This window comes from Rana temporaria, chromosome 2 (assembly GCF_905171775.1).
Source record: "Rana temporaria chromosome 2, aRanTem1.1, whole genome shotgun sequence".
In the NCBI taxonomy this organism is placed as follows: domain Eukaryota; kingdom Metazoa; phylum Chordata; class Amphibia; order Anura; family Ranidae; genus Rana; species Rana temporaria.
In genome coordinates this window covers 294,016,992-294,161,170 of record NC_053490.1, presented here as the reverse complement: position 1 = coordinate 294,161,170, position 144,179 = coordinate 294,016,992, and the positions used below count along the sequence as shown (strand labels likewise).

Here is a 144,179-nt window from a genome sequence, read left to right as displayed (position 1 = left end):
TGGTGCAACATCATGTTCCGACATTCTGTATGTACAGTATTATTATTGAATTATATGCATTATTAAAATGTAACCCGACAAAGGACAAGCTGTTCTCCAAAGCAGACAAATAATCTTATCTCTTCCTCATTTTCGCTAAACAATAATCACTGGTTTGCATTTTATTTATGCTTCCTGCAATGACTTCTCTGTGTCTATTAGGCTATTTTTCTCTGTCTGCTGCCTGAGGTGTAAGAACACATTCCAGTGCATGTGTCAATTTTCAGCTAAAAACTGTTCTCTTCCTTCTCTAAACTATGCTATCCATATTACTCATGCAAGGTTTTAAACAATTAAGGGAGTGTGTTCACCTTAGAACAGCTGTTAAAACAAAGACTATGGGCCAGATCCACAGAAGAATTACGCCGGTGTATTAAATTTTGCGCGTTGTATCTTTGTTTTGTATCTACAAAACAAGATACAACGGCATCTTGGATGGATCCGGCAGGCGTACGTCTTAGTACGCCGTCGGATCTTAGATGCAATTTTTCGGCGGCCGCTAGGTGGCATTTCCGTCGATTTCCGCATCGAGTATGCAAATTAGCTAGTTACGGCGATTCACGAACGCACGTCTGGCCGGCGCATTTTTTTACGTCGTTTGCATTCGGCTTTTTACGGCGTATAGTTAAAGCTGCTATATGGAGGCGTACTCAATGTTAAGTATGGCCGTCGTTCCCGCCTCGCATTTTGAATTGTTTACGTTGTTTTCGTAAGTCGTTCGCGAATAGGGATTTGCGTAGTATGATGTCACCGTCTTAACCATTGGCTTGTTCCGGTTTCATTTCGAGCATGCGCACTGGGATACCCCCACGGACGGCGCATGCGCAGTTAAAATAAAACGTTGTTTACGTCGGGTCACGACGTATTTACATAAAACACGCCCCCATCATTAGGCCGCCAAAGATACACTACGCCGGCGTAACTTACGGCGCGCATTCTTTGTGGATTTGAAAAAAAAAGTTACGGCGGCGTAGTGTATCTTAGATACGCTGCGCCCGGCGGAGAGAAGCGCCGAGGTACGTGGATCTGGCCCTATAAGTATAGATTAAACCATACTGATCAATGAAGACCAGCTTTGCATTGCGTCAGTAACACCCATAAGGTGAGCAGTACCCTAAACTCCTATAGAAGGTTTAATGTGTTAATTACATTTCAGAAGTCATTTTCAATATTTTTAAACCATCAGCATTAATTGAAATAATCCCTGGTGATCCTGCAATGCAGGTTCTTGTTTAAGCATTTCCTGTTACAGTTCTGCTCTTGCATCATGTCACCCATTTGTGCTACTTTGTCAGTGTCACCCTGTCACACAAGCTTCCAATCAAGATTACAAGTGGCCATTCCAACATACATTATACAGGTGTATTCCACTGTTGTTACCATCAAGAAACCTGTTGTGGCCATTGCGAGCATGCAAAGAGTTTGCAGGAGATCAGAAGCACTGAAATGCAAAAAAGGTTAAAAAAAAAGGTTAAAAAAATATTTTATTAAAAAAATAAACACCCATTGTTTATTATACACAGTGCTTTACAACACAGTGGGGGTTATCTACGAATGGCAAAGCCACTTTGCACTAAAAGTGCACTGCAAGTGCACTTGAAAGTGCACTTGGAAATGCAGTTGCTGTAGATCTAAGGAGGACATGCAAGGAAAATAAAAAACATAATTTTGGCTTGCACATGATTGGATGATAAAATCAGCAGAGCTTATTTCAGATCTTTCCCTACAGCGATTGCACTTGCAAGTGCACTTGTTTGTTTGTTTTTTCACATACCCATTTATTGTAAGTAGCTTCAAATTGTGCAATGTCTTTCAACTTGCAGCTCCAACATAAAATTCAAGGACAATTTTCCCCAAATTTCCATGAACACAAAATCAGAAATAATGCTGTACATTGAAGTTCCCCAAAATTTCCAGGTTATACTGTACCTATGTATGATCAAGTTGGTTGACTGGGGCCCAGAATAAATTTATGTATGCCATTTAAAAAACAATATTTTACTATTTGGTCATCAATAGAGATGGGTTCTTTAAATTCTGCTTTAAACTTGCAAATTATTATTCTTGCCATTTTCAAAGCTAAAAAGGCAAGCAATTGTAAAAAAATTATATTATACAGGATTTATATAGCGCCAACAGTTTGCCCAGTGCCTTTACAACATGAGGGCAGACAGTACAGTTACAATACAATTCAATACAGGAGGAACCAGAGAGCCCTGTTCAAGTAAACGGTATGTGGACAGCGAACATTTAACACAGCTAAAATAAATGTTTAAACAAGTACCTTACAGTGGGAAAGGGGTCCCTTTAATGCAATTTCAAGGGTAATATCGAAAAAAATATTAATTCATTAAATTCAATGGTAGCAAAATACAATTAAACTATAAGTGGTGTTATGGAACAGTATAGTTTTTATGGGCAACACTATATTCTGTCACCATGTATTTTGAATGTATAATTGATGGCCTGGATTCAGAAAGATCTGCCTATCTCAGATACACTACGCCGCCGTAACTTAGAGCGGCAGGTCCCGTATTCAGAAACATCTTGCGCTCTAAGTTACGGCGGCGTAGTGTATCTGACACAGCGTAAGCCCGCCTAATTCAAACTAGGCTGGTAGGGGGTGTGTTGTATGTAAATGTTTCGTGACCCCACGTAAATTACGCTCTTTTCGAATGGCGCATGCGCGCTCATGCTCAGTATCACGTCGAATTTTCAAAGTAAATTACGCCCGCTCAATACTTAGACGACGTGAACGTAACCTACGCCCAGCCCCATTCACGGATGACTTACGCAAACGACGTAAAATACGACGCTGTTCGTACGTTTCCGACGTCCATACCTAACATGACTTACCCCTGCTTTATGAGGGGTAACTTTACGCCGGTCCGACGCCTTACGTAAATGACGTATCTTGATACGCCGGACGCACGTACGTTCGTGAAATGGCGTATCTAGCTCATTTGCATATTCAACGCAGAAATCAACGGAAGCGCCACCTATCGGCCAGCGTAAATATGCACCCTAAGATACGACGGCGTAGGAGACTTACGCCGCTCGTATCTAGGCAACATTGAGGAGTATCTGATTCTATGAATCAGCCGCCAAGATGTGACGGCCCGCATTCCGGAGATACGCCGTCGTAACTCCTTTCTGAATCCGGGCCGATATTTTTAACTTTTACGTATTGCTTGACTTTATTAACCACTTGACAACTGGGCACTTAAACCCACTTAATAACCAGACCAATTTTCAGCTTTCGGTGCTCTCACATTTTGAATGACAATAACTCAGTCATACAACACTGTAACCAAATGAATTTTTTTCCCACAAATAGAGCTTTCTGTTGCTGGTATTTGATCACCTCTGCGGTTTTTATTTTTTTCGCTATAAATGAAAAAAGAACGAAAATTTTGTAAAAAAATAAATTTTTCTTCATTTCTATTATAAAATTTTGCAAAAAATGAATTTTTCTTCATAAATTTGGCCTAAAATGTATACTGCTACATATCTATGGTTAAAAAAAATTGGGATATTATTTAGTCTGGGTGAAAGTTATAAGGTCTACAAGCTATGGTACCAATTACTGAAAATTGATCAATTTGATCACATCTGATGTACTGACAGCCTCTCTCATTTCTTGAGACCCTAACATGCCAGAAAAGTACAAATACCCCCCAAATGACCCTTTTTTGGAAAGAAGACATTCCAAGGTATTTAGAAAGAGGCATTGTGAGTTTTTTGAAGTTGTAATTTTTTCCCACAATTCTTTGCAAAATCAAGGGTTTTTTTTTTTCTTTACACAAAAGTTTCATATTAGCAGGTTATTTCTCACACACAGCATATGCATACCACAAATTACACCCCAAAACACATTCTGCTATTCCTCCCGAGTATGGTGATACCACATGTGTGAGACTTTTACACAGCGTGGCCACATACAGAGGCCCAACATGCAGGGAGCGCCATCAGGCGTTCTGGAGCACCCAGACCAATTCTAACATTTCTCTCCTACATGTAAAAATCAGCATTTATTTGCTAGAAAATTACATAGAACCCCAAAACATTATATATGCTTTTTTAGCAAAGACCCTAGAGAATACAATGGCGGTCGTTGCAACTTTTTATCGCGCATGGTATTTGCACAGCAATTTTTCGAACGCATTTTTTGGGGAAATAAAACGGTTTTGTGCTTTTTAAAAAAAAAAACATTAAAGTTAGCCCAATGTTTTTGAATAATATGAAAGATGAAGTTACGCCGAGTCAATAGATACCCAACATGTCACCCTTCAATATTGCACACGCCTGTGGAATGGCGCCAAACTTCGCTACTTAAAAATCCCCATAGGTGACGTTTTAAATGTTTTTACTGGTTACATGTTTTTAGTTGGAGAAGAGGTTTAGGGCCAAAATGATTGCTCTCGCTCTAACGTTCGCAGCGGTACCTCACATGTGTGGTTTGAACACCGTTTTCATATGTGGGCGGGACTTACGTGCACGTTCGCTTCTGTATAAGAGCACGCGGGAACAGGGGGCTTTAAATATTTTTTTTATTTTTATTGTTCATTTTACTTTATTTATTTTAGTTTGACATGTTTTTCCCCAAAAATAAATGTTTTGATTACTTTTATTCCTATTACAAGGAATGTAAACATCCCTTGTAATATGAATATAGCATGACAGGTACTCTTTACAGTGAGATATGGGGTCAATAAGACCCCACATCTCACCTCTAGGCTGGGAAGCCTGAAAAAAAAAAAAAAAAAAACGATCCTGGCTTCGATCGCAGCGGTGAGTCGGAAGAAGCACCGGAGGGCGAAGGGAGTGGGGACGTCCCCTTTTGCCTCCCATAAGAACGATCAAGAGGCGGAACAGCCGCCATGATTGTTCTTATGGTGTAGACGAGAATCGCCGGCTTAAAAAAATGATATCTGAATGATGCCTGTAGCTGCAGGCATCATTTAGATATCCCTGCACAAAGTCAAGGACCTCATATGACGTGGGTGGGAAGTGGTTAAAATGCATTTTTTTCCCCAGAGTATTTTCTGGGTATTGCAGAGTATTGGCCGGGGTATTGCAAAGTATTGGCCGGGGTATTGCAAAGTATTGGTCGGGTATTGCAGAGTATTGCGTGGGGGTATTGCAGAGTATTGCGTGGGGGGCATTGCAGAGTATTGTGCGGGGGTATTGCAGAGTATTGGTGCAGGGGGTATTGCAGAGTATTGTGCGGGGGTATTGCAGAGTATTGTGCGGGGGGTATTGCAGAGTATTGTGCGGGGGTATTGCAGAGTATTGTGCGGGGGTATTGCAGAGTATTGTGCGGGGGTATTGCAGAGTATTGTGCGGGGGGTATTGCAGAGTATTGTGCGGGGGGTATTGCAGAGTATTGTGCAAGGGGTACTGCAGAGTATTGCGCAAGGGGTACTGCAGAGTATTGCGCAGGGGGTATTGCAGAGTATTGTGCGGGGGTACTGCAGAGTATTGCGCACGGGGTATTGCAGAGTATTGCGCAAGGGGTACTGCAGAGTATTGCGCAAGGGGTACTGCAGAGTACTGGCAGCGGGTATTGCAGAGTATTGCGCTGGGGTATTGCAGAGTATTGCGCAGGGGTATTGCAGAGTATTGCGTGGAGTATTGGGCAGGGGGTACTGCAGAGTATTGGGCAGGGGGTACTGCAGAGTATTGGGCAGGGGGTACTGCAGAGTATTGGGCAGGGGGTATTGCAGAGTATTGCGCGGGGGTATTGCAGAGTATTGCGCGGGGGTATTGCAGAGTATTGCGCGGGGGTTTTGCAGAGTATTGCGCAGGGGTTTTGCAGAGTATTGCGCGGGGGTATTGCAGAGTATTGCGCGGGGGTATTGCAGAGTATTGCGCAGGGGGTATTGCAGAGTATTGTGCGGGGGGTATTGCAGAGTATTGTGCGGGGGGTATTGCAGAGTATTGCGCAAGGGGTACTGCAGAGTATTGCGCAAGGGGTACTGCAGAGTATTGCGCAGGGGGTATTGCAGAGTATTGTGCGGGGGTACTGCAGAGTATTGCGCAAGGGGTATTGCAGAGTATTGCGCAAGGGGTACTGCAGAGTATTGCGCAAGGGGTACTGCAGAGTACTGGCAGCGGGTATTGCAGAGCATTGCGCTGGGGTATTGCAGAGTATTGCGCGGAGGTATTGCAGAGTATTGCGCGGAGTATTGGGCAGGGGGTACTGCAGAGTATTGGGCAGGGGGTACTGCAGAGTATTGGGCAGGGGGTACTGCAGAGTATTGGGCAGGGGGTACTGCAGAGTATTGGGCAGGGGGTATTGCAGAGTATTGCGCGGGGGTATTGCAGAGTATTGCGCGGGGGTATTGCAGAGTATTGCGCAGGGGGTATTGCAGAGTATTGCGCAGGGGTTTTGCAGAGTATTGCGCGGGGGTATTGCAGAGTATTGCGCGGGGGTATTGCAGAGTATTGCGCGGGGGGTATTGCAGAGTATTGTGCGGGGGGTATTGCAGAGTATTGTGCGGGGGGTATTGCAGAGTATTGCGCAAGGGGTACTGCAGAGTATTGCGCAAGGGGTACTGCAGAGTATTGCGCATGGGGGTATTGCAGAGTATTGTGTGGGGGTACTGCAGAGTATTGCGCAAGGGGTATTGCAGAGTATTGCGCAAGGGGTACTGCAGAGTATTGCGCAAGGGGTACTGCAGAGTACTGGCAGCGGGTATTGCAGAGTATTGCGCGGGGGTATTGCAGAGTATTGCGCGGAGGTATTGCAGAGTATTGCGCGGGGGTATTGCAGAGTATTGCGCGGAGTATTGGGCAGGGGGTACTGCAGAGTATTGGGCAGGGGGTACTGCAGAGTATTGGGCAGGGGTACTGCAGAGTATTGGGCAGGGGGTATTGCAGAGTATTGTGCGGGGGTATTGCAGAGTATTGCGCAGGGGGTATTGCAGAGTATTGCGCAGGGGTTTTGCAGAGTATTGCGCGGGGGTATTGCAGAGTATTGCGCGGGGGTATTGCAGAGTATTGCGCAGGGGGTATTGCAGAGTATTGTGCAGGGAAGGAAGAGTATTGCAGAGTATTGCGCAGGGAAGGAAGAGTATTGCAGGGGTTAATGCAGGGATGGCTGAGCAGGGATGGCTGGATTTGTGACTGCAATAGTCACAGATCCAGCCCACAGCGCTGCTGCCATCCGCGCTCTCCTCTCACACTGTACCGATCAGTACAGCGAGAGGAGGGAGGAACCGGCGTCATCAAATGATGCCGGTTTGTTTACATGTGATCGCTCCGTCATTGGACGGAGCGATCACGTGGTGAATGGCCGCTATCAGCGGCAATTCACTGTGATCCGTGATGCGCCGGGTCCTCTGGACCAGGCGGTCACGGAAATTCCCGTGTGCGCGCCCCAGGGGGCGCGCGTGAGCGCGATTCTGGGAGGATGTTACATAACGTCCTCCCAGAGTTTAGCAACCACCTTGTCGCCGTTATTTGACGGCGGCTGGTGGTTAAGTGGTTAAAGTCAAACTTTCAAAACCAGGCAGAGTTTTTATAACAAAATAGATCCTAGTGGTCTCTTCTGTCATAAATGCCTATGCAGACCTGACCATGACAATGTAATCTGAACCATGCATGCACCCACTCTGTGATGTCATTGTGGCCCGACCATTCAAACGGTCAGAGAAAGTAAACCCAAAAAGAAGACCATGTAAAGATGGAAGTGACTGGAACTAGCTGGAGAGGTGATAGAGCAGCATTGAAGGGCTGCATTTGACAGATAAGTCTTCCATAATATGGTAATATGTGGTGCACACTAGTGTTGAGCAGAATATGCCATATTCGATTTCGCGATATATCTCGAATATATATTCGAATATTCGAGATATATTCGCTAAATTCGAATATTCGTGATATTTTATCGAAATTAATTGAATGCGATTTTTCGCTATTGCGAATGCGAAAATAATTGCGATTTTTTAATAACTGCGGTAGGAGCGCTCTGATTGGCTTAGAATATTCGTGATATTTTATCGAAATATCGCAACATGCGAATGCGATATTTATTGCGCAATTTCGAGATATGCTGGAGGAGCGCTCTGATTGGCTCAGAATATTCGTGATATTTTATCGAAATATCGCAACATGCGAATGCGATATTTATTGCGCAATTTCGAGATATGCTGGAGGAGCGCTCTGATTGGCTCAGAATATTCGTGATATTTTATCGAAATATCGCAACATGCGAATGCGATATTTATTGCGCAATTTCGAGATATGCTGGAGGAGCGCTCTGATTGGCTCAGAATATTCCTGATATTTTATCGAAATATCGCAACATGCGAATGCGATATTTATTGCGCAATTTCGAGATATGCTGGAGGAGCGCTCTGATTGGCTCAGAATATTCCTGATATTTTATCGAAATATCGCAACATGCGAATGCGAAATTTATTGCAGATATTTCGAAAACTGCTGTAGCAGCACTCTGAAATCGAATATGTATGATATTTTAACCAAAATACATATTGCGATTGCGATTTTTCGATCGCGCATGCGCAATTGCGCGAACAACACGCGACCATTTCCTGGAGCCTTGCCAGTTTCCCAATATTACAGCAACATGGTGGGAAGCAATTTCTCAAAGTCTGAGGAAAAGTTGCTGATTTGTGTAAGTATTTTGACCACTGTTATTTCATCATCTTCAACTGCATTTAAGTCTAGTTTAAAAGTTAGTATATATGATCAGATATTAGTATTTAACCAAAAATGTGTCTCCTGCTTTTACAAAACTACAAGTCCCAGCATGCCTGGACAGCTGCAGACACCCTGGTTGGCAAATGTGTATTTAGGCACTTTTCCTTGTTATTTAGCATAATGAATTTAAAATTTTTTTGGACATAGGACGTATGCGAACGTCCTGACTTCAGTGTCCTCAAGGCCCAAGGACGTTCGAATACATATTGCCCTTTAGATGTTGCAGAACTACAACTTCCAGCATGCCTGGGAATGCTGGCACTTCTAGTATTGTAAGTTCTGCAGGCCCACATTTTTCAGGCCTTTATGCACGGGTCTCTAAACTGTGGCACCCTAGATGCAGCAAAAGTAAAATTCTTAGCATGCACTGAAAGACCGTGGCTGATGGGAGTAGTAGTTTTGCAACAGCTGGAGGTGGACTGGTCTTGAAACCCAGAGTTAGGTAACAAACCCGTAGTGTTTTGCAACCATTCTGCCTCCAGCTGGTTATTTTCTGTTGAAAAGCCTGTGGCGTGCAAAACACAACCCAAAAACTCCACCCGGTGCAAGGAAAAATTTGCACACACCTAAAGAGTGACATCACAAAAAACTGCGACGGTTGCATACGTCAGTGGTCCTCCGAAAAGGTCCCGTCTCTGACCCCCCGGGGCGTTAGGCTCCTAGGCTCCTGACAGGGAAAAGAGTTACTGTGGTCCATACAGCCGAAGCCATATGGACCCATCTCGGTCCAAGCAGCGCAATCAACACGCGAACAACACGCGACCATTTCCTGGAGCCTTGCCAGTTTCCAACTTATGATCGCAGCGCAATCACACAGCAACATGGTTGGAAGCAATTTCACTAAGTCTGAGGAAAAGTTGCTGATTTGTGTAAGTATTTTGACCACTGTTATTTCATCATCTTCAACTGCATTTAAGTCTAGTTTAAAAGTTAGTATATATGATCAGATATTAGTATTTAACCAAAAATGTGTCTCCTGCTTTTACAAAACTACAAGTCCCAGCCCAGCCCAGCATTTAAGTCTAGTTTAAAAGTTAGTATATATGATCATATATTAGTATTTCACAAAAAATGTGTCTCCTGCTTTTACAAAACTACAAGTCCCAGCATGCCTGGACAGCTGCAGACACCCTGGTTGGCAAATGTGTATATTGGCACTTTTCCTTGTTATTTAGCATAATGAATTTAAAATTTTTTTGGACATAGGACGTATGCGAACGTCCTGACTTCAGTGTCCTCAAGGCCCAAGGACGTTCGAATACATATTGCCCTTTAGATGTTGCAGAACTACAACTTCCAGCATGCCTGGGAATGCTGGCACTTCTAGTATTGTAAGTTCTGCAGGCCCCCATTTTTCAGGCCTTTATGCACGGGTCTCTAAACTGTGGCACCCTAAATGCAGCAAAAGTAAAATTCTTAGCATGCACTGACAGACCGTGGCTGATGGGAGTAGTAGTTTTGCAACAGCTGGAGGTGGACTGGTCTTGAAACCCAGAGTTAAGTAACAAACACGTAGTGTTTTGCAACCATTCTGCCTCCAGCTGTTTTTTTTCCTGTTGAAAAGCCTGTGGCGTGCAAAACACAACCCAAAAACTCCACCCGGATGCAGTGAAAAATGTGCACACACCTAAAGAGTGACATCACAAAAAACTGCGACTGGTACATACGTCAGTGGTCCTCCGAAAAAGGTCCCGTCTCTGACCCCCCGGGGCGTTAGGCTCCTGACAGGGAAAAGAGTTAGCAACGCATATCTCCCCTATACGTGTATCCTGTGTTGTTAATAATATATTCATAATTATGCAAATGATAATGGCTGCTATATTTATGCAAAAAAGGTGGCGACCGAAATGGCAGGATATAAAATCTTTCATGTTACCCCTGTCATTGATTAATAAGGCGAGAATGCTTCCAATTGTTGAATAGCATACATTTACGTCATATATCCATAAGGCTGTCAACAGAAGTATTACAATATACTTTGTTCTTCATCTTGCAGAAGTTCCTGGAAACAGGATATGATGACCTGCGGCGGCAGCCACAGAAAAGGGCTGTGGTCAGCGCCCTAATCGCTGACTTTGGCGGCCAACATGACCACAAGGCCATTGTTAAGAAGTGGTCTGACCTCAAGAGGCGCCAAATGGGTAATGTCAGACGTCTTCGGGCTAAATATCATCCAGGTAAGTTATTGTTGACAGTTATGTTTTTTTTTAAAAAAGTGTATTTTGTGCGTGAACTCGAAAGAGAGAGGAGCCGGCCTGCAGGAGTTGGGAGGCCTCCCCCAGAGGCAATCTGCCACCTTTCTCCATGCCCCGGTTGGCAATGGCGGGTGTGAGGGGGTCCTCCCAACCCAACCTCGCATAGCACACCCACCAGTGGCGGGGCTGAGACCACCAAACTCAATTCACAGGTAGCCGAGAGCGGGATCCGAACCCCTAGCTGCAGAGGTGAATCAGTTGTCAGTGCAGTGGCAATCGCGTGGAGCCACCGCAGCTCCTTTGGTGACAGTTATGTAAGGTCATATGTAATTCATGTAAGGTCAGATGTTGTTAACCAAGATGCCATGTTGTGCTAACATATATCACCACCGGCCAAGGTATTCATAGTACTGTTGAAAAAAGACATGGGGCAGCAGACAGGAACACAGAAGTTATGTGGGAACATAATTTTCCCATTGCTTTGCATGGGACTTTAAAGAAAAACCCCGACCATGGCAAGTGGGGGTGGGTAAGGTTTAAACCACCTATCCTATGTTTGTGGCTGACATATAAGTAACCTGTGTGCCAAGTTTCATATAAATATCTTTAGCCGTTTGTACGTGATGCTGGAACATACATACATACATACATACATACATACATACATTTATGCACACACACACGTTGAGTTTTATATATATAGATTACCACTAAATTCCTGTGTTAGGAGTGGGGTTGTTATAGTAATCCCGTGTGCTCCATCAGGCCCTTTTTTTAACATGAGATGGTCTGAACAAAACAAAGGAGACAAAAACAGCTCATTTTAACATGGTTGCATCCCAGCTCACGCTCAGTCCCCTGTAGTGCCCACAAGACCCTTTAATATAACATTGTCCCATTGGTTAACTGTCTATATAAATCAATTTGTATTCATATACAATACAGCACAGTACACAGAATTTGCATACGTCATTAGAAAACATTTTTATAATATATGAACATTGTGTTATTATAGGAGCTCCAATGCCAGTTGTCCGCGCCAAGCGCAGAAGGCGCCAGGCCGATGAGGAGGAGGAGGAGGATGCGGCAGAGGAGGATGCGGCAGAGGAGGACATGGATGAGGAGGAGCAGCCAGGGCCCTCCCACTCCCCAACCCCAGCTCCTGTTGAGGAGCAAGCTGAGGAGCTTCCCCCCCCCACCACCCCAACTTCTCAAGCAGAAGAGCAGGAGGAAGAGAGCGGTCCTGTGAGCCTCATTCAGGAAGGTAAATATGTGCACAATGATTAATAACATTTCAACAACAAAATGTAGATATAAAAATGGACAACATATAAAGCGCACCTGTCAGATTGTATAACCATAATATGGTATTGATGCTAGAAGTATACAGGTAGTGCATAATTATTAGGCAAGTTGTATTTTTTGAGGATTCATTTTATTATTGAACAACAACCATGTTCTCAATGAACCCCAAAAACTCATTAATATCAAAGCTGAATTTTTTTGGAAGTAGTTTTTAGTTTGTTTTTAGTGTTAGTTATTTTCGGGGGATATCTGTGTGTGCAGGTGACTACTATTACTGTGCAGAATTATTAGGCAACTTAACCAAAAAATAAATAGATAGCCATTTCAATGATTTATTTTTAACAGTGAAACCAATATAACATCTCAACATTCACAAATACACATTTCTGACATTTAAAAACAAAACAAAAACAAATCAGTGACCAATATAGCCACCTTTCTTTGCAAGGACACTCAAAAGCCTGACATCCATGGATTCTGTCAGTGTTTTGATCTGTTCACCATCAACATTGCGTGCAGCAGCAACCACAGCCTGCCAGACACTGTTCAGAGAGGTGTACTGTTTTCCCTCCTTGTAAATCCCACATTTGATGATGGACCACAGGTTCTCAATGGGGTTCAGATCAGGTGAACAAGGAGGCCATGTCATTACTTTTTTTTATTTAATACCCTTTCTTGCCAGCCACGCTGTGGAGTACTTTGACACGTGTGATGGAGCATTGTCCTGCATGAAAATCATGTTTTTCTTGAAGGATGGTGACTTTTTCCTGTACCACTGCTTGAAGAAGGTCTCTTCCATAATCTGGCAGTAGGACTGGGAGTTGAGCTTGACTCCATCCTCAATCCGAAAAGGCCCCACAAGCTCATCTTTGATGATACCAGCCCAAACCAGTACTCCACCACCACCTTGCTGGCGTCTGAGTCGGACTGGAGCTCCCTGCCCTTTACCAATCCAGCCACGGGCTCTTCCATCTGGCCCATCAAGACTCACTCTCATTTCAGCAGTCCATAAAACCTTAGAAAAATCTTTCTTGAGATATTTATTGGCACAGTCTTGACGTTGCAGCTTGTGTGTCTTGTTCAGTGGTCATCGTCTTTCAGCCTTTCTTACCTTGGCCATGTCTCTGGGTATTGCACACCTTGTGCTTTTGGGCACCCCAGTGATGTTGCAGCTCTGAAATATGGCCAATCTTGTGGCAAGTGGCATCTTGGCAGCTGCACGCTTAACTTTTCTCAGTTCATGGGCAGTTATTTTGCACCTTTGTTTTTCCACACGCTTCTTTTGTTTGATGATCACGCTTCAGAAGCTTTGCAACTTTAAGAGTGCTGCATCCCTCTGCTAGATATCTCTCTATTTTGGACTTTTCAGAGTCTGTCAAATCCTTCTTTTGGCCAATTTTGCCAAAGAAAAGGAAATTGACTAATAATTATGCACACCTGATATAGAGTGTTGATGTCATTAGACCACACACCTTCTCATTACAGAGATGTACATTACCTAATATGCCTAATCTGTAGTAGGCTTTCGAGCCTATACAGCTTGGAGTAAGACAACATGCATAAAGAGGATGATGTGGTCCAAATACTCATTTGCCTAATAATTCTGCACTCCCGGGATGTGTTAGACACATAACAAGTGTATACACATGATAATGATTGATTAATAAGCAAAAAAAAATATTTATTTATTTGGTAACGTTATTTGAAATCCAAATGTTTTTTTATTATATCCTAAAAGCATCAAGAGATCTGAAGAGGCAAAATATACTCATTGAAAAGACGCACCAGAAGATCCTTCAGAACCAGCGTAAGATGAGCTACCTCAACCAACAAAATGCTCTGCTAGAGCAGCAGCTATCGGGTCAGATTGCGGAAATGCACCGCATTCAAAAACGGATTGAGAGCTATATTTAAATTTATTTTTGTATTAAAAAAACTTATTTTTTGGAAATGTTTCATTTCTTTTTGAGATAGAGTTGTAGGTTTTTCAACACATCTAACTTCACATCAAACAAATCAACATCAACACATTTAACTTCATAATAAGCAAAAACATTTTATACTATTATTTTATTTAACATTAACCTAGGACAAACTAAAGCACACGACACAGACACGACGAACACAAAATAAACTGTTGAAAAATGAACATAACAAAAGCAACAATATATATATATATATATATACAAAGAGAGAGAGAGGGAGAGCAAGAAAGAGAGAGAATGCAGATGAGCTCTTGCAGTCAGCCCAATGGTTGCAGTATAAATGCCGCAAAACAGGGTTTAACATAAGGTTCATTGTTATAGTTACACTTGCTGTTTAGATCCGGTCTGGTAGTCCGGTCTGGTAGCTTGTAGCGGAGGCTGTTGGTGGATCCGCTGTGCCAGAAAGCTCATGAAGCTTTACTCAGCATGGAGGCAGCAGCAGGAGTATTAAAATATAATATAACTAGACAATGCATTTCCTGAGGAAAATGCGAGTGGGAATGCTGAATAGCTTAATTGGTGAGCCCCTTGCCAAAGACATTCACCATAACCACTACACTATCTTTAGGACACACAGCTTCTTTCTCTATCTGCAAAGTATAGAGTATGCTGACTTCCTGGTCGCCCCTCCCCCCTCAATAGGTTTCCCCTCCCCCCCAGGTCAGTGAGGAGGAATATTGCACTGAGGTCAGGAAAGTTATTTATGGAAAGAAATAACATTACAAACGCTTTTAATTCACAGATCTAATACATGATTTAAGCCTCCAAACAAAGCTTAATAAATCCTCAAACGTACATGCAATTGATACAACGACTACACCGTTTGAAATACACGGCCCTTGTAAACGCATCGATATGAAATTTATGTAGATAAACTTAAAAATGTGGCCATTTCTGCGATTTAGAAAAGAGCGTCTTTGTGAGTTCTGCAGCAACATTTTTTAGATAATTTCACATGAGAGTCTATGAGACATAATTTCTGGCTGTTGCTCCAATAATTAAAACTAAAATACGTATCGCAGAATTGGTCACATTGCCATAAACCAGACAAGCATAGCTACGTTTTGATCTAAAAATTGTGTATGAAAAGTAGATCTTGTGGGCGTGAGACCAATTTGTTTCCCCTTTTTGTAAAGATATTTTTAATTACAAAGATCTCCAATGTTAAGGTCACCTGACAGACTCTAAATCCCCTCCATAGGATTACATTATAACCTATTGCATTTTTGTGAAAAATTCGCAAAACGTAAATTGCGTTTTCACCAAAAAATTGTAAACGATAACGATTTGAAAAGTCATAGCCGGATAGCTAAATATTTTGTGACCGCTTTAAAGTTTTTTCAGTGTCTGTAAGTGAAAGTATGAAGTAGCTGAAACTTTTGGCATGGCATGTGAATTCAAAGGGGAAAAGGATGTTCTCATTGACTTCAATGTTTAAAAAAAGGGTCTAAAAGCTTAAAATTTATAAAAGTGTAAAAAGTAGAAAAAAACTTGAAGAAGTCCCATCATTAGCTGAACGAGACGAACATTTTTACAGTTGAATGGTCTCAATAGTTGAAAGTATGCCGAAGTTACGCAGAACCAAAAAACTTAAGGAATAATAAGATTACTAAATTTACGGATATCAATACTGGAAATGTTTATTAAAGCATTCACACTAATTAAGATTAATACATTTACGGGTATCCATACTAGGAATGCTTATTAAAGCATTCCCACTAAGTATCACACAGGCATGATTTACAAGCAGTAGTGGTAATAGTAATACATAGCATAAAAACACTTGGGGAATACTTTACAGCATCAGTAGTGGTCATAGTAGTCAATAGTGTACCAAAAAATTGGGACACAGGTGTCTTGACTGAGCTGTAATAGTAGTAGTAGACATTGACAATACAGTGTCAAATCACTCGGGCAAGAGGTGCCATGATGAACAGCAGTCTTAATAAGAGTATATAGGGTGTGAAATAACTGCTGACATAGGTGTCTTGACTGGGCAGCAGAAGCAGCAGTAGTAGTATTAACAGTAGTAGTTGATACAGAGTCATATCACATGGGCAGGAGGTGCCATCATGAACAGCAGTAGGAATAGGAGTATATAGAGTGTCAAATAACTGCTGACATAGGTGTATTGACTGGGCAGCAGCAGCAGAAGCAGCAGTAGTATTAACAGTAGTAGTTGATACAGAGTCATATCACATGGGCAGGAGGTGCCATGATGAACAGCAGTAGGAATAGGAGTATATAGAGTGTCAAATAACTGCTGACATAGGTGTCTTGACTGGGCAGCAGCAGCAGAAGCAGCAGTAGTATTAACAGTAGTAGTTGATACAGAGTCATATCACATGGGCAGGAGGTGCCATCATGAACAGCAGTAGGAATAGGAGTATATAGAGTGTCAAATAACTGCTGACATAGGTGTATTGACTGGGCAGCAGCAGCAGAAGCAGCAGTAGTATTAACAGTAGTAGTTGATACAGAGTCATATCACATGGGCAGGAGGTGCCATGATGAACAGCAGTAGGAATAGGAGTATATAGAGTGTCAAATAACTGCTGACATAGGTGTCTTGACTGGGCAGCAGCAGCAGAAGCAGCAGTAGTATTAACAGTAGTAGTTGATACAGAGTCATATCACATGGGCAGGAGGTGCCATCATGAACAGCAGTAGGAATAGGAGTATATAGAGTGTCAAATAACTGCTGACATAGGTGTATTGACTGGGCAGCAGCAGCAGAAGCAGCAGTAGTATTAACAGTAGTAGTTGATACAGAGTCATATCACATGGGCAGGAGGTGCCATGATGAACAGCAGTAGGAATAGGAGTATATAGAGTGTCAAATAACTGCTGACATAGGTGTCTTGACTGGGCAGCAGCAGCAGAAGCAGCAGTAGTATTAACAGTAGTAGTTGATACAGAGTCATATCACATGGGCAGGAGGTGCCATCATGAACAGCAGTAGGAATAGGAGTATATAGAGTGTCAAATAACTGCTGACATAGGTGTATTGACTGGGCAGCAGCAGCAGAAGCAGCAGTAGTATTAACAGTAGTAGTTGATACAGAGTCATATCACATGGGCAGGAGGTGCCATGATGAACAGCAGTAGGAATAGGAGTATATAGAGTGTCAAATAACTGCTGACATAGGTGTCTTGACTGGGCAGCAGCAGCAGAAGCAGCAGTAGTATTAACAGTAGTAGTTGATACAGAGTCATATCACATGGGCAGGAGGTGCCATCATGAACAGCAGTAGGAATAGGAGTATATAGAGTGTCAAATAACTGCTGACATAGGTGTATTGACTGGGCAGCAGCAGCAGAAGCAGCAGTAGTATTAACAGTAGTAGTTGATACAGAGTCATATCACATGGGCAGGAGGTGCCATGATGAACAGCAGTAGGAATAGGAGTATATAGAGTGTCAAATAACTGCTGACATAGGTGTCTTGACTGGGCAGCAGCAGCAGAAGCAGCAGTAGTATTAACAGTAGTAGTTGATACAGAGTCATATCACATGGGCAGGAGGTGCCATCATGAACAGCAGTAGGAATAGGAGTATATAGAGTGTCAAATAACTGCTGACATAGGTGTCTTGACTGGGCAGCAGCAGCAGAAGCAGCAGTAGTATTAACAGTAGTAGTTGATACAGAGTCATATCACATGGGCAGGAGGTGCCATCATGAACAGCAGTAGGAATAGGAGTATATAGAGTGTCAAATAACTGCTGACATAGGTGTATTGACTGGGCAGCAGCAGCAGAAGCAGCAGTAGTATTAACAGTAGTAGTTGATACAGAGTCATATCACATGGGCAGGAGGTGCCATGATGAACAGCAGTAGGAATAGGAGTATATAGAGTGTCAAATAACTGCTGACATAGGTGTCTTGACTGGGCAGCAGCAGCAGCAGAAGCAGCAGTAGTAGTATTAACAGTAGTAGTTGATACAGAGTCATATCACATGGGCAGGAGTTGCCATGATGTACAGCAGTCTTAATAAGAGTATATAGGGTGTGAAATAACTGCTGACATAATTGTCTTGACTGATCCAAAGGAGTCATGGGAGAAAATCATGTGGTCAGATGAGACTATAATATAATTTTTTGATCATAATTTCACTAACCGTGTTCGGAGGAAGAATAATGATGAGTACCATGCCAAGAACGCCATCCCTAATGTGAAGCATGGGGGTGGTAGCATCATGCTTTGGTGGTGTTTTTCTGCACATGGGACAGGGTGACTGCACTGTATTAAGGAGAGGATGACCGGGGCCATGTATTGCAAGATTTTGGGCAACAACCTCCTTCCCTGAGTTAGAGCTTTGAAGATGGGTCGAGGCTGGGTCTTCCAACATGAGAATGACCCAAAGCACACAGCCAGGATAACCAAGGATTGGCTCTGTAAGGAGCATATCAAGGTTCTGGCGTGGCCTAGCCAGTCTCCAGACCTAAACCCAATAGAGAATCTTTGGAGGGAGCTCAAACTCCGTGTTTCTCAGCGATAGCCCAGAAACATGACTGATGTAGAGAAGATCTGTGTGGAGGAGTGGGCCAAAATCCCTCCTCCAGTGTGTGCAAAGCTGGTGTAAAACTACAAGAAATTTTTGACCGCTGTAATTGCAAAGAAAGCCTACTGTACCAAATATTAACATTGATTTTCTCTGATGTTGAAATAGTTATATTCAGCACTGTAAATACATCAGGTCCGGGGCTTCATCAGGGAATGCATGGCAAGGGACCCTTCAGCGCCCTGAACCGACGACGGGTGCCAGAAAGTCACCGCCGATCCAGGACTCATTCATCTTTATGAATGTGAGTCTGTCCACGGACTCTGTGGACAGACGGGTCCTCTTGTCCGTGACCACCCCACCTGCCGCGCTGAATGTCCGCTCAGATAGTACGCTGGAGGGGGGGCAAGACAATAACTCCAGCGCATACTGAGCGAGCTCGCGGCAGGTGTCCAATCTGGCAACCCAGTACTCCATGGGGTCGTCGGTGCTCATACTGTCAGAAGCACCGACGAACGCCATGTAGTCTGCCACCATGTGGGCCAGCCGCTGGTGGTGACTGCTGCTGCTGCTGCTGGTGGTGGTACTGGGTCGCTCGGTTTGGAAGAACATCCTCATCTCTTCCATTAGGTCCCCTGCTCGGCTGCAGCTGGGTGCAGCCACCTGCTGGGTGAGATGAGGGGGGACAACTGGAGGCCGGGGAGTTGCCTGCTCCAACCGTCTGACAATGGCTGCCTGCAGTTCCTCCATCCGGTGCTGCCTCCGGCTGGCTGGGATGAACTGCTCCAGTTTCCCCTTGCACCTGGGATCCAAAAGGGTGGCCATCCAGAAATCATCCCTCGTCTTGATGGTCTTAACCCGGGGGTCCCTCCTGAGGCATCTGAGCATGTGGGCAGCCATGGGGAAGAGCACAGCCCGCTGTGACTCCTCAATGCTGGCCAGGTGAATGAGGTGCGACTCTTCTTCCCTGAGGCGCTGCTGGTCAAACTCAGACATGCCCAACCCCCGGACTATCGGTGCCCCCAACACCGGCTCTCCCTCCTGACCAGGCCCTGACTCCGGGACGACACCAGCAACCACCTCCTCCTCCTCTTCATCATCATCCTCCTCCTCCTCCTCCTCCTCCTGGTCCTGGCCCTGGTCTCGGTGGAGCATTGCTGACTCCTCCTGCTCCACCAAGGCACTCTCCCCAGCCTCGAGCAGGCGATCTAGTGTCCTCTCCAGCATGAACAGTATTGGCAGCACGCTATTGAGGCCAATTTGCTCACTGCTGACCATCTTGGTCGCCTGCTCGAAGGAGGACAACACTTGGCAGACCTGGTTTATCTGCCCCCACTGCGCACAGGCGATGAAAGGGAGTTGTGGTGAAGCCCTCTGAGTGCCTAGTTCCATCAGGTACTCCCTCACCGCCCTTTGCTGCTCCCACAACCTCTTCAGCATGTGGAGGGTGGTGTTCCACCGCGTCACACTGTCCACAATCAGCCTGTGAAGGGGCAGATTGTACTTCCGCTGCAATTTGGACAGGGACGCGGTAGCGGTTGGGGAGCGCCTGAAGTGGCTGGCAATCCTACGCGCCTTTGCCACAATGTCACTCAACCCTGGATAAGTGCGCAGGAACTTCTGCACCACCAGGTTGAGGACATGTGCCAGACAGGGCACGTGCGTCAGACTGCCAGCATGGAGGGCGGCGAGTAGGTTGCTGCCGTTATCGCAGACAACCATACCTGGCTGGAGCCTTCGGGGTGTCAGCCACTTCTGGACCTGAGCTTGAAGTGCTTTCAGCACTTCTTCTGCAGTGTGTCTCCGGTCCCCTAAACTAACAAGCTGGAGCACGGCCTGACAGCGCACGTGCCCCACACTTGAGTAGCTACGGGGGCGCTTGCTGGGAGGCTCAGCAGCTGCGGAGACAGTGGCTTGAGGGAGACCAGCAGTTCTCCCCTGGACACCCCGGGGCGGCACCACAAGATCGGTTGCCGACGATCCCTCACCGACGCCTCGGAGGGAAACCCAATGGGCCGTGAAGCTGATGTAGCGTCCCTGCCCATGCCTGCTGGTCCAGCCATCCATTGTCAGATGAACCCTGTCGCTGACAGCGTGATCCAGCGACAGGGTTACATTCTGAACAATGTGCTGGTGTAGGGCAGGGACACCAGTCCTGGCAAAGAAATGGCGGCTGGGGACACGCCATTGGGGTTGGGCCTGCTCCAACATCTGCCTGAAGGGGTTGCTGTCAACTATGTTGAAGGGCAGCAGATGTTGGGCAATAACCCTTGCCAGGAGCCCATTGAGGGAACGCACACGTCGGTCTCCAGGGGGGAAGGGAGTGGTGCGGTCAAAGGCGTCTGAAATCGACGCCTGGCGCCGGACGGCAGTGCGGGACACAGACGTGGAGGGTGCTGTGGAAGTAGAGGTCTGGCTGCCGGTACCAGTACCTCTACTAGAGGGAGCGGGGGGGCATGACCTGCTGGAAACAGATGAAGATGTGGCAGGGGCTGCTGTACCCTGCTCACTTGTGGTGGTGGCGCTGCTACCACCACCACGCTTCATCTCCTCATACAACGCCCAGTGGTTTATCCTGAGGTGCTGGTTCAGGGCTGTGGTACCCACCCGAGCCAAACACTTCCCTCTCTTCACCCTCACTTTACAAATCCGGCAGATGGCCACGGTAGGGTTGTCTGCCACCAGGGTAAAGAAATTCCAGACAGGTGACTTCAGCACCGCCCTCCTGTCAGATGGGGTGACGCTTACTTGCACCTGCTGGGATTCGGTGCGCACAGGTGGAGCTGCCTGCTGCTGCTGCTGCTGCTGCTGCTCCTCCTCCTGACACCTCCTGCTGCCATCACCAGTGGAGACCCTGACGATGGTCTCCCTGGTGGTGACCTGGCGCACCGTTTCACCAGGGTGCCTACCTTCCCCGTCGTCACTGACGTAGTGAGCCGACGCGTCAGATGGCAACCATGATGGGTCACCCTCTTCGCCCCCAGAGATGTCAGACCAAGGGCTGAGATGTGTTGGTCTGAGGGAACCACGTGACATGGAGCCTCTAGCCTGGCTCCGCTGTCCCCTCACCCACGCCTGGGTCTGACTAGGTGCTGCTGTTTCCTGCACCAAAACAGCAGCACCAGTTTGAAGGGATGTCTCTGGGATACTGCCAGCAGGTATCCCATCCTCCTCATCCATCCCTTCAAAAAGGTCCTGACCATCAGGACAGAGCTGGAGGTCTGCCTGATGCATGGCCTCCCCCAAGAGATCCCTATCACTGTCGCTGTCGAACAGTAAGATGCTGGACTCTTGGGGGCTGGGGGGGGGTAGTACAGGCAACGGTGTAATGGTGGTACTACTGTGAGTCGGGACCGACGACTCAGTGGCACTGCTGTGCCCCATGTAGTCCACCACTACTTGAGCCTGAGATGGCAATATCGGGCGGCTGCCCGATGGGAAGAACTCCCGGATCAGGCGTACTCCCCTTGCACCCGATCCTCTACCACTAGTAGGGGCACGAGAGGTACCCCGTGCTGGCAGCGATCCAGCACTGGGAGTAACTCCCCTACCCCTACTGCCACGGCCACGGATGCCGCTCATAATTGCTGATATGTGTGTGGGGGGGTTAAACTTTATTGGGGGGGAAAATGTGAACAAAATGTGTTTTTGTGTTTTTTTTACAAGACAGGCACGCAGACAAAGACGTACACAGACAGCTACTAAACTATAAGAAAAGTAGTACACCAGACAAGGACTACAAAATTAAAGAAAAAAAAAAAAAGCACTAAACAAACACTAACTTTTTTTTTTTTTTTTTTTTTAAACACAAAACACAGACACTAAACACACACTAAGCTAAGCTAGATGAAATAAATGTACACTAACAGTGTGTACACTTACTACACAAAATTTAACTAAACTGAACACAAAACTTAGCTTTTATAAAAGCTCTTTAGGGAAAACTAAACAAAATTTGAACTGAGATGCCTATCAAATATCACTGAACAGTGAACCTGCAAGATCTGACAGTAACACAAGATGAACAAAACTTAGCTTTTAGAAAAGCTCTTTTATAAAGCTCAGATCAATATGTGTTCTGAAATCTCTTGCAAATATAACTGAACAGGGAGGATTGCAGGATCAAACAGTAACACAAATGAAAAAAACAGCACAAAACAGCACAAAACGTAGCTTTGAAAAAAGCTCTTGGGTCTATTGCTTTGAAAAAAGCAGTTGATATACTGGAAAAGATCCACTGGAATCACTAAATAGCAATGCTGGTGATGATCTAAATCAATCAAGAACAAAGACACAGGAAACCAGGAAACCAGGAACACAGAAACAGCCTCCACACTCTATAGCAAGCTTCTGAATCTGCAATGAAATGGTGCTGGGAGTGAGCTTATATAATGTCCATGCAGGCAGGTTCCTATTGGTTGCTAACCTGTGACGAGTGTGGAAGGAGAACTCTGATTGGCTCTGATGCAAAAGGGCGGAGCAAATAATCGCGCAATATTCCTATTGCCGAATATTCGCATTGCGAATATTCGGCAATATAAAATGATCGCTTCAGCTACTCGGCCCAATGGCTCTAATCATACCAGCAATGCTTTCAGACGTCTATGGAGATCACTAGGATGTGATCTGTTTTAAAAATGAAACTGTAAAAATCGCTCTGATGCGGAAGATCGGGGCGAGGAAAATAATCGCGCGATATTGCGTTTGCCGAATAATCGCATTGCGATCTTTCTGGAAAATTCAATGAACGCTTCAGCTACTCGGCCCAGGGTCTCTAATGATACCAGCAATGCTTTTAGACGTCGATGGAGATATCTAGGATGTGATCTGATTCAAAAAAAAAATTGTAAAAAATCGAATATTCGGAATTGCGAATATTCACCGCGAATTTCGAAATATAGCGCGATTTCTCGAATATGCTATATTCGAGTCGAATATTCGCAATGCGAATATTCGTGAGCAACACTAGTGCACACCACCACATTATGGCACATATTTTGTTTTATTTTAAGTGTTTATATATTAAGCTGAATTTACTGGAGAAAGTAGCAGCCACAACAGTTTTAGAAGCTGTAGTAAAGTAAAAAAATAAAAAAGCTACAGCCTTGTACGTCATTAGCCAGAGGCAAAATAGTTCAATCGTATACAGTAGTTGATGAGGTTTTTTTTTCACAGTAACACACTGCATTTTCTTAAAAATTTAATAAAATGCCTAAACAGAATGAACAAAAACATTTACAAACCACATCCTCACACTTACCAAATCCACTCCCATCCCTATATCCCCAACTATTCCTATAATATTCAATATATAGACATCAGGGGCCAGATTCACAAAGAGATACAACGGTGTATCTACAGATACACCATCGTATCTCTGACGTAAACTGGTCCTATCTATGCGCCTGATTCATAGAATCAGTTACGCATAGATAGGGCTAGATCCGACAGTGTTACAATGTGTTACACTGTCGGATCTTTTTTTCAATTTAAAAATGGCGCCGGGGGCGTTCCCGCTGATTTACGATAAATAATATGTAAATCAGCGAGATACGCAAATTCACGAACGTACGCGGACCCGTCGCAGTGTTCTTACGTCGTTTCCGTAGCGGTTTTCCGTCGTATACTTACCCCTTCTTTTATCAGGCGCAGCCAATGTTAAGTATAGCCGGCGTTCCCGCGTCGAATTTGAATTTTCCTACGTCGTTTGCGTACGTCGATTCACGAACACGCGCGTCGCAAGTCCCGCTCACGTCGCAACCACTGACGTCCTAGTGACGTCAGTGGGAGCAATGCACGCCGGGAAATTCCCCGGACGGCGCATGCGCATTTAAATTGGCGCGGGAACGCGCCTGATTTAAATAGTACACTCCCCTAGCCGCGGAATTTGAATTCCGCTGGGGGATTTAGGATCCGCCGTCGCAAGTTTGGAGGTAAGTGGTTTGTGAATTAGCCACTTGCCTCCTAAACTTGCGGGAGCGGATCTTAATTCACGTAGATCGAGCGGATCTATAGATCCGCTGAGCTACGTGAATCTGGCCCCAGGTATGTGTTTGGTATTAATTGGCTACAATTAGGAGTGAGCACTTGAATAGCCAACAAATAAAAAAGACAAGGCAGGTTTTATCTTTTATACTTTTTTAATGCTTGTTTTTACTTTTTTTTTTTCTGCAAGTTAAATGAGATTTTGTATTCTTTGGTCATGCTGCAGTGATTTTATTGCTTAGAACATAATCTTTCTCCTCTAGGGCACTCAGCAGGATGTTTTTTATTTTTTCAATTTTTTTTATTATAGTCAAGGCACTGGAGGCATAGCAGCTGGAGTGAAACAGAGGCTGCCCATGCTTCCACAATGCAAGGGGAAGGGCAGGCAGCAGTAAATGGATGGGAGACATTATACAGCCAGGAGAAAGGAGAACCAGAAGCAAATAATTTAGGCCCAGATTCTCGTAGATCGGCGCATATTTATGCCGGCGTAGCGCATCTCATATGCGTTACGCCGACGTAACTTAGAGAGGCAAGCTCCGTATTCTCAAAGCAAATGCGTCCTATTTTGCGCCGGCGTAACGTAAAATCGTTGGCGTAAACCAGTGTAATTCAAAGTAGGAAGGAAGTGGGCGTGATCCATTTAAATGAACCGTGACCCCATGCAAATGAAGGGCCGAACGAACGGCACATGCGCCGTGACGTTATCGTATGTCCCGCGCCCCTCTGCGCATGCTCACAACTATGCCCGGCGTAAATCCTGAGATACGCTGGCCCACCGTTTACGCCCAGGGCATAAATACGCCCAGACATGCGCCCGTTGAGTGCAAAAGTACACCCGTCTGATTGTTAGTGGTGTAAGTAATTTTGCTCTCTTCCTGTTGACCATGTCTGCTCGGCGTAGTGGGAATAGGAAGAATAACTTCTGCCCAGAGGAGAGGGCCATCATAATAGCAGCCATGGAGAGATATGATGCTCGCCTCCATTGGGCACAGAGTAAGGACACCAGCAAGGGGAAGAGGGATGAGATCCTGATGCGGATAACCACCCAGGTGAATGCCCTAGGGAATGAGGTGAGGAGGCCCCAGGACATTGCCAAGAAAATGAATGACCTGCGCAGAAGGGTCAGGGAGAAGCTGGCCAATATGAGAAGGCATGCCAGGGGCACTAGTGGTGGACCAGCCTCTACTATTCGGCTGACTTCTGAGGAGCAGGTGGTTGCCCGCTGCATTGAGAGGGAGCAAGTGGAGGGAGTTGAGGGCTATGACTCAGTTGAGCCGGCCTTGAGGACAGGTAAGTGTGTTTTTTCTCCTATCTGGTGTGTAGCATGTGAGGGGGTGGAAGGGAACATGTGATAAGTGTGTGGGTCCACCAACCTGTGAATGTTTTGTGTCATCCGCAGATATCCAGGAGCGAGCTGGGCCATCTGGTGCCTCTGCCTGTCCCACACCTTCATCCCCTGATCATCATGCCCCTGACCCCCTGGGAAGCCAAGAGGCATTGGTGGAGGGGAGTGGTGCCCAGACCTCCACTGAAGAGGTGATTGAGGAGGATGCGGAACATCTGGGCGAGGAGGTATCCCTGTATCTGGAAGAGTCATCCGTCTCGGCTGATCCGTCCCGGACATCAAGCCTCATCTCATCCAGCCCCTCTGGATCCATCCCCAACCCACCCACTCCCTCAAGTCCCTCCCCCTATGCCAGGCCTCAAGCCTCTCCTGGCCCCAGGAAGGCAACCAGGAAGACCAGGGGGGTTCCTGACTTCTTGCCTGAAAATCTAACCAGGTCCCACGACTCTCAGACCCGCCATATGGGTGAGATGGCCATGGAGATAAGGCGAGTGGCAGACAGCCTGGCCTCCACGGGACACATCAATGACGCCCTGCAAGATGTGTCTGGCAACACTGCAGCTTTGATCACCTGCCTGGGGGAGCTGCAGGCCACAACGGCTACCCTCGTGGCAGAGGTGAGGTCCCTGACTGGGGCCATCCAGGGCAACACAGCTGCCATTGAGGCGGAGGGGAGACAGTCGAGGCAGGTGCAGTCAGAGACTAACACCATCCTCACCCGCATTGCCATGGCTTTAGAGGGCAGGCCTCCATCCATGGAGAGACCGGTGGATGCTCCTCCACCTGATGCCCCCCCCCACCTGAGCCTTCTACCAGGCAGTCACGGAGCCGTGGCCGTGGCAACAGGCTTGGCCCACGACAGGGCAACTGATTTTTGGGGTTTGCCTTTTTTTGTGCTCTGGTGAAGAGCCTCTTTATTTATTTTGTGCTCTGGTGAAGAGCGTTTTTATTTATTTTGTGCTCTGGTGAAGAGCGTTTTTATTTATTTTGTGCTCTGGTGAAGAGCGTTTTTGTTTTGTTTCAATTACTGCACACGGTGAGGCGTGCAGATTATAGTGTGACTAGTGTGAATGGGGGGTGACACTCCTGCCAGCAAAGGGGTGTCACCCTCGGTCATTGGGGAGAAGTTATCCCCACGACCCGTGTGAATGTGGTATGAATGGTCAGCAACATAATTGGAGCCTTGGCATTGCTGCTCCCAAGTCCTGCATGTTGGACTTGGGCTAATCCAATGTGATGTGGATGTGGTGTGTGTGAGCTAGGGACCACAGTGGTGTGCATGCGTGCATTCTCCTTGTGCCATGATGAATGTGTGTGTTTAATGTGCAAAGATACATTCCACGAGACAACTCCTGACAGCTGTTCCCTCAGCAGACGGGGTAGCCTCGGGCAGGGGGGGAATGTCTGGTTCGGGGGTCAGGTCATCACGTATGTTAATCTCCAGGCCCTTTCTCTCGGCAAAGTTGTGCAGAATGCAACATGCCCCGATGATCTGGCACACAAAGTTTGGGAAATACAACAGGGTACCCCCGGACTTATCCAGGCATCGGAAACGGGACTTCAGGATGCCAAATGTGCGCTCCACCACTGCACGGGTACGTATGTGTGCAGCATTGTAGTTTTGCTCTCCTGTGGTTTGGGGATCCCGGAATGGAGTCATGAGATGGGGCCCAAGTGCATATGCAGAGTCACCTGGAAGGGAAAAGACAGGAGGATGTTAGTCGTGCATGTGCCCCTTGTGATGTCTGCATCATGGGGTCGGACAGTCATGCCTGACACCCATGTCACTCCTGACACCAACCAGCCAGCTGTCCCCATACACGTTCTGTTCAAATTCCGTTGGGATGTAGCTTTGACGGTATATGTAGCTGTCGTGGCTGGACCCTGGGTGTTTGGCACGGATGTGCCATATAAGGCCTTGGGCATCGACTATCACCTGTACGTTGATGGAATGCCAGTGCTTCCGATTGCGGTATATGTGCTCTGTGGCACGGGGGGGGCGTAGTGCCACATGTGTGCAATCAATGGCCCCCACGGTGCGTGGGAATCCTGCAATTCTGCCAAAATCCGCCATTGCCTTATTCCGCAGGTGCTCCTGGGTGGGTCTGATGATGTGGTGGGACATGCGTCTGAGGATTGCGGGGACAACCTGGTGCACACATCTGCTCATGCTGGTTTGTGACATCCCAGCCACAACTCCACTTGTACGCTGAAAAGATCCACTGGCGAGGAAATGCCGTGTTGCCAGTACCTTGACCAGTGGCTGCACTGCATGTGAGCGGTGTGTCTGGCTGGTGATGTCATCCTGCAGGGTTGTGGTTAATTCCAGGATGGCAGCAGTGTTGAATCTGAAGATGCGATACACCTCCGAATCCCCAATGCCAAAGACGTTCATGCGCGTTCGGTATATCCTCTCCCGTGCCCTCCTCCTTCTACGCGCCTGGGCACACACTAGTAGTGCTATGACCATGCCTGCCCCTGGCATGTTGGCATACAGATGTGTTGTCCTGCAAGTGTGGTTGCTCAGCTCGTCCGTAACGATGCTGCTGAAGCTGCTCTCCAGCTAACCTGCGCACGTCTGGTGCAAAGTTACCCCTGCTTTATGAGGGGTAACTTTAGGCCGGACGTACAGCTTACGCGCACCACGCGTAGCCTGCGTCGGGCTGACGTACGTTCGGGAATCGGCGTATCTATCTCATTTGCATATTTGAATAGGAAATCAATGGGAGCGCAAGATGCGCCCAGCGTAAATATGCGCCCATGCTACGCCGGTGTAGAAAAGTTACGTCGGTCGGAAGAAGCCTATTTTCAGGCGTATCTGGTTCTGTGGGTACGGCGCATAGATACGCCGGCGTATATATAAACTTACGCATCGCATCTCGAGATACGCCGGCGTAACTTCTTTGAGAATCTGGGCCAAAGTGTACAATCCTACGCCCATAGGCTGCCCACCCTTCCCCCAAATCAGGAAAAAACATGCAACCTGTTATCACTATTGTAAAGAATAGGACACAATGGTGTGTTCAAATGTAGTATTCCACCAACATCCCAAATATCAATAGCAATAGAAGAACAGAAAAAAAGAACAGAAAAAAACCTGCATGGGACTTTTAAGGCAGATTTAAACATGCGATATAAAAAAACAAGTTCATATATTTATACAATCTAGGAATGCAGATACCCTGCTAGATCTGAGAAACACAGAAAGGGAACTGCCAGCAAAGATACAGCTTGGTCAGTTTGGTGATCAAAGATGCACCCCAACACATTTCAGAAACAATGTTTTACTTATTATGGGGAAGGGGAGGGTACACCAAGTCTACAATGTGATTATAATGCGATTATAACAGTTAGAAAAAGTGATATAGAATAGTTATAACACTGGTATAATAGGTTAATATTTGGAGACACTCACATTGTACAGTAAAAGTCAGTAAAACTGAGTATGTAACATACAAAGCTGCTTATTGCTGCCCCCAATTAGGGTTGCCAACTCATCCCTTTAAAACAGAACACATATTAATTACACAGGTTCTGTGGCTAATTAAGGAGGTAATTAAACTCACTTGGTGCCTTATTTGCATTAAATTAGCCCCAGAACCTGTGTAATTAATATGTGTTCTGGGATGAGGTGGCAACCCTACCCCCAATGGTCACAAAAAAGGGGGCCCCACAACACACCATGCACTCACAGGGATCGCCTATCCGATACCCAAAATGGGCTGATGAGAGGCGTCTATGAGGTACATACAAAGGGAAATTTGCAATAGAGCGTAGGAAAAATGTCAGTGGTGGATACCTAGAAAGTTGGGGAGGGGGGTAGGGAAAGGGGAAAGGTGGAGAAGGGAGAAAAAAAAGGGGGGGGAAGAGAGAGAAAGAGAGGGGAAAGAAAAGGAGAGGAAAAGCAGCAAACCTAAACCTCACCCCTAGTCATCAAGCCTTGTGGGGTGCCTTGGTATAAGAAATTTATTTTCCTATTTTTTTTACAACTTACAGTATCTTTAAGAATAGTAAATTATGTGGGTTATTTAACTGTACACTGTAATTAAGTCATGACTGAAAATTTTGCCAGACCTGTTTGACAGATCAATCTTACCAGTCAAACAAGTATTTAAAGTCAAATTTCAGGCAAACAGCTACTGTAAATACACAGTTGAAATGCAAATTTGCAGGGTCGTGCTGGGGGAGGATGTCACTCCAATATGGCCAGTTTTAACATCCCCTCCCGATTACCAAAACAAAGACGGCCACCTCCAAAGGCAGTGCTGCCTCTGTGTGCCCAAACACATACCCCAGAGGTAGTCAGCTTAGTGATGTTGACCCTGTTAAAGTGCAGGCTCAGCATTACTGAGCAGAATTTCCTGCCCCTCTGCTGCTCCAGTCACATGGGAGGTACAGTGGTCTAAACACTATACACAGTGACCATAAACCTGCACTTTTAACAAGCTCTGCATCATTGAAAAAGCTTGTCTGTTTGTATGATAGGTGCAGAGATCCAGCCGACAGCTCAGTGACACTAAGCCTGTGGTTTTTCCAGGCTCAGTGTTGTTGGCCTGTACTGAGAATGGACATTCTGGCCTGAGTACTGACCTCCACTGTTCCTCCAGGAGTGTTGCCTGAGGCAGCTGCCTCAATTGGCCTCACCCACCTACAGCCACATACACATTCATTACAAAGGTGGGCGGCTGTATGCAGCAACTGTGCATACAGTAGAAATATACGAACATTTTACACCCAAAACCACCCATGTGTATGAGCCCCACGTATGTTATTACATGCAATTAGCATAAGTACTTGCATTTGGGTTTGTGGTGAAACCTGCATGTTTGTAATTCATAAATTCTGTGGTAATTGGCTATAATAAGAAAAAATGCACTGCCAGATGTTTTCTCCTCAGTTCTCAGCATATATGCTTTGTTAGTGCCTACGTGAGACAGTTGTGAGATCCCCCTCACCTTGGCACTATCGACTCTTTAATGTTGATGCTAGTATTAAATAGCTTAAATAGCTTAAATATGCCACTGTAACCTTATTACATCATTACCAATGTTTGCATTGAATGTTCTGTACTTCTTACCTAAAAAAAAAAACATAATAAAAACTTGTAGTGAAAAAAAAACATGCACTGCCTGACATTTGAACATAGGTCTGCCACCTGGCACTCCCCCTGGGGCCACCCGTGTTCGTCTTTTCCCCCTCAGCTCCCGTGCCAGACTCTTGCTGCTACCGTCCATTGGGGGTTCAGCGATAGACTGGTTTTATTCATTGGTAAGTACGGGCCGTCTTGTTTGGTCCCTTCTTCCATTGTTTATACATTCACCACTGTGATATATCTTTTTGTTTATCAGATACATCTCAGTCGCATCCACCCCTGATGAGCGAGCGTCGAGTAACTCTGTAGGAGCTGTTTTAGCACCTTCTAGTGTATAGTTTAATTAGGATTGTTTTGCTGATTCACAGTTGTTTAGGTGGGTCTGGGTAATTGGTGTGGGTTCAGCTTAAGGTCAGGCTGAAATGCCCTGCAGATCAGACCTCTGTCATCTCCCCCCTGGTTCTGGAGGTCCATGGAAACATCTAGAAACTAGTGGACGAAGGTACAGAAGCGATGATCTGAATATTTCTGATAATTTGATCAATCCTCAGGTAGGAGGCCTGGCAGAGTGGTAATATAGGCCTATACATATTGAAGAGCTTGGCCAGTGGGGGTTGTTGATGTTGGGTGGAAGATGGAGTGTTGAGGTTGGGGTCATGAGGCCTGGGAGGGGACCAAGGGGCCAGTCGTGGTTCTGTCTCCAGACTGGAGCTGAGGAAGGAAGGAGAAGAAGCTGAAGAGAGGGAACTGTACAGTAGTAGGTCTGACAGCAGTCTTGACCAAGGCAGCAGGATTCAAGGGACAGTGTGACTACCTCTACCTTATTACCTCAGGGGTCAATAAGGAAGAAGGCTGCCAAGTGCAACATTTAGCAAGTTATGGAACAGTGTCACAGCTAACCTAAATCACTTGCTCTGGGACCCTATTCAAGGCAGCCAGGTGGGCTGGGCTCTTTAAATAGGATGTTTGTTACTGATCCATTAAAGACTGACATTATTCCAGAGGGAGTACAGTCCAGTATCCACTTTTGTTTGTGCATGGAGAAGGAGTTGTTCTCAAGTTGTTCTACCAAGTTCAAGTTGGACATCCTATAATCTCTCATCTCTGTCCAAGTTGATTTTCCTCAATATAACAACAAAAACAAGCGGATGGACTGATTACTGACTTTTTATGGAAGTTAGAAAATGTGCAGGAATAGGGGACTTAAAATCCAGCGGCCCTCTAGGGGCTAACGCTACCCAGTTAAAGCACAAAAGCTTTTTTTCTTTGAGCAATCAGAGCAGAGTCCCTTCACAAAGAACTGGATAGACTGAGTACCTCAGGACACCATGCAATGTCCTCTTTTACAAACACACAATTGGCTCTCGGGCACTAGAAGGGGTGGCAGCAGCCCAAAAGTCTCTACAATCTCTTAGGCCCCGTACACACGACAGAGGAACTCGACGTGCTTGGCACGTCGAGTTCCTCGTCGAGTTTTGGGATGAAGCCGCCGAGGAGCTCGGCGGGCCGGCTTCTCCCATAGAAGAACGAGGACAACGAGAAAATAGAGAACATGTTCTCTATTTTCTCGTCGAGTTCCTCGGTGGCTCCATCGAGCCAAAACTGTACAGACGACAGAGATTCTCGTCAGAATCCGGGTTTTGACCGAGTTTCTCGGTGAATTCTGCCGAGAATCTCTGTCGTGTGTACGAGGCCTAACAGAAGTCTGTACTCACAAAGGTCCCAGGTAAGTTGGTTGCCTCCTTTCAAAATTCATGCGACACCTTTCTCCTGTGACACCAGACTAGATCTTTTGATGGCAGCCCCTCAGTCAGTTCTCTGTAACTTCAGCATCCAGACCCTTTAGCTAGGCCACAGCTGAGGCCTCACAAACAGCAAATACATGGCAAGGCAGCTCAGAGGGCAGAAAGCCCTCCAGGCTATACTTCTCCTCTGCAGGATAAGCCCCAGGAGTTCTGTGTCTTAGGGTATTTATAGATACTTTCAGCAGCCTGCATTGCCACCCTCCCTAGGATTGGCCAGGGCTGTATAAATGCTATTTTCATTGTTCCGCACATATGATCTAGAGCAGGGGTCTCAAACTGGTGGCCCTCCAGCTGTTGCAAAACTACAAGTCCCATGAGGCATTGCAAGGCTGACTCCCACAGGCATAGGCATGATGAGACTTGTAGTTTCGCAACAACTGGAGGGCCTCCAGTTTGAGACCCCTGTTCTAGAAAGATCCACAGTTCTCCAGAAAACAGAGGAAACAATCAAACCTGCAGCAGCTGAATCACTGAACAGACCTAATCACATGCAGCTTCACTGATTACAGTGAGCTAAAACTAAATTTGCCTAACCCAGAAATTGCAGCCACACTGATAACAGTGAGATAAGCTACATTTATTTAATAACAAAAATACAGCTCCACTACACACAGTGAGCCAAAACGAAATCTACCTAATCCTAGCCCCTACTTAAGAGAGTGCTACATATGTATCTGGGTCTATCAAATTAGTAAACGACTGGACCAACTTAGTAGAGTCAAAATACCTACTTAACAAAAAGGGCCGATCTGAACTTTTATTTACAGAAACTGATCTGAGCATTAAAGACTAAAACTAAGAGATAGTTTTAAAAAAATGTCTCTAACATCCTGCTGTAATGCCGCATACACACAACCATTTTTCATGACGAGAAAAATGACATTTCTTTAATTCGTCATTAAAAATTATCGTGTGTAGGCTCCAGAGCATTTTTCTCGACGAGAAAAATGGGCATTAAAAATGTAGAACATGCTCTTTTTTTTCTCATTGTTTTTCATGTCGTGAAAAACGGTCGTGTGTACGCTTTAACGACGGGGAAAAAAACGTGCATGCTCAGAAGCAAGTTATGAGGTGGGAAATTAGCATAATCAGCCCAAAGGGTGGTGCCATTCGAATGGAACTTCCCCTTTATAGTGCCGTCGTACGTGTTGTACGTCACCGCTCTTTGCTCGAGCATTTTTTATCACAATAGTGTGTATGCAAGGCAGGCTTGAGAGGAATCACGTTGAGAAAAACGTTGTTTTTTTCCATGACATGAAAAACGGTCGTGTGTACGCGGCATAACAAATCCAAATCCAAAATTTCCTGGCTGTTCTGACAGCAAGTTCTGGCATTTACAGGTCTTGTTGCCTCCATCCTCCCACAATCCTTATGGCCCATCACTATGATAGGAGCCTGCCTGGCCAATAAGAATGTACAGGAAAAAGAAAGGAAAAGGCATACTCTGTTTAGTCTGTCAGAACTACCCATGATGCAGTCGTAACTGATAAAGGTAGGCAGCTGCTTACACTTTATACCTGAAGCATTTTTAATGGGCAGATTTACTTTCACATAAACTTGTGGATCATTTAGAAAACATGAGACCTGCAAACACAGTCACTGCTACAATATGTTCAGAATATCAGATTATGCTGTATCTAATCTGTCAATTATCTATTTGGCGTGGATATATTAAAGTGGTTGCATACCCATTCCGACGACTTGTATTTAAAGTGACAATTGCAGCTTTCTAAACTAGTTGCGCTATGTAAATGTCCCCTTACCTGCTTGTCTTGCGCGTATTCTTTATATTTCTTGCTTGTGACGTCACGCGCGCATGCGCCGTATGTCCTATTTTTCCGGGAAGCAGAGACCCTGCCGTAAAAAGGCAGGGTCTATGCCGGGGCTGCGTCATTTCCTAGTGTCGACGCCAACCCCGACATCCGGCGATACTTACTTTTCAAGAAATTGTAAAGAGGCTTGGATACCACTATGACTGCGCATGTGCGGGATTATAGACAGGAAAGGCTACTGCGGGCGGAAGTCAATTAGAAACCAGACGCAGAAGACCACAGTTACTATGGCACCAGCTAAGATTGAGGATGAACGTTTATAATATAAATGAAAAATTACTGATTTTTGGACATACTCTTGTTGCCCATTTTATTGTTAATTGATATTTACATTTGAATATTGTTTAAATCTTGTATATTTGAGAGAGTTTACTATTGCTTTAAGGTTTTTCATTGGATTGTGAAAACATAAGTCTACCTTCAAATGAAAGGTGCCTTTATACATTTTGCTCAACACAATAAGCTACATGGGTACAGTATAAAACTAGCTCATCATTACCTGTACTTTAAAGTAAACCGTTCACAGAACTGGTCAGTTGAAACTAAGACCAGGATGATTTTGATTATGCACTAAGCCTACATCCCCCACCTACTGACCAAAAATGTTCCAGGACATCAGCTCTGCCCCCTGTGTGCAGACTACAGGCCCTCCCTTATACATAGACTATGGACTTGCCCCCCTATCTCACACTACCGCCTTGCTGCATTGGTTACGGGCCTTCAACCCTGTAAACCCTATTCTCTATTGTTTGGACTTCTAGATACACCCTCTTGCAGTTTACCAAAGCCACAAACCCAAGTCCTCAGGCACAAGGCATGGTTATTCACTTGCCTCATGGCTGCCAGGAGGGCTATTCTAAAACAGTGGACTTAATCCATCCCTCCAACCATCACATCACGGATGTGAAATCTGAACCTGCTGGACCTTTTTTTTTATAAATTGTTTATTTATGAAAGTTTTTCAAAAACATTATACAGCATATGACAAAGTAAAAAAATTTAAACTTTCGGTTATTCAAAGCAAGTCATACCTTAGACATTTTAGAAACACAGGCACGATCAGACAGAATCATGTATAACAAACAGATATCCAAGCATTGTATACAGACCGCAGTCTAAGACAAACATAACTCGTGAAGATTAATCATTTCCGAGTGAGAGAAAGGAAAAAGGAAAACATAAACAAAAAACAAATATAAACATATGATTGCACCATGGGGATCAAGTATCATGAACGGGTTCAGACATAGAATCTGATGAGAACTCAGAATCGTCCCATAATTTCCATATCTTATCAAAAAGAGGTAGAGTGTCTTCAATCTTAGCAGTTAAGTGTTCCATCCTACGTGTGTCAGCTATGATTGAAAGGACATGATGGAAAGTGGGGGGTGAAGTGGAGAGCCATAGCCTAGGGATGGCTCTCTTTGCAGCCAAAAGAATGAAGGACATAAGTTTCTGCGATGTTTTAGGCAGTTCCGAAAGGGGCAAACCCATATGGAAGTGCAAAGGTGACAAAGGAACAAGATGAGATAGAAACTTCTGTAGAAGCTCCCGAATCTTTATCCAAAAAGGGCCAATGAGAGGGCAATCCCAAAAAATATGAAAAAGGGAACCCACAGACCTACCGCACCTCCAGCAAAGCTTAGAAAGAGTGGGGTCGCAAGCGTGCAGCAAGTCCGGGGTCCTATACCAAAATAACAAAATTTTAAAGGCAGTCTCCCTCTGCACTACGCAGCGTGAAATTTTTGATGTATTGGCCCATATTTTCCCCCAATCTAGTAACGAGATCGGGCGTTGTAGTATAGTAGACCATTTTTTCATATAGCTATGTGTAGATACCGTCAGGGGAGGTCGTTTTGCTCGTCGAGTTCCTTGTGAAGCCGCCGAGGATCTCGGCGAGCCAACTTTTCCCATTGACTAACGAGGAAATAGAGAACATGTTCTCTTTTTGGCCCAACGAGATCCTCGTCGGTTTCCTCGGCGAAAAGTGTACACACGACCGGTTTTCTCGGCAGAATACGTCTCCCATCGAGTTTCTGGCTGAATTCTGCCGAGAAACTCGGTCGTGTGTAAGGAGCCTAAGACGAAAAGCACTCAGTGCAGAGGGAATGAAGGGTGCCAATGAATCACAGAACCCACATGTAAGGTCAACTCCTTACCAGAGACACTGATACCACAAAGAGATCATAAGGAGACTTTCTGTACCACAGCATCAAATGTTCAGACACACCACTCCATCTAGTCATGATCCTGTATGAATGTGCTCAGCACAGAGGAAATAAAAGTAAGAAGGGACCATCATAGTGCAGTATTTTTAAAACCATGGTCTTAAAGCGGAGTTCCACCCAAAAATGGAACTTCCGCTTTAAGCAGTCCTCACCCCCTTACATGCCACATTTGGCATGTAACTTTTTTTGGGGGGGAGTGGGGTCTTCGGTAGGAGTGGGACTTCCTGTCCACCCTTCATTCCCTCTGCACATTCCCTACTTCCTGTCCCACTTCCTATTTCCACCCAGGGACCACCTCAGCGATTCCTCCTCTCACCTTAGGAGGCCCCCTCCCTCTAGGCGATCTCCTGGGACACGTAACAGGTCCCAGGAGATCGCCTGTCCACTCAGGGTGCGCAGCACCGCTCGCCTGGCCGTGAAGCCGAAAGCTGTCATGGGCAGGTGCCCACAGAGTGAATGGAGGCGCCGGCAAAGAGGGGGGAGAGGAGCGGAGCTCTGGACGGCCATGTCGCTGGACCGTGGAGCAGGTAAGTGTCTGTTTATTAAAAGTCAGCAGCTACACTTTTTGTAGCTGCTGACTTTTAATGAACCTAAAAAAAGGCTGGAACTCCGCTTTAAAGTAATGTGCTTACAATAGGAAGATAATCACAAGCGTGTAACAACAGGTAAGCACCGCTGGATTCCTGCAAGTGATGATGTCACGTGTTCGGACCAACGCGTTTCACTGTCACGGTCCTTTTTAAAAGTGTTACACCCTGCTGAACGATATTTTAAAATATATATATATATATATTTTTTTTTTTGCAACGGCAGTGCTCAGCTCCCTATGCCATTTGTTTGTTTATACCTTTTGTATTAGCTTTCAAAATGGGCAAAATCAATTTTCAAAATTCCGCCAGTTTAAACTTTAATGGGCTTTGGGGAATGTTCACAATTTAAGATTTTTTTGGGCAAATGTCCCTCAAGCTAAATGCATGTACATTCTGCTCCTCACTAGTGGACACCTGACCATCACACTTTTCGGCCTAAAAATATGTGGACACTTTCTATTGATTTCAGGTTATTTTCAGTGAAGGGTACTGTTATTGCTACAGAATACAAAGAACCTTAAACATTTTTCCAACAGTTTGGACAAGGCCCTGTTCTGTTCTAACATAAAACATAAATGTGCAAATGTGAATATAGTCAGGTACATATGTGGCTCCCCCCACACGTCAAGGTTTAAATGCTCTTTTACTTATTCATCCATTGCTTTTTAACAGTCGGCACTTAACTCTTCACTCTGACGCTACAGTTTGTAATTGGCACCTCGGCATCCTGACATACAGTGCAGGGCTATTGGACTTGATGATGCTGAGTAGCTGAGACAGCCAGAGCACCTTAGGCCCCGTACACACGAGAGAATTGATCCGCGGACCGGTTTCAGCGGATAGATCCCCTGGTGTGTACGATCCAGCGGATATTTTTCCGCTGATTTTTTTCCCCGGGGATGGATTTCCAGCGGATCAAAATTTCTTAACATGCTAAGAAATCGATCCGCTGGAATCCAGTCCAACGGATTGATCTGCTGGTCTGTACAGACTCACCGGATCAATCTGTCCGAATCCATCCCTCGCATGCGTCGTAATGATTCGACGCATGCGTGGAAGTCCTTATATCACAGCGTCGCGCACGTCGCCGCGTCATCATCGCGGCAACGGCGCGACACGTCACCGCGGAGGGAATTCCGCAGGGATTTTGATCTCTTGGTTAGTACAACCATGAGATCAAAATCCGCCAGAGGATTTATCCGCGGAAACGGACCTCCGGACCGTTTCCGCGGATCGATCCTCTTGTGTGTACTAGGCATTAGAGAAGTGACTGTGGCAGCTGATCAAGTGAGCCTAAGGGAGTTAGAGATAAGGTAAGTACAAGTCCTTTTTAACTAGGCTTAAACAAGCACCACTGCAAAAGTATTTTTTTTATAAACAAAAACGTATTTTTTGTATTTCCCTGATTTTTGTAATACTTTACACCCCACTGCAAGAGTATTGTTTGTATATTTTCTGGATTTTAGCATTGATAAGTTGCACTTAATTTTTATTTAAAAGGCAACAGACTACAAATCATGCAGCATTTATATATTGTTTTACCCAGGGCTTTTTTTCAGGGGGAACTTGGGGGAACTCAGTTCCACCACCTTTGGCTCAGACCCTTTGGTCCCTGCTCGCCACAATCACTTGTAAACACAGAAGTCTGGTTTCTGTGTTTACAAGTGACAGCTCTGCACTCTGTGTGTAACTCCCCTAAACTCTGCACTCTGTATGTTATGCAATCCTGGTATTTAATGCCCCTTTAAGACCCTTCTACTGTTTGTGAGATCTGAACGGGGTTGTGGTTGAGTTCCTGCACCTATTTTCTGAGAAAAAAAGCTCTGGTTTTACCTGTGTCATCTACATGTATGAGTAGACTGGTTGATTCCAGATCTGTTCTGCACATACATTAATATTTGCATAAGGATGTAAAATATTTGTCTGAACATTCCCAATTAGGCCGTTAAATGGATGCTTCGGTAATGCTGAACCTCCTATGCAGTCATGAGTTACTTCATGACTATTTCATAATAAGCCCTCTTGAGTAGTTGGTGATTGATACTTTACTATGGTTCTTACAGTTCACAGATCAGCCGTGTGATCAATGTCATGTATCCACTTTTAGGTTGCTAAGGAAGTACAATTTCATACCTTCACATGATCTGGACTTCTCCTTAGTGGAAAAAAAAAAATCAAGGAAATCATTTTAATTACCATGTAAACATTGCATGACAACTGAAGAAGCAATTCTGCAAAAGGACGGGGGAAATGTGTATATTGTATAGAAAACTTTCACAAGCAGACATCTGACTATGGAGGAGGAAGAGACATAAAAATGATTACACCAATATTAACCACATCAGCCCCGGAAGCTTTGGCTGCCCAATGACCGGGCAATTTTTTTGCAATATGGCACTGCGTCGCTTTAACTGACAATTGCTGGTCATGCGATGTTGTACCCAAACAAAATTGACATCCTTTTTTTCCCACACAAATAGAGCTTTCTTTTGGTGGTATTTGATCACCTCTGCGGTTTTTATTTTTTGCTATACTAAATATCTCAATTAAAAAAAAAAAAAAATCTTCATCAGTTTAGGCCGATATGTATTCTTCTACATATTTTTGGTAAAAAAAATCACAAAAAGCGTATATCAATTGGTTTGCGCAAAAGTTATATCTACAAACTAAGGGAAAGATTTTTGGCATTTATATGGGTTTTTTTTTTTTTACTAGCAATGGTGGTGATCTGCAATTTTTTGCGGTATTGCGATGTTGCGGCGGACAGGTCAGACACTTTTGACACATTTTTGGGACCATTGACATTTACAGAGCAATCAGTGCTATAAATATGCACTGAATACTATGTAAATGTCACTGACAGGGAAGGGGTTAACACTAGGGGGCGATCAAGGAGTTAATTGTGTTGCCTATTGTGTGTTCTAACTGTATGGGGGATGGGACTAACTAGGATATTTGACAGATTGTGGTTTCTACTTTGTAGAAAGACACGATCTGTCCTCTCTCCTCAGACAGCACGGGGATTTGTGTGTTTACATACACAAACCCCCATGCTGCCGCTCGTGCCACGCGCATCAGGTTCCCCACTGTGCAGGTATATGTATGGGATATGTATGGGATTTTTCCAAGGAGAGCCATTCTGCCACAGTATATCTGCGTGAGCCAGTCGGGAACCGGTTAATGGTCAATTCACACTATCTGGGGTTACAGATGTTTTACCGCATGGTAAAACGCCTATCACCGGAGGGACACACAAGAAACAATTATTTCCTATGTGTCCCATTCACACTGCAACACAGCTTATCGCCTGTGCTGCAACTTGCTGCGATAAAATGCAAACATCCATGTCAGGCAACGCAGCACTTCACACCGCCTGACATTGCAGTGAATGAAGTGTACGTTTTGTGCATGTAGCACAGGGGTTTACTACCAGAGTTATTATGTTAATTAGATCACTGTTTCTTAAGTAAGGGTTTGGCTCCCTCTAGTGACCTCTAAAAACTTTACCAGGATGTATTTACTTCATTTGAGAAACAAACAGTTATGCATTGTGGGATATATAGTTTGATGAGGAAGTGACTCATGTTGTTAAATCAGTCTGGGAACTACTGGACCCACAATGCCAAGACATAGACCCACAATGCCAAGTGACAGAACAGCTTGCTGGGTAAACAGATAAAAGGCCAGGCGTGGCATGCTTTCAGCCTCTCCGGACGGCATTCAACAGCCAGCAGGAGGTCTGTGTGTGTGACCAGGGCTGAGAGCCTGCGGCCTACAGCGGAGAGCAGATCGCCCACTCCAGAGGGATCCCTGTGAACAGCCCTGCTGATCCAGGAGGATCAGCCTGCTGTTCAGAGCATTTGAAGCCATCCACCTTCCAGCACACTGAGAGGAACAGCACAGCCTGGGGACTGCCATCTACACTGACAGAGACACCTGAAGAGGGTTCCGGACAGAGTTTCCAGCCAGCTGGGATCCATAGAGGTTAGAAGGCATCTGCCTATCCAAATAGTGACTGTAGTATTTCTAAGTGAATTCCTTTCATACAGACTGCCGCTGAGACCTGTAGTTCCACGGTTGTGGATCTGCTGCACCTGAGCATCTTACAATCAGACTTTGGGGTTTTGTCTTTCTCCCCTGCACTGCAGGGTCAGTACTTTACTACTCATACATAAAGGAAACACAAGTGGGATCAGTTTCTTCAGCTAAGGAATCCATAGCATCATATTCTACAGTTATTGTTATTTCTCTGTTTCTTGGGGATTACAATTAACCACAACTTAAAGCGGGGGTTCACCCTATCGACCAAAAAAAAAAATATTTTTTTTCTTTTACCTTAAAATCAGGCATTGTAGCGCGAGCTACAGTATGCCTGTCCCAAATTTTTTACCCCCGTACTCACCTTGTAGTCGTCCATCGAAGATACCGGGGAATGGGCGTGCCTATGGAGACGGAGGATGATTGACGGCCGGCTCTGGCGCGTCACGCTTCTCCGGAAATAGCCGAAATAGGCTTGGTCTTCACGACGCGTGCGCATAGCCTGTGCGCAGGCGCCGTGAAGAGCCGAGACCTACTCCGGCTGTCTTCGGGGAGAGTGACGTGCCAGGGCCGGCCGTCAATCATCCTCCCTCTCCATAGGCACGCCCATTCCCCGCGGGAGCCGAAACCTACGATGTCGGATTACAAGGTGAGTCCGGGGTTAAAAAAATCGGGACAGGCATACTGTAGCTCGCGCTACAATGCCTGTCTCGATGGTAAAATGTGTCGGGGGGGGGGGGTGAACTACCGCTTTAACACTGCAGTATAAATTAAGCTAGCTGAAGACAAAACTGGAACTTAAGGAACATTCACTGTTTTAATGTTCTAGAAAGCTTTACTGCTTTACACTGGAACATTGTTCTGAACTGCAGCCTAGGGGGAGCCATTGGGAGAACTGTAGTTAGAACTTGCATTACATTATTGTATTCACTGTTTGTAAAATTTGTGTGTGCATTGGTCTGTGTGCTGAGGCCTCAGTGGGAAGGTATTCAATACATGTGTTAAAAGTATTGAGGATCTATCTCCCTGTGTACCTGTTCACACATACCCCCATTGATAATTACTGGGTACAAGTGTATGATATTTTTGCATTGAACAAATACTTCCTGCCAATCATAATCTGTGTTTATTCATTTGTTACTCGTACCATTTTCTTATGTTATTCTTTACCATAGTAAACATGTACAAGTGGTTTATTGATATTGTGTGTGAGTCTCTATTTACTACCACAGTTGGTGATGTGACGGAACCCAGGGCCTCGGTAAACTTCATGGTTTATAATTACTGTGTTTTCTCTCTGTTGCTACACTATTATTACCAAGCAGGTGTGCCAGAGGGGTTAAGACCATTCTTGGGTTTAAGAGGCAGAGTACAGAACCAAACATACATTAAGCGGCTCCTATGGGGGTAGCGCTACATACACTTCAAATAAAGCTATTACAACAAAAAAAAAAATCACATTGCCTCAAAGGCAGCCGACAATGCAGAGAGGCCGGAGCACTCCTGCATTGCAGTGTGAATTGGCCTTAAAACTTCTTGTGGAATTACACATTTCCATGCATGTTAGATAACTGAGAACAAATGCATTTTTATAAAGTCCTTTCTGTTCAAAAAGGGATTTCAAGTTGTTCCAATGTTCCATTCACACCTGGGTGTTTTGAGATTGCAGCAGAATTGCTGCAATTCTGCCTGTGGTCTCAAAACGCACTACAATGGCAAAACGCAGGTTCAGGTGCCATTATTTTCAATGGAACTTAAAACGTGGTGCGATTTTGCCATGAGTGTCTGTCATGTCCTGCTCCTTTTTGGGCAACAAGCTTTAAGCAATGTGATTTGCTGTGATTCCAGCACGAAAAAAATTTCGACATTCGCCACAAAGCCGCAGCACATTTTAGGTGCCATTGAATCGCAACAATCCTGCCACAATCCTGAAACGCCCAGATGTGAATGGAGCTTTAAAACAAAATGTTTTTTTTTTACCTTAATGCATTGCCTGCAATAAGGTAAAAAACATTTTACAGTTTTCTGTCCTCTCCCACCTCCCTAAATACTTACCCGAGTCCTCAATCGATCTAGTGCTGTGCAAAGTTAGATCTCTTCTCTCCTCTCCTGTTTATCTTCACACAGGCACTCGGGCAGCAGGAGCCATTGGTTGGAGTCTAGTACTAATGTTCAGGAACTGGGAGGCCCAATTCCCGATCACCTTTCTTTTTGTGGTATTTGATCCCCTCAGCGTTTTTTATTGTTTGTGCTATAAACAAAAAAAGAGCAACACATTTTGAAAAAAACACAGAGGCCCGGATTCACGTAGAAGCACGCATCTTTGTGCGGGCGTAACGTATCCTATTTACGTTACGCCTCCGCAACTTTGACAGGCAAGTGCCGTATTCGCAAACCAAAGTTGCAGCGGCGTAGCGTAAATAGGCCGGCGTAAGCCCGCCTAATTCAAATGAGGAAGATATGGGTGTGTGTTATGTAAATTTATTGTGACCCCACGTAAATTACGTTTTTTTTACGAACGGCGCATGCACCGTCCGTGAAAATATCCCTGTGCGCATGCTCCAAATTAACCCGCAAGAAGCCAATGCTTTCGACGTGAACGTAAATGACGCCCAGCCCTATTCACGAACGACTTACGCAAACGACGTAAAACGTGAAAAATTTGATGCTGGCTCGACGTCCATACTTAACATTGGTACGCCTCATCTACGCCTCATATAGCAGGGGTAACTTTACGCCGGGAAAAGCCTAACGTAAACGGTATATCTGTACTGCCGGGCGTACGTTCGTGAATTGGCGTATCTAGCTGATTTACATATTTCTAGGCGTAAATCAGCGTACACGCCCCTAGCGGCCAGCGTAAATATGCAGTTAAGATACAACGCAGTAAGAGACTTACGCTGGTCGTATCTTAGTGAAATTTTGGCGTATCTGATTCTTTGAATCAGGCGCCAAGATACGACGGCTCAGACTCAGAGTTACGACGGCGTATCTGGAGATACGCAGGCGTAACTCGTACGAGAATCTGGGCCAATATTTTAACTTTTTGCTATAATTTATAAAAATTGCTTCCTTTGTTTAGGCTGGTATATATTCTTTTATATATTTTTGGTAAAAAAAAATCGCAATAAGCATATGTTGATTGGTTTGCGCAAAAGTTATTGGCCCAGATCCACGTACCTCGGCACATCTTAAAGTCCGGCGTAGCGTAGCTCAGATACACTACGCCGCCGTAACTTACAGCGTATTTTCCGTATCCACAAAGAACTTGCGCCGTAAGTTACGGTGGCGTAGTGTAACTGTTTTGGCGTAAGGGCGCGCAATTCAAATAGATAAGATGTGGGCGTGTTGTATGGTAATTCCTATTGACCCCACGTAAATGATGTTTTTTTTTAACGGCGCATGCGCCGTCCGTGGGGGTATCCCAGTGCGCATGCTCAAAATCACGCCGCAAATAGTAAATGCTTTCGACGTGAACGTAATTTACGCAAAGCCCTATTCGCGAACGTTTTACGTACACGACGGAAAATTCTACGCTGACCCGACATCCGTACTTAACATTGCGTACGCCTCATAGACCCAGGGGTAATGTTTATTTAGATAATAAAATGCAAAGCTTTGCCTCCAGGACATTACAGAGGTTGCTCTTAAAGGGGACACACCAGGGTTATTGAGATCATTTCACTGGGTGTGTACTAGAAGCATTGTAGGTCGGCCTGGGGTTCCCCTTTAGCCACAGCATCCCACACACACCAAAAGTTATTGTGAAGTCTATTTAATCTGTACATATTCTCAGAGGCGTAACTAGAAACTTCAGGGCCCCGGTGCAAGAAATCCCCCCCGAAAAGCATGATTTTGATACTTCATTTTTTTTTACACTGTACAACAAAGTAAAACATTTATTGATCATTGGTGGAGAGCACACAGAGTTACCAGCCTAACTAGTGTACTAACCATGCTGTGTGCTCCTGCCTAGTGTGGTAAGTTTTTAATAGGAAAGCAGAGGGACTGGCCATATCACCAGGGATTTCACATAAATGAAGCAATACATTTGTTGCTGATCCTATGAAGCAATCATAGGATCAATTAAATCTGACCTGGGGAATGGGATCAGTAACAGTGCTGGTAGGGAGGAGGAATGGGACCAGTGGAAGTGCTAGTGTTGAGGAGGGGTGACAGCAATGGTACTTGAGGGGGGGTGGCTGCGATGGCAGTGGTTGTGCTATCCGCTCCCACCACCACCTGTGCCTCTTTCTGATCCCATCCCCCCACCACTGATCTCATCCCTACCCCCCATCACCTCTGTTGTAGAAGTAATGGGGGGGGGGGATAGGGATGAGATCAGTGGTGGTGGGGGGGGGGGTAAGGATAAGATTAGTGGTGGTGGGGGGGATGGGATCAGTAAGGAGGCACAGGTGGTGGTGAGAGAGGATGGCACCACCACCCTCAAGTACCACCACAGCCACCCCCCCTTTTAGTACCACTTCTGCCACCACCTCTCAAGTATCACCACTACCACCCCCCTCAAGTACCAGCAGTGGTACTTGAGGGAGGTGGCAGCGGTGGTTCCATCCTCTCCCACCACCACCTGTGCCTCTTACTGATCCCATCCCCCCACCACTGATCTCATCCCTATCCCCCATCCCCTCTGTTGTAGAAGTAATAGGGGGGGGGATAGGGATGAGATCAGTGGTGGGTGGATGGGATCAGTAAGAGGCACAGTGGTGAAGGTTGGCATTGATTGCTCAGCTCTGTCACTTGATTGACTTACCGACAAATTACAGTTACAGACCCCCCAGCAGTAAATACCCTCCTCAGTTACAGACACCCCCTCAGTTACAGACCCCCCAGCAGTACAGACCCCCTCCCCCTCAGTTACAGACATCCCCTCAGTTACAGACCCCCCAGCAGTACAGACCCCCTCCCCTCAGTTACAGACACCCCCTCAGTTACAGACACCCCCCATTAGTTACAGACCCCCCTCAATACAGACACCCCCCCATTAGTTACAGACCCCCCTCAGTACAGACACCCCCCTCATTACAGACACCCCCTCATTACAGACACCCCCCTCAGTTACAGACACCCCCCTCAGTTACAGACACCCCCTCGTTACAGATTCCCCCCTCAATACAGACACCCCCCCATCAGTTACAGACCCCCCCATCAGTTACAGACCCCCCCCATCAGTTACAGACCCCCCTCAGTTACAGACCCCCCTCAGTTACAGACACCCCTCAGTACAGACACTCCCCCATCAGTTACAGACCCCCCCCATCAGTTACAGACCCCCCCCCATCAGTTACAGACCACCCTCAGTTACAGACCCCCCTCAGTTACAGACACCCCTCAGTACAGACACCCCACTCAGTTACAGACACCCCCTCAGTTACAGACCCCCCTCAGTTACAGACCCCCCTCAGTTACAGACACCCCTCAGTTACAGACCCCCCTCAGTTACAGACCCCCCTCAGTTACAGACACCCCTCAGTACAGACACCCCCTCAGTTACAGACACCCCCTCAGTACAGTACAGACACCCCCTCATTTACAGACACCCCCTTGTTACAGACACCCCCTCAGTACAGTACAGACACCCCCTCAGTTACAGACACCCCCTCAGTACAGTACAGACACCCCCTCAGAACATTACAGACACCCCCTCATTACAGACACCCCCTCAGTTACAGACACCCCCCTCAGTTACAGACACCCCCTCGTTACAGATTCCCCCCTCAATACAGACACCCCCCCATCAGTTACAGACCCCCCCATCAGTTACAGACCCCCCCCATCAGTTACAGACCCCCCCCATCAGTTACAGACCCCCCTCAGTTACAGACACCCCTCAGTTACAGACACCCCTCAGTACAGACACCCCCCAACAGTTACAGACCCCCCCATCAGTTACAGACCCCCCCCCATAAGTTACAGACCACCCTCAGTTACAGACCCCCCTCAGTTACAGACACCCCTCAGTACAGACACCCCCCTCAGTTACAGACACCCCCTCAGTTACAGACCCCCCTCAGTTACAGACCCCCCTCAGTTACAGACACCCCTCAGTACAGATACCCCCTCAGTTACAGACACCCCCTCAGTACAGTACAGACACCCCCTCATTTACAGACACCCCCTCGTTACAGACACCCCCTCAGTACAGTACAGACACCCCCTCAGTTACAGACACCCCCTCAGTACAGTACAGACACCCCCTCAGTACAGTACAGACACCCCCTCAGTTACAGACACCCCCTCAGTAACAGACACCCCCTTAGTTACAGACCCCCCCTTGGTGCAAACCTCTCCTAGGGCAGACCCCAGTAGTACAGACGCTCCCCACCTTAAGGCTGGGTTCACACTAAGGTTTTTCCGTCCGTCAGCCGCATACGATTTCAGTATTGAAAACGTACGGGCCCGGACGGGAAAACGTATAGATAGAGAATGCATTGCAAATCGTATGCACTCAGATGCATCCGGGTGCGTACGATTTGCTGGCAAAACGTTTTTTAAACGTCCGCAAAACCGTGTTCAACCACGGTTTTGCGGTCGTTTTTAAAACAGTATGGCAAACGCATACGTTTTCCTTTAACATTAATGTCAATGGAAAACGCACATGTGTGCGGTTCCATACGTTCCCGTCCGTTTCAGCCGCATACGGTTTTTCATATAAATCGTATGCGGCTGACGGACGGGAAAACCGTAGTGTGAACCCAGCCTAACTCAGACGTCCAAACTTAGCAGTTGATACACACAGCGGTGTGTCCCTCGAGCGCGGGCTCCTCCTCCTCTGTGGATGTAAACAGAGGAGGGGGCGGCGGGTTCCTTCCCGCTCCGCTGAGGGACACAGCCGCGGCACGAGCCGTGAGGCACACAGGGCAGCGGTGTCACCCGCCCCCCACCTGGATATTACACAGTCAGCGGGCATCTTGGAGCTCAGTGTGAAAAGCTTGGCCAGCATGTGAGAAAGGTCCCGCCCACCTCCTAGATCAGCTCATGTGCGTCTATCACACAAGCTGATCTAGGAGGTGGGCGGGACCTTTCTCACATGCCGGCCAAGCTTTTCACACACTGAGTTCAGAGACAAACAGCGGAGATGCCCACTGACTGTGTCCCTCATGCGGGTGGGTGGCGGGCCCCCCGGCGGGCCCCCCGGACTTGGCGGAACTACAGGGCCCAGTCGCGGCTGCGACTGTTGCGACCATGAAAATTACGCCACTGCATATTGTTACCTATTGCTTTTGTTGTTTGCATAGTGTTCCTGACTGTTTTCTTTAAACTTCTTTCATCCAAGTCCTGGGTACTTACACAGGTCCTGGCTGACTAATGTTAACCTGAACTTTACTTTTCTTCAAGTAAACTACAAACAGAACTGTGTTGTGTATTTCGGTTGATTTATTCCATCAATCACATTGCTAGGTGTTCCAGAGGGGCTGGGACAGTTCATTGGGGTTAAAAGACAGAGTAACGGACTGAACAAACAAAAGCAGCTCCCTCAGGGGTTTGCTACACATTTTTTAGTGTATTTTTAGTTTTGCTGAAACACACTACGGTCCATTAAATACAGTTTCCTATGGGTCATGTTCACATCTGGGCATTTTATGGAATAGGGCCAGGGACCAGCAGGTTATGTCTTTGGTTCCATAGACTTCAATGGATCAAAAATGTGTACAGTGGAACCTCGGATTGCGAGTAACGCGGTTAACGAGCGTTTTGCAATGCGAGCAATTTTATTTTTTTAATCCTGACTCGGGTTGCGAGTGTTGACAGGATTCAAGCCTAGGCGGTGTGCAGTACTGCCTTTGGCCAGAGGTGACGTTCAGAGCTGTTCGGAAACACTTGAAAATACTCCGAAACACTCAGAAATACTCAGTTCCCAAGTGTTTCCGAGCCTTTCCGGTGGATTCCAAGTGTAGCCGAATGGTCTCCGAGTATTTCTGAGTCTCTCCGACACCTCTGGTGACATGCGATATTGTATGAATAAAAAACAATAATAAAAAAACTCTCCAAAAAACATAGGCCTGGATTCACAGACAGCGGCGCACATTTATGCTGCCGTAGCGTATCTCCTGTACGCTACGCCGACGCAGCGCAGAGAGGCAAGCACTGAACTCAGAAAGCCAGTGCTCCCAAGACTGCGCTGGGTTTCCTAGGCATAAGCCGGCGTAGGTGGAAGTGGGCGTGAGCCATGCAAATGAGGCGTGACCCCATGCAAATGATGGGCCGAGCGCCAGACAGATACATATAACGAACGGCGCATGCGCCGTCCCGTGGACGCGTCCCAGTGCGCATGCTCAGAATTACGTCGGAACTACTCCCTAAGATACGTTGGATCACTGCCTACGGCGTGAATGTAACCTACGCTCAGCCATATTCAAGTCCAACGTAAACTACGTAAAATACGCCGGCTTGTGTTCCCTGGTGCAGCCCTTTGCATGGATGCTGCTGAGTTACACCTCCTTTATGGGGCATAACTTTACGACATACGTATAACTTACGCGCACTTGCGTTGGGCGCACGTGCGTTCGTGAATTGCCGTATCTCCCTCATTTGCATATTTGAATGGAAAATCAATGGGAGCGCCACATGCGTCCAGCGTAAATATGCGCCCACTCTACGCCGGCATAGGCAAGTTACGTCGGTGGAATGAAGCCTGTTTTTAGGCATATCTTAGTATGTGGGTCTGGCGCACAGATACGACGGCGCATATTTGCACTTACGCGGCGTATCTGGAGATACGTCGGCGCAAGTGCTTTGTGAATCCGGGCCATTGAGTCCACAATAAAACTATAGCAGCGCTTCAATCAAACCACAGTTTGACAGACTTCCGTATAATGTTCATACAGGAAACAACAGTGGTGCAAAAGGAGGACAAAGGTGATTGGAAATATGATCGATTGGACAGTGCACCTTCCACCAAATAGCTCTTCACCATGTGGGGGGGGGGGGGTTCAACCCTTTTGGGGTTGCACTCACCTCAATTGTAAAATCAGATGCGCCTTAAATCTGATATATTTTGGTCGTATCTGTGCGACTGATTCATAGAATCAGTTACGCATAGATATGCCTAAGATCCGACAGGTGTAACTGTGTTACACCGTCGGATCTTAGGCTGCAGTTCCAGGCCGGCCGCTAGGTGGCATTTCAGTTTATTTACGCAACGATTATGCAAATGAGGGGATATGCGGATTCCGAAAGGAACGACCGCCTGGCGCTTTTTTTTTACGTCGTTTGCCTTCGGCTTTTTCCGGTGTATAGTTACCCCTGCTTCTATGAGGCGCAGCCAATGTTAAGTATGGCCATCGTTCCCGCAACGAAATTTGAATTTTTTACGTCGTTTGCGTAAGTCGTTCGCGCATACGGATGGATGTAATTTACGTAAACGTCGAAACAAATGACGTCCTTGCGACGTCATTTGGAGCAATGCACGCTGGGAAAATTTCCGGACGGCGCATGCGCTATTCGATCGGCGCGGGAAGGCGCCTGATTTGAATAGTACACTCCCCCTAGCCGCGGAATTTGAATTCCGCCGGGGGATTTACCATACGCCGCCGCAAGTTTTGAGGTAAGTGCTTTGTGAATTACCCACTTGCCTCAAAAACTTGCGGCGGCGGATCTTAAATCACATAGGTTACGCGGATCTAAAGATCCGCTAACCTATGTGAATCTGGCCCTTTGTTTTTTGGAGAGTTTTTTTAATATTGTTTTTTATTCATGCTTGATGTTGTTTTAAGCAGCTGCTGTCTATTTATAAGTTTTATTGCACTATTTTATTCTTGCTCACAGACTTAAATTGTCATTACCTGAGCGCTGAGCGGTGATTTTTTATAGGTAGGGCGGTTAACCTCCCTGGCGGTATGATTCTGTCTGGAATTACGTACCAAAAGCGGTACAACTATTTTGCAAGGAAATTTGGCGTTTTATACTGTAGGCCTGTAATTTTTAGGAATAACTCACTTAAATCTGACCAAACAAGAATCTAATAGGCATCCCGGGTATGATTTTTTTTTTAAAACAAAATTATAAATTATAATATAATAAATAATTATAAATAATTATAACAAATAATAATATAATTATAATAAAAATTATTCAATAATGTAATCAACTCAAAATCACTGAAATTTTCTCAGTTGCAGAATTGTTGCTGTCATTATTTTTTTTTTTTATGACGAATTTCCCCACAAATCGCTATCGCACATTTCTGCAAGTGATTGTAATTTATTATCGCTGTTTTCTAGCTGCTCTTAAACCATTTTTGACATAAAGGGACACTTTTGGACAATCTACAGTTTGCAGGCAGAAAGAACAGTTTTTATTATATAAAAGTACATGTAGGGCACTGGGCAGACCACTAGGGACAAGGGGTGTGTGTATTTTTTACATACAGTACTGTAATCTATAAGATTACAGTATACTGTATGTAATGTGTTTGTTTACTTTTTTGAATTTGGCGCCGTTCCTCGCCCCCGTGCGTTGTAACGTCGCAGGGAACGGAGATCGGCGGCACACAGGGACACTGTGAATCGAGCGAGGTCCCGCTCGCTCACACAGCGGGGATGCATCGCAGGATCCAGGGACAAGGTGAGTAACTTGTCTGTGGATGCTGCGAAAGGTAAGCCGCGCCGCTGCACACTCTGCACAGCTACTCCGAGCGTGACTCGGGGATACCGATCACAGCATGAAAAACCCACCTCGAGTCACGCTCGGGGATACTGCCAGGCAGGTTAAAGCATCTTAGTATACATGCGGTATTGCATGCCATAGAAGTCAATGTGGAACAAATTATTTTCATTTTCATTGACTTCTATGGGGAAACTCGCTTTGATATGCAAGTGCTTTGGATTACAAGCTTTATCCTGGAACGGATTATGCTCGTAATCCAAGGTTCCACTGTATAGAAAAAATGCAAAATCCTCCCAGAATATGCATTAACTGCAATCTGCATGGGTGGGGGGAATCAGGCCTTATTATTTATATGCAATATTTCATTTATTTTTTTGTAGGCTAAAATAGGAAAAAAATATATATTTTATTCATTTTTTAATTGTAATTTTTATTTTATTTTTTAAATCCTGATCATAATAATAATAATAATAATAATAATAATAATAATAATAATAAAAAAACAACAAATGATAAAGCCTCTCTAGATTTTTATTAATATGGGATGAATAATTGTTAGTCAGGTGCTGCACGTCCTCTTCAGCTGATGTTCCCTGTTCTGTCACCCAGGAGTTAAAGGAAGTCATTGTTTGATACAGACAGGTACGGTTCCTGTAACTTCTGTTCCTGGAAGGTGCTGGATGCTTTCTTCTTCCCTGTGTGTTGAGTGTTTCCTCATAGAGAAGGGGGAGTGGAGCTTTTCAGTACATCCCTCCCTGTTGTCAGGTGTTGTCAGGTGTCTATAAAAGAGTCATCTATTGTGCGGTGCTTGGAATGAAGAGAGAAATGCTGACAGTTCCCTCCTCACTGTACACTTATCCAGGAAATCACTGTGAGTACAATGTTTCTCTCCAATTTCTCCCTGTCCCAGTGCCGAATATGCTCACAGTGCCTTCCTGTATACAATATCCCCCAATAGGTCACACAAGTGGCAATGTGGCGGGCTGGAAGAGCTTGGTGTATGGTAGTTGTGTCCCTTACGGGTGACATATAGGACTGGCTGGGGCTGGCTGCTATGTTTGGCTCATTCTACTCTGTTATATGTTGTGCTTAGTACATTCTAAGTCATCGAAATGTAGTCTTATAAACCATTGCCCCTTTTTTTTTTCTAATAAAAAAATAGTTTTCACCTTTTTTCACTGTTGTGTGCTAACTCCATGCTGCTGATCTCCTGCAGCTACTTGCAGCCACCCCCTGTCTGCGTGCCCATATTCCAGTGATGGCTATGTGGTATTTCTCAGTGTGGGCTTTTCTGGATGGAGACAGTGTAATAAGGGTTAAAACTCCCTCCGTTAGAAGCTCCAGGGACAGCGTGACAACCAAGAGCACAACTAGAAGACAGGTACAGAGCGTTGTCACCTGCTGTAACAGTAGGAGCCTCAAAAGGGTCTTCATGGCTTGCGCATCGGGTACTATTTTAATGAAAAATGTAGATCTACAAAGATCACTTTAGTATAGAAACATAGAAGGGTGATGGCAGAAAAAAGACCAAGGGGTCCATGGAGTCTGACATGTCATATATATAAATATATATATGTACGGTATATATATATATATATATATATATATATATATATATATATATATATATATATATATATACGATGGGGTCGTCAAAACATTTCTGCACTTTTTTATGTTTAATAGAGTTAAAAAAGTGTGAAAATTTTTTTAAGGAACCTATATTTATACATTATTATTATCTTTTTTTATTATTTATTTATTTATGCATTACCTTTCTTTATATATATATATATATATATATATATATATATATATATATATATTGTCTGATTTATAGATCTATGTTTATCCCAAGCCTGTTTGAATCCACAAACTGTGGACGGACTCCCTACCTCTGCTGGAAGTCTATTCCAAGCATCAACTACTTTTTCAGTAAAATGATAGGGCTAGATTGCCGGAGAGTTACGCCGGCGTATCAGTAGATACGCCGACGTAACTCTGAATCTACGCCGTCGTAAATTTAAGCGTATTCTGGAAACCAGATACGCTTAAATTAGGCTAAGATACGAGCGGCGTAAGTCTTACGCCGTCGTATCTTAGGGTGCATATTTACGCTGACCGCTAGGTGGCGCTTCCGTCGATTTACGCAAGGAATATGCTAATTAGGTAGATACGCCGATTCACAAATTTACGTACGCCCGGCGCTATTTTTTTACGTCGTTTACGTTAGGCTTTTTTGGCGTAAGGTTGCTCCTGCTATTATGAGGCGTACGCAATGTTAAGTATGGACGTCGTTCCTGTGTCGAATTTTGAAAATTTTACGTTGTTTGCGTAAGCCGTTTGCGAATAGGGCTTTGCGGCAGAATTTCGAGCATGCGCACTGGGATTCTTTCACGAACTGTGCATAAAACACACCCACCTCTTCTCAATTTGAATTCGGCGCGCTTACGCCAGCTGATTTACGCTACGCCGCCGCAACTTACGGAGCAAGTGCTTTGTGAATACTGCACTTGCCCGTCTAAGTTGCGGAGGTGTAGCGTAAATCGGATACGCTACGCCCGCACTAAATTACGTCCCCCTACCTGAATCTAGCCCATACTTTCTAAGATTAGTTTTGAACTTTTGCTAATTCGAAGTTATGTCCCAGTTTTTTTTTTGGCTTCATATTGAAAATACTGTCCTCCTGAACCTTAGACTGTTATAGCTTATGTGAAATATTAGTAATATTAGTGATTGGGTTTACATGTACTTTAAATCTTTCACGTTCATGGGCTCCTGTGACTCTGGAATTGCTTCTAATTGTTGGTCATACGTAGTTAGATTTGCATTTGAATGGAAATTGTGAAAGATCGTTTTTCTTGTCATCATTGAGTCAACAAATTTTGTTCCAAAGCCCTTATTTCGTGGGTGCTTAACTGTGGCCCTCCAGCTGTTGTGGAACTACAAATCTCATCATGCCTCTGCCCTTGGGAGTCATGCTCAGAGCTGTCTTAAAGGGGTGGTTCCCCCTAAAACAAATTTCTAACAATACATTCGTAAGACCCGTTACACTGCGGGTAGGCTGGCTTTTGTTTTGTTTTTTTAGTACATACCTCGATCTCTGCGTTTCGTTCCTTGGCGGTGGGCGTTCCTAGTGGATTGACGTTCCTCCGACGGGCGCATACTGCGCGTCACGACTTTCCGACAGAAGCCGAACGTCATTGCGCAGGCGCCGTATAGAGTCGGCTCTATACGGTGCCTGCGCAGCGACGTTCGGCTTCTTTCGGAAAGTCGTGACGTCACGTATGTGCCCGTCGGAGGAACGTCAATCAACTAGGAACGCCCACCGCCAAGGAACGAAACGCCGAGATCGAGGTATGTACTAAAAAAACAAAACAAAAGCCAGCCTACCCGCAGTGTAACGGGTCTTACGAATGTATTGTTAGAAATTTGTTTTAGGGGGAACCACCCCTTTAATGAGAGGGCACACCTAGGCACTGCCCAGGGGCCCTAGCTGCATGGGGGGCCCCTGCACTTTCCCCAAAGCAGCTGGTCCTTGAGCCCACACTGCCTGAAATTGGGGGCCCCCATGATGGCACTGAGAGTGATAAATGCAAAGGGGAGGCAGTCTTCCTCCTACCTACTTAATGTCTGTTTACTTGCACTGTCATCATTGTAGGGGCCCCAGAGCATTACTTTGCCCAGGGGCCCATGATGCTCTTAAAACGGCCCTGGTCATGCTTGTAGCTGTCAGCCTTGCAATGCCTCATGGGACTTGTAGTTCTGAAACAGCTGGAGGGCCACCGCTTGAGGACCCATGCCTTATTTCATCCTTCAATCTGAATGCAATCCATTAAACAGTTTTCATTACAACATGTACACTTTTTCCCGAATGAAAACCACGTTCACAGTTACAATTTTGTTTGTCCAAGAGAGATTTTCCATCCTGCTCCTTTGGATTTTCCTGTCACTACTGCCAAGTACAAACATCGATCTGACCACACTCACCACTTGGAAAATCAGCCAAACCTTTGAAAAACAAATATTTTTAAACACAATTCTTATTGTGTATAACTAGTGATGCATCCCCCTCTTGTATGTTATCGCCTGCCCCCCCTCCTAGGTGTGGTAGGTGTTTGGGAACATTAAGAAGGTGTGGTTAGTGATCGATTGTCAAGAACATTGGTCAATGCATTCACCTTATTTAATCACTAAGTAAATACAATTTAACTGTCATTCATAATATTTCCATTGTAGAGTTGGAGGTGTGTAAGAAGGATTGTCCTAGCCTGTGTGGCCTCTGGATTGCATGCCTCCCGACATTTTGAGATGGGAATTAGGGACACCTACTAGCAAACGTATGTAGGCATAGGACATGCCCCCTGCCACACCCCCTTAAAGGAGAATTAACCAAAAAACAAAAAGTTAATTAAACCCAGAAGGGCTTTTTTTTTACCACTACTATTTTTTTATATTGACTTTTAAATTTTACAAATGCAGCCATTTAGAATTTGGATGAAAGGTTTAGCGCTGGGAAACACCTTTTGAAAGATAAAAAGTGCTTTTTCTATACAACTACATAGATCAGACCAAAATGAGAGGAAAGAGGGACAGAGGGACAATGCTCCAAATCAGGGACAGTTGGGAGCTATGGGATTGTATCATTCGTCTGTCACCGTGATTCATCCAAAAGATGGTCATTACTTGTGTGTATGCCTCGGATTGTTGGTGTTTGTGACATACATTTGCGCGTATATCAAACGTGATTGCAGAAGCTTTTTCAAAATAAACAGAAAGCAGCATTTACGTTCTACGTGTTTTTTTATTATTTCCACAAAGCTACAGTTGTAGGCCCAGATTCACAAAGGACTTACGACGGCGTATCTCCAGATACGCCGTCGTAAGTCCGAATGTGAGGCGTCGTATCTATGCGCCTGATTCAAAGAATCAGATAGGCTAGAATTTCTCCAAGATACAACTGACGTAAGTCTCTTACGCCGTTGTATCTTGGTTGCATATTTACGCTGGCCGCTAGGGGCGCTTCCGTTGATTCACTTGTCGAATATGTAAATGAGCTAGATACTCCGATTCACGAACGTACTTGCGCCCGCTACCCCGTTTACGTAAGGCTTACGTCTGGCGTAACGTTACCCCTGGTATATGAGGCGCCGGTAATGCAAAGTATGGACGTCGGCACAAGCGTATCTTTTTACGTCGTTTACGTAAGTCGTACGTGAATGGGGCTGTGCGTAGGTTACGTTCACGTCACAGGCATTGAGCCGGCGTAACTTAGGGAGAAAATTCGACGTGATACTGAGCATGCGCGCGCATGCCCAGTTCGACCGGCCATTTACATGGGGTCACGCTTAATTTAAATAGATGACGCCCACCTGCTTCCTACTTTGAATTACGCGGGCTTACGCCGGCCAATTTACGCTACGCCGCCGCAACTTAAGGAGCAAGTGCTTTGTGAATACTGCACTTGCCTCTCTAAGTTGCAGCGGCGTAGCATAAATAAGATACGCTACGTCCGCATAAAGATGCGCCCAGGTAATTGAATCCGGGCCGTAGTGTATATGTATCCATTGTAACAATAGGGGACATAGCTCCCAACTGTCCCTGATTTAGAGGGACTGTTCCTGATTTCGAGGGACTGTTCCTGATTTCACGGAACTGTTCCTGATTTCGAGGAACTGTTCCTGATTTCGAGGGACTGTTCCTGATTTCACGGAACTGTTCCTGATTTCGAGGAACTGTTCCTGATTTCGAGGGACTGTTCCTGATTTCGAGGAACTGTTCCTGATTTCGAGGGACTGTTCCTGATTTCGAGGAACTGTTCCTGATTTCGAGGAACTGTTCCTGATTTCGAGTCCCTCTGTCCCCTCATTCCTCCTCACTTGTCCCTCATTTTGGTCTGATCTATAGAGTTGTATATAAAATTCACTTTTTATCTATCAAATAGTGTTTTCCAGCCCTAAACCTTTCATCTGATTTCTAAATTGCTGCATTTGTAAATTCCATAAGCCAATATAAAGGAAAAGTAGTGGTAAAACAAAAAAAGCACTTGTGGGTTTAACCAATCTTGTTTTTTGTACAATTCTCTTTTAAGGGGGCGTGGCATGGGGGTGTGTCCTATGCCTGTATACTTTCGCTGATTGGTGTCCCTCATTCCCATCTCAAAAAGTTGGGAGGTATGTGGGGGAGATTTACTAAATCTGGTGCATGCAAAATCTGGTGCAGCTCTGCATAGTAACCAATCAGCTTCTAGGTTTTATTGTCAAAGCTTTATTAAATTTAAGCTGAATTTAGAAGCTGATTGGCTGCCATACCCTCTCCAGTTTTAGTAAATAAATCCCCTACATGTACCAAAGACAAAACATTCTTTTTTTTATTATTTAATTTCTTGGAGGAAGGAACAATTAGAACTGCTACCTGTTTCCCCCTCAGGAGATTACCCCTCACTTCCTGCCCTTGTGGGACAACAGGAAGTGAGAGGAATTCTCTCCAAACCGAGGGGAAATCCCCTTTTGCTTGTTACCAGAACAGGTGTCCCAATTAGAGGATTTCTGTTTTAGTGATAAATGTAGCATTTTAGATTTCTCATCACTGTGAAGGGAATTCACTGAAACTGAAGAAGACAACGGGCCAGATTCACAAAAGAGATACGATGGCATATCTCCTGATACGCCATCGTATCTCTGAGATACGATTGTCGTATCTATGCGCCTGATTCATAGAATCAGGTTACGCATAGATAGCCCTAAGATCCGACAGGTGTAGGTGACTTACACCGTCGGATCTTAGGCTGCAATTCTAGGCCGGCCGCTAGGTGGCGATTCCATTGCGGTCGGCGTAGAATATGCAAATTACTAGTTACGCCGATTCACGAACGTCCGCTTTGCCCGTCGCTCTAAATTTACGTTGTTTCCGTAGAGATACGTCGCGTAAAACTAAGCATGCCCTCTAGGTGGTCTAACCAACGTTAAGTATGGCCGTCGTTCCCGCATCCAATTTTTTAATTATATGTTGTTTGCGTAAGTCGTCCGTGAATGGCACTGGACGCCATTTACATTAACGTCGAAACCAATGACGTCCTTGCGACGTCATTTAGCGCAATGCACGTCGGGAAATTTTAGGGACGGAGCATGCGCAGTACGTTCTGCGTGGGAACGCGCCTAATTTAAATGGTCGCCGCCCTATTTTAATTAGGCGGGCTTGCGCCGGGCGGATTTACGCTACGCCGCCGCAAGTTTACAGGTAAGTGCTTTGTGAATCAAGCACTTACGCTGTAAACTTGCGGCGGTGTAACGTAAATGGGATACGTTACGCCGCCGCAGCGTAACGTATTTCTTTGTGAATCTGGCCCAACATCTCTGCATAGTAAGCTGTTCTTCCGTGAGACACCAGGGGCAGCCGCCGATGAGAAGCTCTAGATTCTTACCCATGGTACCAAATGTTCAAACAAAGGCTGTCAGATTTGTACACTGTATAAACCACTGGCTGACGCTGCAACTCTTTGCATGTAACTGCTCATCTTACATGCGAATAGAATTTCTGAGCGAAACTGGAGGCAGTGAGTTTGCGTTCAGGGTCCATGTGATAGAGGAGATCCGAGCAGCCACACTCCAGTGAAAATAGTCTTTATTGAATAAAATCAGTCCATACAACAATCAAAGACAGAGGATAATCTACTGACGCGTTTCACACCCCTTAATGGTGCTTAGCCACTGTGTCCAGGGTCAGCATTTCTGACAAATTTTGCCCATGTGCAAGCTGGCGGCAGCTAATTGGCCACTTGGTATGTGACCATAGCACAGTGTTGCAGAGTCCATTGCTTCATACCATCAACTATATTGTGCAAGGGCCCGCCTGACTGGATGCAATATGAAAGGATTGTTTAGGCTTGCCCCCATGGCATGCCGTTATTCTTGTTTCTAGTCAATTTCTATTTCTAGCCACAAACCTAGTTACTATTTTAGTTTCAAGGTAGCGTATTTTTGTTTGTGATTTAAAGGAGTTGTAAAGTCTCACAGTTTTTTTACCCCAATGCATTCTATGTATTAAGGGTAAAAACCTCATGTGCTGCAGCTGCCCTCTAGAGCCCCTATTTTCTTACCTGAACCCAATCGTTCCAGTGACGGAAACAAGTCCAGCAGCTCCAGACACTGTCTCGGGTCCTCATTGGATAGATTGATAGCAGGAGCCATTGGCTCCCGCTGCTGTTAATCAAATCCAGTGACACGGGAGCTGGGGGTGGGGCAGAGTCCTGCTGTCTGTGTCAATGGACGCAGCAGCAGGACTCGGGAGCGAGCACAAATGCAGCATTTGCAAATATCAGAAGCCATAGTATTGGTTAAAAAAAAGCCCTTGTGGGTTTAACTAATCAATTTTTTGGGTTAATTCTCCTTTAAGGGGGCATGTCATATGCCTACATACGTTTTGTAGAAAGTGTCCCTTACTCCCTCTTAGAAAGTTGGGAGGTATGGGATTTGTTCTTTTGGCTGGCCAGAGGCAGCAAAAGCAGGCATTGAGCCTCAGTTTTACCACCTACACCCCGATCGCCCACCTAAACACAGAAATGCAGCCGCCCATGCAAAGCTTAAACGGCATCATGCATTTGGCATACCTCCCAACTTTTTGAGATGGGAATAAGGGACACCAGTCAGCAAGAGTATGCAGGCATAGGACACACCCCTTGCAACGCCCCCTTAAAGGAGAATTGTACAAAAAACAAGATTGGTTAAATCCACAAGTGCTTTTTTTACCACTACTATTCGTTTATATTGGCTTTCAGAATTTACAAATGCAGCAATTTAGAATCCAGATGAAATTGGTTTAGCACTGGGAAACACGTTTTGAAAGATAAAAAATGCATTTTATATACAACTATATAGATCAGACCAAAATGAGGGACAAATGAGGAGGAAAGAGGGACAGAGGGACATTGTTCCAAATCAGGGACAGTTGGAAGCTTTGCATTTGGCATTATCACCATTGAATGTGACACATTCAACGTGACATTCAATGTGATCCGTTTGCATACCTCCCAACTTTCTGAGATTGGAATGAGGGACAACTATTAGCAAAAGTATGTAGGCATAGGACACACCCCCGTCACACCCCCTTAAAGGAGAATGGTACAGACAAATTATTGGTAAACCCACAAGTGTTTTTTTTTATATACCACTACTATTCCTTTATATTGACTTTTAGACATTTACAAATGCAGCCATTTAGAGATTGGATGAATGGTTTAGCACTTTAAAACACTTTTTGATAGATAAGTAGTGTATTTTATGTGCAACTATATAGATTAGCTCAAAATGAGGGACAGTATTAGGCTGCATTCACACCTGAGCGTTTTGTCGCCTGAAGCATGAAGCTCCAAAACGCTAGAGGGGAAAAAATACATTATTCTCAATGGAGATGGTTCACATCTCCACTCCAAAACGCCTAAAGCTCAAACAAGTTCTGGACCCTTTTTTTTTTCGCTCGAATTTAGCGTATTTGGGCGTTTTTCTGTTTGTAACATTGGTGACCCTAGACCTGTCCAAAATCGCGGTAAAAACCACTGTGAAAAATCGCGGCAAATTTCGGTAAAAAACGCCGCAAAAATCGCGGCAAAACGTGGTAAAAAATGCCGCAAAACGCTACGCTCAGGTGTGAATGCAGCCTTACAAGTGCATACTTTTTTTCTAACTACAGTAAAACCTTGGTTTGAGAGTAACTTGGTTTGAGAGCGTTTTGCAAGACAAGCAAAATGTCTTAATCAATTTTGCCTTGATATACAAGCGCTGTCTTGATATAAGAGTAGCGTCATGTCACAACTGAGTATACAAGAAAAGAGAGGAGCCTTTTAAGCCCTGTACACACGATCGGATATCTGATGGAATCTAATCCGATGGATTTTTTCGACGGATATCCGATGAAGCTGTCTTTCATCAGTTTTGCCTACACACCATCAGTCAAATATCCGACCGTGCCAAAACGCGGTGATGTAAAACACTACAACGTGCAGTTCAATGCTTCAGAGCATGCGTCGACTTGATTCTGTGCATGCGTGGATTTTTCTCCGATGGAGTTCCACACAGACGATCGGATTTTTCTATCGTTTTTTTAGCCATAGGAAAAATGTAAAACGTGTTCTATTTTTTTTCACCGATGGGGCCCACACACGATCGGTTTGTCCGATGAAAACAGTCCATCAGTCTGTTTTCATCGGACAAACCGATCGTGTGTTCATGGCTTAAGCGTAGCAATACACTTACATTTAATGAAGGTACAACATTTAGCACCTTATTGCTACACTGAGGCCCCGTACACACGTCCGAGGAACTCGACGGGCAAAACACATCGTTTTGCCCGTCGAGTTCCTTGTGAAGCCGCCGAGCCGAAATTTCCCATTGAACAACGAGGAAATAGAGAACATGTTCTCTATTTCCTCGCCGAGGTCCTCGTCGGCTTCCTCGGCCGAAAGTGTACACACGGCCGGGTTTCTCGGCAGAATTCAGCTCCGACCGAGTTTCTGGCTGAATTCTGCCGAGAAACTCGGTCGTGTGTACGGGGCCTTAGAGGAGCCTCTCTTCTCTTTTAGGGCTCTTTCACACGGAGCGGATCCGTATTGATCCGCTCCGTTAGCCCGTTTGGCTCAGCAGGGATTCCTCCTTTAATCCCTGCTGAGCTGTCGGCGGACAGGGCGGTCCCCGCACACTGTGCAGAGACCGCCCTGTCTCTCCTCCGCTCTCCCCTATGGGGAATCGGATGAAGACGGACCGTGTGTCCGTCTTCATCCGATCCGTTCCGCCAGACGGAAGAAAAATAGGGTTTTCTTCCGTCCGCAAAAGCGGATCTTTGCGGATGCGGATGGTTGCGGACGTTAGCGGATGCATCATCCGCTAACGTCTGCAATCCCATAGGGATACATTACAAGTCCGTAAACGGACTTGTAATAAACGGACTGTTTGTCCGTAGGTGTGAAAGGGCCCTTATACCCTGTAAAAAAATGCTTTGATATACAAGTGCTTTGGATTACAAGCATGTTTCTGGAACGAATTATGCTCGCAAACCAAGGTTTTACTGTATAATCATTTCAAACATCCAATCATGACCTGTAAAAGGATTATTTTTTTTTATTTTTATTTTTATTATTACTTTGCACAACATTTCTGTACTTGCTAAATGAAATGATGATTTTATAATGCACTTGTGTGCATGTAAATGGCATGCATTATACGCGGTCCCTTTAAATGAATATATGCGTGCAGTTTGATGTTGAAGTCGTAGAACTGATTCAGCCTGTCCCCATAATAAAAGAGCAGATTAGCATATAGGAGGGTGCAGTTACTGAACTTGGACTATGTAATGCAAGTGACACTCAACAGCCAGCCAGATTGTATCACTAACAAATCCACAATTTGCAGTAAATGTAGCTTTAAATCACCGGATCTGCCTTTGTCATTACCACCCACATGTACACGCCCGGCTGACTATACTGTAGCTTCCTGTTACATAAAAACACAGAGGAAAAAAATGTCACAGGCAGGCCTTCGCTGCAAGTCTGAGCCTGGAAACTTCAGCCGTTCTATGTTACTTGTCTGTGCGGCCCTGATCATCTGGTAAGAAAGACCTGTCTTTTACTCAAACTTCTCTAATGTCATCACAAGCTGTCACACAATCTCTAGGCAAAACACACACAAAGCAATAATATCATCGCAACATTTTGCCTTTGCTTTTAAAACCAAGAGTTTTCAGCCATTTTATTGTTTACTTTTTATAGTTGATACATAGCTGGAGAAACTATGCGTATTTATGATTTGTTATGTTTTTTTTTTGTATATGTTTTTTATTAGGTGCTTTTGTGTTAAATTCATCATTGTTTGTTTTGATTCTTTATATTTGTTTCCACTTAAATACCTGTTATACATGTGATAGTTTGCCGAGATACTTTTAAAAAAAACTGACTTGGTAAAATAAGATTTTTACAAGAATAAATGTATACTGAAAACATATAGGAACACGTATTGCTCTGTGATATGTCAGAGGTGCATTTTCAGGGAACTGCTTTATTATACTGTATGCCAGGAGGTCTCAGACTGGCGGCCCTCCAGCTGTTGCAAAACTAAAAGTTCCGTGAGGCATTCATTGCAAAGCTGACAGTTACCAGCATGACTCCCACAAGCGGAGGCATGATGGGACTTGTAGTTTTGCAACAGCTGGAGGGACACCAGTTTGAAACCCCTGCTTCATGCTTTAAAGTAGAACTAAATTCAAAATGTTTTGCAAAGAGTAAAGGAGGGTTATAACCCCTGCCAGTTTTTTTTTCCATTGAGGAGATTTCCCTTCATCCCCTGTCCCATAGTCAAAGCACGAATGGAAAATAAATCTTTCTAAAGCTGTGATCTCTAAACGGTGGCCCGTGGGCCAGATGCAGCCCTTTGCTTGCCTTTATCCGGCCCACTTTTCCTTCCACCGATTCAAGACTCTATTGCTCCCACTGGCATCAATAATGGGGTCTAATTCCTGCTAATAACAATAAAACAGGGTACTATTTCCCACACTGACACCAACAATAGGGCACTATTCCTCCCCATGAAAACAATGATGGGGCACTATTCCTCCAACTGACACTAACAATGGGGCTCTATTCCTCCCCATAAAACCAACGATGGGGCACAATTTCTCCTACTGATACCAACGATGAGGCACTATTCCTCACACTGGCACCAACAATGGAGCACTATTTCTCCCCATGACACCAACGAGGCAGCACTATTCCTCCCACTGACACTAATGGTGAGGCACTATTCCTCACACTGGCACCAACGATGGAGCACTATTTTCCCCATGACACCAACGAGGCAGCACTATTCCTCCCACTGACACTAATGGTGAGGCACTATTCCTCACACTGGCACCAACGATTCCTTCCACTGATATCAGCGACAAAGCACTCTTCCTCCCACTGACACCAACAATGGGGCACTGTTCCTCCCACTGATACCAACAATGAGGCACTATTTCTCACACTGATACCAACGATAAGGCACTATTCCTCACACTGGCACCAACAATGGGGCACTATTTCTCCCCCTAATGCCAAAGATGCACTGTTTTCTCCCACTGTCGCCATGGCAATTTCTACTCCTAATGGCCACAGTCTGCCCCCCTCAAGCCTAAAGGTATGTAAACTGGCCCTTTGTTTAGAAAGTTTGGAGACCCCTGCTCTAAAGTAATGGAATCCCTGGTTGTCACCAGAGTTAGTGTCTCTAATGCAGGATATCCCCTCTCATCCTAGTGAGAGCCCAAAACTTGGGATTTCACTTTCGGTGATAACAGTCAACAGGAAAAATAGAGAGAGTGAATCTTCTTATAGGGGTTATGACAGGTGCTCTAATCCCTCTCCACTTTATCCAAACACAAAAAAAAAAAGTTGCCTTTAGTTATACTTTGTTTTACAATGTTGCAAAGATGTTCAACATCTTTAACAATTTGTGGGCAAAATGTGGCTTATAATATCAAGTGTATAAATTCTAGAACAGTAAAAGACAGCACAAAACCACAGCCCCCCTGTTCTTTCTTGTAATGTAATGCCCTCTCTGTTAAAGCGGGGGTTCACCCTGTTAAAAAAAAAAAAAATGTTTTTTTTTATTAGACCATTACATTCGGCATCGTAGCGCGAGCTACGGTATGCCGGTCTTACATTTTTTATCCCCGTACTCACTGTGCTATCGATGATTGAAGATTCCGGGGAACTGGCGTTCCTATGGTGAGAGAAGGTGATTGACGGCCGGCCCTGGCACGTCACGCTTCTCCGGAAATAGCCGAAATAGGCTTGGCTATTCACGGCGCCTGAGCATAGCCTGTGCGCAGGCGCCGTGAAGACCCGAGACCTACTCCGGCTGTCTTCGGGGAGCGTGACGTGCCAGAGCCGGCCGTCAATCATCCTCCCTCTCCATAGGCACGCCCATTCCACGCAGGAGTCGGATTCTTCAATCATCGATAGCACAGTGAGTACGGGGATTAAAAATTTAAGACCGGCATACCGTAGCTCGCGCTACGATGCCGAATGTAATGGTCTAATGATGTGAAGGAGGGTGAACCACCGCTTTAAGATGGAATTCCTGACAATTTTTTTTTCCAGTTTTGGATGGAGCATTAAAAGGTTTTAATAGTTGTCAGGTTTCTGTAACTGAGATTTCTCTGCACTTCCTGTCCCCACCAGGAAGTAAGTGAAAGTCTACTGGAATCGAAGGCAATCTCACCTAAAGCATTGGTGTCAAGGTATCCCCTTTAACCAGTTCCTGCCGACATGGTGCATATATGTGGCCTCTCGGTGGGTGGGCTTTAACGGCAAGAGGCCACATATGTAAACAGTTTCTGTGTTGAGAGCATGCGCCCTGCACAATCACTGGTGGGGATCGAAAAAAAATGTTGATGCATACTTGCGATCGGGAGCTTTCCGATCATGTGACCACCGTGACAGCCAATCACAGCGGTCACATGACCTGAATGCCTACCTCCCATCATTTAGAAGCTGTTAAAGGGCCAGGAGGCAGTGGCGGGAAGGAGTTAAAAGATATGTCCAAAACTAGAAGAAAACATTTTGGAGTTCTACTTTACGGCTTGTTCACACCACAATTTCTGTATTCCGGATGTATTTATGCATGTTTTAGATGTGTTCCGGTGTGTTTTTTTATGCGTTCTGGTGCATTCTACCGTTTTTTTTTTCTTCATCTCAATTGATTGCATGTGCGTTTTGTCACAAAATACAAAATGCTCTAATTTTGTTGACTACACTGAAACTCACGCACTAGGGCCATTGAAATCCATGTTAAACACTGTCCATGCATTTTTTGGGGCAGATTAAAAACACACTGGACTGCATCTGGTATGACCCAGCCCTAAGACCGGTAATAAATATTTTGGCCAGATTCAGGTAGACTTACGACGGGCGTATCAGTAGATTCACCGTCGTAAGTCCGAATCAGCGCCGTCGCAACTTTAAGCGTATGCTCAAACTGAGATACACTTAAATGTTGCTAAGATAAGGCCGGCGTAAGTCTCCTACGCCGTCGTATCTTAACTGCATATTTACACTGGCCGCTAGGGGCGTGTACGCTGATTTACGCCTAGAATATGTAAATCAGCTAGATATGCCTATTCACGAACGTACGCCCGGCCGTCGCAGTAAAGATACGCCGTTTACGTAAGGGGTTTTCAGGCGTAAAGATAAACCACCAAAAAGATGGCGCAGCCAATGTTAAGTATGGACGTCGGAACCGCGTCAAATTTTTCAAATTTTACGTAGTTTGCGTAACTCGTCTGTGAATGGGGCTGGTCGTAATTTATGTTCACGTCGAAAGCATTGACGATTTGCCGACGTCATTTGGGATACGTCCATGGACGGCGCATGCGCCGTTCGATCGAAACGTCATTTACATGGGGTCACACTTAATATACATAAAACACGCCCACAGCTTCAATATTTGAATTAGGCGGGCTTACGCCGGCCCTAATACGCTACGCCGCCGTAACTTCGGCGGCAAAATCTTTGAGAATACCATACTCGCCTCTCAAAGTTACGGCGGCGTAGCGTATAGGAGACACGCTACGCCCGCCTAAAGGTATGTGAATCTAGCCCTATATATTTAAAGTAGAACTATAGGCAAACCTTTTTTTATTTTTATTTTTATTTTGGATAGAGCAAGGAACCCAAGTAAGATTGTTTATTCATTTTTTATGTCCAATTGCAGAGATTTCTCTTCACCTTCTCTCCCACAGCCAAACAGGAAGTGAGGGGAAATGCCTGCAAATTAAGGGAATCCTTTGTGGTCTATTCAGGCCCCTAGAACTAGTATTCCCATTGAGAATTTTCAATATTACCTGTCACCTGTATATCAGAGGCACCACATCCCTTAATTAATAGACAAATATGGGAAGATTGAAATGGGACTTTTTAGGTGCATAAACAACACAAAAAATATATCAAAAATAAATTTTACGTATACATAATTAATAGATAGAGTATAAAATCCATCATACAGTAAAATATGGTTTCAGATATGCATACAGACAAATTTCTCTACACGTTTTGCCATTCGATTTGGCTTCCTCAGGAGTTTTTTGTCAAGCACTACTGAAACACAAAATGAACAGAAACAAAACATATAAACAATAAATACAAAATATGTATATAAATGAGAAACTGGACAAAAGTCTATACCGTATCCCCATTGGAAGATTTCCCCTCTATTAATTACCATTAGAAGATTTCCCCTCTATTACTTTTCTGAGGACACTGTAAAATTTGGGGTTTTCTTGAGATCAGATGGTCTAACCCTGCTCCCTGCATATGCAATGTACTAGTACTATAGATGTAGGTGGTCACTACTGGACTAAGACTAGAAGCACATCCCCTTCTGCTGATTTGACATTACACCAAATGTATGGTTAGCTTCTTGACTCCTGATTTTCTTTCTTTGGTTCCAAGAGCCATGGACCTATTCTAGAATACTCTGTCATTTTAAAGTCTAGAGATCATTTTCTATCTAGTAACAAATAGTCTTGTGGTGACGTATTTCACAATGTTCAGCCTGTCTTACCTAATTGTGTTACAGACGTTATAACTTAAATATTGAGCCATATAACCATTAAGAAAAGCAGAAATCAAACCACATTTATAGGAAATTGAAACTTAAAAACTATAAATAAAGTATACAAATGCAATGTAATGTACAGATCATCATGTCAGCAGGTTCATTTAATTGGGCAATGCTGACATTAGGAGAGTAACGCTGAAATCCAGAAAACAAAGTTCTTTGCAGTATACCTGAATTTCAAGGGAAAACTGCACATTTAAGTCTAAAGGAATCCTCCATTTCCATGGGCTCTTCCACGCTGTTAGACCAGTTCCCTCAACCTCTTCCATCAGGAATTTTGGGGCCCTTACACAGCTTCAGGCATGGGCCCCTGGAACCGGGGGGGGGGGCATGCCTGAAAAAAAGGGGGGATGCCATCGGGCCCCTTAGTGGTCAGGGGGGCTTTGGGTGCTGACGAAAAAAAAGGTAGATGCAATCCGGACCCCTTAGAGGTCGGGGGGGGGGGGGCTTTGGGTGCTGACAAACAAAAAATGTATTAAAAAAAAGGGGGAAGGCATCCGGGCCCCTGGGGACCCCTGGGTTTCTTACAGGTGTACTGCCTGTACCCCCTGATGGCTGCCCTGCTCCCATGTATTCCCTTGTACTCTAAGGTCCTCCGAGGTCATCAAGACCTGGGGATATGCAGGGACCATAGCCTTGCATTGGACATGTGGATGCTGAGAGACAGCCCACTGCTGCAGTGGAGGATAGCAGTGTTTGCCGGGGAAGCGGATGGCCAGGTCAATAAAACGACTTTTCCTGTCCCCTAAATTAAACAGTTAACGTGATATTTAAAGGTTCACATTTGTTTTTTAAATAACAATCATGTCATACATACCTGCTCTGTGCAACAGAGAAGCCCGGTTCGCATCTTCTCAGGTCCCCCCTTGTGCGTGCCCCCATTGCAAGCCACTTGCTATAGGGGCACTCCTGAGTGTTCGCTCCCGAGCTGTTTCTGTGTGTCCATAAGACACACAGAGAGCGGCTTGGCCCCGCTCCCACCTCACTGACTGTGATTGACAGCAGCGGAAACCAATACTGCTGTGTTTCAGCCAATAAGGAGGGAGAGACCAGGGGAACCCACTGCTCCTGTGCACATTACTGGATTGCGATGGGGCTCGGGTACGTATTAGGGGGGTTCTGGGGTGGGATGCTGCACACACACAGAAGGTTTTTTTCCTTCATGCATAGAATGCATAAAGGTAAAAAAACGTTCAGCCTTTAAAACCACTTTAACCCTTGCAAATATCTTATGTAATTCTTGGTATTCCAAAACTCTGAGGCCCCGTACACACGGCCGAGGAACTCGACGTGCCAAACACATCAAGTTCCTCGGCCAGTTCAGCCCTGAAGCCGCGGAGGAGGGCCGAGAGCTCCCATAGAACAACGAGGAAATAGAGAACATGTTCTCTATTTCCTCGTCGAGCTCCTCGTCGGCTTCCTCGGCGAAATTGTACACACGGCCGGGTTTCTCGGCAGAATTCAGCCAGAAACTCGGTCGGAAGCTGAATTCTGCCGAGGAAACTGGTCGTGTGTACGGGGCCTAACATGATAAATGCCACCATCTGTTAATAATTGTATGCTTCACCCTATTTAAGCTTCCATTCTAGCCCTACTTGATATCCAGGTCAGGGTCACCTTGAAATGCTTTTTTTTTAACACTTGTAAGACTGAATTTTGGTTCATATTTACGAGAAAAATAGCTTGCCAGATGAATGTCATTGATCATTAACCTCTGTAGAAATTTCTTTAGATAATGCAATGAGGGGAAGTGAGGTATGACATGTTGCCGTTAATACCACTGTTAAAAGTAACTGAAGGTTAATCATTCATGTTTTGTTTGCAGTTGAAACTGGAGGTCATCACAAGCATTCTAGACTGAAGAACTCGGTATGGATAGTCTTCCATATGATTTCAACCAGTATTTGGATATCTCAGGATGGAAGGAGCCCAGTAAGTCAAATGGGAATGAAACGCCTAAGACTGACACTGTGAAATATGGAGACACATATGACTCTGGCTTTCAAAGCATAAGCTATGTTCCCTCCTGGGGAATGCCTCATAAAAGACAAGGGGATTGGTCACCTGAAAAGTCCAGTTCTGATGTTGTGGACCAGTCAGAGATGCAGATGAGAGTGGATTCCTTCCGAAAACTGGGTTATTCTGCAGTAGAAATTCATTCAGTTCTGCAGAATCTTGGTATTGAAGCAGATACAAACAGTGTGCTGGGAGAACTAGTGAAACATGGAGGAAACCCAGAACGGGAGGCTGTGCCTGAGGAGACCCTAGATCCTACTTTAGTCTCTCGAGGAGGTCTGGGGACAAGGGCAACCGCATCTTCTGAGGAGGGTGACAGTAACAACCTAAGGCCTATTGTCATCGATGGAAGCAATGTTGCTATGAGGTTTGTTATATATTTTCTTTGTTTGGGGGTGGGGGTGAGTGAAAAAAATGACTTCCAAGAAAGCTCGAAATAGCCTATTTAGTGACCATTTGTGAGTGTTTGTTATTTCTGTTACCTGGCCTACTGCGGAACTGTACCGAGCTGGATATTACGTGACTCATGCATTTACCTATGCAAATATGATACCTAACCTTAATTCTGGGCATTACGGAAAAGCAGTACAGGTTTTCTCACAAAAGGGAGTGTATGCATATGTGTCTACATGAAACAAGATAGGTAAAACAGGTCATCATTAATCCTTTGGACCAAGCTTTTTGAATCATGTTCAAGTTTAATATACATGTATTTGTAAAATGTAGCAGCCCACACCAACTAAAATAACCTTTCATTGCTAATTCTGCTGTAAAGTAACCTTACTGGTTTGACAGTAGAATAATCTTTGTACGTATGATTAATTGTACTTTTTTTTTTAGAACTGATTTACTGTACTTACTAAAGCAGTATTAAACATGTGTTGGTGGTGGTGAGGGGGCTTTCACCATAACCTGCAAATGAGATGGCACACATTACTGTGGTGTCCTTCAAAAATGATGGGTCCAGGATCCTCTGATGAAGAAAAATATTTTGACTGCTGATGAAGATACTGCTGGCCAGGAATCCTAATCTAGCTATCAGTTTTCATGCACAGATTGAAACAAATAGGAAAGCCTTATATGCCGCGTACACACCATCGTTTTTCCTGGCGTTCGTTAACCCACCGTTTTTCACGACGTGATTCCTCTCCAGCCTGACTTGCATAAAAACGTTCATGCAAAAAAACGTCCGACCAAAGCGCGGTGACGTACAACACGTACGACGGGACTATAAAGGGGAAGTTCCTTTCAAATGGCGCCACCCTTTGGGCTGTTTTGCGGATCCTCTTGTTAGTAAAAGTTTGGTGAGCGACGATTCGCACTTTTCATGAGCTGCATTAAACGATGCAATAATTTGCAGCTTGACGAATGTGCTATCTCCATTCTGAACGCTAGTTTTACCAAAACGAGCGCTCCAGTCTCATACTTGATGCTGAGCATGCCCGTTTTTTTCCCTCGGAAAAGCATACACGCAATGAGGAAAAGACTAACGTGAAACACGACGAGAAAAAAGAGAGCGGGTTTAAAAAAAATTTGCGGGCAGTTTTTTCGTTGAGAAAACTGCTTGGGTGCATACACACGACCGGTTTTCTCGACCAATATAAAAAATAGCAGTTTTCTCGTCGTGAAAAACGGTTGTGTGTACGAGGCATTACTTTGAGTCCACTCAAGGTTCTCATTTTTAACTGAAGCTCCAATGAAGGCAGAGTTTCTTTGACCCCTGAAACACGTTGGTCTTTTAACACAATGGCTCGGATTCACAAATCACTTGAGCAGACGTATCTCCAGATACGCCGCGTAAGTGCAAATATGCGCCGTCGTATCTGTGCGCCGGACCCACATACTAAGATACGCCTAAAAACAGGCTTCATCCCACTGACGTAACTTGCCTACGCCGGCGTAGAGAAGGCGCATATTTACGCTAGACGCATTTGGGGCTCCCATTGATTTTCCATTCAAATATGCAAATGAGGGAGATACGGCGATTCACGAACGTATGTGCGCCCGACGCAAGTGCGCGTAAGTTATACGTACGTCGTAAAGTTATGCCCCATAATGGAGGTGTAACTCAGCAGCATACATGCAAAGGGCTGCACCAGGGAACACAAGCCGGCGTATTTTTTTATTTCACAAATTCTTTATTGGGTAGCGTATTTTTACATAGTTTACGTTGGACGTGAATATGGCTGAGCGTAGGTTACGTTCGCGCCCTAGGCAGTGATCCAACGTATCTTAGGGAGTAGTTTTGACCTGATTCTGAGCATGCGCACTAGGATGCGTCCATGGGACGGCGCATGCACCGTTCGTTAACTTATACGTATCTGCCTGGCGCTCGGCCCATCATTTGCATGGGGTCACGCCTCATTTGCATGGCTCACACCCACTTCCACCTACGCTGGCTTACGCCTAGGAAACCCAGCGCAGTTTTGGGAGCACTGGCTTTGTGAGTTCAGTGCTTGCCTCTCTGCACTGCATCGGCGTAGCGTACAGAAGATACGCTACGCGGCATAAATGTGCACCGCTGTCGGTGAATCCGGGCCAAGATCAATAAATTCATTTGGACACTTTTGGTTTGGCTCTTCTTCCATATATACGGGTGCAGGATCCTGACAGCTCTTCATCCCCACCCATCACCATCTCCACCAATGCTTCTTTTGGTCCCTGCGGCGATCCTCTTTGCTCCAGTGGATGACACTCAGCTCCACAAAACGCTGTGCACCTATGTCATGCAGTTTACAGAAAATACAAATAGTCGCCAGGGCAGAGTTTCTAGCAAAGCAGACTTTGTATGATTCTTATTCTGAAAAACTCTACCTCCTGGTGATTATTTGTTTAGGGGAGTTTAGTTCCGCTTCAGAACTTTGCCAAATTTACCATTCGTGATCCCAGGTTCCCCTTTGATTTAGCCTTAGGCAAGTACAATATGAGTCACTGACTGCAACAAGTCTGCTGTCAGTGATATGTAAACCATCTGAGCATCTGTGCTACCTGTGCTGTGCTATAGCAGCTCCCGTAATTTTATCCCTGCAGGTTTCTTATCAATCTGGGTTTGAACATAATTTAACCTAATTTGGGGGTTTTGCTCACAATATAATCATCATTTAATGCTGACTTTTGGCCTAGTTAAGTAGGTCAGTAAGCCTGTTGTATTTTGTATGACAATCAGTAAGCATCACAATACCAGTTTGTAAAGCCTATGCAAAGTAATGACGCGTATACTCTGTTGGTTTATGTAGTTTACAAGCAGGGCTCGCTGCAGAATCATTTCCTGTTCTAGAATAGGTTTGCTAGCTGATTTTGAAACCTATTTCAGAGAAATTAACATACAAAATCTTTGACCCATATTTAGACAGTAAACCAGTGGCACTTATGGCACGTTTTTTATTTTTTGCTTTTTTCTCTCCATTTGAAGGGCTTTTTTAAGAATTTAAGAATGTACTGTATACAGTACATTCTAACAAAATAAATAAGATATTTTTTTTACATTTTGGACTGTGGGGAGAAGGGCTAAAACCTCTTCCAGGGTTTTACTGCTATCAGTATGCCACTTAATGAGATTCCCCATCACTTTTTTTTTTATTGGTGACAAAAGTATGCAGTTTTCAGAAGAACAGTGGATGGGAAATCTAATGTGAACTGGAAACTTGCCCCAGTGACACCAGTCAGTGGTGGAAATTCCTGTAATGCCCTGTACATACGATCGTTTTTTTCCGTCGGAATAAACTCCGACAGGTTTTTCTGATGGAATTCCGCTCAAGCTGTCTTGCATACACACGGTCACACCAAAGTCGGAATAATCTCTGACAGGTTTTTCTGATGGAATTCCGCTCAAGCTGTCTTGCATACACACGGTCACACCAAATTCCGACCGTCAAAAATGCGGTGACGTACAACATGTACCATGAGCCGGGGAAAATGAAGTTTAATGCTTCCGATAGAAAAAAAAAGAACATGTTTCCGACGGAAAAAGTCAGATGGGGCATACACACGGTCGGAATATCCGATGAAAAAACTTGTCTGCCTTTTTTCATCGGAAATTCCGATCGTGTGTACAAGGCATAACTTTAGGGAGATTTTCTTTTGGATCAGCAATATTAACCTGCCAGATTTAATAACGTTTTCCTTTTCTATCCAAAAAACAGTTCTGACTAAAAGTGTTATTAAAGGTTATTAAAAAAAAATACACCTAGGTGGATGTAGCATTGGTCCTCCACCGGCTCTGCACTGAGAACTGAGGGAACAAACACCACTGATCACGTTGTTCTCCCATCCAATCTGAGCAGAGAGCGGTGACTGTCAGTCAGCGGCTCTCCGCTCTGCCCCTCCAGCGACACTGGATGTTTTTTCTGCTGCTTCTAGTAGCACCTGAAGCCTCGTACACACGACCGAGAAACTTGACGGGCGAAACACATCGTTTTGCTCGTCGAGTTCCTTGTTAGGCTGTCGAGGATCTCGGCGAGCCAAATTTCCCCATTCCCGTAGAGGAAAAAGAAGACATGCTCTCTTTTTGGCTCGACGAGATCCTCGACAGTTTCCTCGTCGAAAAGTGTACACACGACCGGTTTCCTCGGCAAAAAAAAAAAAACAGCAAGTTTCTTGCTGGTTTTTGCCAAGAAACTCGGTCGTGTGTACAAGGCCTGACATTTTATTTTCCTGTCCCTAAATGCCCCAGCATGTTAGCCTATGTGTCCATTCACATTCAGGCATTTAGAGGACTTTAGAGGCAGGGGTGTTTAGAGGCAGAACAGGACCAGTGAAGTTTTGGCCATAAAAAACTCTTGAAATGCCCTAATGCATCTAAACGCGCCTAAGTGCTGGGTGCGTTTACTACTTGAGCATTAATTCATTTAATTGGCCAGAATAAATTGTTATTCTGGCCAATGAAATGAATGAATGCCTAAGGCCCCATACACACGAGAGGATTTATTGGCAGATACGGTCCAGCGGACCGTATCCGCGGATAAATCCTCTCGTGGATTTCAGAGGATTTCTATGCGATGGCGTGTACACACCATCGCATTGAAATCCGCGCTGAAATCCTCTGCCGATGACGTGTCGCGCCGTCGCCGCTATTATGACGCGGCGACGGGCGCGACGCTGTCATATAAGGAATTCCACGCATGCGTCAAGTCATTACGACGCGTGCGGGGAATCCCTTTAGACGGATGGATCCGGTAAGTCTGTACAGACGAGCGGATCCATCCGTTGGAATGGATTCCAGCAGATGGATTTGTTGAGCATGTCAGCAAATATCCATCTGCTGGAAATCCATCCCAGGGGAGATTTATCTGCGGATAAATATCCCACGGAGTGTACACACCATAGAATCTATCCGCTGAAACCCGTTTGCACGGATTTATCTGCGGATAGATTCTATGGTGTGTATGGGGCCTGAGTGCGTGAGGCACCTAAACATTTTCTTACAGACACTTTGGAAAAATAGCCTTGCTTGTGGAATAATATAGATTTTTTTTTACTGTGCTTTTCTAACCTTAGGGTTGATAGAGACATGCAGGATTCTATAAAAAATAACCATTTATACTCACCTATGTAGATTCAGGCCCGTACACACGACCGAGTTTCTTGGCAGAATTCAGCCAGAAACTCGATCGGAGCCGTATTTTGCCGAGAAACCCGGTCGTGTACACACTTTTGGGCGAGGAAACCGACGAGGATCTCGTCGGGCCAAATAGAGAACATGTTCTCTATATCCTCGTTAGTCAATGAGGAAACTTGGCTCGCCGAGATCCTCGGCGGCTTCACAAGGAACTTGTGTTTTGCTCGTCGAGTTTCTCGGACGTGTGTACGGGGCCTCAGAATCTGAGAAATAAGCGACCAAAGACAGCTAATAGCTCACTTCTCATGTCCACTGCTCTGTGCTATGCCCCTCCAGTGCTCACTGGAACGCCGGAGAGAGTGGGAGGGGCTGGCTCAGGCTCTCAGCAGGGCACTTTTTAGGGACATTATTGTTGGGATCATTGCAGAGCCTGGACTGGATCTGTGAAGTCACCTGACAGCGGGCTTTAGCACTTAAAGTGGAGTTTCACCCGGTTCTGTGTTTATTAAAAGTCAGTGGCTACAAAAACAAAAAGGGGGTTATCTACAAAAAGAAAATCCACTTTGCACTACAAGTGCAAACTACAAGTGCAAAGTGCACTTGAAATTGCACTGAAAGTGCACTTGGAAGTGCAGTCGCTGTAGATCCGAGGGGGGACATGCAAGGAAAATAATAAACAGCATTTTAGCTTGCACCTGATTGGATGATTAAATAAGCAGAGCTTCCCCTCATTTTAGATCTGCCCCTCAGATCTACAGCGACTGCACTTTCAGTGCAATTTCAAGTGCACTTTGTACTTGTAGTGCAAAGTGGATTTGCCTTTCGTAAATAACCCCCAAAGTGTAGCTGCTGAATTTTAATAAACACATGAACATATTCGCCAGCAAACCATGGATCGTATATGACGTCCAAAAATGTATTGCAAAGGAAGCATCACACGAAGTGCGCACTTCTTGTGATGCTTCCTTTGCAATACATTTTTGGACGTCATATATGATCCATGGTGTGCTGGCGAATATGTTCATGTGCTTGATTGTTCCAGTGCCCAGCTGGTGATCGCTTCAGCACCCATCTTTTACCTATTAGCTGTCTTTCCAGGAACGTGTGCAATTGTAATATTGACTAGATTTTTAATAAACACACACTCACCTGTCCAATGGTTCAGTGATGCGGGCGCCCGAAGCCTCGCCCCCCCCCTCCATCTGTCCGCGACGCCAGCATTACTACTGTGGGCACCTGACTGTAAGGCCCCGTACACACGGCCGAGAAACTCGACGAGCAAAACACATCGTTTTGCTCGTCGAGTTCCTTGTGAAGCCGCCGAGGATCTCGGCGAGCCATGTTTCCCCATTGACTAACGAGGAAATAGAGAACATGTTCTCTATTTGGCCCGACGAGATCCTCGTCGGTTTCCTCGGCGGAAAGTGTACACACAGCCGGGTTTCTCGGCAGAATATGGCTCCGATCGAGTTTCTGGCTGAATTCTGCCGAGAAACTCGGTCGTGTGTACGGGGCCTGACAGCTTGCGACTTCTCAGCTGGGTGTGCACTGCGCATGCGCGAGTCACACTGCGTATCACGAATGGCCGTGCAATCTTCTAGGACCTGTGACGTTTTGCAGAAGAAGGGGCTGCCTAGGGGGAGAGGAGGAGTTGTCTAAGTGGCCCGGAAGTGGGAGCTGGGTACCTGTCGAAACCAGGTACCCGCCCCCCCCCCCCCAAAAAAAAAAATTACATGCCAAATGTGGCATCTCAGGGGGTAAGAAGTACTTAAATCGGAAGTTCCACTTTTGTCCAAAAGGAGAAGTATGACCAAAAAGAGCGTTTGACCATACTTCTCCTTTAAAGACTTGTGTCTATATAGAATAAATAAACATGCATGATGAGGAAAGCAGCTTCAGAGCCAGTGTTTGAGTACATGTTTATTGTATCCAATCAAAGAAAGATGTTTAAAGGCTGTGTAGAGACTGTGTAGAACAAGTACAAAGTTTAATCTGGTGTCAGGTGGACAGCTGGGAATTTCCACCGTTCTGCTTCCTGTATGCTTAATCTGCTAGTACTACGTTGTTCTCTACTGATTCACATGCACAAAGTCCTACCTGCCTGAACAGGCTTACTATCAACATTATGCAAATTCCGTTTATGTAAATATACCCATTCTTCCTGCTTCTGGGAATTTCTCAGCATTTGAAAAACTCAAACCCCCTTGTTAAGTGCTCACACCTTTCAGCCTTAAGCAAATTTTACACATAGTTGCAAGGCTAGTGAGCATTTCTACATTTGTGAAAAACGTATATGATGCACAAATGTTAAAAGGATTTAGCAAAGCCCCCAACCATTTTTTTTTTTTTTGGATTTTGCTTTGTTCATCAGACAGATAAAAATAATGTGATACGTTTTAATTTCACAGCGTTGTTTTTTTCTGATCATTCAGTTAAACAGTGACTTTTAAATGGGGATTACATTTGCAGAATATGCTGTTCTGACTTTCATTTTGCAAACACGTACAAAAACAGAATATAAACTATACACAATTGGGCAAAAAAAAACATAAGTAAAAACATTGCACCAGTGGGCATAGGACAGAACAAATATACAGTTAGGGCTAGATTCAGGTAGGGGGACATAAGGTTATGTGGGCGTCGCATATCCTATTTACGCTACGCCTCCGCAACTTAGACGGGCAAGTGCATTATTCACAAAGTACTTGCTCCGTAAGTTGCGGCGGCGTAGCGTAAATCTGCCGGCGTCTGGCCGGACAAACCCCCCCCCCTTCACTGGCCATTAGCCATTCTACTTTATTTCTCTTATAGGCAGGGGCACACCTAGAGCATTTGGCACCTGGGGCGGATCCTATATCTGCCACCCACCCCAAGACAAACGCAGTTGCAGGGAGATGGTGCAGGTTTTTAGGTAGAAAAAAAACAGATATCGAGGAGGCAATATAATTCTTCCTTGCCACCTATTAACCACTTCAGCCCCGGACCATATTGCTGGTCAAAGACCAGGCCACTTTTTATGATTCGGCACTGCGTCACTTTAACTGACAATTGCGCGGTCGTGCGACATGGCTCCCGAACAAAATTGGCGTCCTTTTTTCCCACAAATAGAGCTTTCTTTTGGTGGTATTTGATCACCTCTGCGGTTTTTAGTTTCTGCGCTATAAACAAAAATAGAGCGACAATTTTGAAAAAAAATAATATTTTTTTACTTTTTGCTATATTAAATATCCCCCAAAAATATATAAAAACAATGTTTTTCCCTCAGTTTAGGCCGATACGTATTCTTCTACATATTTTTCCTTAAAAAAAAATCACAATAAACGTTTATTGATTGGTTTGCGCAAAAGTTATAGTGTTTACAAAATAGGGCATAGTTTTATGGCATTTTTATTAATATTTTTTTTTTACTAGTAATGGCGGCGATCAGCGATTTTTAACGGTACTGCGACATTATGGCGGACACTTCGGACACTTTTGACACATTTTTGGGACCATTGGCATTTTTATAGCGATCAGTGCTATAAAAATGCATTGGATTACCTTTAAAAAATGCCACTGGCAGGGAAGGGGTTAACACTAGGGGGCGGGGAAGGGGTTAAGTATGTTCCCTGGGTGTGTTCTAACTGTAGGGGGGTGGACTGACTAGGGGAAATGACTGATCGCTGTTCATACATTGTATGAACAGACGGTCAGGCATTTCTCCCCCTGACACACACACACACAGCTCTGTAACGAGCAATCGCGGGTGCCTGGCGGCGATCGCGCCCGCCGGGCACCCGCACGGGAGTCACGGACGAACGGGGGGCGCACACGCGCCCCTAGTGGCCGGAGAGAGAACAGACGTTAATGTACGGGCTCTTGCGCAGGGGAGCCGACCTGCCGCCGTAGAACTGTGGCGACAGGTCGGGAAGTAGTTGAACTCAAAATCAAAAATGTAATATATTGAAGCTTACTAATTCGTAGTTATAGTGGCTGCATTCGTTTTTCTTTAGGCATTATTTCCTTTATTTTCACCTGGTCATCCTGCCAGTAAGTCTGTTGTTTTGCAGCAGAACACGCTGTCCCTCAGATGTAGCAGTTAGAGAATTGAGACAAACCATTTACCACTGACATGGGGTGCTTAAAATGATCAGCTTTTATTTTATTATCTAAAACGCTTACCCTCAAATGAAAAAAAAAATTGTTGTATTTAAATTTGCTAGTACATCTAGCACCCCCTCCCCTTGACTGACAATGCTGCTGTCCAAAGATGCCTGTTGTGCTGCTTCATCCAGGATGATGGAACACTGATGTTGAGGTGTGTTACTGGCCAGTTTACCAGATGAACTAATGCTGCCACCATACATAATAACTAGTAAGTATTATAACTAAAGGCAAAACTTTGTTTTAGTTTTGGATAGAGTGGAGAGCGTTGTACAAAGCTTGTCAGTTTGTATTGCTGTCTGTGTCCATGTTTAGGATATTCGCCCTCTCTATGTGTCCTGTTTACCATTATCATTAAAATGAAATGAAAGAAAATCCCACATTTTGGGATCTTCCAATGGGGACCCCAGTTCTAGTGACCTGGGGGTCCTCAAGGGATTCCTTTAATTTCCAGAAATTTCTTCTCACTTCCTATTTGGCTATTGGACAGGAAGTGAAGGGAAATCTCTGCAATGGGACAGAGATGGCGGAACAAAAATTTTAACCCTCTCTTGCTTTTTCCAAAATGAAAAAAAAAAAGTTTTGCCCGTAGTTCTATTATAAATGTGCAGTTCAAACATCCAATTATGTGCAAGAAAAAAAAAAAGGAAATTGCCTCTTCCAATATTTTATTTGAGGTTAACGCTGGTATACTTTGCATAGGTTCTCCAGGTCATGGTATATATAGTAGTAGTTAGTCACATTACACTGGTTAGTAGCTTACCATTTATATCCACACAAACAACACACACACACACCTTATCACCATGGAATATGTCAAGGTAGATGTTGATTGTCCAAGAACAGGGTGGGGGTTGTGAATGTTGTGAAATAACCCTGTTCTAACATAATTCCATCCATGCCGTCAGGAAGTCTGCACAGGTGTTAATCGCTCAATTCACATGGTTCACAATTGCTCTCATATCAGTGTGGGACAAAGATGTTAACATTTAATGTGGAAGACAGATGATGTTGAACGTCCCTAGTCCTGTTCAGAGAAGGTTGTTTAAAGGGATGCTAAAGCTTTGTTTTGTTTTGTTTTTTTAAACAAACATGTCATACTTACCTCCACTGTGCAGTTCGTTTTGCACAGAGTGGCCTCAATTGTCCTCTTCTGGGGTCCCACGGCAGCTCTCGTGGCTCCTCCCCGCAAACGCTAACCCCCTCTGGGAAGTTCTCTCCCAAGGGGGTTACCTTGCAGGCACGCTCCTGTGTGTATGACTTGGCCCCATCCCCCGGCATGCCGCATCATTGATTTGATTGACAGCAGGGGGAGCCAATGGCTGCGCTTCTATCAATCATCCAATGAAGAGCCGACAAGAGCTGGGGGAAAGCAACGCAGGATCACGCCCACGAAGATTCGGGGCTCAGGTAAGGAAAACGGGGGTTCAGTGGGGGGGTCGGTGACTGCAAGGTGTTTCTTCACCTTAATGCATAGGATGCATTAAAGTGGAGTTCCACCCAAAAATTTAATTTCAACTTTAAAGAAAGGTGACCCCCTGACATGCCACATTTGGCATATAATTTTTTTGGGGGGAGAGGAAACCCTCTTTTTAGAGGGTTCCAGCTCCCACTTCCTCCCTGGGTCGCCTCGGCGACCGGAAGTAAATCACCTCTCCCCCCTGCTTCTCCGCAATCATCTGGGACACATCAGAGGTCCCAGATGATTGCTCCGCTAATCACGGTGCGCAGCCATAGCCGGGCGCCCACAGTGACAATGCCGGCACTGCGGAGAGGAGGGGGAGACGAGCGAGGCTTCGTTTCCCCGCATCGCTGGACCCTGGGACAGGTAAGTGTCCGATTATTAAAAGTCAGCAGCTGCAGTATTTGTAACTGCTGACTTTTAATATTTTTTTTTTTAGGCGGAACACCCCTTTAAGGTGAAAAAACACAAAGCTTAACAACCCCTTTAAGTTTGATGTAGATGGCCCCTTTCATCAGCAAACTCTCCCCTAACCAAAATGTGTACCTCTTTTTCCTCTTCCCAGAGTGTAGGAACAACCATCCCTGAATAAGAATAGGAGTGGGGGCTTTGACACCATTTGCCTTAGGCTGACAATTGATTATGCAAAAATCTGTGGTGGAAGGAAAGAAAATTGTTCGATCCCCCACCCGTTCAGGGTTGATGGGGTAATCCGTCCTACAGCGCTATTGTGTTCTTCCGTCCGGGAGCCTTCCTTCCATCATCATGGAAAATGTCAAGGTAGATATTGATTGTCCAAGAACAGGGTGGGAGGTGTTCCTGGCTCCTCCACTTCTTCGGGTGCCCTCATGGCAAGCTGCTTGCTATAGGGGCACTCATGCTTGCTCACTCCCAAGCCTCGCTCTGTGTATCTATAAGACACACTGAGCAGGGCACAACCCAGCCCCTGCTCCTGCCAAACTGGCTGTGATGGCTCCCGCTGCTGTCTCTAAGCATACAAGGAGGCTAAGACCCAGGAGAGCAGCTGCTCTTGTGGACATGGCTGGATCACGATCATGCTAGGGTAAGTATTGGGGGGGGGGGCTACATGAAGGTAAAAAACCTTCAGCCTTTAGAACCACATTAATCCAACTGAAATCACTTGATTTTTTGCCTAAGGGTATTTTAGAATTTCTTGATGAACAAACGTATACAAGAGGTATGGTGGGATTTTGAAACGTGTCTGGCTAGTTAATGTATGTAAGACTGTCATTTCAACATATGTAAACCAGGAAGTTATTAAATCTAGTTGATGTGTACTTGAGACTATGCAGTTAAAACAACAGCCTTGATGATCATGAAAGCGAACCTTGTTCAACACAGAACCAGGAAATCATCTCCAAAAATATACTTGCAAAATAACAAGGTGAAGGTCGACAGTAATATGAGATGAGTGCTATTTTAATTCGTCTTAATTTCCCGTTCTGTAACCCATGATGAAACAGTTGTTTGTCACTGAATTTAATAGCAAGGCATATTGAAATTCAGCGAGAGGTGCCAATAAATTTAACGCTTTACTTGGACAATCTAATTACAAATTTCTTTCATGATGTTACAGCATTTCTGTCATCATAGTTTCTTTTTACTAGAATTTGTTTTAATTTGAGACTGTAATAGAACCTGCAGTTCCAATTAATCATCGGTGTATATAAAAAAAACTTCATGGCTCTTGGGCAAAATATTAAAAAGTCTCCAAAGTTTCATATAACAGCCATTTATGCTTCAAATTAGCCATTTAAAGAGGAACTGGATTCTGGAAGCTGATATCAAAGGAAGAGGGCAAAGGATTAGTCAATAATATTGTCATAGCTCCCAATTGTCCCTGATTTCGAGGGACTGTCCCTCTGTCTTTCATTCATCCTCTTTTGTCCCTCATTTTGGTCTGATCTATAGAGTTGTATATAAAATGCACTTTTTATCTATCAAAAAGTGTTTTCCAGCGCTAAACCTTTCAACTGATTTCTAAATTGCTGCATTTGTAAATTCCAAAAGCCAATATAAAGGAATAGTAGTGGTAAAAAAGTACTTTTGTACTTGTTTTTTTGTACAATTCTCCTTTAAGAGGGCGTGGCAAGGGGTGTGTCCTATGCCTGCATACTTTTGCTGATAGATGTCCCTCATTCCCATTTCAAAAAGTTGGGAGGTATGATATTGTTTGTGGTCTCCCAGCTGCCGATCTTTACCTTGTCACTGACTTCCATGCCTTGTTCTGCACTGTGTCTGCACTGTGTCTCTGTATGAAGGTGACCATCTTGGCAGGGTCTTGCTTCCTTTTGTCGGAGCCTCCAGCAAGGATAACAGTGAGCAGCACAATAGTGGCAGCACACTCAAAATCTCCAGAGACTAGCAGTCGGAGGCACAGTGCTTTAGATCTCAAACAACTAAGGTTGCCACCTCATCCCTTTAAACCCAAGCACATATGAATTACACAGGTTCTGAGGCTAATTTAACACAGATAACTCAGTAAGTTTAATTACCACCTTAATCAGCCACAGAACCTGTGTAATTAATATGTTTTTGGGTTTAAAGGGATGAGGTGGCAACCCTACTTACTACACAAATAGAGTATTGAGACTATAGATACAGTATTACTAAGGCCCCTTTCACACTGGGGTGGGAGCCGCAGTGGCGGTATAGCGCCGCTAAAAATAGCCAGACTATAAACCGTTGATTTGCCGCGGGATTCGGCTGATAGCGGCGCGGTATTAACCCCCGCTAGCGGCCGATAAAGGGTTAATACCGCCTGCAATGCGCCTCTGCAGAGGCGCATTGCGGGCGGTATTGCCGCGGTTTCCCATTGTTTTAAATGGGAAGGAGCGGTATACATACCGCTCCAAAGATGCTGCTGACAGGAGATTTTTTTCTCTCCTGCCAGCGCATCGCCTCAGTGTGAAAGCCCTCCGGCTTTCACATAGAGGTTGCTGGGCAGGAGTTTTTCAGGCGGTATAGCAGCGCTATTTTTAGCGCTGTACCGCCTGAAAAACTCCTCAGTGTGAAAGGGGTCTTAAAGTCACACTTAGGCCGGGTTCACACGGCCGACGCAAGCGGCGCACAGCAGGGGTCTAGTGCGTGCTGGTTCACCGGTTCAGGTCCGATTTCAGCCTGAATTTTGGGCTGAAATCAAACCTAAAATGCACCAAAAAAGGCACGCATTTTTCCGGCACACCGCACTGGACCTGCTGCGGAGATATGTGAACCGCAGTCACATTCTCCTGCTATGCGAATTGAATGCAGGGAAACGCACATTCAATTCGCATGGGTGTGAACCCCGGCCTAAAGGTTCAGGGTTTTTAAGAAATAAATAACAAACATACCATACTGACCTCCACTGTGCAGTTCGTTTTGCACAGAGTGGCCCGAACGTCCTCTTCTGGGGTCCCACGGCGTCTGTCTCGACTCCTCCCCGAAAGCTCTCTCCCGAGGGGGGTTACCTTGCGGGTGTGCTCCTGTGTTATACACTCGGTGTACATAGCCACAGAGTGTATAAAGCCCCGCCCCCCGGTGGCCTGCATCACTGGATTTGATTGACAGAGCCAGGGCTGCGCTGCTATCAATCTATCCAATCAGGAGCCGATCAGCCATAGAGAGAATGACTTGGGATCATGCCGACTGAGATTCTGGGCTCAGGTAAGTAAAACGGGGGCTCGGGGGGGCCAGAGAGTGCAAGGTGTTTTTTCATAGGATGCATTAAGGTGAAAAAACACGAAGCTTTACAACCCCTTTTAAGCCCTCGTATACCAGGAAATGCACTGCTATTTCCAGAAGGAGCTCAAGACAAACGATTCATTAGGGTACTGCTTAGGTTTAATCAGAGAAAAGTAACAAATACTCCTGACAGGCCTTCATTGTCACTACTAATAGATTTCCATTCAGGGGTGCGTGAAGTCTCAGACACTAAGCACTGAATTATAGAAGGAAGGAGAGAGAATAACCTTCTTCCCCTATACCCAAGCGTACTGAGTATTTTTCCGAAGAAGTTTAAGGCCACAGGAGGATGTGGGAAAGTATCTATAGTGGTTCCTGATTAGCTTAAAGCAGAACTTCAGTAATTTTTTCATCTTACCTATTAAATCCTCTGCCCTTGTTGTTTTAACTTTTGGTTAGTAAAAAAAAAAGTCTGGCAGTAAATACCTTATACAGCCCACTTCCTGTTTCTTGTCTGGTAAAAAGCCTAGGCTAATGACATCATGCATGGCTCACCAAAACTCACAGTGGTTATAGCCCTTCTTTACTCTATCCAAAATGAAAAACTAAAAGTTTTGGCTACATTGGCATTGATCATCTTCTGTCTATGTTCCGCATATGATCTGGGGTATTAATAAAGTAAATAGATACTACCACTGCTTAATAATAAATAATACATAGCTCCATTAATTAAACATAGCTAAGATGGTATAATGTTTTGGCTAAAGTAAGGTTAAATGCTTGTCCTTTATGTTCCCTATACCTATCCTTGGTCCTTTCCTAGTTTGTCTGAGAAACTCAAGTGAAAGCCATGTCATCATATAGCATGTGCAGTATTGGGCAAGCCTGATGATAATTATCACTTTTCCATGCTTTCCACATCTTGCACAGGAGCATCTGTATTGATACCACACAGTGCTGGTGCCAAATGCTCACAGTGCCAGTGTCTCAGGCCTGGGAATATGTTCTGGTTGATTTCAGTAACAACTATAAATGCTAATGAAACATTATAAGGGCAACCGTCATAATAGAAATGGGCAAGCTGCAATTTCCTAGACTGCCATTCCCATCCATTTGCTTCTCTAAATGGTCACATACCCAGTGTACAGCCTGGGAATTACTGGCTGTGCATACCTCTGTCAGTAACATATTAGGCAATGAAGCCAGTGGGTAAAAATGACAGCTTGGGAACAACCAGCATGTCGGATCTCTAACTGCTAGCAATAATCACCGTGTTCTCCCAAGGATGGATGGTTCCCCCTGCTGGGAGATACAATAGCTTTAGGGAATCAGGAATCGAGCCGTAGTTGCAGGTAGGAAACCTGTATCATCTAGGGCCTACCTAAAGCCCCGTACACATGGACCAAATGCCGGGCGACATCGGCTTACTTCCACAAGCTGCATTTAACATTTTATTTCATTATTTTTTAAATAAGTGCATTAATTGGGGTTTTCTATATCTATTTGGAGATCATCTTTAATAAATAATGCTATACAAATTCCTGCTTCACTAACAATCAGAAGTCATTTTGTACATACCTTACATTTTTGTTGTGGGACTTGTTTAGAGAAACAAGTCCACTCATCTACCAGGAAATTTTAAACCACAAAGACTTCCCTTTGCACATGGCTGGATAATTCAAATGGACACAGCTTTATGTGGGAATTTAAATCCACCCCATAGAGTCTATGGGAGTAATTTACGAAAGGCAAATCCACTTTGCACTACAAGTGCACTGTAATTGCACTTGGGAGTGCAGTCGCTGTAAACCTGGGGGGGGGGGGGGGGAGACATGCAAGGAAAATAAAAAACATAATGTTAGCTTGCACATGATTGGATGATAAAATCAGCAGAGCTTCCCCTCATTTCAGATTTTCCTCTCAGGTCTACAGCGACTGCATTTACAAGTGCACTTTCAGTACACTACCAGTGCACTTGTAGTGCAAAGCAGATTTGCCTTTCATAAATAACCCCATGTGTTTTTGCCTAGGTAGTAAGACATTTTTATTGCATGCATATTCATTAAAATCTAAAGGGTGAAATAAAAGTCAATGGTCCTTCATATGGTATATATAAACCTTTTTGTCTCGTAATACTTATTTATTTTTCTCAAAAGTTAACCCCCAGTTTACTTCTCTTTTTACAGTCATGGTAATAAAGAGGTATTCTCGTGTCGTGGAATTTTACTTGCTGTTAACTTCTTCCTGGAAAGATGTCACACGGATATCACAGTGTTTGTTCCATCATGGAGAAAAGAGCAACCTAGGCCTGATATGCCTATTACAGGTAAATACTGATATCAATAAAATTGTGTTTTTTTTTCTTCGTATGAGCTAATAGTCCCAATTAAATTTAAAATAAAGTTAAAAAGCTAAAAACACAAGAAATCAGAAAAAAAAAAAAAAACATTAAAAAATGATGTTGTTTGATGAGTATTATTTTGGATACGATATTTGTGTTTACAGGCAGATGCCAAAAGTATTCATGTTAAAGTAGAATTACAGGTATGGCATTTGTTTTCCATAATTACATTGGTTCACTTTGAACCAATGTAACTATGCATATGCTATACATGTGGGATCCCTTTAGAAGCTGGAGATCACTGTAGTAGACACTGCTGTTACAATGATCTCCAATAGCTTCCGGCTTCCGTTCCGAGCAACTGCCTTGCTGTTTTCTGTAGTAAGGCGCCAACTACAGTAATTTCCAGCTTCTGCGTTGACCCCACTGGCATGGTAAATGCATAGTTAAATTATTCCAAGCTGAACCTTCTTCTTTACTTCGGCAGGGTTCAGACTGATGTGTTGCAGTTTGGCCACAGTGCGGGTGTATTTGCTGTTTTTATGTATGTTCCTGTTCTGTAGTCGTGGTCCCTACAGACAACATATAAAGCAAAACAAATGACAAAGCAAACTAAGTGCCGGTTCACACAGGGGCAACCCGTGCGACTTTGCAAGGGGATTGATTTGGAGGTGACTTCAGCTTGACTTCAGCGTGACTTGGAGCAACTTACAACGTGACTTGAAGTTGCCTCCAGGACAGGCGACTTTGGCTGTGACCAATCACAGAATAATCAGGTCTGTGGGAGGGAGGGGTTTGCTTGGGTAAACTATTTTCTTTTCATGTAAAGTTGCTTCAGTTAAGATGGAGATCCAACTTTGGAAGCAACTTCCATTGAAATCTTCTTTCTGAAGTCGGAGCAACTTCAGTAGTGTGCATTAAGACGGTTCACATTCACTTCAATGCAATTTTTTATGTCCAGCGACTTGGAGAAACTTGAGGTCTGACAAGTCGGATCCCAAGTCGCTGTAGTGTGAACCGGCCTTAAAGGTAGCAACATAGTAGGAAAACACATAAAATCACAAGATAGTCTATACAACTAATTCTGAATCAAAAGATTGTTCCAAAACACATGATCTGAAGATAATCAGATACAGCTGGATGAGAATATTCTTCAAAACAACAGGAATACTGCAATTTCCCAAAAAGCTAAAAAAGTAAACAAAGATAAGCCATGCATGCGCCGTTCGTAAAAAACGTCAATTACGTCGGGTCACAGTTAATATACATAAAACACGCCCCCCACATCCTCATTTGAATTAGGCGCGCTTACGCCGACCAATTTACGCTACGCCGCCGTAACTTAGGAGGCAAGTGCTTTGTGAATACAGCACTTGCCTATCTAACTTACGGCGGCGTAGTGTAAATGCCATACGCTACGCCTGCCTAACGTTGCGCACCCCTACCTGAATCTAGCTATATTTGTTTTAAGCAATTGCTATCGTATAATGATGTATGTATTGAGTATATTTTATACATTTTTATTCAAAGCTTTATTTTATCTTTTATTTAGATCAACACTTTCTGACTGAACTTGAGAAGAAGAAAATCCTGGTCTTCACTCCCTCACGACGGGTCAATGGGAAACGGCTAGTGTGCTATGATGATAGGTTTATAGTAAAGTTGGCTTACAAATGCGATGGGATCATAGTTTCAAATGATACTTACAGAGACCTCCAGAGTGAGAAGCCAGAGTGGAAGAAGTTCATAGAGGAGCGTCTGCTCATGTACTCTTTTGTCAATGATATGTAAGATCATTTTTCTACCTTACACTTTCTAATATCATAAAATATGTCCATTCATTTAACAGAAAGATGTAACCTATTGGGAAAATGCTAGAATGAGTGAACATATTTGTAATCATTGTTTTATATTAGGAAAACACAATTCTGTCTTAGGAGGTATATGCTGTGCCTCAGTGTCTCATTAATATTGTACTATTTCTTTTGGCTTTAGGCAGAGATTTCACCAAAATGTATATCTGTTATTCAGAATTAGGAACAACAATATGCCTCCTCTGTTGAATCTGTATTATTTTACTGTAAAAGGCAATTCTGGCATTTGCCTCAATGGTTTATGTTGTTTTTTTTTCACACCGGCGTACTTAAAGTGATTGTAAAGTCTTGTTTTCTTTTTCTTAAAAATAACAAACATGTTATACTTACCTGCACTGTGCAGTGGTTTTAAAAAGAGCAACCTGGATCCTCTTTTTCTCGGGTCTCTCTTTGGTGCTCCTGGCCCCTCTCTCCTGACGAGTGCCCAAACAGCTTGCTATGGGGGCACTCGAGCCCAAGCCCGCCCCTTCTTTCTCATCGTTGGCTCACTGACTTTGATTGACAGCAGCAGGAGCCAATGGCGCTCAGCTGCTGTCTTAACCAATGAGACAGCAGGCATCCCCCTGTTCTGCAGCGCCGTGACACGATCGCGGGACACCGGCGGACATCAAGTCCACGGTCTCGCGAGCACGGTCATGGAGCTCGCACGCCCGCATGACGGGAATTTTAAAGCAGCATACCTGTACGTTGCTTTGCCCACAGGAGCCATTCTGCCGACGTATATCTACTGGCGGTGGTCGGCAAGTGGTTAATGCGTAGAATACATAGAATGTTTGCCCGCACAGGGATTTTCAGGTGTTCCTTCCGTGCATCTCCCTGCAGGCCGTCCCTTTTATGTCAGTTGGGACACAGTGGCTCCCAATTTGACAGCCGTGGGGGTACAAGTCGCCAAATGCACACTAGGGGTTATTTACGAAAAGAAAATCCACTTTGCACTACAAGTGTACTTGAAAGTGCACTTGGAAGTGCAGTCGCTGTAAATTTGAGAGGTATATCTTAAATGTGGGGAAGCTCGGCTGATTTTATAATCCAATCATGTGCAAGCTAAAATTCTGATTTTTATTTTCCTTTTATGTCCTCCTCGGCACTAGAGCCACTGCACTTCCAAATGCACTTTCAAGTGCACTTGCAGTGCAAAGTGGATTTTCCTTTAGTAAATAACCCCCACTGTGTACATTCTGAGTTTTTGTGCTGAGTTGGCAAAGTGTAGATATAGAAATATTATTTATTATTTATTCCTGACAAATTTGATCATATTGAATTATATATTTTATAAGCCAGGCTGCATTTTAGTTCCAAGCCTGGTCCTGGACTTTAGCATTACAGTAATGGCAGTAACCCAGAAAGTGATGGAATTTAGTGTTAGATCTACATGTCTTAACAAAGATCTTTTAGCATAAAGAAGCTACAGTATGTCACCTGAACTGATACACTTAGGCCCCATACACACGAGAGGATTTATCCGCGGATACGGTCCAGCGGACCGTATCCGCGGATAAATCCTCTCGAGGATTTCAGCAGATTTCTATGCGATGGCGTGTACACACCATCGCATTGAAATCCGCGCCGAAATCCTCTGGCGATGACGTGTCGCGCCGTCGCCGCGATTATGACGCGGCGATGGGCGCGACGCTGTCATATAAGGAATTCCACGCATGCGTCAAATCATTACGACGGATGGATCCGGTGAGTCTGTACAGACGAGCGGATCCATCCGTTGGAATGGATTCCAGCAGATGGATTTGTTGAGCATGTCAGCAAATATTCATCTGCTGAAAATCCATCCCAGGGGAGATTTATCCGCGGATAAATATCCGCCGGAGTGTACACACCATAGAATCTATCCGCTGAAACCCATTCGATGGGATTTATCTGCGGATAGATTCTATGGTGTGTACGGGGCCTTAGGTTGCAGTGTAAGTGGGAGTCTTAAAAACATGGGGACTAACCTTAAATTATTTTTGTCATCCTGTCATCATTGTTGGTCCAATAGCTACAGTGTGACTGAGAAGAGGAGGGCCCATGTGCGACTTCTGCATCTTTTCTGTTGTGCATATTTTGTGTGTGTGTGTGTATATATATATATATAAATGTAGTAACAAATGTTAATCTAATATGGTGGCTTATGCTATGCATTTTGTAATTTTATTGATTTATTTATTTTACCTTAGATTCATGCCTCCAGATGATCCCATGGGTCGAAAAGGACCAAACTTAGATGATTTTCTAAGAAAAAGGCCTATTGGACCAGAAAACAAAAAATTACAGTGTCCTTATGGTAAGAAAAATTTGCTAGTATCTAATACATGCATACCTAATGAAAGCAAAAATGAAAGTAATAATATAAGTGTACCTTGAGTCATATTATTCATTAAATAAAGCAAAAGTTACACATAACACTTTTTGTTGAGAAAATCTGGTCATACACTGATAGATGTTGATTTGTTCAGCCTATGAATGAATCTGCTGTGGTTATTGTATTTTGACAGCCACCCCTACCAGCTGTCAAAATACCCAAACAGAAGGTGCATCTGACTGGTTGCAGACAATGTTCAGCCGACAGTTGTCTGCCTGGCTCCTTCATATTTTCAGTCGAAGTTTGTTAGGTGGGAGGTGGTCAACAGGACCAGTACATTTTGGCCTTATCCATGATCATGATATTGCTGACCTTACAGAAATGTTACAGTACCTAGCTTTAATTTAAGAAACCCTATAGTGTCAGCACCTTCTAGGTTAACTGTTCTGGAAAAAGTATGTAGACCAGGGGTTATGACTTGCTGCATGCTTACTAAAGGCAAAAGGCAGCATAAAAATGTATTTTTAGAAGGAGTCCAGTGATGGACGCCCATGTATTTCTTATAAACATAGCAACTATACCTTACTATATGACTTCATGAATATATAGCTTATTTATTGCTTTATGTTTGTCTCTTAAAAGCTATTTTTTTTTCACTGTATAATTCAAATGAACTTGCTTCTCTCAATGTCAATGTAACTGCAGCCTGTGACCAGATATATGCAGATATACAGTATACTTCATAACTGTTGCTGTTGTATGTGGTTTAGTACAATGAAACGTCCATATGAACACCTTGATTATGATAATAACAAAGATGACTGCCTGCTTTTATATTGCATTATGGTCATGTCTCTACTTTTATTTTCATTGTTTCTTTCAGGTAAGAGATGTACTTATGGCATGAAGTGCAAGTTTTATCACCCAGAAAGAATAAACCAAACTCAGCGTTCAGTAGCAGATGAACTCCGTAAAAACGCAAGACTTTCTCCCACCAAAAGCATTACTTACTTGGAGGACAAGAAAACAAGAAAGCATTCTGTTGCTGAGACTTCCAATGTAGATGCAGACACTTCCTCTCTACAAAAACATTCTTTAGAGAGAACTGGATCTTCTCAAAAACCAAGGCAGATAGACAAGAATGCATTAAAGCAATATCATTCCAACGGTGCTTCTGAATGGTTCTCACCATCACTTAGCTCCAAGGATTCCCATCCTCACCATTCGGTCGACTCTGGTGTGGAGTTGTGGCCAAGTATATCGAACAGTTGCTGTGATCCTTCTCATGACCCAATGCAATACTGCAGCTCTAGTCAACAGATACCATGCTGTCGGCATAGACCTGATATGGACTCAAATCCTCATAAACACTATAATTCTTCGCATGGTCCTCATTCAGCACCTTTCTTTCCCTATAACCAGTCTTCCCCATGGTCAGCCCCAAATATGGCACATCATGTGTACAGAAGGGAAATGTCAGAATCAATGCCTACTACCCATAGTCTTCCAACTGACTACCCCAATTCAGCTACTCGGTCACGTGAGTTCTGGAGTGATCCAATTGCAGGCCATCATTCCTCAACTAGATCCCATTCTAACTACCAAGGATACATACCAGTTCAACCTTCAAGCAATGATTACCACCAATGGCAAAACCAGGAAACATACACAGCTGAGAGAATGAATGTGCGCACTAGGCTTTGTGCTATCTTTAACCCCCAGTTAGTCGATATTGTCATGAAAATGCACCCACAACAGATGGATCCACAGATATTAGCAGCAGAAATATTCAATTACAAATCCCAAGCCCGAATGTGAAAGTAGAGACACGTAATAAAGCAGCCCCAAGAATAATATGGAAAATTTTATATAAAGGCCCGAAACAAAAAACAGTGGTTCTGCTTCATTCCCCTAAGCTGTGAGTTGTTATTTTGTGTTACGTAATGGATTAGTCATGGCTCTTTGTGCTGTAATGACAGCTTTTTAGCTAGTAGAAGTCAGGTAACACAAAACCATTTAAAACATATCAGTGTGTGCTGCTCGCTTTATTCTAAACTAATAATAATAATAACAATTGATATCCATTGTGGTTATCCAGACTAAAGGGGTATTCTATAAAAGTGGATAAAAGCATGTGTTGAAGTATTGCACATTGCAAAACCTGTATTTTAACTGCATTAGATATGCAAGAGAATTTTTATTTTAAACACTTATATATGATGTCCATTGGAATTGATCCATTCTCTTCCTCCCGCAAGTCTGGAATGACATATAAATTCACCTCTGCCACTACCATTACCTCTACAGTACTTTTCTTTTTCTCTAAAATATTGAATATGTCTGTTATACCTTTCTTTTGTATAGTTAGAGACAGCTGATGTAACATATAATATAACATATTATTGTACACTTTTGGAACATTTGTAAATATTTTAGCTAAAATGAAACGTTGTATGTTTCAGCTACAATTTAATAAGGCTATTTTATCAGCTCATGCTTTTCTACAGAGCTATTCTTTTTTATGTCTGTCCTGCACAGATGCCTAAATGTTTTTGTAAGGGATGCAATGATTCCAGTGTATGGAATTCAGCTAATCCTTTTTATTTTAGTATACAAAGGATTCAGGATAGAAAACTGAAACTCATTCAAATCTGTTTCTTTTATTTATTACTTCAAATAACAAAATCCAAAACCAGATGCAAATTAGAACTTGCATTGTGCATAGTATACCTTTTTGATGGGGCTTCAGTTTTCCGTCAAATTCACATGTGTGGATTAGGTACATCCCTACGTTTCAACCACAAAGAAACTTGGCATGTCCCCACAAGAAAAGGATGTGAATAGAGCTATAAGTAGATTTTTCTAACATCTGGAAGTTCCTTGTGAAAGGAGACAAACAAAACAATTGCTAGAGAGCAGTTGGCACGTTGATACACATTGTATCTGATGCAAATGTAAAATCCAGTGGTTGGTCTACAATGAGTGAGAGGGTTAACGCAATGGTAGACAAAATTTTGATGAATATATATATATATATATATATATATATATATATAGAGAGAGAGAGAGAGAGAGAGAGAGAGAGAGAGAGATATATATCTACATATATATATATATATATAGATATATATATGTATAGATATGTATATATATATATATATATATATATATATATATATATATATATATATATATATATATATAGATATATAGATATATATAGATATATAGATATCTGCTACATTTTATCTGCCTTTACAGTGCCATGTTTTTCCAAACCGTTGCTTAATACCTGTTAAGAATTTGTACAGGTGAATTGTGCTTCTAAAAGAATGTTACCAATTAATAATAATATTCATGTGCTCCATGAATGGTAACATGACCTGTAACTGGTACTTGGAGGGCCAATGAAACAATAAAGTGCAGTAAAATGTGTGTGTTTGAACACAATTGATACGTCTGTTTGCAGTCAGGTTGACCTGACCTGCACATAATTTGGATTACAAAAACATGTTAATTTTCCACTCAGTGACTTGTATGACCAGTTGAATTGACACTATGTGCCATTTCACCACCAACAATGCAATTATTTTATTGTTGATTGTACACATTACATAAATTGTAATGTTTTATAATGGTAAGCAAAATGCTTTCTTAATTTTGTTGTTATAATAGAGACTGTGTAATAATGTTATTATAGTTGGCTAAATCACTTGGTTGGGTTTCATTGTAAGTAAGACTCTGGCTACCTAGTGGGTTATTCCACTATAACAGTGGTTTATATATTGCTGATTGCATGAATAAACCTAAAAATTTCCACAAATGTTTCGTTGTATTTCTTCAAGCAATTAATAATAAGAGTAAAGCTATGAGAGCAGTATACTGTTCGACATTGTGTTTTTATGTTTTGGGTGTGTTTTGTCATTTACAATGAGCTTCTTTGTAGCAGGACTTTCTATTTTTTCACGTTGTTGTTTTCTCTCTTTTGAAGCTCACAAATACGACATGTATCCTTGTTTAACCCATAACAGACTAACACGAAGGCCTGTTACACAGTAAAATCCTAATTTTCATTAAGTTATACTGTATATACTGATAGTATTTATGCTCTGGCATTTTTTTTGTACCCATCCACACTTGCAACGCCTTCAGGTTTAGCTTTCACAGATGGATATGAAATTCTATTGTATTCTTTTGCACTAATGCCGCGTACACACGGTCGTTTTTTGTGATGAAATAAAACGACGTTTTTAAAAACGTCATTTAAAATGATCGTGTGTGGGCTTCACATCGTTTTTTGTCTTCTAAAAAACAACCAAAAAAAAATTCGAACATGCTTCAATTTTTTATGTCGTTTTTCAAAATGTCGATTTTTGTGTCATAAAAAATGATCATGTGTGGGCTAAAACAACGTTTTAAACGACGTTTTAAACCCGCGCATGCTCAGAAGCAAGTTATGAGACGGGAGCTTGAATGGAACAGAGTGCAGTCGTACGCGTTGTACGTAACCGCGCTCTGCTAGAGCAATTTCAGAAAACGATGGTGTGTGGGCAACGTCGTTTTTTATGATGAAGTTAGAAAAACGTAGTTTTTTTTCATGACAACCCCATGAAACAATTACACAAGTTATAACCTGCATAGGTTTGGGAGAAAATGTGTATAAATACTGGGAGATCATACAAATGCCTGAATATAATGCCATAGTGGACTACTCTCTTAAATAGCCTTTCTGTCTTATCTCACTGAACCCATATTGTAATGTAAGTGGAGCAGTTTAGGTGACTGGTATACAGGCTTCGTGGCTACAGGAAGGACTTCTAATGGAATCAAACGCTGAACTTCAGTAAGAAGAGTTTCCCATCTTTCACTAATGCTGGCTATATACAATTAAGAAGTCTTAGGCCGGGTACTCACGAGCAAACATGTACGGTGAAACCGGTCCGTCGGACCGTTTTCACCGTACATGCCTGCCAGAGGGCTTCTGTACGATGGTTGTACTAACCATCGTACAGAAGTCCGCGCGTAAACACTACGCGGGGCGTGTCCGCGTCGTCGCCGCGACGATGACACGGCGATGACGCGGCGACGTGGGCGGGCCTGCCATTTAAAGGCTTCCACGCATGCGTCGAAGTCATTCGACGCATGCGAGGGACGGCGGGCGCTCGAACATGTACGGTAGGTCTGTACTGACGACCGTACATGTCCGAGCGGGCAGGATTCCAGCGGACGGTTTTAAAACACATCCAGGAATATTTGCCCGCTGGGAAAAGGCCCGGCGGGCAAATGTTTGCTGGAATTCGGCCCGCTCACACCTACACACGACCAAACATGTATGCTGAAACAGGCCCGCGGACCAGTTTCAGCATACATGTTTGGTCGTGTGTACGGGGCCTCAGAGTAAACTTTAGTATTAACTGCATTGATTTCTGTTAATCTTGTGTAGCACTACCCCCGAAAGAGCTGCTTAAGTTAGTTCAGTCCGTTACTCTGCCTCTTAACCCCAATAACAGCCTCAGACCTCTCTGGCACACCTGTCAATAGTGTAAGTGCACGGACCAATAAGAAACACACGTTATGATAAAACACAAAAAATTGTCTTTACTGCAATATTTCTGTGGAAGAATAACAGACAGTTACAGTATATAGTCAAGTAATCAACTAGAGAGCAACAACTGAGATTTAAGATCAATATAGCTCTCAATCCTATATTCAAGCTGCTTTTAGGGGATTCCAAACCTGAGAATGTCCCCAAGAGCAGAGGCACACTTTAATGGTAAATAAAGCCCAATATCACACTTTAAAGGGAAGTTCCAGCCAATTTGTATGTTTATTAAAAGTCAGCAGCTACAAAAAGTGTAGCTGCTGGCTTTTAATAAACAGACACTTACCTGCTCCAGCGCTCCAGCGACGCGCCGGCCGGGGCTCCGCTCCTCTCCCCCCCTCCCCGGCCGGCGTCTTCATTCTCAGTGTGGGCACCCGGCCGTGACAGCTTTCGGCTTCAGGGCCGGGCACCCACTGCACATGCGCGAGCGGCGCGGCCCGGCGCTGCGCCGTGTAATTGGCAAGGAGATCGCCTAGGACCTGTGACGTGTCCTAGGCGATCGCCTACAGCAGCCCCTTCCTGTAGGCGATTAAGCTTAGTCGCCTACAGGAAGGAGGAAGTGGGACAGGAAGTCCCACTCTTCCTGAAGCTCCCACTCCCCCTCCAAAAAAATTACATGCCAAATGTGGCATGTAAGGGGGTGAGGAGTGGGATAAGCGGAAGTTCAAATTTGGGTGGAACTCCTCTTTAAATTGGATTGGTTACCTTTACTCAGATTGGCTCTATGAGTCTAGGCAGGAGGAGAACAGAGGAATGACTCCCTTTGTGTCAGACCTCTCTCTAATTACCCTGACCGCACAGGCCCAACTTTACACATCTATTCAAGTCAACAAGTAATGGCTTAAGTTTTCTAGATAACCTGTCCCACACACCCAATGCATATGCAGAGCCCTCAATGTGTGTGTATAGATCTGTATGACACTAGTAGCTTCAGTCCTTTTGAAGAAAAGATAGGATTTGGTGTCTTCAGCTAGCCACCTTCTTTGGTGCATTTAACCACCTGTATAGCGGGCCCAAACAACACAAATGACCTAGCTTTTCAAGTGAAACAGGCAGGATCCTTCTCAGCAAGGTAAGAGGACAATGATGTCTGCATACAGTGTCCCAGAAATGGATAGCCTTATCTCTTATCCCTGTGGCACTAAAAGTGTCAGCAAGATGACTACCAGCAACGATGTCTGTATACAGTGTTTATACTCCTCCTATGGTGCAGTGTCTCTGTTCCCTGCAGATGGGCAAAATGCCCTCTCACCAAATCCTGTGATCAAGGCCCAAATGAACGCCCAGGAACAGCAGGCTTTCCTGGTGACCCGTCACCTCACACTGGAACGCTTCACCGTCTGTGCAGGTGCGCCTCGATATGCACCTGGAATTCCCCTCTCTCAGGCTGGTAGTCCTGACTGGCGGCGGAGGCTTTAATTGCGCGGGCATATCATCTGAGAGACAGCATCTCTCCTTCAGGTCTGATCTCTTTCACTGCCTCATGGTCACTGAGAATCTCCTCAGATAAGCTAGATGGAGTTTTTTGTTTCCTGCCTCCTAGAGCAGGAAATACTAGGCTCTTGTATTTCTGTCCCCATAGAAAGCTATGGGTCCATTTTAGATAGGGACTACACATTCCAGAATACTTTGCATCAGCTGCTTGTAAAAGCCCCATCGATTGATTCCTGCAACTGCTCCTTTAATTGTCTTCGCTAGGCATTAGCTTCCTCAGGACAAATACTGGGTAGGTGCTTGTATATTTAAGGACAGAGCAGGAAAGAAATGTATATAAGTATTACATGTTGTATACATCTGTATAGGCACAACAGTAATTACTTCTCCACATATCCAGGAGAAATACATATAGACATTACAACATATATACAAAAAAAATATTTAATAAATATATGTATGCTTGCCTGTTGAATCTGCATGCAGGGGTATGGACAACTCACTAGACTAGACAAACGTACACAGAGCTGGAGCCTCCAATCTAATATACAGTAAGTACTGTATGTATCAAAGTGATGCGAATGCGTAAACCATTAGCTATAATTCATCCACTGGATAGAGCGGAAGAGCTATGGGCCACTAGTAAGGCAGGATTCAGTCATACACAATGCTAAAAATTAATATAGACAGACAAAATGTTTGTATAGACCTAATCTTCAAAACATTCAGGGGGCCATATGAATATATAGGGTATCTATTAAATCAAGATGATACTCGGATGATTCTCACCTGATATATAGTAAAAGCAATTGGTATAAAAGGATCCCTGTAGAACATATGAGTAAAGTTCAGGATGAATTTAATTTACTTCTTCTGGACTCCTTTCATCAAGGAGTTATCGCTAAAGATCTATATGAGGCTCTCCTTCTTAAGTATCCCATCATAACCATCTTATACTCTCTACCCAAGAAGATGCACAAGGATCTGGTGTATCCTCCTGGAAGACCTATTATTTCTGGGAATGGTACCTATACTGAACAAGCTAGCCAATTAGTCAACACATATCTTTGTTCTCATGTTATGTTACTTCCTTCCTATGTTAAGGACACACACCGGATCTTTTGTGACGTCTAGAAAACATCCATGTTCCTACTGATACCATCTTTGTGGTCATTGATATTGAAGCCCTTTATAGCAGTATCCCACATTCCTCAGGCCTTTCAGTTATACAAGAGTTCTTAACTGAGAGGACACAGGACTCTTGGAGTTTATCCTCTCCATATTGGAACACATCTTAACATGCAATGTCTTTACTTTCAACGACTCCCACTACCTCCAAGTGCAGGGGGTTGCGATGGGGACCTCCTGTGCCCCATCGTATGCCAACTTGTACCAGGGGGGTTGGGAACGTGTGTTGTTTTCTGAGGATAAATTTACCAAATATAAGGATTATATTTTAATGTGGAACTGATATATAGATGACGTCCTGATGCTTTGGACTGGTTCCACTAATGACATCAGTACTACCCTGTACCGCAAGGAGACAGCAGGGAATACTCTCCTACACGCTAGCAGTTTTCATCCTACTCCTCTCATCAATAGCATCCCCTATGGTCAATATCTCAGGTTGCGTAGAATCTGCTCCAGTGACACCCTCTTTAAGCAGGAAGCAGATGAACTACGGGAGCGTTTTTCCATTAGGGGATATTCGAAAAATTCCCTTAAAAAGCCTTCAAAAGAGCGCAGAAGCAGACTAGACAAGAAGCCTTATGTAAGAGATCTTGCAAAAATGAGGAGGATATAACCCGTGTCATCATTATTTACAATTGTCAACACTCATGTGTACGGGAAATCTTGAATAAACACTGGTATCTTCTTACCAATGATTCTATTCTCTGTAAATATACAGATGGAAAACCTAACATCACTTATAAGAGTGCAAGGTCACTTAGGGACACATTTACACAAAGCCATTTTGTTAACGCAGCAAGTGAGGACACCACTTTGAGGGGGACTTGGCAATGTGGCTCATGCACTATTTGACCATGGATATATGAGAATCATGCAATGTATTTGCCCAATGGCAGATTGCATTCTGTTGTGCACCACGTCAACAGCCAGACGGAGGGCGTGGTGTACATCATGCTTTGTGAATGTGGCAGGCAGCTTCTATGTAGGGAACACTAAACGTGCCTTTTGGCATTGAATAAAAGATCATATATACTACATCAATAGCAATCAATTGCTAACCCCAATAGGATGCCATGTATATCAAATGCATGCTGATGACAATAGCGTAGTTAATTTTGCAGCATTAGAACACATTCCTTTGAACCCTCGAGGTGGTGACCATGAAAAAAAGATCTTACAGAGGGAAATATGCTGGATTCATTCCCTAGCTGCCACTGTATCTCCCAGCCTGAATGATGCTATGAGTTATAAACCATTTCTGCAATGAAAGGTATATTTTTAATTCTTTTGTTTGTGAGTGTCCCTTTTTTTTGCTTGCTTAATGTCCATGTATATGGGATCAGTTTTTGTTTATTCATTCCTCTATGAAATCATATTAAGTCATACTGGTTATTTGCTATGTGCAGGAGTCCCGGGGCTGCTATCTTGGGATATTTGGGTCCTGTGCTGTTTGGTGAATGTGTTTTTTTTCCTCTAAATTTGTTTTATAATGTGGCCCGATACACAGTGGAGTGCCCATTTAGTCCTTACTATGCACTAGATCTACATGTGCAGCCATCTGCTTTCTTGGTTTGTTTGCGGCTAGTTACCTTACTTGTGATGATTGACGGGCTAGTGTTAGATGCAAGCATCGTAGTGTTGACACTACTGGTTGTTGTCCATTTTATTCTGTGCCAATATTGTTCTCTGCTTGTCTGTAGCTAGATGGCACAGCTCATGTGCGATACTCATGCTTTGCGTGGTGACGCCACCCGCCGCCGGATCAACCTTTGCTTCTTTTCCCCGCCCTATAGAGGCAGGCACCTGGTGATTGCCATGCTGACATGTATGCTAGTGTACTGAAGCCACTCTGATTGCATCTCCTCATCCCCCTCTGCAGCCTCTCACTTGCTGGCTGCATAACCATTAGGGCGGGGTTTTCTTGCCACGTGACGACATGATGCGCCACATGATAATGTGCTGTCGCAGCCCCCTAGTACATCATATCCTGTATTTAAGCAGGAAGCCTTATGTAAGAGATCTCTCAAAACTGAGTATCCTGTATGAAGTTTGACTTCAAGTTCTATGCAAAACTCCAGAGAAAACAAGCATGAATGGCATGCCCTACCATGTTTCCTGATAAGAGCACTTCTTTGAGACACATTATTTACCTGAACGTATCTTCGATGGCTTAAAGAGCGGCTAGAGTTCAGTTAGGTGATGATAAGGTCAATACAAATTTAATATTTCATATAGAGTACGTTTAAAGAATGCAAGTACAAAATATACCTCCATAAATAGTGTTAAAAGCAAGCCAGGTAAAAAAAATCAAACATTTAATGCTCAAATAAATTTCACTTGCAGGGAATGCTGAAACTGCAAAATCTGCTTGAAACTGACTAAATAATTACGGCTCATTGTATGACAGAATTACTTTTAAGAAAGAAAATACTCCAGAGAATATTCCTTTATTTAAATGTGACAGAAAATCCAGATATCATACGGAAACATGAAGAAATGATAGAACCGCATTCATAGGAAAATAAAGTAATGAACTGCCATCTATATATTTTAATATGCCTATAAAGAATATTTGACAGAATTACCTTTGCATAAATCTCTGAGGGGAAATGGTCACTGACGTTTCTGTGAATCTAGCTTGGATTTCCAAGTTGTTAATAAGACTTTGAGTAATGTATTTCCCATTACTTCTGATAGCTTAAGCTTCCAAAGATTAATACTTTAATAAAAGTGTACATGGCACAACTAATGTAATATATGTTATTAACTTTTCCAAAATTATACCTTTATTAGAACGGTGTAATTGTGCAAAAGCTGCTACCACACACGTACATGCAGCGTCACTACTTTGTCTGTAATGTTATGTAATACCTGCCACCACCATACACAGGCCTGCTAATGCTGCAATTTGGGGTTATCAGCATGTATGTGCAGAATGGACACAGCATTATGGGGTCATGAGCCAATTAAGTGAGGAGACATAGGTAGTGTTGGAATGGGCGCTGGACAGTGAACAGTTTTGACATCCTTTTGTGCGAGGCACATTGACCCCACATTGCTATGGAACTTGAGCACAATTTTAAAGAAGTTCAAATTTACAAAATACATGGCATTTATTTAACTTTTCATTAAAATGCTTCAACGCTATTTAACTCTGCCCACCTAACCTATTTAACCTTTTACATTATTATTTTAAACCGGCAAACTCTTTCTCAGTATGAAACTAAGGGGGAACTTAAACCTACTTTTATTTCCTATATTTGTTTTACAATAACTATAAAATGCTGCCTGTCTCCTCATTTTGAATCTTGTATTACCAGGATAGGAAAACAAAGAACAATAAATGTGATTTTATTTCTTTTTGTGTCCCCATCAGATAGATAGCCCATCGCTTTCTGTTCTTGTCAACTTGTTATGATTGGAGCAAGAAGCAAGGGTATATCTTGTGGATGTACTGTAGACGTACCAGTACCAGCTTACTCCTTTGCAGCTTGTTCCTGCCAAAAATGTGCTTATCAATTTTTCTGCCTTGGACTTTTTAGGATGATTGCGTAGCTTTTTATATCTGCTTGCCGACCGCATAACGGAGAGCAGCACGCCTGTGCCGGATCATGTGCCCGTGCTGCGGCTGTGCTTAGACACAGCACAAGCTGATCAGCGGGTGCCAGCCAATTGGTGTCCACCGGCACCGGCTGATCGGCGAGGAGAGACACAGAACAGAACTCTGCCTATGTAAACAAGGCAGAGCTTTGTTCTGTCAGTAGGGATGTGATATATTTTCTTTCCCTTTAGGCGCCAACACCAGGGGTCTATCCTTGGGAGGGCGCCACAACAAAAAAATTATTGTGTGTAACGACACAGCCTGTTGTTTCATAGATATCCAGTTCACAGTGGGAGTAAACTGCTGACAGTTGCATTACCTTTGTAGTAGGCTCAACAATCAGGGACCCCTAGACCACCTTTGGTTTTGGGTGTATACATGGTGGCACAGTTCAACCTATGGCCCTTAGGGCCCCAAATTATTTTAAGAAGTTTGGATTGGAGTCACGCTAGATTTATTTTGCGGAGAGGTATAGGTAATGAAACAGAACAGATAAAGTAATTTAGGCAGTACCATCATTTTGACCACGCTTACCCTCTCGAGCCACGAAAGATCTTACATTGCTCAACCCGATAAAAGGTCCTCCAAAACGACAGAAACATTAGGGATAATTAACCTTATATAACAAATTGGATGAGGCAGCAAGATGAATACCCAAATATGGCAGAGCTCTCTCCTGCCACTGGAAAGGAAAGGCAGCACATACCTGGTAAATAATGGGTCTGGGGGATTAATATTAAAGGCTGATGACTTTGTTTCGTTTACTCTTGAGTCCTGAAATCCCACCAATATCCCGCAATATCCATAGAACAGAAGGCAGAGAAGTGAGAGGGGAGGTAATGAAAAGTAGCACATTGTCCACAAATAATGCAAACTTGTGTTCGCAGGCACCACAAATAGGCCCTTTAATATCTGGGTTATCGCAAATGGCTATCACCATTGTTTCAATCACAATGGCAAACATTTAAGGGGACAAGAGACAGCCTTAACAAGTGTCCCATGCTATCTCAAGAGATCAGAATGATGTTCCACTAATTTAGCTTGTGGGTGTAAATACAAGTCCCAATGATTCGGAGAAAACAGGGCCCAAAACTCCAAACTTCCAAAACCTGGAGAATATATGTCCAAGACACAGAGTCAAAGGCCTTCTGTAAATCAATAGATAACAGAATGCCTGTTTGAGGTATGCCCTCGGCCCATCCCATCTGCATATGAGAAATAATGTCAATTACCATCCTAATCAGGTCAGGACCCTGCCTGGTGAACATGAAGCCCACCTGGTCTTTATGAACATAGCATGAGATGAAAGAAGATAATATGTTGGCCAAAACCTTTGTGAACAATTTCAGGTTGTTATCAATAAGGGAGAGAGGACGATAATTATCCACTTCCACAGGATCCCGATTAGGCTTCGGCCACAGATACTGCGGGTAGTGTGTCACTTCCTGCCCCCGCCCATTGTGTTCTGGGAAACTCTCGGCTCCCAGAACACAGCGGGGACCAGTGAAGACGGCACTGCACGACACATGCACAGTAGGGAATCGGGCAGTGAAGCCAGAACGCTTCACTTCCTGATTCCCTCACCAAGGATGGCGGTGGGGGCAGCAGATAGACGAGCGATTGCTCGACTTCTGCTGCAGACGTCGCTGGACTCCAGGACAGGTAAGTGTCCTAATATTAAAAGTCAACAGCTGCAGTATTTGTAGCTGCTGGCTTTTAATATTTTATTTTTTTACAGCGGAGCTCCGCTTCAAAAAAAACGCAGTACCGTATCGCAAAAATTGGCCTGGTCATGAAGGGGTTTAAATCTTACGAAGGTCAAGTGGGTACTATTTTATTTCCCCGTCCATTAGTTTTTATATTTTTATGTAGTGCTGCATATTCCCTTCACTAGCTGCTTTGAAGCTGTCATTCTGTCTAGGCCATATTTAAAGTAGAATGTAACTGAATCTGAGCACCAACAACTGAAAATTATATTTAATTTGCTTTTAATACTCAAAGCAAACTCCCCTATCCATCAATGTCTCCATGCTTTATTTTGTTAGGAAATCACTTTCAAAAACAGCCCTCTACCACTTCTAGCAGCAGCCATCTTGAGTGAGGGCAGATGATCCTTGTAGCATTTACTTCCTGGAATCAATCTGCCCTTAGCTCAGACATGTAGGCAACAGGGGTGTGTTTATCTGAGAAAACCTCTACTCTAATCCATGGGATGCATGACATTATTCTGGCCTACGTCAGAAACCAGGAAGCAAGCGGACTGTCCCTTGCCATTCTCACGTCCAATTCGAGCTATGGACCCAGCGTTGGTCTTGATGACATCAGAGCGCCAGAGCATAGACGAGAAGAAGCTGTAGAAAACAGGTCTAGCAATGTGGAGCAGAAGCAGAGAATCAGGTTAGTAAAAAGTGCTTTTCCAAATCCCCTAGACCTAAACGAGCACTTAACACACATTTAACACACTGAAAGGGAGGAGTTTTAGTTTTCAGCAAACATTTAGTTCAAGTTGGTTTCTGATAGTGTGTTGATATTGCCATCTTTTGAATAAATATTTTGTATATATACAGTATATATATATATATATATATATATACAGGTCATTATCAAAAATTAGCATATTGTGATAAAGTTCATTATTTTCTATAATGTACTGATAAACATTAGACTTTCATATATTTTAGATTCATTACACACAACTGAAGTAGTTCAAGCCTTTTATTGTTTTAATATTGATGATTTTGGCATACAGCTCATGAAAACCCAAAATTCCTATCTCAAAAAATTAGCATATTTCATCCGACCAATAAAAGAAAAGTGTTTTTAATTAAAAAAAAGTCAACCTTCAAATAATTATGTTCAGTTATGCACTCAATACTTGGTCAGGAATCCTTTTGCAGAAATGACTGCTTCAATGCGGCGTGGCATGGAGGCAATCAGCCTGTGGCACTGCTGAGGTGTTATGGAGGCCCAGGATGCTTCGGTAGCGGCCTTAAGCTCATCCAGAGTGTTGGGTCTTGCGTCTCTCAACTTTCTCTTCCCAATATCCCACAGATTCTCTATAGGGTTCAGGTCAGGAGAGTTGGCAGGCCAATTGAGCACAGTAATACCATGGTCAGTAAACCATTTACCAGTGGTTTTGGCACTGTGAGCAGGTGCCAGGTCGTGCTGAAAAATGAAATCTTCATCTCCATAAAGCTTTTCAGCAGTGCTCCAAAATCTCCTGATAGCTAGCTGCATTCACCCTGCCCTTGATAAAACACAGTGGACCAACACCAGCAGCTGACATGGCACCCCAGACCATCACTGACTGTGGGTACTTGACACTGGACTTCAGGCATTTTGGCATTTCCCTCTCCCCAGTCTTCCTCCAGACTCTGGCACCTTGATTACCGAATGACATGCAAAATTTGCTTTCATCCGAAAAAAGTACTTTGGACCACTGAGCAACAGTCCAGTGTTGCTTCTCTGTAGCCCAGGTCAGGCGCTTCTGCCACTGTTTCTGGTTCAAAAGTGGCTTGACCTGGGGAATGTGGCACCTGTAGCCCATTTCCTGCACACGCCTGTACACGGTGGCTCTGGATGTTTCTACTCCAGACTCAGTCCACTGCTTCCGCAGGTCCCCCAAGGTCTGGAATCGGTCCTTCTCCACAATCTTCCTCAGGGTCCGGTCACCTCTTCTCGTTGTGCAGCATTTTCTGCCACACTTTTTCCTTCCCACAGACTTCCCACTGAGGTGCCTTGATACAGCACTCTGGGAACAGCCTATTCGTTCAGAAATTTCGTTCTGTGTCTTACCCTCTTGCTTGAGGGTGTCAATGATGGCCTTCTGGACAGCAGTCAGGTCGGCAGTCTTACAAATGATTGCGGTTTGGAGTAATGAACCAGGCTGGGAGTTTTTAAAAGCCTCAGGAATCTTTTGCAGAGTTAATTAGTTGATTCAGATGATTAGGTTAAGAGCTCGTTTAGAGAACCTTTTCATGATATGCTAATTTTTTGACATAGGAATTTTGGGTTTTCATGAGCTGTATGCCAAAATCATCAATATTAAAACAATAAAAAGGCTTGAACTACTTCAGTTGTGTGTAATGAATCTAAAATATATGAAAGTCTAATGTTTATCAGTACATTACAGAAAATAATGAACTTTATCACAATATGCAAATTTTTTGAGAATGACCTGTATATGTATGTATTTTATTTTTATGAGTTTAGACTTATTGCATACAAATATTAAAGGAGTTGTAAAAGCAGAAGATAAAAAAACCTTCGGTGTGCAGCAGCCCCCCTAATACTTTCCTGAGCCCATCTTTATTCAACGATGTTGCAGGAGTGTCTCAACTGCCCGGAATCTTTCCTCATTGGCTAAGACAGCAGCGCAGCGCGATTGGCTCCTGCTGCTGTCAATCAAAGTCAATGAGCCAATCAGGAAAGAAAGGGAGGACATGTTGCGGCACGGCTCTGTGCCTGAATGGACACATGGAGTTGTGGCATGGCTCGGGTGACCCCATAGAAAGCTGCTTGCTGTGGGGGCACTCAATAGGAGTAAGGGACAGGAGCACTGAAGAAGGACCCGTGAAAAGGAGGATCTAGGTTGCTCTGTGCAAAACCACTACACAGAGCAGGTAAGAATAAATGTTTATTTTATTTTTTTTAAACAACAAGACTTTACAATCACTTTAAGGGCCTGCTTACACAGCAACTGCCACACAGTAAACTATAGCAGTTTGGTGTCCTGCAGCTGTCTATCCTGGCTGCAATAAGTCAGTGGTAGGGGACAGTGTTTTCTTTTATATTAGTACAAACTTTATTGACAAAAGTGACACTTCCTTCATGTCATGCGGTGCATTGCGCTGCTGTACAGTGACATGCAATCCTGTCCATTTCACTGTAATAAAATGCAGCCAAATGTAAGAACTGATAACTTGCAAAATACATTTTTATTCTTAGATTTAGAGCCCCAATTTTCATGTCTATGGTTCTAATGTTAAAGCAACATAAGATGTTTGTACAATTGTTAACATTGTCAAATATTGACAAATATTAAAAACATAAATGACCTGAGCGGGCTTAGGGGCAGATCCACATACAATTAGATGGGCGCAGCGTATGTGAGATACGCTACGCCGCTGTAACTTACTTTTGGCAGCTTTGAATCCACAAAGAATTTGCGCCGTAAGTTACGGCGACGTAGTGTATCTCTTGCGGCGTAACGGCGCCTAATTCAAATCGGCGAGTAGGGGGGCGTGTTTCATTTAAATGAAGCGCGTCCCCGCGTCGAACGAACTGCGCATGCGCCGTCTCTAAATTTCCCGCCGTGCATTGCGTGAAATGACGTCGCAAGGACGTCATTGTTTAGACTTGGACGTAAATTACGTCCATCCCACGATTCACGGACGACTTATGCAAACGAAAAAAAAAAATTCAAATTAAACGCGGGAACGACGGCCATACTTAACATAGCAGGTTTAACTATACGCCACGAAACAGCAGCTTTAACTATACGCCGGAAAAAGCAGACTAGAGACAACGTAAAAGAATGCGACGGCCGCTCGTACGATCGTGGATCGTCGGAAATAGCTAGTTTGCATACTCAACGCGGAAAACGACGTGAACGCCACCCAGCGGACGCCGAAAAATTGCATCTTAGATCCGAAGGCGTACGAAGCCGTACGCCTGTCGGATCTAACCCAGATGCCGTCGTATCTTGTTTTGAGGATTTAAAACAAAGATACGACGCAGGAAATTTGAAAGTACGCCGGCGTATCAGTAGATACGCCGGCATACTCTCTCTGTGGATCTGCCCCTTAGACTACATATAGAACATGTTGCTCAATGTTATACAATGTACTTACAAGTGGATTAGATATTGAGTGTTGGCTCAAATGCCTTGAAGGAAGTATTGGTGTAGATCATATACCCAGGTAAACTTTATTGAGCCCACAGAAGAGCATGGTAACAAAGTATAAAGTATTCTATTGATTAATTTTGTTAGTGAAACCTCCTAAACCCTCTGATAGTGAATTTTACTCCTTCCAAAAATGGAAGGAAAATTATATTTAATAATATACAGTAGAACAGTGTTTCTCAACCTTTTCTCGATCAAGGCATCCTTTAAAATTCTGCATAATCTTATATAATATAAACAACTAAAATAATAGTTTTACATAATGCAGCAACATCCACACACATAGGTCACCCAATGCAGAGGTATTTTATTCTTCCAAAGCAAACAGACTAGTATTGACTAGTAATCCAATGTTTTCTTCTCTCTCACTCAGCTAATGTGATCCCAGTGCTTATGGCCATAGGCACTAAACATTGCATAGAGTCATAGACTAGAACAGTGGTCTCCAAACTGCGGCCCGATACCAACGATGGGGCACTATTTCTCCCCCTAATACCATATGTTTAGTTCCACTGATGCCAGGAAAATTTCCACCCCCCCGCTGGCCAAAGTCCTGCCCTCCAAGAGTCTGAAGGTCAATAAACCAGCCCTTTGTTTAGAATGTTTGGAGACCCCTGGACTAGAACATACAGGTAAGTATTTATTTGATCAAAGAAAAGGGAAACTCACTCGTGCAAAGGATGTGATATTATTAAGAGCCCATTCACATCTAGGCGACAAAACGCCCGACGCCGGACGCTTGTGCCGCTAGAGGGGAGAATTCCCATTGCTGTCTATGGAGATGGTTCACATCTCATAGACACCGTACGCCTGCCGCCTGAAAAAAAGTCCCGGACCCTTTTTTTCAGGCGGCATTGGCGTTCGGCCATACAAAGCAATGGCAAGGCTTTGTAAAAAAAAAAAAAAGTTACACACTCGCGGCAAAATACGCCGCGTACGCGGCGTGTCTTGTCGCGGAGGTGTGAATGGAGCCTTAGGGTTGCTGCTGCTCTTTAAAAGGTGAATACCTCAGCAATAAATAAAATATAATAAGAGAGCTGTGCTTACCCCGACAATTATATAAACAATTACCGGTATATATACAGTAAATTATATAAAAATATACATATAAATCAATACATATTTCATGCAAATATTAAAGTGCAAAAAAGTTCATTAGAAAGTGCAAGTGTCCAATTGTGGCAGTGTGCTGGTACAACACAAGTGATAATGCCTAAAGTAGAAAAGTGCTCCTGTGCATTTAGACCTATTCCACGCCAATCCACTCTTTTTGTGCCCCCCCCCCCCCAAAGGGATTGCACTCACCCAGCACGGACATCCGGTTGCCAAGTCACTTCCATTGTTTGGAACGAACGCTGGCTCCGAAGCAGATCAGAGCAGCAGCGTTTCTCTTTTGACACATCAGCAGATCATTCCAGGTGCCGCATCGGCAAAAGACTTGTGAGTGCCAAAATATTTATGGTTTTAATACATTTTGGTGATACGCTATGATGTTTCCCATGGTTCCTTTCTCCTGAACTTTTCCCTGTGGGTGTGTGGAATGTAAAGCCTCTGGACTTTCTATGAAAGCAGCAGTTTAAAGCCTTGGCAACCCACCTTGGTGTACACTTAAGGGGGTCAACTTCATCCGGTGAATGCAAACCCTTTGGGGGGCGCAAACAGGGTGCTTTGCTGGGGGTTTTTGCCTTCCTCTGGGTCAACCTTGGGTAAAGGATTGTGTATATATATATATATATATATATATATATATATATATATATATATATATATATATATATTTTTTTTTTTTTTTTTGGTTGAACTAGATCTTTTTTCAACCTGACTAAGGCCCGGTTCACACTTGTGCGATGCGAGAACCCTGCGAATCCACTGCGGGTTCCCGCATCGCACCGACTCGCACGGCAGTTCACACTGCCATATGCGAACTGCTGGGGAGTGTCATTATATGTTAACGACACCCCCATTTCAGCTTGCATATCGCACTGCGAACTGACAGTTCGGACATGAATCGGATCTCATAGGTGTGAACACACATGCGATCCGATTCTGGTCCGAACAGAAAAAAGGGTCCTGTGCGTGTTAGGACCGAATGCGGTGTGATATCAGCCATACTATCTGTATGGCTGAAATCGCACCGCACAAACATTGCATGTAATGTGAACAGCAGTGCACTGCGAATTACATGCGATGTCTGGCATCGCACAAGTGTGAACCAGGCCTTACTACTGTGTAACTACGGATTTATATTTTTATATTATTTATATATATTTGTTTCATCATAGAGTAGAGAGGGTAAGTGTAGCTCTTATTACAATGTATGTATTTATTTGAGGCAGAGGGGAGAGGGTGGTATACTTTTAGGGGGATGTTAGATAGGGAGGACAATTGTAATTTGTATGAAACTACATTTATCCTTTAAACATAAATGTAAAGGCACTTAAAATACAACCCTCAGTCAAGTTTAGAATCAGGCAGCCAACAAACACTGACTTATACAGTGTATATATTGTGGTTTTACAACTGAACCGTTTGAATTTGTAGTGTTAAATGTTTTCTAGTTTCATCATTGGAACGTTGTGAAATTTTAAAATGTGCTAATCTGGCAAACCCCCTAATTCTGAGATTTGTGGTTTAATTCTGTTGAACACTCAAGCTGTTTCTCTTTATCATTTTTTATAACAACATTTTAAAATAGCAACATCATAGCAGTTCCAGACAGTTTCTCAGGACTGTTTAGAGGGTAGAACATAAAGTAACTTTCTTCCTAAACTCTGTACTGGTTACAAGCTATATCTAAACAAAAAGGATGCTGAAAAACTTGCTCAGAGTTCCACAGAACATATTCTTTTATTCAGGCTAATGTCTAACTAACTCTAATCTTATATAGTCAGTAGCAGACTACTTCTTTCTTAGCCTCCAATTATATAATATATCATTTGGCTTTAGGCAAAATAATACATTGACAGACTGTCAAGTTATATACATGAACTAATTCAAAGGCATGCAGACAGTTAGCTTTCCTTTGTGGACATTACATTAAACATGTTTTTGCTAGGAAATTATCATATAAAAAAGCAATGGAAAGTCTGTTTGGAAAAGGTGCACCACCTCATATAGCAGTATTTCAAAGCCTTGTTAGTGAAAGACTATGGGGCAGATCCACAGAGATCTGCACCCGCGCAGCGTATCAGAGATACGCTACGCCGCCGTACCTTACCTGGATTTAAATCGAATCCTGGAAGAATTTGCGCCGTAAGTTATGGCGGCGTAGTGTATCTCTGGCGGCGGAATTCAAATCGGCGATTAGGGGGCGTGTTTCATTAAAATGAAGCGCGTCCCCGCGCCGAATGAACTGCGCATGCTCCGTTTCTAAATTTCCCGCCGTGCTTTGCGCTAAATGATGTCGCAACAACGTCATTTTTTTTTACTTAGACGTGAATTACATCTATCCCGATTCACGGACGACTTACGCAAAAAATAAAAAATTCAAAATAAACGCGGGAACGACAGCCATACTTAACATGGCAGGTCTAACTATACGCAACGAAATACCAGCTTTAACTATACGCCGGGAAAAGCCTACTAGAGAAGCCGTAAAAAAATGCGCTGGCCGCTCGTACGTTCGTGGATCGACGGAAATAGCTAATTTGCATACCCGACACGGAAAACGACTTGAACGCCACCCAGCGGACGCCAAAGTATTGCATCTTAGATCCGAAAGGTGTACGAGGACGTACACCTGTCGAATCTAACCCAGATGCCGTCGTATCTTGGTTTGAGGATTCAAACCAAAGATACGACGCGGGTAATTTGAAAGTACGCCGGCGTATCAGTAGATACGCCGGCGTACTCGCTCTGTGGATCTGCCCATATATATATATATATATATACACAGGTGCATCTCAAAAACTTAGAATATCATCAAAAAGTAAAAAAAAATCCGTAAAAAAAACGGAAACTCGTATATTTGATTTAGATGCGTTACACACAGAGTGATATATTTCAAGCATTTCTTTCTTTTAATTTTGATGATTATGGTTTTCAGCTAGTGAAAACACAAAATTCAGTATCTCACAAAATTAGAATATTACATAAGACCAATAAAAAAGGATTTTTTAATACAGAAATGTTGACTTACTCAAAAGTATGTCAACATGCATGAATAACTGCATCAATGTGGCGTGGCATGGAGGCGATCAGCCTGTGGCACTGCTAAGGTATTATGGAAGCCCAGGTTCCTTAGAATTGAATTACTGAAATAATGAAACTTTTTGATGACATTCAAATTTTTTGAGATTCACCTATATATGTAGCAAACCCCAGGGAGCTGATTTTGTTTGTTCAGTCCGTTACTCTGCCTTTCAACCCCAATGACACACCTAGCAATGTGATTAACCGCTTGCCGACCAGCCGCCGCAGTTTTACAGCGGCAGGTCGGATCTGCTGGGCGAGATCAAGTAGCTATACGTCATCTTCGACGAGCAGCCAATAGGGGCGCGCGCCCCGCCAGAGGCGCACACGCGCGCCACCTGTTTGCACCTGACGCCAACACGCTTGCCCAGCGGGCGCGATCACAGCTGGGCACCCGCGATCGCTCGTTACAGAGCGAGAACCGGGAGCTGTGTGTGTAAACACACAGCTCCCGGTCCTGTCAGGGGGAGAAATGCCTGTATGTCTGTTCATACAATGTATGAACAGCGGTCAGTCATTTCCCCAAGTCAGTCCACCCCCCCTTCAGTTAAAACACACCCAGGGAACATACTTAACCCCTTCCTCGCCCCCTAGTATTAACCCCTTCCCTGCCAGTGGCATTTTTATAGTAATCAATGCATTTTTATAGCACTGATCGCTATAAAAATGCCAATGATCTCAAAAATGTGTCAAAAGTGTCCGAAGTGTCCACCATAATGTCGCAGTACTGATAGGACCACCATTACTAATAAAAAAAATATATTAATAAAAATGCCATAAAACTATCCCCTATTTTGTAAACGCTATAACTTTTGCGCAAACCAATCAATAAACGCTTATTGCGATTTTATTTAATGAAAAATATGTAGAAGAATGCGTATAGGCCTAAACTGAGGAAAAAAATAGTTTTTTTTATATATTTGTGGGGGATATTTATTACAGCAAAAAGTAAAAAATATAATTAAAAAAAAAATTGTCGCTCTATTTTTGTTTATAGCGCAAAAAATAAAACCCGCAGAGGTGATAAAATACCACCAAAAGAAAGCTCTATTTGTGGGGAAAAAAAGAAGGCCAATTTTGTTTGGAAAACCAGGTCGCACGACCGCGCAATTGTCAGTTAAAGCGACGCAGTGCCGAATCGTAAAAAGTGGCCTGGTCTTTGACCAGCAATATGGTTCGGGGCTGAAGTGGTTAATGGAATAACTCAGCAGGAATACACAACACAGTTCTTCTTGTAGTTTACTTGAAGAAAAGTAAAATTCAGGTTAACACTAGTCAGCCAGGACCTGTGTAAGTACCCAGGACTTGGTTGAAACACTGCAAACAACAAAAGCAATAGTTAACAATATGTACAGATTAACTAGACTCCCCAATAACTTTTGGTGTGTGTGGCATGCTGTGGCTAAAAGTGAACCCCAGGCTGGCCTACGATACCTCTAGTATACACCCAGTGAAATGATATCAATACCCGTGGTGTGTTAAGAGCAACCATGGTAATGTCCTGGAGGCAAAGCTTTGTGTTTTATTATCTTAACTGGCAATGTAGGAGCTCTGTGGACAATATTTGGATGTGGTATTCTACGAAAAGCTGTAAAGGTTCCTGGGCAAAGCCCCCTCACCAAATTCTATACACAGTCAGCGGTCCTCCCCTGAGCGATTGATCGATTTTGGATGCAGGTGTGTCGCAGTGGCATTCAGTCCTTGAGCTGTTGCAGGGTGTCCTTCTTTAGCATGGACAGTCTGTTCCTTTGGGCTGGAGCTGCATGAACAATCTGCTCCTCTGGGCTGGAGCTGCATGAACAATCTGTTCCTCTGGGCTGGAGTTGCAGTCTGTGGGCCCCTTGTTAGGCTGCGATTCCACACACATATAGAGTGCAGGAGATGCTCTCCTGATGGGGTGCAGGCAAAACAGAGGCTCTGGCTTTGTTCCTCTGGCTTTGCATCTCCTCCCCCACAGTCCTTTGCTGCTGCCTGATGATTGGCTCAGGCTCTTCCAATAGGTAGTTTACAGACAACTTCTAATAGGGAGTTTACAAACAAGCAGTTCTGGGTGTCTGTGTGAAGAGACAAAGGGGGGTGAAAAAGCCCACGCTGCTGCAGCAGACAGCTGTAGATTACATGAGAAGTACCTGCTACACACACATATATATATATATATATATATATATATATATATATATATATATATATATATATATATTTTTATATATATATATATATATATATATATATATATATATATATATATATATATATATATATATATATCTCACGATAGATAGATAGATAGATAGATAGATAGATAGATAGACAGATCTCTCTCTTTCTCTCTCCTTAAATGATCCCATGGCCTTGTAAGACTACATAGATATAACTTCATATTCAGTGATTTGTGTTGATGTGTTCATTTACTGTAGTACAAAAAATCTGCAATTTATTTACTAAAATCAGGGCCTATTCACACCAGATGCGATGGGACTGCATTAGGCAGCTATTCCACCACATTCCCACTGTATTACAAGGCAAAATGCCTTGCCTCCTTATCTTATATTAGTTCACACGACTGCATTGCATGCAGTATTTTTTCCATTGCAGTGCAAGGTAATCCACTGTCTCACACCACAGGGCTAGAAATTGAACTTTATGAAATGTCTGTATAATATCTCAATAAAGTTTTCTTTAAAAAAAGGAACAGTATGACGTGTCCAGTTCAAAGAGCACTGCACCGATCAGGACAGACCACAACACAGATCACAACACACCTGAGCTGATGCATTGTAACACAGTGGCCGTAGGGTGACCACATTTCCAAAATGCCATTCAGGGACACCCCCCTCCTTCACATAAATTTGGCAATTTTGACGTTTTTCAGGAGCAGTGATTCTAATGATGCTTAAAGTGCAACAATAAAAATGAAAAATTCCTCTAAATATAGTGCCTGGGGGGCCCCCTTAGTCTGCCTGTAAAGTGGGGCATGTGTACCATGTATAGAACATGCTGCAGCAAAAATGAAATTTCTAAAGAAAAAAATAGTCAAATCACATTAGAAATTCACTCACGGTTGCAATTGCTGGCACCCGGCAATTGGAAAAAAGAAAAAGCAAAAGAAACTAGTGCCCCCCCCCCCCCCTCAGTCCATACCAGCACCCACAGGCTCTACCCCCACCCCCACCCCAAATCATCACGTCCCCATCTTACCCTGGCTGGTGGTTGTTGTGGCATGCAGGTAGGGGGGTTAGCAGAATCTGGAAGCCCCCAAAGGACGCAAAGGGTCTGGAATCGACTAGAAGAGGGGGCCCTAACGCTGTGTTTTTCTTTTTACTGGCAGCTTTATTTTTTATTTAGCCGTCAGCGGGAAAGCCCATTGACAGCTGAAGACTCATCAGTTGTTAGGGACGCCGGCTTCCCAGCCCCGCTCTCTCATCGGGTGGCTGTGTGAGTTTTATTCCGGGACACTGTATTGTCCTGGAATGAAGGTGCCCAGGACCCCGGGACAGAACTGCAAAATGCGGGACTGTCCCGGGCAATCCGGGACACGTGGTCACCCTAAGTGGCCGGTGTGCAGCATTATAGCTCCCCTGGGCGAAATCACGTATGGGTTTGTCCTTCCCTTTAGCGGCCACCAGTGGACGTGCGTGCAGGCCCACTGCATGGCAGGGACCCAATGCGCGTGGCCAGCGGGTACGATTGCCGCCGGCCGCGCACGAGCGCCAACATTGGGGTTCGTGTGTGTAAACACACAAATCCCTCTGCTGTCAGGGAAGAGGAGCCATATTGTTTGTTCCTACTAAGTAGTCAATCCTATCCCCCCCATAGAACACGCTGAGGGAACACACAATTAAGAGCACTGCATTAAGAGACCCTTGATGTCCCCCTAGTGTTAACCCCTTCCCTGCCAGTGACATTTACACAGTAATTCATTTTTATAGCATTGATCCCTGTATAAATGCCAATGGTCCCAAAAAGTCTCCGAAAAAAAATCGCAGATCACCATCATTAAAAGTAAAAAAAAAAGCCATAAAAATGCCATACATCTTTCCCATAGTTTGTAGACACTATGGGCCAGATTCTTAGAGGAGATACAACGCCATTAGATTCCAATCTAGTTTGTGCATTCTGTTTATACTCTATTTTGCAGACCCCTGGGCATTCTCCTCTATGTGACCATCGGTCTTTTTCAATATACCCCCCTCTTTTGGCTACCTGCCTTTATGCACTGTGCCTTTTTAAGGAAGTATGTGTGTTATATCCTGTATTCATGGGAAGCAGTGCATTGTTCTCCATACTGCTTTGTATTATTTATTGGTGGCATTGTATGTCCTTGATGTCCATGTTTCATATGTCAAGCCATTTGTCATGCGTTTTCCAAGTCAACATTAATATGTACCTTTAAATGTTCATCTTAGTCATGTTTTTCTATGTACAGCCCCTTTGTTCCAGAGAGCCATCACACATCATTTTTCATGTCAATAAACATGTTTTTCCTTTATATACTCCCACCCTGTCTGGATCCTCATTAAAAGTCCAAATCTCCTTGCTTCCCAATTGTACTAGGGATGGAAGCGCAGACATGTGCTTCATTTAATGTCCCACCTATGCAGACGCATAGTTACCCCCCCCCCCTTTTTTTGCTGTATTAATAGGGATGGAGGTTCCAGACTGAGCTGGTAGTTTTCCCCTGCCATCTATGTGGGTAGTTTAAGTTCCCCCTTTGTGGCCATGTACCATTATGGGGGACCAGTCCTCATTTGAGACTTGGTTACCTTGTCCTTGAGATGATGGTGCAGGTGCGTTTTTTCCAGTCCAATGGGGTCCGTTTTGTTAGATTGCCATTCACTGCCATTTTTTTTTGTCATTTACCCGGAAGCTGCGATGTGCCCTGTACGCCCTCCCACCACCCCTCCCCCCGCCTCTCAGGCGGGTGGCATTCTGGGGAATCGGGTGGCGTCCACAGCGCATTGACGCCACGCCCACATGACCCGCGCCGGACGCCACGTGTGACGTCTTGACGCCGGTCGTGTTACAGCCTTCCAGCCTCCAGTAGCCTATGGGGATCAGCCTCCTTCGTGGGCAGGGTTTCCTCCCTCCCCGATTGGAGCCCCTCCTGGCTCACGCACGGCCTGCGTGACGTTGGTGTGCGCCATTATGCGGCTGTGCACAGGAATCAGGTGGGGTATATAAAGGCTGCTTACACTCAGTCCTTTCCAGTCCGATGGGATCACCCCACACCACTGATGGACTTTTTGTCCCTGGTCACCCATTACCAAGGTATCTTCTGATAGATTTTTTGTTAATGCCATTTTTTGATTTTTTGATCTTTTTGCCATTAGATTCCAATCTAGTTTGTGCATTCTGTTTATACTCTATTTTGCAGACCCCTTGGCATTCTCTTCTATGTGACCATCGGTCTTTTTCAATATATCCCCTTCATTTGGCTACCTGCCTTTATGAGACACCTTAGCCCCGTGTTTTCAGCTGCGTCTGACGTATTCACCTCAGCTTCCGGGACTGACACTCTCTTTTTGGCTGTATTTTAGCACTCATTCGCTCCCACTACCTACACCATGTACTTGGTATATAAGTATAAGACTGACATATAAGTTTTTTCAATTTTTTCCATCTTATGCTTAATGCTTAATGTTACCGTAGATTAATACATAACTTCATCCCCCAGATTTGGAAGCATCAGCCCCTGATGAGTGCATCCAGCACGAAACGCGTCGGGTAACCTACAGATGCAAATCTATTCCATATCTGATCTACTAGTACTGATGATCTACAATTTTCTACCTCATGTCATTTTTAATCGCACTGTGCCTTTTTAAGAAAGTATGTGTGTTATATCCTGTATTCATGGGAAGCTGTGCATTGTTTTCCATACTGCTTTGTATTATTTATTGTCGGCATTGTATGTCCTTGATGTCCATGTTTCATATGTCAAGCCATTTGTCATGCGTTTTCCAAGTCGACATTAATATGTACCTTTAAATGTTCATCTTAGTCATGTTTTTCTATGTACAGCCCCTTTGTTCCAGAGAGCCATCACACATCATTTTTCATGTCAATAAACATGTTTTTCCTTTATATACTCCCACCCTGTCTGGATCCTAATTTAAAGTCCCAATCTCCTTGCTTTCTAATTACAGGGCACAGTGGCAACAATTGTCACAGTGGCGACAAAGGACACAGTGGCGACAAAGGGCACAGTGGTGACAATTGGCACAGTGGCGACAATTAAAGGGCACAGTGGCGACAAAGGGCTCAGTGGTGACAATTGATGGGCACAGTGGCTGCGTTTGATGGCATGGCACAGTGGTGACAATTGATGGCACAGTGGCTCCGTTTGATGGCATGGCACAGTGGCTGCGTTTGATGGCATGGCACAGTGGTGACAATTGATGGCACAGTGGCTGCGTTTGATGGCATGGCACAGTGGTGACAATTGATGGCCCAGTGCCTGTGTTTGATGGCATGGCCCAGTGGCTGCGTTTGATGGCATGGCCCAGTGGCTGCGTTTGATGGCATGGCACAGTGGATGCCTTTGATGGGCCCAGTGGCTGCATTTGATGGGCCCAGTGGCTGCATTTGATGGGCCCAGTGGCTGCATTTGATGGGCCCAGTGGCTGCATTTGATGGGCACAGTGGCTGCAATTGTTTTTTTTTTTTTGTTTGTTTTTTGTTTGTTTGTTTTTTGTTTGTTTGTTTTTTGTTTGTTTGCGCCCCCCCCCCCCAAAAAAAAAATTGTGCACCAGCCACCACTGCCTTCCAATGGCTTTACAGCTCAGGGGCTGCAATTGTGTCTTTACCAGTTCCAGACTGGTAAGAGGCCTATCAGCCACAATAGTAAGTTGCCATTTTTTTCGCCACTATCTGCAAATAGTTCTGTAAAAAGGGCATACTCTCCTCCTTTAAATAATGGCAGTGCCCCAATGCTGGAAGACTCTCCTCAACTAGATAAGGCCACTGTATGGCAGATATGTCATTATGTTGTCTCTTACAACTGGTGATAATCATTTTTGTTGCAAGTATCGCCTTGTCATTGTTACTCTGCCCTACACAACCTATTTCCTTTACAGGACTTTTAATGCCTTAAGGGCTAAGTCCACCGTTTGCACCATGTTACGTATTACACCTGTATTTAGGGTATAACATGTAACATGGTGCAACCACCAACACCAAAACACCATTTGTTCTTTTGATGTTCCAAGTCAAACTCGGTTTATTGATGTAACTGGGCTATTTTTTTCCTTTGCAAATTAATTAGATGTAACTAAAACTTAATAGTTAAGAAAGATCATAATTATACGAACATACAGCATGATGATGCATGTTATAAAACACCTCTACGTAATAAATAGCTAAGGTTTACCTCTAAATAAGTAGATGCTAAACAGAGAACTGGGGCAGCATACCAGGGATCAGCATTTGATTTCTGTAACAGATTTCTATCTGCATTTGTGGTAAACAGTAAACCAGGTCACTGAAATATAATGAGGTTTTCTTTTGACCTGGATTTTGCTGAGGTATATTTATATGATCTGTCTCTTTCTATTAAGTTATTTCTTGCAATATAATTAAGACAGTAAAGCTCAGTGAAATGATTACATTTGGAAAGAGTAAAAGGAATTTAAAGTTTTTGTTACCTCAACATTTCATATTCCTCTCGCCGCTTCGCTGAGATGCCGATGCGAGTGCCTGGTGGCCGTGATGTCCGCCAAGCACTCACGATCGGCGGCTACAGGGACAAGACGTGGAGCTCTGTGTGTAAACACAGAGCTCCACGTCCTGTCAGGGGAGAGAGGAGACCGATCTGTGTCTCTTGTACATAGGGACACAGATCGGTCACCTCCCCCAGTCACCCCCCTTCCCCCACAGTTAAAACACAATTCAGGGTACACATTTAACCCCTTCCTCACCCCCTAGTGTTAACCCCTTCAATGCCAGTCACATTTATACAGTAATTAGTGCATATTTATAGCACTGATCGCTGTATAAATGTGAATGGCGCAAAAAATGTGTCAAAAGTGTCCGATGTGTCCGCCATAATGTCGCAGTCACGAAAAAAATACTGATCGCCGCCATTAGTAGTAAAAAAAAATAATAAAAAATAATAATAATTCTGTCCCCTATTTTGTAAGCGCAATAACTTTTGCGCAAACCAGACGCTTCTTGCGATTTTTATTTTTTAATTTTTTTACCAAAAATATGTAGAAGAATACGTATCACCTAGACTGAGAAAAAAAAAATTGGGCTATTTATTACAGCAAGTAAAAAATATCGTTTTTTTTCAAAATTGACGCTCTATTTTTGTTTATAGCGCAAAAAATAATAACCGCAGAGGCAATCAAATACCACCAAAAGAAAGCTCTATTTGTGGGAAAAAAGGACGTCAATTTTGTTTTGGAGCCACGTCGCATGACCGCGCAATTGTCAGTTAAAGTGACGCAGTGCCACAAGCTGAAATTTCACCTGGTCAGGAAGGGGTATATGTGCCCAGTAAGGAAGTGGTTAACTTCAAACTGCATTATATATTGAGGGTGAATTCACACCAGGGGCGCATCCAGAGTCTAGTCTCGGGAGGGGCACTACCAGAATTTTTTTGGGGGGGGGGCAATTAATCAGGGAAATGACTGGTGTTAGCGCTTCAATGATCACGGCACCATGGTTGTTATTGTGTCAGGATGATTGAAGAGCATTATTTATATTATTACATTGTAATATAAAATGAAATGGTTCAACTCACCATAATGCAGAATCAGTGGGAGCCCTTAGTGTGTCACTTGTCACGCCACCTGCCACCAGATGCAGCTTGTCACGTCACCTGCCACATGTTGCAGATTGTCACTTGCCACGTCGCCTGCCTCACGTTGCAGATTGTCACTTCCCACGTCACCTGCCACATGTTGTGGATTGTCACTTGCCACAAGTTGCGGAATGTCACTTGCCTGCCACCAGATGCAGATTGTCACTTGCCACGTCACCTGCCACATGTTGTGGGTTGTCACTAGCCACGTCACCTGCCACATGTTGTGGGTTGTCACTAGCCATGTCACCTGCCACATGTTGCCTGCCACCAAATGCAGATTGTCACCTGCCCAAATGCTACGTCACCTGCCACAAGTTGCAGGTTGTCACTTGCCACGTCACCTGCAACATGTTGCGGATTGTCACTTGCCACGTCACCTGCTACATGTTGCAGGTTGTCACTTGCCACATCACCTGCTACATGTTGCGGATTGTCACTTGCCACATCACCTGCCACATGTTGTGGATTGTCACTTGCCACGTCACCTGCCACATGTTGTGGATTGTCACTTGCCACATCACCTGCCACATGTTGTGGATTGTCACTTGCCACGTCACCTGCCACATGTTGCGGATTGTCACTTGCCACATTACCTTCCACAAGTTGAGGAATGCCACTTGCCTGCCACCAGATGCAGATTGTCACTTGCCACCTCACCTGCCACACCTTGCGGATTGTCACTTGCTAAGGTGGTGTTTGCATGTCAGAGTCAGGCAGCAGAGAGATGATGTAATCTCTCTGCTGCCTGCACAGTGAGGGCGGAAGTTACTGCAGGGATGCAGGGCGGGTGCAGAGCGGTGAGAGATGATGTCATCTCTCTGCTCCCCCGGCCGTCTCCTTGTTGATTGGCCAGCTGCCCGCTCACCCACAGAGCCGACCAGCTGACCATCCACTTCCTGACTCTTACTCGCCGCCTGCCCACACACCGAAACACCTGGCAGCCCACGCTGTCACCCACCCGCTCTGTCACTCACACATGCGGACTCGCGGAGCCGCACCGATGCCCGCAAATTACGCAACTAGAAATGAGCTAATTTCTCATTTCTAATTAGCTAATTTCTCGGGGGTGGCAATTGCCCTGTTGCCCCCCCCCCCCCTGGATCCACCCATGATTCACACATGGTGCAGTGACAGGCATTTTACTACATTGTAAAACGACTGTCACCGTAGGGACAAGGGTAGACATGCAGTATTTTATTGCAGCACACTGTACAGAATGGCATGGTACGGTACAGCGACATGAATGAGGTGTACTTTTGTACACTTCAAATAAAGCTTGTACAAAAATCGCACACAACACTGACCTCTACCACAGTCGGGAACGGGCAGCCGCTGGAAAGGTAAAACGCACTGGCATTCGTCCATTGTGAATGGGCCATAAAGGTTTTCGAGAACAAAATTTAAGAGGCCTTAAAACCTCTGAGCATATGGTCATTTTTATCCAAAAGCATACCAGTAGAAGAGTGAGAAAATGAGTGAATATACCATGGGGAAGATTTACTAAGAACTAGTGCAAAATCGGGTGCAGGTCTGCAAAGAAACCAATCAGCTTCCAGGTATCTTGGTCAAAGCTTAATTGAGCAAGCTGAAGTTAGAAGCTGATTGGCTATCATGCACAACTGCACCAGATTCTGAGTGCTCCAGTTTTAGTAAATCCCCCGCTATATGTTCCCGAGCCACAGGCTGTGGTTTTTCCCGCTGATTTGTATCTCACCAAAGCACATGCAAACCGGCAGGAGGAACCACAGCAGTTGGCGAGGGCAACAGAAATTCTACCTAAAGGGTCAAATAAAGGCGGGAAGCAGGTGTGTTTTTTAATACAAGTGACCCTGTGTTGACAGGGTCACTTCAAGTATTGAATTCAAATTTGGAGTCAGATAATTTTTTGTATATTTATTTGTACAGATGCAGGAATGCAATACCATAAGAATTTTAAGCCTCTGCAAATACAAAACAATAGGAGGCATAACCATATAGTGCAAAGGCCTTTGAACAACATTTACTTACAACAGCAAACAAAGAATGCAGGTCTGACCTACTCAAGACACTCAATCAGTTTGATATCAGATCTGCCCTCTGTGGAAATCCCCAATGAAAAGAAGCCTGTGCATACAGGTACTTTTTTGATGGATAACACAAAAGATATTTTTAGATACCATTTTATTTATTAAAAAATTGTTTTCACTTTTATTATCCAATGTTTTATATCAGTGCTGCTGATCTCCTGCAGCTTCTTTGCAATAACTTACTTTATACATTCACTCTTGCCACTGATGTCGATAGCATTGTTTGGGGTAAGTAAGGGGTGGGAAGGTTTCTTGATGGTGACAATAAAGCCCCATACACACTATCAGTTTTCCTGCAGGTTTTTCTCTTCAGGTTTACCAAAACCATCTCATTTTTCGGCATGTAGAAAAACCACTGGCCCAGATTCAGAGAGCAATTGCGCCTGCGTAACCATAGTTACGCAGCGCAATTGCTTACTTGCCCGGGCGTAACGAGTGGTATGTATTCAGAAAGCTCGTTACGCCGACTGCAGCCTAAGATATGCGTGGCATAAGGCTCTTATGCCCGCATATCTTAGGCTGCATTCTTGCGATGGCCGCTAGGGGGCGTTCCGGTAGTGGTCAGCGTATAGTATGCAAATTGCATACTAACGCCGATTCACTACGGTACGCGAGCCCTGCGTACGCAGTTTACGTCGTTTGCGTACGGCGTGTTTAGCGTTAGGCCGCCCCTGCTAATAGCAGGGGCAGCCAATGCTAAAGTATACCCGTCGTTCCCGCGTCGCGAAATTTGAAATTTACGTTGTTTGCGTAAGTGAATCGTGAATGGCGCTGGACGCCATTCACGTTCACTTTGAAGCAAATGACGTCCTTGCTACGCCGAGTGACGCGATCGACGGTCAAATCCGTCCTTCTGAGGAGATCGTAGCACTGAGCGGCGTTCAATGACTGATTGCAGTTGAGCCTTTTTACCATCGAGGTTCCGTGAGTGCAATCATTGTATTGCAGGGTTCATTTCCCATTTTATTACGTTATTTGCACCATATATCTTTCTTTTCTCCTTATGAGCGGCTGATATCCTGTGTTAATCGGGGAGTCCAGAAGGGAAAGGTTTTTTTTTGTTTTTTTTTTGCTATAATGACAGCTGCACACCAGAGGACTGTGGATCTCACACCTGTCTCCTATTAGCCTATGTACTGAACTGTGTTTTTTCCATGAACTATTTTTGCTGGTTCTATTTGAATTTTTTCACATTATAGTTTTTGAGTGGTTTTTGTTTATCTTTTGCACATATACCTCCCTGATTTGAGGTGTAGGGGGTTCTTATTTATGTATATGGTATATATATATATGTATGCAATTTTTTACTTGATTATCAGCGCAACACAATATTTTCTTATTTATTCACTTTGGTTTTGTGCACCTCACGTGTCTGCAGCTTATCTTTAGTATTTTATATGGTTTTAGTAATAGCGCTGTAGTACCTTTTTACATATACTTGCTACGTCATTTACCGCAATGCACGTCGGGAAAGTTTCCCGACGGAGCATGCGCTCTACGCTCGGCGCGGGAACGCGCCTAATTTAAATGATTCCCGCCCCCTACGGGATCATTTAAATTGCGCGCGCTTACGCCGGGCATTTTGCCGGAGCACACACGCAATTTACGGAGCTAAGTGAATCGCAGGTAGCGCAGAAAATTTGCGGGGGCGCAGGGCAAAAACGTTGCCCTGCGCCTCCGTAAAAAAAGCGCAAATGTACCTGAATCTACCCCTATGTTTTTCCAACTTCATCATTAAAACGACGTTGCCCACACACCATCGTTTTTAAAAAATGCTCTAGAAAAGCGCGGTGACTTACAACACGTACGACGGCACTATAAAGGGGAAGTTCCATGCGGATGACGCCACCCTTGGGGCTGCTTTAGCTGATTCCGTGTTAGTAAAAGACGATTCGTGCTTTTCTGTCTGTTACAGCATGATGAATGTGCTTACTCCATTACGAATGGTAGTTTTACCAGAACAAGCACTCCCGTCTCATAACTTGCTTCTGAGCATGCGCGGGTTTTTAACGTCGTTTTAGCCCACACACGATCATTTTTTACAACCCAAAAAACGACATCTTTTAAAAACGTCGTTAAAAAATGCAGCATGTTCAAAAAAAAATGTTGTCGTTTTTCAGAACCCGAAAAATGATATTAAGCCCACACACGGTCATTTTAAATGACATTTTTTAAAAACCCGAAAAATGATCGTGTGCCATTTACATCCCGGTAAACCAGTAGTGATGTAAGGTCATCGCTTCCGGTTCCCTATAGAGACCAACAGAGTGGTTCCGATCTTTGTTCTTCTCTGTGATCAGCCAGCAGAAGACAGCCCCTCCTGCTGCTTGTAAAAGCAATCCAGCGGCTAGCTGCTAGGATTGCTTTTACAAGAGAGCCAATCGTCAGCTCTAACAAATAATACTGGGATAATGCCTGTGGCCGCAGGCATCATCCTGTATAACCCCTTAAAGTCCAGCAACATTTTGGTATGTCAGTGGTCGTCAAGTAGTTAATATTTACAAACAAATATCCTGTAAATAATATTGGGTTGTCAGAGTCCCTTTAAGAATAGAGCGATAACCTTGGTCTTTCCAGATTATAGTAAGTCAATATTACCTCGCTTTTGCTTACTGGAAAGACCTGCTCCACCAGTAACATCATTTTCTAGCTATCACTATGGGTTTAGAAATATAGGTTAATAAGTAATCAGCAATCAAAGCTTGACTGCGCTGCGGAAAATAAATTAAAATAAACACATTTTAAATAAATGTGGTTTTCACCCTTCACTCTTATGATCAATGCCCATAACGTCTAATGGTTCTGGAAGTAAAACCTAATGAATTGTGAGCAAAACATAAAATGAAAACTACACGCGATCAATCTCATAGTTAATGACCCTTCTGGACACTTCCAATATTAACAAGCCCATTCAGCCCATCTGTGATCAATCTTTACTCACACATCATTAGAATATGTTGCAATGAAATGTACAGCATTGTCAAACATTTCAACATTTATTGTGCTACCCTCTATTTTAATTTGTCTTGATTAATTAAAATGTTTTCCTAAAAGCTCAAGCTAGACAAGATTGGTGTTACAGATCGGTTAGAAACACAGAAGGCTTTTTCCCACCCAGTTTAAAAATCAATTCCTTGTATGCGAAATGAGCTCACCATGGGCAATGAATAAGCAGAAAACAACCAGGGATTGACAAAAAAAAATCATCCTTATGCTTTCAAGAGCTATGATGATTCTCCAAAGCCTTTGTATCTCACACACTATCAGTGTCTCACAGTTATGTTTGAATTGGTTTTCTTTCCCATTTTGCCAAACTGAAGTAGAACTCCAGCCAAAAGTAAAAAAAAAAAAAAAACTTCATGCAGAATTAAACATGGCAATTTTTTTTATTTATTTTTTTGTTTTAAGGGACCCCTGTAGTACCATAGCTCCCAAATGTCCCTGATTTTGAGGGACTGTGCCTGATTTGGCACAATGTTCCATTGTCCCTCTTTCCCCCTCATGTGTCCCTCATTTTGGTCTGATCTATATAGTTGTATATAAAAAATGAACTTTTTGTCTTTCAAAAAGTAATTCCCAGTGCCTTTCATCCAATTTCTAAATTGCTGCATTTGTGAATTTCAAAAGCTTGTATAGAGTAATGGTAGTGGTAAAAAAAAGTACATGTGGATTTAAGAAATCTTTTTTTTTTTTTTTTATAATTCTCCTTTAAATCGGAAGCAAACCCATCCATAAAACAGTTTCATTTCCGGCACATGATGGAAATGTAACACTCCCATTGGTTGTACTCTCAACCAAACTGTCAAACCATCCAATGGCTGGTGTCATAACTGATCACAAGTGCAGCACATGGCAGTTGTAGATTAAACAGAGGCAAAGATGGCAGCTTTCTTGGCTGAAAACACTAGGGCATTTTCACCCCTTTCCTGCCCAGGCCAATTTTCAGTTTTCAGCGCTGTCGCACTTTGAATGACAATTGCGCAATCATGCGACGCTGTACCCATACATATTTTTATAATTTTTTTTACAACTAATAGAGCTTTCTTTTGGTGGTATTTGATCACCTCTGCAGTTTTTATTTTTTGCGCTATAAAAAAAAGAAGAGCAAAAATGTTGAAAATAACACAATGGGCTAGATTCACATAGATCAGCGGATCTTTAGATCCGCATGATCTATGTGATTTAAGATCCGCTGCCGCAAGTTTGAGAGGCAAGTGGGTAATTCACAAAACACTTACCTCCAAACTTGCGGCGGCGGATCGTAAATCCCCCGGCGGAATTCAAATTCCGCGGCCAGGGGGAGTGTACTATTTAAATCAGGCGCGTCCCCGCGCCGATTTAAATGCGCATGCGCCGTCCGCGATTTTCCCCGGTGTGCATTGCTCCCACTGACGTCGCTAGGACGTCAGTGGTTTCGGCGTGAGCGTAACTTGCGACGAGCGGGTTCGAGAATCGGCGTACGCAAACGACGTGAAAAAAAAAAACGAATTTGACGCGGGAACGACGGCTATACTTAACATTGGCTGCGCCTCATAGAAGCAGGGGTAAGTATACGCCGGGAAAACCGATACGTAAACGTCGTAACAACACTGCGTCGGGCCCGCGTACGTTCGTGAATTGGCGTATCTCGCTGATTTACATATTTCTCAACGTAAATCAGCGAGAACGCCCCCCGCGGCCATTTTTAAATTGCAGTTAAGATCCGACGGTGTAACACAGTTACACCTGTCGGATCTTAGGCATATCTATGCGTAACTGATTCTATTAATCAGTCGCATAGATACGACGGGCCTAAGTCAGAGATACGACAGCGTATCAGGAGATACACCGTCGTATCTCTTTGTGAATCTGGCCCAATATTTGTTACTTTTTGCTGTAATAAATATACCCATTAAAAAAAAATGTCCTCAGTTTAAGCCGATATGTATTCTTCTACATGGTTTTGGTAAAAAAAATTGCAGTAAGCGTATTTTGATTGGTTTGCGCAGAAGTCTTCAAAATAGGGGATAGAATTATGGCATTTTTTTTTTTTTTATATAGTAATGGCAGCGATCTGTGATTTTTTATTGTGACTGCAATATTGCGGCGGACACATCGGACACTTTTTACACTATTTTGGGACCATTCACATTTATACACCGATCAGCGCTATAAAAATGCACTGATTACTGTGTAAATGTGACTGGCAGGGAAGGGGTTAACACTAGGGGGCGATCAAGGGGTTAACTGTGTTACCTAGGGAGTGATTGTAGGGGGAGTGGACTCACAAGAGGAGGAGAGCCATCAATGTTTCTCTGTACTGGGAACACACCATTGGTCTCCTCTCACCTGACAGGATGTGGATCTGTGTGTTTACACACACAGATTCACGGTCCTGCTCTGTATTTAGGCAATCACGGGTGCCTTGTGGACATCGTAGCCAACAGGCACGCGCATCGGCTCCCGAGTGACGAGCGAGCACCCCCTAGACGGCCAGGAAGCCCGGGACATCATATGACGCCAGCTCAGGATGGGAGATCCCTCCTGCGGACGTCATATGACTGTGGGTGGGATATGAAGTGGTTAAGGAGGCATGGCAGGGTGTGTGTCTTATGCAAACAATCTTTTGCTAATAGGCATCCCTTGTTCCCGTCTCAAAAAGTTGGGAGGTATGCAATACAAGCACACTATGACAGACCTACCAATGCTGGCTGTCAGTGCAGGAGTACTTCCATGATCTCCCAGTCTTCCATGTGCTGTTTGGTGGCATTAGAGGCCGGGGCATGATGACGTCAGTCCTGTACATTCGCATTAGAGTCACTAAATCTACTCTGAGCTGTGCATGCATGGTTCAGTGTACATTTCTGCTGACAGGGGGAAACATTTATGGCAAAACCCTGTCTGTCAGCGTTTTTTGACATTTTGAGTTCAGTACCACTTTAATACAGAGCTGTCCTTTTTTTGTAGAACTAAATATGAACCAGTTACTTTGCCATAAAGTCCTTGTCCTTCCACCACCAGACCCTTTCCTCCACCACAAGCTCTTGCTTCCTACTCTAAAGAATTTCTATTCATCAGTGGCGTTCAGCATTCTTGAGATAAAGGACTTCAAGTGCAGTCCTTGATTTCAACAAAAGATGCAACTAATATTCAATAAGCCAAATGCTAAAAGGAAGCTGTTGTAGAATGTAAACATGCAACAAGAGATATAAATGTAGTAGTAAGGCACTGTGAGCATACAATATAATTTGTTGGTTATTGGAGACATATAGCTAGATTCGGGTAGAGTTAGGTCGGCGTATCCGTAGATACGCCGACCTAACTCAGAATTTGCGCCGACCTATGTTTAAGTGTATTCTCAAACAGAGATACGTTTAAACATATCTAAGATACGACGGCTTGCGCCGTCCTATCTTAGGTTGCAATATTTCGGCTGGCCGCTAGGTGGCGCTTCCATTGCGGTCGGCGTAGAATATGTAAATCAGTAGATACGCCTATTCACGAACGTACGCCCGGCCGCCGCAGTAAATTTACGCTGTTTACATAACGCATTAGCTGGCCTAAAGTTATTCCATCAAATAGATGGAATAGTAATGTTAAAGTATGGCCGCCGTTCCCGCTTCGAAATTCGAAATTTTTAAGTCGTTTGCGTAAGTCGTCCGTGAATAGGGATTTACGTAGTTTACGTCCACGTAAATCCCTACGTGCCCACTGGGAAATGTAGACGCACGGCGCACGCGCAGTTAAAAAAACCGTCAATCACGTCGGGTCAAGCCTCATTATCATAAAACACGCCCCCTCAGACAAATTTGAATTAGGCGCCCTTAATTCTCAAAAACGCCGCCTAACTTAACTTTCAGCAGTTAAGTTACACAGGCGTTAAATTTCTACCTAAGTGCCCGATCCACAAAGCACTTACCTAGAAATTTCAGGCCGTGTAACCGTGTAACTTAAGTGCCTCCGTCGCAAGGCGGTCCTCCTCTCCGGGGGGCGATTACAATTTAAATGAGGCGCGCTCCCGCGCCGGCCGTACTGCGCATGCGTGTGACGTAATTTTCCCGACGTGCAGCGCGCAAACGTAATTTACGCCGGGCTTTGTGGATTGCGACGGGACAATAAAGTTGCGACGGGTGAAAAAAAAAATACGCGCCGGGAAAAAAAATTCAAATTTAAAAAAAAAAAAGGCGATCGAAAAAAAGGTCTGGTTTTACATGGTGTACTAACTTTACACATTGTAAAACCAGCCCTAATTTAACGCGTGCAAATCGTAACTTACGCAGAAAACACAAAGCTTAAATGCTTTGTGGATCTGCTTAAGTACTCATTTGCATACGCTAGCCGGCATTTCGACTCGAAATGCCCCCAGCGGCGGATGCGGTACTGCATCTTAAGATCTGACAGTGTAAGTGTCTTACAGATGTCGGATCTTCTGACTATCTTTGGAAAAATCCTTCTGAGGATCGTTTCCAAAGATAGCCACAGGGATACGCAGGCGGAACAGCAGTTCCGCCTGCGTATCTCCTTTGAAGATTTGGCCCCATGTACTTGCCTCGCTAACTTACGGCGGCGTAGCCTAAACATGCTAAGCTGCGCCGCCGCAAAGTTAGGACACCCTACGTGAATCTAGCTAATACTGTACTTAAAATATAAGTTCAGCTTCTGGAACATGTTATATGTTCCACCCGTTTTTAGGGTGGAATATGTAACATGTTCTGGCTCCTGCAGTGGCTCAGCGTTCTGAGCTCTGCCCAAATGGCCGCATCATTCATTCAGTTCTGTGAATGAATGAACTACAACTACCGACATCTTTTATGGATGTCAGCTTGTAGTTCTCAATGAACTACCACGGTGGTGGTAGTTCATTCCTGTCAGTGTGAAACTACGATGTACGGTGCAGACAGCTCACACTAAAGCCTTGTACACACAATTCTACGGACAAAGCCTCAGACATTTGTCTGAAGGGCGTTGGCCATGAACTTGTCTTGCATACAAATGGCAAAGAATTGTCGGCCCACAAACACGAAACAATGTGTTTTTTCAGCTCTTTAGCACCGCCCTTTAAAGCATGCTATCCAACATTTGTTGGTGGAAAATCTGACAACAATTGTCCGATGGAGCATACAAACGGTTGGATTTTCCGACCAACATCCTGTCATCACACGATTCCCGTTAGATTATCCGATATTGCATACGGGCCTCGACAGTCTACAGGAGACCTGCATGGCACCAGCACTCTGTTAGACACCGGTGCAATGGTTTCCAGACTCCTAAAAAAAAAAAGAAATTGCAAATGCACATTTTTTACTGGCCAAAAAAAACTTATTCTTTAGGGAGACAGTTATATATTGGAGACACATTACATGAGACCGCTTGAGATCACTACTTTAGTAGAGAAGAACCGGAGAGCGTGGAGAAGACAACAGAGAGCAGGAGAAGAGGCCGGAGAGCGGAGAAGTCGGAAGAGACCCCCGAAGTCGGAAGAAGACCCCCGGAGCTGCCTAATAAATTACTTTAAAAACCTAGTGTGTTTTTTTATTGACACTTTTTCCCCCAGGTGAATGGGTAGGGGTACAATATATTAAAGGGGGCTCCCCGGATTCCAACAAGCCCCCCGCCTGCAGACCCTGACAACCAACGGCCAGGGTTGTTGGGAAGAGGCCCTTGTCCTCATCAACATGGGGACAGGGTGCTTTGGGGCAGGGGGGTGCAGGGGGCACCCCCTGCCCCAAAGCACCTACCCCCCCCCCATGTTGAGGGCATGAGGCCTGGTACGGATCAGGAGGGGGGTGCTCGCTTGTCCCCACCCCTTTTCCTGACCAGCCAGGCTGCATGCTCGGATAAGGGTCTGGTATGGATTCTGGGGGGACCCTCACACCGTTTTATCGGTGTAGGGGTTCCCCTTAAAATCCATACCAGACCCAAGGGCCTGGTATTCTCTAGTAGGGGGAATCCATGACGTTTTTTTTTTATTTAAAATTTGGCGTGGAGTTCCCCCTCAAGATCATCAGAGCACAAGTCGCCTGCCAAAGTCGGAGCATGCAAGACGGCGTTCCGACTTTGATCCAACTTCAATGATATTCAATGGGCTGAAGTAGGATCAAAGTCGGACCAAAGTAGTACAGGGAGCATTTTCAAAGTCGGACCGACTTGTGTCAGACCAGTTAAGACGGTTCCCATAGGGAAACATTGATTTTCACACGTCATGCGACGTGAGCTCCCAATGTCGAAGCGTTTGTCATACCAGTGTGAACCCGGGCCTTAAGCTTTGACAATAAAACCTAGAAGCTGATTGGTTACGTTGCACAGCTGCACCAGATTCTGTGTGCACCAGTTTTTGAAAAAATCTCCCCCATACTGTTTTATTCACTACCTTTAATAGACCCTATCACTAGGACTACATTTTTCTTTTTTAACATTGTAGCAGTAGAAATAGCAGCTCCCAGCACACTTTGACATCTATTAGTCCACAAGCAGAAGGGAAGCTTTCAAGTAGTTTGACGTTTTTAAGGTAATGTGTCTAACATTCAGTAAGAAAGCTTGTTTTTATATTAATAATTCTAAGGACAATGTCTATTTAAAGAAGCCTACAGTATCACATAATAGCACTCTGGAAATCATACAAGGAAATAATGTTCTGTAATATACATGACGTCTAATTACTGCATTGATGGGCATTGTAAATTATATAGCAGATGTTACAGTTGTAATTAAAATGTTTTTTGTGTTTTATTTTTCCTTGTTTTGCAATTTGCCCTTTACCACAATGTAATATAAATACATCTATGAATCTCTCCTGAAAAACATAAATATGGGAATCTACTGTACTTTATTTAGAAATAATCTCTTTAAAAAGACTTTCCTGATTCCTGTGGCTTGCCTGTCCTTTGCCACCTTCTGTACATTTCTACTGGGCAGTGAGGCAGCCCATTATAATAAGCCAAAAGGGATTGCGGAAGTACGAGAGGGACCAGGCAAGTTCTGACATTATCAGAAGGTGTTAGAGCTTTGTGTCAGAATGGTCTGGTATTCAAGTGAAGCACCCGTGAGAGCTGCTGCTCTTGTGCACATCACTGGATCGAGATGGGACTCAGGTAAGTACAAGGAGGGGCTGGGGGGGGGAGCTGCCCCATAAGGTTTTTTGCATTAATGCATAGAATGCATTAGGTAAAAAACCTTAAGGCTCCATGCACACTAGGGTATTTTTTAAGCTAAAAAAGCTGGAAAAATCACTAGATGTTAATAGCTTTTTGTAGTAGCGTTTGACTACATGAATGACCTTTATTTTCATATTTTGGGATGAGCTTATATGTTTGGTTAAAGCGGAGTTCCACCCTAAAAACAAACTTTTTATTAACGGCTTGCCTTTAATGATGTAAAAAAAAATCTTAAAAATAAATGTTTTACTCAATTGTATATGGCTGTTACTGGGTAGATTTAGTAATCTGCCTAGTTCCTAGTCTGTAGTTGTTCAACTTCCTGTCCTAAGACCCCATTGCCTCCTGGGAAATAATGACACTCATTTCCCAGGAGTCTCTGGGCATTACTGTGCCTAAAAATCCCAGCATGCACCTCTCTAGGGAAATCCAGGAAGACACAGGAACTGGGCTTCTCATGCCCACAGCTAACATGGAAACGGCCACAAGATCGCTGAGCAGATACTGTATCAGGTAAGTGTTTACACTGTTTTATGTACCGATCGTGTTTTTTTGATAATTGTAAAAGAATATTGAATGTAATGTATTGTGGATTGCAAAAAAAATCTATACCCGGAATTCCGCTTTAAGAAATTATCTTTTCAGAAACCATAGAGTATGTAAAGCTTATGTATAATGATTTTTTTTTTTATGGACAAAATACTAAAATAGTGTATTTTGAGTATTAAAAAGTTTACTGCAGCAGGTAGGACACCGAAATACTAGTAAGACACACTTACAAAATTGGGGTGCAGGGCTCACAGGGAGACAGTATGTATGAAGAACACAGAGGTGCAACAACCCCCCAGAGAATGCAGGTACATAGGATCCTGTGGGGGAACACAAATAGTCTAGGACAGGAAGGATACCTATTGGTACTGTCTGGGGAGAACCCAGACTGCCTGCATGAACAGCAAAGATTAGGGCCGCTACTGGAAACTAAGTGCTGATAAGCAACGACGTTGAGGTTTAAATTTCGACGCGGGAACGACGGCCATACTTACCATGGCTTAGTCAAATAGGACTCAGCCCTAGTTTTACGCGACGTAACTTGACGGAAACGACGTAGATTTAGATCGACGGGCCGTTCGGGACGTTCGGGGATCGCCGTAAGTCTTCATTTGCATATTCTACGCCGGCGGCAATGGCCTCGCCACATAGCGGCCGGCCTAGAATTGCATCCTTAACCACTTGCTTACTGGGCACATAAACCCCCTTCGTTCCCAGGCGAAATCTCAGCGTCCGGCACTGCGTCGCTTTAACTGACAATTGCGCGGTCGTGCGACGTGGCTCCCAAACAAAATTGGCGTCCTTTTTTCCCCACAAATAGAGCTTTCTTTTGGTGGTATTTGATCACCTCTGCGGTTTTTATTTTTTGCGCTATAAACAAAAAAAGAGCAACAATTTAAAAAAAATATATATTTTTTTTACTTGTTGCTATAATAAATATCCCAATTTTTTTTTAAAAAAACTATTTTTTTTCTCAGTTAAGGCCGATACGTATTTTTCGACGTATTTTTGTAAAAAAAAAAAAAAATCACAATAAGCGACTGGTTTGCGCAAAAGTTATAGCGCCTACAAAATGGGGAACAGAATTATGATTTTTTTTTATTATTTTTTTTTTACTAGTAATGGCGGCGATCTGCGATTTTTATTGGGACTGGGATATTGCGGCGGACGTATCGGACACTTTTGACACAAATTTGGCGCCATTCACATTTATACGGCGATCAGTGCTATAAAAATGCACTAATTACTGTATAAATGTGACTGGCAGTGAAGGGGTTAACACTAGGGGGTGAGGAAGGGGTTAAATGTGTAGCCTGGGTGTGTTATAACTGTGTGGGGGGAGGGGGTGACTGGGGGAGGGGACCGATGCTGTGTCTCTATGTACAAGAGACACAGATCGGTCTCCTCTCCTCTGACAGCACGTGGAGCTCTGTGTTTACACACAGAGCTCCACGTTCCTGCTGACACCTGCCGTGTCACCGACGATCGCGTGTACCCGGCGGACATCGCGGCCGCCAGGTACACGCATCGGGTCTTCGGCGATGCGTCGGGACAGTTTTTACCCGCCGCGCGCCACCCAGTGGCGCGCGCGGGTAATGCACATAAAGGCCGTTTTTAAACGGCCACTTGGCACTTGAGAGCCGCGCTGCGGACGTATTTCGTCTATAGCGCGGATCTCAAGTGGTTAAGATCGGACAGTGTAATTCAATTACACCTGTCGGATCTTAGGGCTAGCTATGCGTAACTGATTCTAAGAATCAGCTGCATAGTTAGAAACAGAGATACGACGGCGTATCAGTAGATACGCCGTCGTATCTCGTTTGAGGATCTGGCCCTGTGATCCAGCTACAGGAGCACTGGGAATTTCAGGTTTACAAGGAGTCTCTTGGAAAGTCAGGGACACAAGGAATCCCAGGGTCACCATGAGCAACCAAACACCCATACAGAAGACAGGCAGGGAGGGGCACATTGTCTCTTGCGGCATGGGAGCTTGGGTGGAGTGAACCTTTACATAGGAGTAGGCAGCTGTAATCATTCTGTCCCTTATGGAGAGAGGGTATAGGGAAGATTGCAAAAGGCCTTGTAGACAAGGCTGGAGATTTCTGTGTGAGACTGCTTTCCTGAACGGTTTCTCTGAGAGATGTACCTAGCAAGGAGGTGATTACAGATAGCACAGTCCTGTAAGTACTACAGTAATGACCCTGGGTAGAGGAGAGACTAAATGGGAGATGGCTGCTAAAGTGCTGCACATGCTTTCATTTGTGACTACTGTGGACCATCTACTAAATGCGATTGACTGTGTAATGTCAAGTGACTTTGGAAAGTATGTCCTTCTGATGTGACTGTAATGCCGTCTCCTGAACACAACAAGTACAGAACAGCAAAAGTACTTTTATGTGTGGAAATTCCTTCCTTGGGAATACAAAGGTCTATGGTCAGGAATGTCAGGCCTAAAGCAAGGAGCAGGGATCAAGATGGTGGAGGGTTCAGCCTTAACGGGGGAAAGTGTTCTAACAGGGTTTGGAGCGAGAGTAAGAACAAATTTGGCCAACCACAAAGACCCTCTTACACGCACATTGCATACCCCCAGGTTGGTTGCCCTGAGCAAGGCATGGAATCCGTGAGCATGGTTTAAAAATAGATTGGCTGTAGTCAGGTTTGGGCTTTTTTTAACTACTTGAGATAATACAGTAGAACATGTAGAGTTAAACCATGGGGGATGTGTATGCTGAACTAAACCCTAGCATAGTGAAATATTTCATATATATAATATTAATATTTTGGGGTATGCATTCTCATTTAATGACTGACGGTAAAGAGTATAAGTGCAACAGCTATAGGCAATCTTCTTGATACAGTATATAAAAGACACATTTTACCTATTTGTAAAGCTAAATTCCAGGTAGGGATATTTTTGTATAATTACATTAAACAGTATTAAGTCTTAAACTTGCATGTGTTAACGTTGGAGATTGAAATTATGTTGAAATATACATTTTGAAACTGAATACATATATGGGCAGTATTTCCAAATTGTATAGTATGGTGTGATGACTGGTTGTGTTCTACTTTGCATATTTAAACAGTTTTGACGTTTGAGTGGGTGAAGTAAAAGGCTTATTTGTCTTTTTCAGCCCTTGCCAAGAATGCTCTACATTTAGTGATGTCAGCAAATAGTCTTTTTTTTTTTGCCAACTGTCACAATTAATCTAATAAGCACATAAATATCTAACTAAACAACAGCTAGCACTCAAAACAGCCAGCAACACTTTAACTAGGTGAATCCATGTTCATGGCATTATATTATGGTCTTATAAAACGCCTACAGACCTTAGTTTAAAGTGAAAAATAATCGCAGTAATCAGTACTATGGCAGTAAATGTATTTTTTAAATACGTTCATTTTTATCTTGGCTGGAATTCTGCTTTAATACAAATCTAAAAGTTGCAGAACTCGAGATCTTTTATTACAGAGCAATTACAGTGTTTCGTAAAGGCAATAGTTTTGGGCTTCAGGCAGAGAAACACATCTACATTGTAGTAATAATGTAACAAACAAATATACAGCATTTAGGAACTGAAAATAGATTTGATCACCGCAATAAGTATACACAGTAGTAATCTGTATAACCACTTGCTGTCCCACCCACAGTAATTTTACTGCAGACAGCCCAGCCAGGCAGAATCAGGTAAAGGTATGTCACCGGCTGATTGGCGTACACTGGACACAGTGGATTGCAGCCCGCAAGTACCCGGGAGCTTTGAGCGGCCAAGGTATTACATGATTGCTATGTGATCACATGATCACAATATAACACAACTGTTATGAATGGGTTTCATTCATGACAGCTGTGCTTAGTATTGTGATGCTTTGATTGGCCCACAGCTATCACATGGTACCTGTGCCTTTCACAGGACCCTGTATCATGTGATAGCTGTGGGCCAATTTACAGTACACAATAGCAATCACAGTTGTTATAAATGTAACCCATTCATGACAGTTAAAAACATTGTTGTTACAGTGATCAAAGTGTAAAAAAAAATCCCTGATCACCCCCCCCCCCCCCCAGAGAAGTAGTGTGTCACTACTCTGCTGAAAGTATGTAAAAAAAATATAATACAAAAAATGATTTACATTTTTATATTTTTTTTTAACATACTGTTACCACTCTGTATCCCTGATCACTGCCACACTAGTCATAAGATGATGCTGTACTTCACTGATTGAGTTTGTAAAAAAAAAAATTGTATTTAATTTCTTCATTTTCCAAAAAACTGGTGATCAAATACCACTGAAAGAAAGCTCTATTTGTGTGAATATATATATATATATATATATATATATATATATATATATATATATATATATATATATATTTATATATTTAATTTTCATACAGTGTTTAATTACTGAGCAATTGACAGTTAAAGTAGCACACTGCTGAATAGCAAAAAAAATGCCTGGTCATGAAAGGGGTGAAATAAAAGAAAACAAAGTGAAACAATTGCAATATGATTCCCAGAGGATACATATTGGTAAACACAAGAATGTCATTGGTCTCATGAAGAGACCTAAAAAGAAAATCGTAACAAAGTAAATATATCAAAAGAATAAGAAAAACAAAATCTAAATTTATAAAGGCAGATTTTTTTATTTTTTTTAAATAACAAACATGTTATACTTACCTCCACTGTGCAGCTCGTTTTGCACAGAGTGTCCCCAAATCCGGTGTTCTGGGGTCCCTCGGCGGCTGTCTCGGCTCCTCCTCGCAAAAGCTTTCCACCTTCATGCGAGCGAGTGAGCATGGTGGAAAGCTTTTGCGAGCGCGCTCCCGTGATACAGCGGCGGGCATAGCCGCCGACTGTATCACTCTGCCCGCCCCCCGGCGCGCCGCGTCATCCGCTGTGATTGACAGCAGCACCAGCCAATGGCTGCGCTGCTATCAATCCGTCCAGCCTAGCCAATCAACGGCCAGGCTGGGAACCGAAGAGGATCACGTGGACGCGCTGGACTTTCGAGGGGTCAGGTAAGTAAAACAGGGGTTCGGGGGGGGGCGGTACCGCAATAGGATGCATTAAGGTGAAAAAACATTTACCTTTACAACCCCTTTAAGGCTGTATTTATAGAAACAAATGTAAATGCAGGTCTGAGTTCAATTTTAATGGGTAGAGAGTGTCTAACAATGAATCCACTGTATATTTCCCTTTCTCAGAAGCAAGTCATGATCTCCACCCCTTCTATTTTTAAGAGATAGGAACTTTAAGACCCCTAATACACTAAGGCACTTTTCAGGCGCGTACTGGCTAAAAAAAGCGCCTGAAAATCTCACAAAAACCTATTTACATTAAAATCAATGAATGCTTTCACACTGGGGCAGTGCGCTGGCAGGGCAGTGAAAAAAATGCCCCTCTGCATTGAAATGAATGGAAAGCTCTTCAAAAGCGCTCAGTGTTTTCTGGCAGTTTAGAGGCGCCTCAGTGTGAAAGGGGCCCAACTGGGACACAGAATGAGCACATTCCACAAATGCTGAACTGCAGGTAACTGTATCAGTGTATCACTAAAGCAGGGTATACACTGATGAACCCGCTGATATTTACACCTTGGGTGGCCTTGAAAATTTAAAATGGAAAAATCAAAGAAGCTGGGTGAAAAATTGGCATGGTGAACAGCAGCTGCATCCATAGGTGTGCGCTGGGGGTGTACCAGATGTGCCAGAGTACACCCTAATCACTCTCTGCAGTGCCAATAACCCCTACTGCATGGTCCCCTCCGTATTGCCCCCCACCGCAGTGCATCTGGCTTCCATTCTCTCCCCTCCTCTCAACTGTGGGGGATGTTTCAGTATCCAATCGGATGCAGACATTGAGCGTGTACTCTGACAGGCACCAACGACCGCTGTCAAAATAGGCACAGGAGGAGATTGGATGCAGAAATCTGTCATTCCTTGTTATGTTCAGTTAGTGGGGTCTAGGAGTGCATGGTCAGCCTAATCTAGAAGCTGTGTCTTGCAAATATATCCTTTGTTATATAGGCAGTGCAGGATTTTAATGTAACTGCTTTTGATCTTTATTTATTTCTTAACATTAAGGCCGAGTACTCACGACCAAACATGTTCGCTCGAAATGTCCGACGGGCTGTTTCCGGCGTACAAGGCTGTTTTTTCATTTGGCCCGCTGGCTTGTACACACCAGCGGACGATATTTCCCTGCGGACCTGAACGCGTGCACGTAATCCACGTTTGACGTCACTATAAAGGGAAAGGCCAAAGTCAATGGCGACGCCCTCTGTTCCGCTTTTGCTAGTTACGGCTTTGCTCGTGTTAGTGAAGGTTTGGTTAGAGCTGATTCGCGCTTCTCGGTCTCCAGGCTTTAGCAGGTAGTATTTTCTCGTTCAGTGCGTGTGCTTGTGGGTACGTAGTTGGCATTCGGGTACAGGCGTGCAGTTCGTTCTGCTTTGCAGATTCGTACTGTGCGTTCGTATCTGTGTGTCGTGCGTTCTTTGCAGGTACCGCTGGATTTGATTGTGCTTTCTGTTGGAGTGTGTTCTTGACTGACCAGCCGGCCGGTTTGAAGCCATGATGGAGCAGCAGCGTCAATTTTCGCGAGTTGGTGCTGTTTATGGGATGGCTGCTGGATATGTTCATTATTCCAGTACTTTGGCCAGAAACAGGGGGCGGAGGCGTTTCTGGACCAAGAATTGGTTGCGCCAGCGTGACCAGTTCTCTCATATGCCTCTGCTTAGGGAAATCCAGGAGAATAATCCTAATGACTATAGGAATTTTCTCCGCATGACGGACCCCGTATTCAACAGTCTGCTGGAACTTCTGTCCCCCTATATCACGAGGCAGGACACTGTGATGCGCCAAGCCATCACGGCCGAGCAGAGGCTTATTGCCACGTTGCGGTACCTGGCGACTGGGAGGAGCCTGCAGGACCTCAAGTTCTCGACAGGCATCTCTCCGCAGGCGCTTGGGGTCATCATACCGGACACGTGTGCTGCCATCATTAAAGTTATGCACGAGGAGTATATGAAGGTAAGTTTCCTCATTTTAACCTCACAATGTGTCTTTAATAATGTTGCAAACTAACTTTTTATTTTATTTCCCAGATATGCTGTGTGTTTAACTAACGTTCCCTTTTCTCCCTATGCATGTTGATATCAGCTTTTACATGTTCATTTTATTTAGGCCTACCTGCATATTTTGATTTAACCCAATATTAACCTGTCCAGCATGCTATCTTCGGGCCAACCCCCACCTTGCCACTTTTTTTTTTCTTTTTTGGTTTTCTAAAAACTGTTTAAACCCCCCCCCCCCCCCCTTCAAAGTGTTTTTGTCCCCATCAGAGGGCTGTGGAGTCTCTTATTAATTAAGTGGGCCTATCTATTTGTGCCCCAAAATTCTCCCTTCATAATTTGTAAATGCTATTTTAAAAATGTAAAGTTGCACAAGGATGCTTGTAGGATTATGTTTGCAATGTTTATGTGCCAAAGTACTAAATCTCTTTTTTTGTTTGTCCCCACAGCTACCCTCCACACCACAGGAATGGCAGTCTGTGGCTTCCCAATTTGCCGAGCGGTGGGATTTTCCTAACTGCGGTGGAGCAATAGATGGGAAACACGTCCGCATTGTGCCCCCACCCCACTCGGGGTCCTACTATTATAATTACAAGGGTTATCATAGTATTGTGTTGATGGCGGTGGTGTCGGCACAGTATGAGTTTCTATATGTGGACGTGGGGAAGAACGGCCGGATGTCAGATGGGGGAGTGTTCGCACGGACTGATTTCTATGATCGTCTCCAAACTGGTGGTCTGGCATTGCCACCAGATGAAGATAATGTGGAAGGACTTCCGTTTGTGTTCCTAGCGGACGAGGCTTTCGGCCTTGGACCTCACCTAATGCGGCCTTTTCCCCAGAGGACCCTCACCTCAGAGAGGAGTGTGTTCAATTTTCGGTTGTCCAGGGCTCGGAGGGTAGTCGAGAATGCCTTTGGGATCCTCAGCAACCGGTTCCGCCTGTTCCTGACATCGATACATTTGGCGGAATATAAATTGAACACCATTATATTTGCCTGCTGCATTTTGCACAATTTTCTACGCAGGCACTCCCAGACGTACCTAGCCTCCATGGGCTCTGAGGCAGGACTACCCTCAGAGAACATTCCTGGCCTGGACACTGGTCGCGCTGGCTTGGCCCCCCAATCAGCTCGTGAGGTACGCGACAAATATGTTGAGTACTTCATGGGTCGGGGGGCCATTGCTATGCCAGATCATATTTCTTTCTAATTCGGCCCCCAAAGAAAGGAATATTCTCACAACTAATAAATAATTAGACCATTGGACTTTATACAGTTGTTTGTCATTACTGCTTTTTCTCTATTTTTCTGTCTT

General features: G+C 44.0%; 1 protein-coding gene across 2 annotated transcripts; it reads left to right on the top strand.

Moving 5' to 3' along the window:
- The first annotated feature begins 53,066 nt into the window (after positions 1-53,066).
- ZC3H12A (zinc finger CCCH-type containing 12A) lies at positions 53,067-95,366 on the top strand. Of its 2 annotated transcripts, none has more exons than XM_040337233.1 (6): positions 53,067-53,169; positions 70,764-71,321; positions 87,987-88,126; positions 89,694-89,928; positions 92,187-92,293; positions 93,195-95,366. In XM_040337233.1, the coding sequence occupies exons 2-6, from the start codon at positions 70,810-70,812 to the stop codon at positions 94,127-94,129; spliced, it is 1,929 nt and encodes a 642-aa protein (XP_040193167.1). In that variant the 5' UTR covers positions 53,067-53,169; positions 70,764-70,809; the 3' UTR covers positions 94,130-95,366. The 2 variants fall into 2 exon arrangements, with proteins under 2 accessions (XP_040193167.1, XP_040193168.1); XM_040337234.1 differs by lacking the exon at positions 53,067-53,169 and adding an exon at positions 63,451-63,895.
- Positions 95,367-144,179: the final 48,813 nt, after the last annotated feature.

Coding starts and splice junctions, on each gene's coding strand:
- ZC3H12A (XM_040337233.1), top strand. CDS start 70,810: ATGGATAGTCTTCCATATGATTTCAACCAGTATTTGGATATCTCAGGA. Junction 71,322..87,986: donor GGAAGCAATGTTGCTATGAG/GTTTGTTATATA, acceptor CTCTTTTTACAG/TCATGGTAATAAAGAGGTAT. Junction 89,929..92,186: donor TACTCTTTTGTCAATGATAT/GTAAGATCATTT, acceptor ATTTTACCTTAG/ATTCATGCCTCCAGATGATC.